The following is a 115,717-nucleotide window of genomic DNA, read 5'->3' as shown; positions in this document are numbered from 1 at the left end:
GATATGGCCCCTCATGTTCAGACAAGTAATCATATGTTGTGATTTGTTTCCTACCATTTGAAAAGGGGAACACAACAAAAACAAAACTACACAGATTTGTTTGAATGGAACTGTGAATGGCATGTGCCCTACATACAGTAGCTAATTCAATTCTGTGTAAAAGAATGCTGAGGAGTCAAATTCTGTTTGGATGATTGTTTTATTCATCAGAGTATCAGGGCTTTTCTCTTCAAAACACAGCTTGATGTGGTATGTCAGCTGGACAATTCACACCATTGTCATGTGATTAGTCTGATTGTTTCAGAGTAAATTCAGGCCAACAGTATTTTTTTTAATTTTTAACCAATTGCATTTAAAACAAATGGAAAAGCAACAGACTTATAATCACTGTCCAATCTGATTAAAGCAATGAGTCGTTCATGGGGTCAATTCTAGTTATGTAGTATTGACAAGGAAGTTTTAAGGTGGGGGGACAATATAACAATAATGTATATTAGGGGGCCGAGTGAATCATGCTCGATACGCAATTTTGTGATGTTGAAATCATTCTGATGAATGCTATCTGACATATGTTCATTTTCCATCTATTGGTACTCAGCGATAAACAACATTTCAGTTATTTTTGGTTTTAAACAACTAATTAATTGGTTGACGTCGGCAACCAACGTCGGCAATTTCGTTTATTTTCTGTTCCTCGGGTCGCGGACCTGTTAACATGCTGACCAAACCGGACACGTCGCGTGCTAGCGAGCGTCGCAAAATAAATGTAGAAATCCATGTTATTCAATTATTGCACCCACACTGCTCGCGTGCGCCAACGAGCGTCTGCGACGCCAAGGGCTAAAATAGAATTCCTTCCTATTTCTGACGCAGATCGCGCTGAAAGTCCTACCTCTCCCATCTCCTCATTGGTTTATAGAAGCAGTTACCCACGTGCATCTCCTCATTGGTTATACCCGCATGGTGATTGAAATACAAACTGTTTTGCTGGTAGTCATGGTAATGCAATTAAAGTTAAGATGGATCACCATATAAATGAAATGATGAAAAAGTCTGGAAGGACAGAGATAGAAACGATTCGTTTGGCCATTTATGTGTGGATTCATTTTCAGAGTAGAGGTCTTTGTGCATTTCAGGTAAAATAACAACTCAATGTTTAAATCCCAGGACAAATTAGCTAGCAACAGCAAACTAGCTAAATATGACAAATTAACGTTAGCTAGCAAGTGCAAGCTAACTAGCTAAATCGCCATATCTGTTTAATGCTTTTCGACCTGTCCCCAAATTAATGTAATTGGTTCAGAGTTTGTTTTTATATTTTAACATGCTTGTCATGATCTTGTTTGGTGTGGGGAGGCAAAATAATGTATGCACGATAGCGCACGCGCTCAGCCGGCTTGGGTTCCGTGGAATTGTGGGTCGCGACGTGTCAGAGTAAATGTATAATTATTTCATGAATTACTACAATTGATTTGGCCAAGTGCAACTGCGCCCACTGTTCAGTGCGCTCTGCTTAGCAGCGTTGCCACTGCTCAGTTTTGCAGATGCGCGAGTGAGAGGAAGACGTGCGTGTGCCTCCTGGTATACCTGATCTTTTCCCGGCAGTTTCCTTGAAGATCACTCCGCGACACACACGCTGCGGCGCTGTCGTTCAGCAGCAGATGAAGCGCTGTCAGCCACTGACTTGTCATTCCACTTGCAGTCACTCACCGCTGTTATCTAATTGACTCAAGCTAGCCTCAAGTTCTGACTGAACTCAATCGTCATGAAATGCAATACAGCTATGAGTTTCTCTCTCTTGGTTTCATGCAAACTATGAGAAATAACGAGGAGCGCCACAATGTATTTTGTGAAGGGAAGTGCTCAGTAAATGAGTCACAAAACGAACAAAAGAACGACACGTCCCGACCAAACATCCACAGCATGACGGTAAACTGGGACTTTTTTCAGAACAGGGAAGAATACTACAGGAAACAGTGCTTTGACAGTGGTAGAGTAAATCAGCTAGCAAGGCATTATTGTCATTTTATAACAGTTAATGATGACACTGTTAGCAGAAATAAGGAATTACTATCTCTCATAGTAGTCGATGTGAGTTTCTCTTAAACAACACTGTACACTGCTAATAGTTAGCTAGCTTACGTAAACGTTAGGCAAATTGGTCCCCATTAAAAACACTTTCATATCTGTCTAGGTTGGAACTGTTGCTGTTAAAATACAAGACATCACTTTCATTCTGAACTGGAATAAACAACAATCATTTATACCGTATGATGTACAGTAGACCTGATTATTTTTCATCTGTACTGTTACTTAGCTATTTATATGGTTATTTCATTTAATTGTTATTTGTTTTTGTCTATATTGCATTTGTTTTAGGCATTAGGACAATGCAATGTACACATATTTACATGTTTTTATAAGCTTGGGCCCCATTAAAACAATTTCTTAATTTGGGTCCCAGGCTGAAAATGTTTAAGAACCCCTGAAATAGAGACCAGCTGTTGCTTCCCAAGGAATCTCTCTACCTGATATTACATGATCTACCAAGATGGCGTAGCAGTCAGATGTCTTTGTCTTTTGTCCTGTCGTGTCTTTTTACATATTTTTCTTCGCATACATTTTTTTACCTGATTTGCACTCACTGTATATAGACTTTTTGTTTTATTTTGTTCTACTGTATTATTGACTATGTTTTGTTTATTCCATGTTGTTGTATGTGTCGAATTGCTATGGTTTATCTTGGCCTGGTCGCAGTTGCAAATGAGAACTTGTTCTCAACTAGCCTACCTAGTTAAATAAAGTTGAAATATTATTTGGTATTCAGCAGTCTTAAATAGAGGTCGACCGATTATGGTTTTTCAACACCGATGCCGATTATTGTAGGACCAAAAAAAACGGATACGATTAATCTGCCTTTTTTTTATATATATTTATAATAATGACAATTACAACAATACTGAATGAACAATGAACACTTTTATTTTAACTTAATATAATACAGAAATAAAATCAATTTAGTCTCAAATAAATAATGAAACATGTTCAATTTGGTTTAAATAATGCAACACAGTGTTGGAGAAGAAAGTAAAAGTGCAATATGTACCATGTAAAAAAGCTAACGTTTATGTTCCTTGGTGGTTCCTTTTAACATGAGTCTTCAATATTCACAGTTAAGAAGTTTTAAGTTGTGGTTATTATAGGACTATTTCTAAAAAAAAAAATATTTAAAAAAATTATAGGACTATTTCTCTCTACACCATTTGTATTTCATAGACCTTTGACTATTAGATGTTCTTATAGGCACTATAGAATTGCCAGCCTAATCTCGGGAGTTGATAGGCTGAAAGTCATAAACAGTGCTGTGCTTCAAGCATTGCGAAATTCTGCTGGCAAACGGAGGAAAGTGCGGTTTGAAAGAATGCTTACGAGCATGCTGCTGCCTACCAGCGCTCAGTCAGACTGCTATATTAAATCATAGACTTAATATAATAAACACACAGAAATACGAGCCTTAGCTCATTAATATGGTCATATCCGGGAAACTATCATTTAGAAAACAAAACATTTATTCTTTCAGTGAAATATGGAACCATTCCCCATTTCATCAAACGGGTGGCAACCCTAAGTCTAAATATTGCTGTTACATTGCACAACCTTCAATGTTATGTCATAATTATGTAAAATTCTGGCAAATTAATTACGGTCTTTGTTAGGAAGAAATATTCTTCACACAGTTCGCAACGAGCCAGGCGACACAAACTGCTGCATATACATTACATTACATTACATTTAAGTCATTTAGCAGACGCTCTTATCCAGAGCGACTTATACCCTGACTCTGCTTACACTGAATGCAAGAGAAGTGACACAATTTCAGGCACCACATTGATTATATGCAACGCAGGACAAGCTAGTTAAACTAGTAACAACATCAACCATGTGTAGTTAAGTAGTAATTATGTTAAGATGAATTGTTTTTATAAGATAAGTTTAATGCTAGCTAGCAACTTACCTTGGCTCCTTGCTGCCTGCACTCACGTTACAGGTGGTCAGCCTGCCACGCAGTCTCCTCGTGCATTGCAATATAATCAGCGTCTAAAAATGCGGATTACGATTGTTATGACAACTTGAAATCGGCCATTCTGATTAACCGGTTGACCTCTAGTCATAAACGTATTCCTTATTTACTTTGAAGAACTACAAAATAGGGATTTTTGTCAGACAGCATAGGCAGCAGCTCTATAGAGATGAGATGATGACTCTGAATGAAATAATCAAGTCATCAAATAAAACAAATGTAATATGCACAACTAAAGTATTTTATTAAAGTAATGTGAATAAATCATGGGACTTATATTCATTGTTTTATCCTGTGTTAGCATTCAACCCACAAAATGCACAATGCTGTCACATTCTGACCTTTATTTCCTTTGTTTTGTCATTATTTAGTATGGTCAGGGCGTGAGTTGGGGTGGGCAGTCTATGTTTGTTTTTCTATGATTTGGGTATTTCTATGTTTCGGCCTAGTATGGTTCTCAATCAGAGGCAGGTGTCATTAGTTGTCTCTGATTGAGAATCATACTTAGGTAGCCTGGGTTTCACTGTGTGTTTGTGGGTGATTGTTCCTGTCTCTGTGTTTGCACCAGATAGGACTGTTTTGGGTTTTCACGGTTCTTGTTTTTGTAGTCAGTTGTTCATGTGTACATTTACGTATTAAAATAACCATGGACACTTACCACGCCGCATATTGGTCCTCTGATCCTTTTCGCCTCTCCTCTTTGGAAGAAGAGGAGGAAATCCCTGACAAATGCATTTAAAGTAAAACATGTTTTATCGAAACAGAAATCGAAGGCCCTCAGTACATGTTTTGATAATCAAACCGAACTAACCTCAAAAGCACGAATCGCTCAGCATTTCCATCTAAGCCTCCTTACCTCTCCCTGCCCTGTGGTTTCCCTCTTTGAGTCATCATCATGTCATGACCCTTGTCACATTGACACTGACTGGATTACAACATAAGGTATGGAAAATTCATAATATCAGATTAAGCATTGATTGAGATAAAGGGAGTCCAATTGACAGGCGCATAACATGTCCCCCTCTGAGCTGGTGACTTATATATAGACCACCAGCTGTCTCCCCAAATGTCCTTTGTTTATTTCTGACCACGCATGCCCCCTGTGATACACTCCCACGAGACTAAAGTTATAACCAGATGCACTTTGGATAGGATAATGTATGAAATCCCATTCAATGATGTGTGTTAGTAATTTCTGTTCATCGAGTGCACTTGGTGAAATAAAACAGTAATTCATTATACTATTTTGTGTCATTTTTCTGGACAAAACTACTACTAAATCATTTTAGAATTTAGAATGTTCTTTTAATTTAATAGTGCACAGGCTAATATCTCTGATTATTTCACACAGAAATAATTTCCAATCAGATCAAGCCAACGGAGGGAAAGTCGGGGAGTCATTGCCAAGGTCTTGTTAATCACTATGTTGTTGCTGTCAGTGTGTCTGTGTTGTGTTTTGAGTGTGACAGCAAGCTGTGTTCCTACACAGGATGTGATTAATTAAGATTACTGACAACTATTTATAGACTTCAGCTTTAATCTAGTTGCATTCATGGTATTGGTTCAACGTAAACAAAATAGCTCAGTGAGTCAATGGACAGGACAGACAGAGAAGGACAAACCCAGGAAGCAGACAAAAATACCAGGGTCAGCCTCCATTGTAAGTATAGCAATAAACTAAAAAGCACATCCAGATACAAAACAGACAGTATACATGTCACAATACATGGTGTCCACCACCCTGTAGCTACAGGTATGTATCCACCACAACACATAAACACAATGCTAAGCACAATGATGTTCTATTTTGATAATGAGTAGGCTATTGACCATAAACTTTATTTGAAAGGATCATTCTCATTACCTCCCCTGTTGGTAGTATGGTCATTACAGCCATCCTACAGATGCAGGGTCTTAATTTGATCACTCCTGTTGAACATTTTCCTGCTCAGCAAAAAGGCTTCTAAAGTTTGTAATTTCCACTTTAAACTGTTAGGCATGATTTAGCCTAACGAAAAATGTATCAACCCTACAAAAAATGACCATGAACTATAATCCATATAATAATAAGCATTTCCTGTTCTTAAATAATTATTTTCCTGCTGTAGAAAACGGCTCAAATTAAGATCCTACATCAGTCCACGGAAGGGAGAGGATTTAGTTGGGGTGGATGAGGTTGTGGGTAGATGTGTCTGAGTGGCTTGGTACACCTGGGGCCATCACCACTGCTGGCCTTGTGGGCGCACTCATCACTGTCTGTGTTGCAAGTGCCACAGTGGCAGCTGAGGGCTACGGGGTAGGTGAAGAGAGGGTTGGCATGGAGCGGGCAACCAGGCAGTATCACTGTACGGTACTCCACCTGGTCATAGGTACAGCCTCTCTGGACCAGGAATCTTGGTCCGGCCAGCTCCTTCATATTACTGTCCTGATTATCACACACACACAGACACATGCTAAACATATATACATTAAATGTAACAATACAGAGGCGGATGCAAGATGCAAGCAACGATGGTTTAATGAATACAGGTTACAGCAGCAACAGGACAGACAGACTGTACTCAGACGGAATCCGACCCAGGGACTAGGGCGCATCCTCCTATGTGAGCGTGCTGAGAAACCCAGGGGAGAGTGTCCGGATGGGTAGGAAGGAGCACAGCAGATAATCCACACAAGGGCGGCGAGAGATGAGTACGGACACACGACACAACCTCAGGGAAGTAACAACGATCTGACAACAAGAAACACTGGTTACAGAACATATAAAGGGAAGATAAGTGATTCCAGCTGGCGCAGACAATCAGGCCGAGATTGGGAACCACGCCCACACAAACACGGGAGAGAGAGAGAGAAAAGGAAAAGGAGGCAGTGGATTCATGAACCGTGACAATACCCCCCCCCCCCTAGGAACGCCTCTTGGCGTTCCCAGGCGAATTTACCTGTCGATTGAAATCATCGATAAGGGAGTGATCCAGAATGTCCCTAGCAGGTACCCAACTTCTCTCCTCCGGGCCGTAACCCTCCCAGTCCACCAGGTACTGGAATCCGCGTCCCCTCCTTCTAGAGTCCAAAATACGATTGACAGAAAAGGTGGGTTCCCCATCAACAAGTCGTGGCGGCGGGGAACCGGGACCGGTGGGTTAATGCGTGCCTGAAACACAGGTTTTATTTTAGACACATGAAAGGTAGGATGAATTCTCCTATACGCCGGAGGAAGCTGGAGCCGGACCGCCACCGGACTAATGATCCTGGTGACTTTGAACGGGCCGATAAATTTGGGGGCAAGCTTGTTCGAAGCAGATCGGAGTGGAATGTTCTTAGTAGAAAGCCACACTCTTTGGCCAACGACGTATACCGGAGGCTTCGACCGGTGGCGATCGGCCTTAGTCTTGGTGCGCGCCCCCACCCGGAGAAGAGTCTCACGGGCTCTGCTCCATGCGCGACGGCACCTCTGGATGAAAGCGTGAGCGGAGGGAACAGACACCTCGGACTCCGTACTGGGAAAGATAGGTGGCTGGTAACCTAAACTACACTCAAACGGAGAGAGACCCGTGGCTGCCACTGGCAACGAATTGTGAGCGTACTCAACCATAGAGAGTTGTTGACTCCAGGAAGAGGGATTCTTAGAAACCAAACATCGCAACACTCTCTCCAAATCTTGGTTGGCCCTCTCCGCTTGACCGTTGCTCTGGGGATGAAACCCTGAAGACAGGCTGACACTCGCTCCCAGTAACCTACAAAACTCTTGCCAAAACTTGGACACAAATTGGGGCCCCTATCAGAAACTACGTCCATCGGCAGACCATGTAAGCGAAAGACGTGATCCACGACAGTTACCGCTGTCTCCTTGGCAGATGGTAATTTAGGCAAGGGAATAAAATGAGCCGCCTTCGAGAACCGGTCCACCACGGTCAAAACAACAGTCTTGCCCTGGGAGGGCGGGAGGGCGGTAACAAAATCTAGCGCGATGTGGGACCAGGGTCTCGAAGGGACCGACAGCGGTTGGAGTAACCCATCTGGGGGTCGATTAGAAGTCTTCCCAGTGGCACAAACCGAGCAAGCCAAGACAAAACTGTGAATGTCACGAGCCATCAGTGGCCACCAAAAGCGTTGCTTAACCAAAAAGCTAGTGCGACTGACTCCTGGATGACACGCTACGTTGGAGCAATGCCCCCACCGAATAACATCGGACCGACACCCCTCCGGCACAAACAACCGATTAGGCGGGCAACCGGGCGGAGGCGTTACCCCTTCTAAGGCCGTTTTGACCCTCGATTCAACCTCCCATGTGAGTGTGGAGACCACTAGGGTCCCGGGTAGGATGCACTCGGGAGTGGATGGGCGTTCGGAATGGTCAAAAATGCGAGAAAGGGAATCGGGTTTGACATTCTTGGAACCCGGGCGATACGAGAGAGAGAAGTCAAACGTCCGAAAAAGAGTGCCCACCGCGCCTGCCTGGAGTTGAGTCGCTTGGCGGTTCTGATATATTCCAAATTTTGTGATCGGTCCAAACTATAAAAGGTACCCCGAACCCTCTAACCAATGGCGCCACTCCTCCAGTGCTAACTTCACTGCCAACAACTCTCTGTTGCCAATGTCGAAGTTGCGTTCCGCAGGTGATAACCGATGGGAAAGGAACGCGCAAGGGTGCATCTTGTCGTCAGAAGAGGAACGTTGGGAAAGTACCGCACCTACCCCCACCTCTGAAGCGTCCACCTCCACCACGAACTGACGCGAGGGATCGGGAGCTATGAGGATGGGAGCCGAAACAAAGCGGCTCTTGAGTTTGACGAATGCAGCCTCGGCTGTATCGGACCACCTGAACGTCACTCTGGGGAGGTTAAGGCGGTAAGAGGAGCGACTATCTGGCTAAAGTTGCGAACGAAACGCCGGTAGAAATTGGCGAATCCCAGAAACCTCTGTAGGGCCTTACAGGAATCTGGGCTTGGCCAATCCACCACAGCCTTAACCTTGTCAGGATCCATGCGAATACCTTCAGTCGAGACGATGTAACCTAGGAATGGAACGGATTGTGCATGAAAATGCATTTCTCCGCCTTGACAAAAAGTCCATTCTCCAACAACCTCTGAAGCACTCGTCTGACGTGCTGAACGTGTTCCTGGAGAGAAGAAGAAAAATCAGTATGTCATCCAGGTAAACATATATGAACTGATCAATCATATCTCTCAGCACGTCATTTACGAGTGCCTGGAAAACCGCTGGGGAGTTGGATAGCCCAAAAGGCATGACCAAATATTCGAAGTGCCCTCTGGGGGTGTTAAACGCGGTCTTCCATTCGTCCCCCTTATGCGAACCAAATGATATGCATTACGTAAATCCAACTTAGTGAACACGGATGCTCCCTGTAACCTTTCAAAGGCTGAGGACATCAACGGTAAGGGATAGGTATTTTTCACTGTGATGTTATTCAACCCACGGTAATCAATGCAAGGACGCAGAGATCCGTCCTTCTTCTCCACAAAGAAGAACCCCGCCCCGCTGGAGAAGAGGAAGGACGAATGAATCCAGATGCCAGAGAACCAGAGATGTATCTCTCCATAGCCTCCCTCTCAGGAACAGAGAGTGAATATAACTTGCCTTTAGGCGGAGACTCACCTGGCAATAATTCTATTGCACAGTCATAGGGACGATGCGGAGGAAGAGAAGCAGCACGGGACTTACTGAACACCTCCTTCAGGTCGAGGTATTCAACGGGCACGTTAGACAAATCCACCGCCTCCTCTAGAAACACAGAATCAGACACAGACGAACAAGCAGACACTAAACAGGACTCAAGACATTTGTTACTCCACATGGATATAGAATTATGACCCCAGTCAACTCTGGGGTTGTGTTGGGTGAGCCAAGGGTGGCCGAGAACTAATGGTGCAAGGGGTGAGTCCATGAGTAGAAATGATAGTGTCTCAGTGTGATTGCCAGAAGTGATGAGTGTGATAGGTTCAGTGGTGTGAGAAATGTTGGGTAGTTCTTGACCATTGAGAGCGTTGACGGATATCTTGTGCGTGAGTGAGGTGATAGGAATCTGGAGTTTGTGAGCGAGCTTGAAGTCCATGAAATTACCCTCTGCTCCTGAGTCCAGTAAGGCTTGGGTGTCGTGCGTGTGGTTGGCCCATCTTAGTCTTACCGGGAGGAGAGTAGATGATGAGGTCTTCTCTGTGGTGACACCACCCGATAGTAGCCTCATTCTTACTACCGGGCCTAATCTTTTACCGGGCAGGAGTGGATAAAGTGGCCCGCTCTACCACAGTAGAGACAGAGTCCTTGGGATCTCCGCCTCTCCCTCTCTTCCTGGGAGAGGCGAGCTCTCCCCAGCTGCATGGGTTCGTGAGCGGAGGTTGAACTGGCCGTGTTCCCGCCGCTGGCATGCCAGCCCTCCGTGTCGTTATACGGTCTGTTAGGGCATGCTCGGCGGCCAACACGACTCAGACGAGCGTCGACCCTCAAGGCTAGTTCCACTAGTCCATTTAAACTCCTGGGAAGGTCCAGAACATAAATCTCCTTCTGGATCCGGTCCTCCAGCCCATGCAGGAACATGTCCCACTGCGCCTCCTCGTTTCACTGACACTCTGCGGCCAGAGTGCGGAATTGGATGGAGTATTCCGATACTGAACGGTCTCCTTGGCGAAGGTCAGCGAGTAGTCTGGCCGCCTCCCTACCCGCCACGGCCCGATCGAAGACCCTTCTCATCTCCTCGGAGAGTGTCTGGAAAGAGGTGCAGCATGGGTCCTGGTTCGCCCACACCGCCGTTCCCCAAAGAGCCGCTTTGCCTGATAGCAGTGTGAGTACGAATGCTACCTTAGACTGTTCACGGTTGAAGGTCCGTGGCTGCAACGAGAAATGCATGGAACATCTCGTAAGAAAAGCTCTGCAATAGTCAGGATCACCTGAATAACCCTCTGGTGTCGGTAGCCGTGGCTCTAGCTGGGAATCCGGCTCTGGCGGGGCGGGTTGAACTGCCGGTGTAGGTGGCGCAGCGAGACCCCTCAGATGTTGTAATTGTTGGGTCAGCTGGGATACCTGCGTCGCAATGGCTTGTACTTCCCGACCTGTGCTGGAGATGTTCTCCTCTTGTTGATCCATTCTCGTGATACTACGGGAAATGAATTCGGTCAGACTCGTTGAACTCGCTGCATCCATGGTCTGGTCAGATCGTTCTGTAACAATACAGAGGCGGATGCAAGATGCAAGCAACGATGGTTTAATGAATACAGGTTACAGCAGCAACAGGACAGACAGACTGTACTCAGACGGAATCCGACCCAGGGACTAGGGCGCATCCTCCTATGTGAGCGTGCTGAGAAACCCAGGGGAGAGTGTCCGGATGGGTAGGAAGGAGCACAGCAGATAATCCACACAAGGGCGGCGAGAGATGAGTATGGACACACGACACAACCTCAGGGAAGTAACAACGATCTGACAACAAGAAACACTGGTTACAGAACATATAAAGGGAAGATAAGTGATTCCAGCTGGCGCAGACAATCAGGCCGAGATTGGGAACCACGCCCACACAAACACGGGAGAGAGAGAGAGAGAGAGAGAGAAAAGGAAAAGGAGGCAGTGGATTCATGAACCGTGACATTAAATGCATGCGATGTAGGTCAAATATGCCTCACGGTCAGCCTGCCAAGTGGAATCTTACATAGTTCAAGTTTCAATACATATATTTTATCATCGCTTCTCCAATCCACAACATGTGACAGGATATAATTCACACATGGTATGTTGTATAATTGACCTTGTCTGTAACTACTAGTGTCCTGCAATTATGGCCAGGTCTGTCTTGTAAAAGAGTATGCTTAATCTCAATGAGACTATGCTGATCGAATAAAGGGAAAACAAAACATGTTTTTGTGGGAGGATAAACGTTTTAAACTGAGTGGATTTTACAGATTTTTTCTTGTTGAAAACTTAGAATGTCAGGTTCAGCTTGTAGCCTGCTTACCCTTGAGTAGCAGAAACCCATGCAAATGGAAGTATTGATGGCCACGCAGAAGTCACATTCATGTCTCTCCTCATACAGAGTGTAGTCCGTGGGCACACACACGGGGACAGCAGGCAAAGGAGACCACACATGGCCACAGATGATTCCATTTGGCAAGCAGCGACAACTTTCTGTCATACAACCAAGAACCTGCATGGAATTAAAGTCAATGTCAAGAAGAAAATATGAACATTTTTATAGTCGGAAATATGAACAAATATATATATATATAATATTAGTTAGTTAGTAAATCTATCCAAAAAATGGATGTTTGTACATATGATAAGCCCTGTAAATAAAACTAAATTTGGTCCTTCAGCAAGGCTGCACCAATAGCTGGACAAAAGAAGCTGAACCGGTGTTCCTGTCAGATCAGCTCTGCTCACTCACCTGGTAGAGCTGGGCACCTGCAGGCCTGATGATGCTACCTGATGCTCTTTATACAGGTATTCTAATCCACCTTGATCCTACTGGACCATTATCTCCAATCTCTGACCGAGTGGAAGCAGGAGTCTCCAGGTCCATTGTCAGGTTGACATACATAATTACATTTGAGTCATTTAGCAGACGTTCTTATCCAGAGCGACTTAGTGCATTCATCTGAAGATAGCTAGGTGGGACAACCACATATCACAGTCATAGTAAGTACAATTTTCCTCAATAAAGTAGATATCAGCAAAGTCAGGGATGGTAAGGGGGGAAAAAAGTCAAGTTAGTTCACGAAAGGCTACTTAAAAAATATTTATATAATAGGCACCCTCCGTAACTACAAACTTCCAGTACAGTAATGTGTGGGGTGAGGGTTTAACCTGTAATAACCTCATAATAAGCTTCTTTTTTTTACCAGTCACATACTGTACATAATGTGACAATCTCACTGGTTAGCATAATAGAAAACGAAGTGGCGAAGTCCGATTGGCCCGGTCCAGAAACAACTCCCAACCCAACTCCTAGGTAAGAGCGTCTGCTAAATGACTGAAATGTAAATATTATACTTCTTTATACCCCCTTTTTCTCCAGAATGTCAATCTTGTCTCAACGCTGCTCGGGAGGCTAAGGTCAAGTCATGCATCTCTCCCGAAACATGACCCACCAAACCGCACTTCTTAACACCTGCCCCGCTTAACCCAGAAGCCAGCAGCACTGATGTGTCGGTGGAAACACAGTTCAATTGATGACCGAGGTCAGCCTACAGGTGCCCGGCCCTTCACAAGGAGTTTCTAGAGAACGATGAGCCAAGTGAAGCCCCCCTGGCCAAACTCTCCCCTAACCCGGACAACGCTGGGCCAATTGTGCTCCGCCCTATGGGACATCCAATCACAGCCTGGGATCGAACCCAGGTCTATAGTGATGCAGTGCCTTAGACCGCTGCGCCACTCAGGAGGCCCGTACATGTTATTCTGACCTAGGAATAGGATCTGTTAAGTATTGGGTCTACATTAAGGTGAAAATTCCACCAAACCTATTAGAGGGCAAAGTGGAGATGCAACCATAAGCTTACATATCAAATTCTTTCACATCTACATGTTCCTATACATCATGTGTGGCCGGCATTATGGCCTTAGGGGGCCCGGCCCGCCCTATTGTACATTGGATGCTGGAAACTTTAAATACAGTTTGATTTGATTTAATCCTATTCTTTGACCTTGATTTTTGGTTGAGATGGAGATGTGAATCCAACATATTTATTATTAAATTATAGATTCCATTTGAAATCAACCAAAGCTTGAAACCCTAGGCCTAAATCTATTGTCTATTTTGACGGGAGTGGATCCTCAATATCTGTCCACGTGACAATTCAGCAGTTAGCAGACCAAGTGGGGATTTTTTGTATGGAGATCTATAGAAAGCAATAGTTATGGCATCTTTTTGTAGGCACTAACTCCGCCATGGCTTGTTGGTCAAAGCCTATGGGGGAATACAGTTTTTGGAGGGTTTTGGGATAAATGCCGAAAAGAAGGTCTGTGGTAAACACAGGCTTAGGTGATCTTATACGTTTTATTCTATAAGATAATCTTCATCAGCTAACACCACTTTTTGTGAATTTTGAAGCATTTTCATAATCAAAACAAGCACATAAATCAAAATCAAATTTTATTTGTCACATACACATGGTTAGCAGATGTTAATGTGAGTGTAGCGAAATGCTTGTGCTTCTAGTTCCGACCGTAAAATAACCACAAGCCCGCACAAACACCAGCGGGCTAAACAAACTTAAACAACACCCATCCCAAAACCCCAACAAGGAACAGGTGAAAACAATTAGACAAAAACAAACGAAAAGGAAAAAGGGATCGGTGGCAGCTAATAGACCGGCGACTACGCAGGAAGGGGAGCCACCTTCAGTGGTATTCGTGACAATAAAGTTCATGTTAACTGACGCTTGTTCCCTTCTAGCCATGACCCTCTCGCTTCGCCTCTTCCTCTCCTCCAAACAAAGGGCAAATAATTAACATAATGAAACAATGAATGTGCCCAAATTGGCAGAAAGCGTATGCAGTGCTATGCTCCTCTTACCATGCATGTGCTTTCTGCTTCCTGCCAATTCCGGCACATTCATTGTTTCATTATGTTAATTATTTGCCCTTTGTTTGTAACATTTGTGTAAATTCCCAGATAAATATATCACAGTAGTGAATTTAACGTTCATCAACGTTTGCTTATGGTAATTCGGTTCATTAGGCTACATTTTAATTAGCTACCATTCTCATTCTGAGTTCTTTGCAGAGCCCACAGACATGCTACACTTGAGCAAGATGTTTAGATTGATTTATTTCCATTTTAGAGTCTACTGTCAATTCCTTCAATGTTTTTCATTTGGACTGCTCCATGTGTGCTGGAACGAACAGCTTTTTCAGCTGTTCATTGAGCGCGTGCAATACTTTTAGGCCTAAGATTAGTAGGCCTACTAAGTTGAGATAAAATGGTAGCGTTTCGTTTGTAAAGTTCTATGAACTGTGATGATATGTTATGAAGTCTGGTGTAGACTCAAATTTAGCAGGTTTTCATAATGAATCTTGTTCTGGAGGAAGCTCTGCATTGTGGTCACTAGCTGGTACAGCCACAAAGTCATAAAATCTGAATTGAAACCTAACCTTAACCACACTGCCAGAGCCATGTCCCAGTGAGACACAGGTGCCAGCCCACGTAGAAACTAAAAAGTCAGCCTTTTTTGGTAAAATAGTGTTGTAAATCCTGTATTGACTTGTGCCTACTTTGTCTACATGATGCTTGAATGGTGTATATAGACCATGTAGAGCTATCACAGCCTGACTGGGAGCACAAAGGCAACGTGACATTCAACAAATTGAAACACTATAAGACTAGTGGCAATTAAACAATAAATGGAACAAATTGTTCAGTGTTCCTCAGGAGTAGGCTCAAAGCCAATGAATGTTCTGTTCCTAACTTAATCTGAACACCTGGTCATGACTGATTAAAGTAAATCTTGTAGCCAGAAGTACCCACTGGGCAAAAACTGATTGAATCAATGTTGTTTCCACCTCATTTCGACCAAATCAATGTGGAAAACTATGAATTTTGTATTTTTTTCAACCAATCTTTAACCTAAATCCAACGACAGGGTGACATTTTTGGTTGATTTCACATTGAATTCACATTAGTTGACAACTCAACCAAATGTAAATCAAAACGACACTATCTAGAACCTAAAAGGTTTATTCATTTGTCTCCAGAGGAGAACCCTTTAGAGAACCCTTTTTGTTTCCAGGTAGAACTCTTTTGGTTCAAGGTAGAACCCTTTTCACAGAGGGTTCTACATGGAACCCAAAATAGAACTATTTTGGTTCAAGGTAGAACCCTTTTCACAGAGGGTTCTACATGGAACCCAAAATGGTTCTTCCTGGAACAAAAATAGTTCTCCTATGGGGACCGCCGAAGAGAAAAACGTTCCAAAAGGGTTCTAAGAGAGTTGAAGTTGAACTGACGTCTGCCCAGCGGGTAGCTTTCAGATGTCAAGTCTCCCTGTTCTATCAGGCTTATTTTCATCTGAAATCTTTCATATTATACCAAGTCTTCTTGTCTGTCCCAATGTCCAAATGCCAATGTCCTTGTTTTCTTTTTACACAATCTTAATTAAACGTAACCCAACTGTAAAATCTACATGCTTGATTGGCATGCAGTAAGCCCTCTATGCTGCCTTCCAGAACATGTAATAATCTACTGCATCGATGGGAACAGATATCCATCCGTCCAACAGTTTTACACCAATCCTGGATGGTCCCTTATCTCCAAGTGTTTTCATTTGAAGTTAATGATTGTAGAGAGGATTATCCCTCTCTCTCATATTCGTGTAAGGTTATAACTGAGAGGACTTTTTTTTGATGGTGCCCTATCCAACATTTCACACTAAAACAAATGTTACTGAAATAAATACAATCTGTGGATAGGAACATTATAGTTTGAGTCCTTGAGTGATTCAGTATCCACATGTTCCTAAAAACTGGACATTATCTTCTCTTTCTACAAGTGCTTATATCTATATGTACTATAATTGTTTTTCCAACCTACTGACTCGTGCAATGGAATGGAATGACTTATTTATGGCTGATCTATGACTATGTTTTATGGCTGATTTATGACTGCATTATTTTTCTCAAAGATGACTTTGCTTCTCTGGAACGTCTAATCAGTCAAATGTTGAGCAATCCGGTCTTGGAGTCCATAAGTACTGGAGGATTTCTTGTTGCAGAACCCTTTTCATGCTTTTGAAAGTCACAACTGTGTCAGGCAGACCATACATGGTGTTCTACCTCTAGAACTATACCAACTGTTCTATTTAATGGTAGATCGGAAGGCGGGCCAAACACACTTCATCAAGTCAGATATAATGATCATTCCGTTTTAGAATCTTGGTAGGCAGTGCAGTGAATTCTGTATATTTTGTCCTTGGGTGATGATTAACTAAAGGTGTGTTTATGGTTAGCCGACACCAAGAGTGTGTTCTTCCATGCTTTTGTTAAGATAAGGGGACCACACAAGGAAGTCTTGCTAAACAGGAGGATGCATTTCTAGTAATTCTCAACTTTATTCAACCTCAACAAGTACGGAAGACTTAACAAATAGGAATATTGGACATTTGTTCTTGGAATTCTCAGACGTTTGAATAAGGATGTTTCTTTCAATTGTGGATGTCTATTGTAAGTGTCAAAGAACTGCGATAATCCAAACATGTTATCTGCATTAATACATTTCTGAGGTGCTTATCTAGTTGACTGAGAATTTATTTGCTATTGTTTTGTTTCTTGGAATACTGAAAAACGTTTGGACTCAATTTGAACAAAATTGATTTATTTTGACATTCTTGATCAAATCAAACATTCCTTTTCTACTTAGAGAAAGTTAAATATCAATGCTACACCTGTTCTATAATTCACATACCATTTATCTGATTAAATTGTAAATAGGAAAAATAGTGTGCATTGGAAAGAAAGGAAATTAAACATTAGCAATATTGCCTAACATTCAACCTGTAAGATCTAAGTGGCGACCAGTGGGTGAAAGTGGTTAGATAGTGAAGATTAGATAAGTGTTGGTCTCTGCCGGAGGGATCTCTTCTGTACTCATTAACCATGACGACGGGTACAGGGGGCCCAGTGGCCTCGTTCTCTGTGTGGGACTATGTGGTGTTTGTGGGGACAGTACTGGGGGCGGCCGGCATCGGCCTGTTCCAAGCCATCCGGGGCCGCAAGAACACCAGCAGCGATGAGTTTCTGCTGGGGGGCCGTCAGATGACAGCGGTGCCCGTCGCCATGTCCCTCACTGCCAGCTTCATGTCTGGCATCACCGTGATCGGCACTCCAGCAGAGGCCTATCGGTTTGGGGCGACCTTCTGGATATTTGGCATCTCCTATGCCATCATGTCCATCATCACCGCTGAAATCTTCGTCCCTCTCTTCTACCGCCTGGGCATCACCAGCACCTACGAGGTACTGTAAGATATACCAGGCTGGGTCAGACCCACCTGGGTCAAATACATCCACAGTATGTCAAATACATTACAACATTTGAGGTGCAAATAGCTTGATGATTCCTATCGGTCAAACAGCAAGTGCAAGCAAGGTGGATTGAGATAAAGTTATAGGGGTATGAATTAAGATGATAGCTAGGGGGGTGAAGATGAGAGGGTTTGCTCTAAAATGTCCAGCAGTTGTATTTTTTTGTTATTTGTCTGTTTTTTTACCCCTTTTTCTCCCCATTTGGTAGTTACGGTCTTGTCCCATCGCTGCAACTCCCATACGGATTCGGCAGAGATGAAGGTCGAGAGCCGTGCGTCCTCCGAAACACAACCCCGCCAAGCCCCGCTGTTTCTTGACACAATGCATACTTAACCCGGAAGCCAGCCGCACCAATGTGTCGGAGGAAACACTGTACGCCTGGCGACTGTGTCAGCGTCCATGCGTCCAGCCTGCCACAGGAGTCGCTAGAGCGCGATGGGACAAGGACATGCCGGCCAAACCCTCCCTTAAGCCGGACGACACTGGGGCAATTGTGTGTCCCCTCATGGGTCTCTCGGGCACGGCCGGCTGCGACACAGCCCGGTATCGAACCAGGATCTGTAGTAATGCAGCCTTAGACCGCTGCGCCAGCAGTTGTAATGTAACTAATAATTAATCAGTGATCCGTGAAAACAATCTAATCCAGGAGGGGTGCCAAGATGTTACATCTGTTACATTCAGCATCTGGGGACTTTACCTCCTAAAAATATGTGACTAGTTGCTATAAAAGTAATTACAGGTATTTAATTAGTTTTGTGCACCAAGCAACCATTTAGCAGGTTGGCATTTATTGGGATGAGTCATGTACTGGAGGCAGCTCTGCAGGGTAATCACTGGCTGGCAATTGACACAAAGTCATAAAATCTGATTTTAAACCTAAAAATAACCTTTACCACACTGCTAACCTTATGCCTAATGCTAACCTTAAATTAAGAATTTTTAAAAAAAGCAAATGTTTGTTTTCACAATTTTTTACAATATATATAGCCAATTTTGGCTGCAGCTGGCACATCCAGTGGATATCGCTCAGATCTGCCTCCAGGACAAGATTCATCCCAATAAACATCAACCTGCAACCATTTATGTCTTGATCAAAACAGATGTAGACCTGCAGATAGACAGACTACTGAAAAGTCTATGAATCTTTCTTCATCATCACCTCCTGACTAGGAAAAAATATTTACAAGTGTAAAAAGCCAATGAAATCAGGCCAGGTTTGACTGAAATGTTTATTTTCTCTCTAGTATCTGGAGATGCGTTTCAACAAGTTGATTCGGGTGATCGGGACCACCATGTACATCATACAAACGGTAAATATTCAGTTAACATCATGAAAATGGGGCAAAAGAGCAGATCTTAATGAAGCTAATGTTTTCCAAAGGATATGGTGGAAACAAAAATCTCAATAATGCATTAACTACAGAAAATGGCAACATTTGTCCTTGTCCTTTTTTCCATTGCCTGATTTCAGGAAGCCATCTGGGCATCTAAGGTAAACATTCCGCTTTATGAATGTGCATCAAGCATATGTTTACATCCATCAACTAATGGCGGATTTTGTTTCAGGCCCTGTACACTGGTATGGTCATCTACGCCCCAGCTCTTGCTCTCAATCAAAGTAAGTCATATGCAAAGTATCTCTGTAATGTCCTTTAATGAATCAAAATAATATTATTATCTGACTGTTGACAGAAGGTCAATCTCTGGACCAAACTGCTGATAAATCTTTAGCTAATTAAATTGGTCTGTGACCTGCCAATAAAGGTATTGTCTAGTTGCTTACCAATTGATGCAGCACGAAAGAGGATATGCAGATGTCGTTAGGCTAAGTGATAATATCACAGGGAATTCATATGTATCTATACTGAACAAAAATATAAACGCAACATGCAGCAATTTCAAAGATTTTACTGAGTTACAGTTCATAAGGATAACAGTCAATTGAAATAAATTCATTAGGCCCTAATCTATTGATGTGGACATGACTGAGAATACTGATATGCATCTGTTGGTCACAGATACCTTAAAAAGAATGGGCCTCCCATCGATAAAATGCAATTGTGTTCGTTGTCCGTAGCTTATGACTGCCCATACCATAACCCCACCACCATGGGGCACACTGTTCATGATGTTGACAATAGCGAACTGCTCGCCCACATAACGCAACACACGTGGTCTGTGGTTGTGAGGCTGGTTGGATGTAAAAGCCAAATTCCCTAAAATTATGTTGAAGGCAGTTTATGGTAGAGAAATTACAATTAAATAATCTGGCAACAGCTCTGGTGGACATTCCTGCAGCCACCATACCAATTTAACACTCCCTGATCTGTGGCATTGTGTTGTTTGACAAAACTGCACTTGGAGTGGCCTCTTATTGTCCAGAGCACAAGGTGTACCTGTATAAGGAACATGCTGTTTAATCAGCTTCTTGATATGCTACACCTGTCAGGTGGATGGATTATCTTGGCAAAGAAGAAATGCTCACTAACAGGGATGGAAGCAAATTTGTGGGTGCTTTTCGAGCATATTGAACATTTTTGGGAGCTTTTATTTCAGCTCCTGAAAGATCTGACCAAGACTTTACATGTTGCGTTTATCTATTTGTTTCAGGTCATGGAAACAGTATTATTAGTATTATTTGGAAAAGCTGTGTAAATGGGTCTGTACTTGTGTGTGTTTCAGTCACAGGGCTGAACCTCTGGGGAGTGCTGGTGGCCACTGGGGTGGTGTGCATCATCTACTGCACCCTGGTCAGTGGTTCATCAGATCTCACTCACCAATCAGCAATCAACTCCTTCACGCTATGACAATACATATTTTAATATTGAATATTTATTAGGATCCCAATCTTGCTCGGGTCAACACAGAGCTTAAACTATATTACAAACAATTGCATTTACAATAAGAATTTAACAACATTTAACAAGTAGACATTAAATCAAATCAAATCAAATCAAATGTATTTATATAGCCCTTCGTACATCAGCTGATATCTCAAAGTGCTGTACAGAAACCCAGCCTAAAACCCCAAACAGCAAGAAATGCAGGTGTTGAAGCACGTTGGCTAGGAAAAATTCCCTAGAAAGGCCAAAACCTAGGAAGAAACCTAGAGAGGAACCAGGCTATGAGGGGTGGCCAGTCCTCTTCTGGCTGTGCCGGGTGGAGATTATAACAGAACATGGCCAAGATGTTCAAATGTTCATAAATGACCAGCATGGTCAAATAATAGGTCTGGGACAGGAAGCACGTCTGGTGAGCAGGTCAGGATTCCATAGCCGCAGGCAGAACAGTTGAAACTGGAGCAGCAGCACGGCCAGGTGGACTGGGGACAGCAAGGAGTCATCATGCCAGGTAGTCCTGAGGCATGGTCCTAGGGTCCTCTGAGAGAGAGAAAGAAAGAGAGAAAGAGAGAGAGAATTAAAGAGAGCATACTTAAATTCACACAGGACACCGGATAAGACAGGAGAAGTAGTCCAGATATAACAAACTGACTCTATCCCCCCGACACGACACAACTACTGCAGCATAAATACTGTAGGCTGAGACAGGAGGGGTCAGGAGACACTGTGGCCACATCCGATGATACCCCCGGATGGGCCAAACAGGAAGGATATAACCCCACCCACTTTGCCAAAGCACAGCCCCCACACCACTAGAGGGATATCTTCAACCACCAACTTACCATCCTGAGACAAGGCCGAGTATAGCCCACAAAGATCTCCGCCACGGCACAACCCAAGGTTGTCAAATTGTATTGTCACATGCGCCGAATACAACCTTATGCTTACTTAGAAGCCCTGAAATGCTTACTTACAAGCCCTTAACCAATAAGAAATAGAGTTAAGAAATATCTACTAAATAAACTAAAGTAAAAAAAAAATAATTACATCCAGAAGGAAAAAAATAAAATTTCATAATAATACATTTAAGTCATTTAGCAGACGCTCTTATCCAGAGCGACTTACAAATTGGTGCATTCACCTTATGACATCCAGTGGAACAGTAGTGCATCTAAATCTTTTAAGGGGGGGGGGGTGAGAGGGATTACTTTATCCTATCCTAGGTATTCCTTAAAGAGGTGGGGTTTCAGGTGTCTCCGGAAGGTGGTGATTGACTCCGCTGTCCTGGCGTCGTGAGGGAGTTTGTTCCACCTTTGGGGGGCCAGAGCAGCGAACAGTTTTGACTGGGCTGAGCGGGAACTGTACTTCCTCAGTGGTAGGGAGGCGAGCAGGCCAGAGGTGGATGAACGCAGTGCCCTTGTTTGGGTGTAGGGCCTGATCAGAGCCTGGAGGTACTGAGGTGCCGTTCCCCTCACAGCTTCGTAGGCAAGCACCATGGTCTTGTAGCGGATGCGAGCTTCAACTGGAAGCCAGTGGAGAGAGCGGAGGAGCGGGGTGACGTGAGAGAACTTGGGAAGGTTGAACACCAGACGGGCTGCGGCGTTCTGGATGAGTTGTAGGGGTTTAATGGCACAGGCAGGGAGCCCAGCCAACAGCGAGTTGCAGTAATCCAGACGGGAGATGACAAGTGCCTGGATTAGGACCTGCGCCGCTTCCTGTGTGAGGCAGGGTCGTACTCTGCGGATGTTGTAGAGCATGAACCTACAGGAACGGGCCACCGCCTTGATGTTAGTTGAGAACGACAGGGTGTTGTCCAGGATCACGCCAAGGTTCTTAGCGCTCTGGGAGGAGGACACAATGGAGTTGTCAACCGTGATGGCGAGATCATGGAACGGGCAGTCCTTCCCGGGAGGAAGAGCAGCTCCGTCTTGCCGAGGTTCAGCTTGAGGTGGTGATCCGTCATCCACACTGATATGTCTGCCAGACATGCAGAGATGCGATTCGCCACCTGGTCATCAGAAGGGGGAAAGGAGAAGATTAATTGTGTGTCGTCTGCATAGCAATGATAGGAGAGACCATGTGAGGTTATGACAGAGCCAAGTGACTTGGTGTATAGCGAGAATAGGAGAGGGCCTAGAACAGAGCCCTGGGGGACACCAGTGGTGAGAGCACGTGGTGTGGAGACGGATTCTCGCCACGCCACCTGGTAGGAGCGACCTGTCAGGTAGGACGCAATCCAAGCGTGGGCCGCGCCGGAGATGCCCAACTCGGAGAGGGTGGAGAGGAGGATCTGATGGTTCACAGTATCGAAGGCAGCCGATAGGTCTAGAAGGATGAGAGCAGAGGAGAGAGAGTTAGCTTTAGCAGTGCGGAGCGCCTCCGTGATACAGAGAAGAGCAGTCTCAGTTGAATGACTAGTCTTGAAACCTGACTGATTTGGATCAAGAAGGTAATTCTGAGAGAGATAGCGGGAGAGCTGGCCAAGGACGGCACGTTCAAGAGTTTTGGAGAGAAAAGAAAGAAGGGATACTGGTCTGTAGTTGTTGACATCGGAGGGATCGAGTGTAGGTTTTTTCAGAAGGGGGCTATATAGTATATAGGGGGTACCGAGTCAATGCACGGGGGTACAGGTTAGTCGAGGTAATTTGTAAAGTGACATAGATAATGCATAGATAATAAACAGTGAATAGCATCAGTGTAAAAACAAAGGGAGGGGTCAATGTAAATAGTCCAGGTGGCCATTTGATTAATTGTTCAGCAGTCTTATGGCTTGGGGGTAGAAGCTGTTAAGGAGCCTTTGGTCCTAGACTTGGCGCTCTGGTACCGCTTGCCGTGCAGTAGCAGAAAAAACTGTCTATGACTTGGGTGACTGGAGTCTTGACAATTTTTGGACCTTCCTCTGACACCGCCTAGTATATAGGTCCCGGACGTCAGGAAGCTTGGCCATACCAGGCGGTGATGCAACCGGTCAGGATGCTCTCGATGGTGCAGGATATGGGGAACCATGCCAAATCGTTTCAGTCTGCTGAGGGAGAAAAGGTGTCGCCGTGCCTGTCTTTGGACCATGAAAGTTTGTTGTTGATGTGGACACCAAGGAACTTGAAATGCTCAACCCCCTACATTACAGCCCTGTTGATGTTAATGCGGGCCTGTTTGGCCCTCCTTTTCCTATAGTCCACGATTAGCTCCTCTGTCTTGCTCACATTGAGGGAGAAGTTGTTTTCCTGGCACCACAATGCCAGGTCTTTGACCTCTTCCCAATAGGCTGTCTCATCATTGTCGGTGATCAGGCCTACCACAGTTGTGTTGTCAACAAACTTAATGATGGTGTTGGAGTCGCGCTTGGCCACGCAGTCGTGGGTGATCAGAGAGTACAGGAGGGGACTAAGCAGGCACCCTGAGGGGCCCCAGTGTTGAGGATCAGTGTGACAGATGTGCTGTTGTCTACCCTTACCACCTGGGGGTGGCCCGTTAGGAAGTCCAGGATCCAGTTGCAGAGGGAGGTGTTTAGTAACAGAGTCCTTAGCTTAGTGATGAGCTTTGAGGGTACAATGGTGTTGAACACTGAGCTGTAGTCAAGGAACAGCATTCTCACATAGGTGGTCCTTTTGTCCAGATGGGGAAGGGCAGTGTGGAGTGCGATTGAGATTGCGTCATATGTGGATCTGTTTGGAGTGGGTCTAGGGTGTTGATGTGAGCCATGACCAGCCTTTCAAAGCACTTCATGGCTACCAACGTGAGTGCTACAGGGCAGTAATCATTTAGGCATGTTAGCTTCTCTATCTTGTGAACAGGGACTATGGTGGTCTGTTTGAAACATGTAGATGTTACAGACTCGGTCAGGGCGAGGTTGAAAATGTCAGTGAAGACACTTGCCAGTTGGTCTGCGATTGCTTTGAGTACACGTCCTGGTAATCCGTCTGGCCCCATGGCTTTGTGAATGTTGACCTGTTTAAAGATCTTACTCACATTGTCTACGGAGAGCGTGATCACACAGTCGTCCGGAACAGCTGGTGCTCTCTTACATGCTTCAGTGTTGCATGCCTCGAAGCGAGCATACAAGGCATTTATCTCATCTGGTAGGCTCGCATCACTGGGCAACTCACGTCTGGGTTTCCCTTTGCAGTCTGTAATAGTTTGCAAGCCTCTACACATCCTACTAGCGTCAGAGCCGGTGTAGTAGGATTCAATCTTTGTCCTGAATTGACACTTTGCCTGTTTGATTTTTCGTGTGAGGGCATAGCAGGATTTCTTATAAGTGTCCGGATTAGTGTCCCGCTCCTTGAAAGTAGCAGCTCTAGCCTTTAGCTTTGTGCGAATGTTGTCTGTAATCCATGGCTTCTGGTTGGGATATGTACGTATGGTCACTGTGGGGTCGATGTTGTCGATGCACTTATTGATGAAGCTGAGGTGGTATACTCCTCAATGTCATTGGATGAATCCTGGAACATTTTCCAGTCTATGCTATCACATGTGACATGCTGGTAGAAATGAGGTAAAACGGATTTTAGTTTGCATGCATTAAAGTCCCCTGCCACTAGGAGCGCCACTTCTGGATGAGCATTTTCTTGTTTGCTTATGGCCTTATACGGATCGTGGTCTTAGTGCCAGCATTGGTTTGTGGTAAATAGACGGCTATGAATAATATAGATGAGAACTCTCTTGGTAGATAGTGTGGTTTACAGTTTATCATGAGATACTCTACCTCAGGCTTACAATTACTCGAGACTTCTTTAATATTAGAAATCGCGCACCAGCAGTTATTGTCAAATAGACACACACCCCCGCCCCGTGTCTTACCAGACATATCTGCTCTGTCCTGCTGATGCAAGGTGTAATGATTCATAGGTGTTCGTAATAATGAGTGTCAGCTATGCGTAATGATGAATCCCAGGACCAGTGGTTAGTACTCTGGTGACATCATACGCCGGAGGGGAGGAGCAGGAGCAGACGTGACACAGGGAGAAGCCAGCCAGCTCTATATTAACCTTTTCGTCGTTTAACCACGTCTCTGTGAAACATAAAATATTACAGTTTTTATTGTCCCGTTGGTAAGATAGTCTTAATCGTAGATCGTCCAGTTGGTTTTCCAATGACTGCACATTGGCCAATAATTTGGAGGGTAGTGGTGGTAGCGGTGGTTTACCTACTCGACAGCTAATTCTTACAAAGCACCCCGCCCTCCTCCCCCCATTTTCTCTGTCTTTACTTCACGCAGATGACAGGGATTTGGGCCTTGTCTCAACAAAGCAGTATATCCTTCGCTTCGGACTCATTACAGAAAGAATCTTTGTCCAGGGCCAGATGTTTTTCCTGAACCCATGACATATTCATGCAGGGAAAAGTCTCAGCCCCAGTTATGGGCAATTACGACTGTAGGGTCCAGTTCTTTCCTGGTCAGGTCACAGGGTCAGGGAACACACTTAAACCTACACATGAACAAACCTCTTTGGTGCACATGAGGTTGCAGCATACCTTCCTTCCCCTGACTCCATGTTGCATTGTGGTTCTCAGGGAGGTCTGAAGGCGGTCATATGGACAGACGTGTTCCAGATGGTGATCATGTTAGCAGGCTTCGTGGCCGTCATCGCCAGGGGGGCTGTCATCCAGGGAGGTCTGGGGAAGATCTGGGATGACTGTTACCAAGGAGGCAGGCTCAACCTTTTTGAGTAAGTAAAATGTCCACACGTCATGCAGGGATTAATTACCACCACAGTATGACTCCCTATAGTTAGCTGAGAATTTTCACTTTAATACCTTCTAATGCAGTTTTGATCCAGACCCTTTGAAGCGTCACACATTCTGGACGATCGTGGTTGGTGGCAGTGTGATGTGGGCGTCCATCTACTCCATCAATCAGTCACAGGTGCAGCGTTACATCTCCTGCAAAACCCTAACTCAAGCCAAACTGTGAGTGGCACTCCTACCTTCCACAGTCATAACATACAGGAAAAGCTGTGAATGAAGAATAGCAATATGAGTGTTTGTTCCATGTTGGCTTTTTTTAAAACCCTCAGGTCACTGTATGTGAATATGATTGGTCTCTGGGTGACTGTGAGCTTAGCAGTGTTCTCCGGCCTCACCATGTACTCCATTTACAAGAACTGTGATCCACTCACCAATGGTGATGTAGGGGCACTTGATCAGGTCAGTAAATGTAACACAGCTATGGCTCTTACACAGGCATGGACAGGGCTGCACTATGGCAGTGTTATTGAATGCTAGTGGGTGGGTGCTTATATTTGTCCTATTTCACACATGTACACGTGTGTATTAATATGTATGTGTGAATTGGACAGGACTGTGTGTGTGATTAATAGTGTGTGTTGTGTGTGTGTGTAAACAAGCTGCTTCCATACCTGGTAATGGACATCCTGGCAGCCTATCCTGGAGTCCCTGGGTTGTTTGTTGCGGCAGCATACAGTGGTACACTGAGGTGAGTATTCTCCAGGGGAACCCAAATAGACAAGGTCCGCTGACACAAATCTTCCAGGTGGCAAAGATCTGGATAGATATAGTCACTTATCAGCATAGTAACAAACCCCTACCTCGCAACCCCTCCCCGTTCTGGATCCGGAACCAGACCGTGGTCCGCCTATTGTGTATAGCAGGTATACACTAACAAATGCATGCAATCTTCCACTACTTTTACAACTAACCTACCAATGAATGTGTTTATGCATGAGTTCCCTGGAGACAAAGGGCAATTCCTCCTCTTTCTCTTTGCCTCATCTATTGTCATTGCGTCTGTTTCAGTACTGTGTCCTCCAGCATCAATGCGCTGGTGGCTGTCACTGTGGAGGACTTCATCAGGCCAATGTACAAAAACCTGACAGATAAACAGGTGACCTGGATGAACATGGGCCTCAGTGAGTTTCACACAAAACACTGTGTATATGTGGGTTCATTCAAATAGTAATGTCACACAAATAAAGGTCAGTTTGACATTTGCCGAGGTATGTACATTATATGTCAATACTTTGCATGGAAAAATACTTTGCATTGAAATATATTTATAATCTTGAAATGTGTATGGAATATTTAATTACCTTTGCACCTATTCCAGGTGTTTTCTTCGGATTTTTGTGCATTGGGATGGCTGCAATAGCTTCACTGATGGGGAGCATTCTGCAGGTAGGAAAACTATCATCAGAAGTGACTCCGTATCGCCACCTGCTGTCTCGTAGTTGTCACTTCTACTTTATGTCTCTAACGTTTTCTCTTTTCAGGCAGCCCTGTCCATATTTGGAATGATCAGTGGCCCTCTTCTTGGGCTTTACCTCTTAGGCATGTTCTGGCGCACAGCAAACTCAACAGTAGGTATCCCACATCTTATTCATATCACTTTCATTATTCATACTTAAAGAATGATTTACTAATTTACTCAAAGATATATTACTAACCAGTAACACTATAAATGTTCTGACATGAAAAGATTTTGGTTGTTGAATACAAAACAACGCTAGACAATATAATGACATAGAAATGTAATGTATCTTTATGGGTGAGACTGAGACGGCTTCCTTGTGCATTGCAGGGGGGACTCACAGGGCTGATTGTGGGCCTTGTTATTACCCTGTGGGTGGGGATTGGAGCTCAGAGATACCCACCCTTAGCTGATAAAACCAACCCCCTGCCAATCAGTGTGGCAGGCTGTAACCGCACACAGGACCTGGACTACACCACCCTGGCCCCATGGACCAGTGCAGTAACAATGACCCCTCTGCCTGAGTGAGTTACTCACGGTCACTCTATAATCACTGTCTTCAAAGTCACCCTATTCCACATATAGTGCACAATTTTATTCTAGAGTCCTATGTTGCTTATAGCTAACTATGAACCAGCCTGATCTTGTGAGCTCACATTCTGTTTCACTGATTGAAAACGTCAATGCTGTGACGATTGTTGTTGGTGGAATTAGCCGAAGATGCAGCGTGAGGTAGGTTACTCATATTCTTTAATGATAACCAGGAAAAACAAGAAAGAGAAAACCAACGAAACATACAGCCTTGTAGGGCTCAACAGCAACAATACAAGAACAAGATCCTATAAAATAGGTGGAGAAAAAGGCTACCTAAGTATGATTCCCAATCAGAGACAACGATAGACAGTCTGATTGGGAACCACACTCGGCCAAACACAAAGAAATACAACACATAGAATGCCCACCCAAATCACACCCTGACCAAACCAAATAGAGACGTAAAAAGGCTCTCTAAGGTCAGGGCGTGACAGTACCCCCCCAAAGTTGCGGACCCCTGGCCGCAAAACCTGAACCTATAGGGAAGGGTCCGGGTGGGCATCTATCCTCAGTGGTGGCTCTGGTGCGGGGATCCTCGTCACCAACCCCGGACTGGCGACCCTCTTTGCAGTCCCCGGACTGGGGACCCTCGTGGTAGGCCCCGGGCTGGGGACCCTCGCTGCAGGCCCCAGACTGTTGACGCTCGCTGCAGGCCCCGGACTGGGGACCCTCGTTACAGGCCCCGGACTGGGGACCATTGCTGGTGGCTCCGGACTGGCGACCGTCGCCGGAGGCTCCGGACAGGGGACCGACGTTGGAGGCTTCGTGCCATGGATCCTCACTGCAGGCTCCGGGCCATGGATCATCACTGGAGGCTCCGGGCCATGGATCATCACTGGAGGCTCCGTACCATGGATCATCACTGGAGGCTCCGTACCATGGATCATCACTGGAGGCTCCGGGCCATGGATCATCACTGGAGGCTCCGTACCATGGATCATCACTGGAGGCTCCGGGCCATGGATCATCACTGGAGGCTCCGTACCATGGATCATCACTGGAGGCTCCGGGCCATGGATCATCACTGGAGGCTCCGTACCATGGATCATCACTGGAGGCTTCGTGCCATGGATCACCCCCGGAGGCTCCGTGCCATGGATCATCACTGGAGGCTCCGTACCATGGATCATCACTGGAGGCTCCATGCCATGGATCATCACTGCAGGCACCGTGCCATGGATCATCACTGCAGGCTCCGTGCCATGGATCATCACTGCAGGCTCCGTACCATGGATCATCACTGGAGGCTCCGTGCCATGGATCATCACTGCAGGCTCCGTGCCATGGATCACCCCTGGAGGCTCCGTGCCATGGATCATCACTGGAGGCTTCGTTCGTGGAGCTGGCACAGGATGTACTGTGCCCTGGAGACGCACTGGAGGTCTCGAGCGCAGAGCTGGCACAACCCATCCTGGATGGATGCTCACCCTAGCCCAGCAACTGCGTTGCGTTGGCACAGGACGCACTGGGCTGTGAAAGCGCACCGGAGACACAGTGCGCAGAGCCGGCGCAGGATATCCTGGACCGAAGAGACGCACCGGAGGCCAGGAGCGCTGAGCCGGCACAATCAGTCCTGGCTGAAGGCCCACTCAAGCTCGACAAATGTGATATTCTCCAGCCTGCACCCAGGGTCCCTTGCCTTCCAGTATCTCCTCTCATGTCCACTCCTCCAGAAAACGCTGCTTGGTCTTTTTGTGGTGGGATCTTCTGTGACAATCGTCGTTGGTGGAATTAGACCAAGATGCAGCGTGAGGTAGGTTACTCATATTCTTTAATGATAACCAGGAAAAACAAGAAAGAGAAAACCAACGAAACGTACAGCCTTGTAGCGCTCAACAGCAACAATACAATAACAAGATCCTATAACATAGGTGGGAAAAATGGCTACCTAAGTATGATTCCCAATCAGAGACAACGATAGACAGCTGCCTCTGATTGGGAACCACACTCGGCCAAACACAAAGAAATACAACACATAGAATGCCCACCCAAATCACACCCTGACCCATCCAAATAGAGACATAAAAAGGCTCTCTAAGGTCAGGGCGTGACAAATGCAGCGGTCAGTCTGGTTTCACAAGATGGTGCCGACAGATAGGGCAGCTTTGCTTCTAGCTACAAAGCAACTTTGTACTATATATTTTTTTGTTAGTTATTTCTTACATTATTATTCCAGGAAATGTTTTGTGTTATTACATACACCTGGAAATAACTTTTTAATATCAGAGTGGCGGTAACTCACCAGCATTTCGACCGGGAATACGACTTTACCGAATTGGATTCTTTGTTCGTACCCCCCAGGGCAAATTAAATGATTCCAGAGGCTGATCCAAAACACAGCCGACGAGAAGAGGTATTCGGAGTGGACTTCTAGTCCGACTCAGGAGGCGCACACCATCCACCGCATCCAAGTATATTATTTGCTAATGTTCAGTCTCTGGACAATCAATTAAACAAGCTCAGGGTTCTCAGCTAGCTGGGTTCTCAGTATATAGCATCGACAGGATTAAAGAACTCTCCGGGAAGAAGAAAGGCTGGGGTGTATGTTTCATGATTAACCACTAATGGTGTGATTGTGATAACATACAGAAACTCAAGTCCTTTCGTTCACCCAACCTAGGATACCTCACAATCAAATGCCGACCGTATTACCTCCCAAGAGAATTCTCTTCAGTTATAGTCACAGCCGTGTATATTCCCCCTCAAGCTGATACCACGACGGCCCTCAAAGAACTACACTGGACTTTAAGCAAACTGGAAACCACATAACCTGAGGCCGCATTTATTGTAACTGGGGATTTTAACAAAGCAAATTTGAGGAAAACACTACCAAAGTTCTATCAACACATTGACTGTAGTACTCGCTCTGATAAAACACTCGACCACTGCTACTACAACTTCCGGGATGCCTACAAGGCCTCCCCTGCCCTCCCTTCTGCAATTCTGACCACGACTCCATTTTTCTCCTCCCTTCCTATCAGCAGAAACTCAAACAGGAAGTATCCGTGCTAAGGATTATTCAATACTGGTCTGACAAATCGGAATCCACGTTTCAAGATTGCTTTGATCACCTAGACTGGGATATGTTCCGGTTAGCCTCCTGAGAATAACATTGACGAATATACTGATATGGTGACTTAGTTTATCAGGAAGTAAATAGGAGATATTGTACCCACTGTGACTATTACAACCTACATTAACCGTGCATAGATGGCAGTTAAACTGAAAGCGTTCAGACATGAGACGCCTGTGGCAGGGTCTACAGACAACCACAGACTACAAAGGGAAAACCAGCCACGTCACAGACACCGATGTCTTGCTTCCGGACAAGCTAAACACCTTCTTCGCCCGCTTTGAGGATAACACAGTGCCACCGACACGGACTGCTATCAAGGACTGTGGGCTCTCCTTCTCTGTGGCCGAAGTGAGTAAGAGATTTATGCGTTAGCCCTTGCAAGGCTGCCGGCCTAGACCAGCTGGCTTGAGTGTTTGAGGACATATTCAATCTCTCCCTATCCCAGTCTGCTGTCCCCACTTGCTTCAAGATGTCCACCATTGTTCCTGTTCCCAAAAAAGCAAAGGTAACTGAAATAAATTACTTTCTCCCCGTAGCACTCACTTCTCTCATCATGAAGTGCTTTGAGAGGCTAGTTAAGGATCATATCACCTCTACCTTACCTGACACCGTAGACCCACTTCAATTTTCTTATCACCCCAATAGATCCACAGATGATGCCACCGCACTGCACACTGCCCTATCCCATCTGGACAAGAGAAATACCTATGAAAGAATGCTGTTCATTGACTATATCTCAGCATTCAACACCATAGTACCCTCCAAGCTCATCATTAAGCTTGGGGCCCTGGGTCTGAACCCCACACTCTGCAACTGGGTCCTGGACCTCCTGATGGGCCGCCCACAGGTGGTGAAGGTAGGAAACGACACCTCTTCGCTGATCCTCTACACAGGAGCCCCACACGGGTGCGTACACAGCATCCTCCTGTATTCCCTGTTCACCCATGAGTGCGTGGCCACAATCATCAAGTTTGCAGACGACACAACCATAGTAGGCCTGATTACCAGGAAAATAACCTCTCACTCAAGGTTGACAAAACAAAGGAGCTGATCGTGGACTTCAGGAAAAAGCAGAGGGAGCCACGCCCTTATCCAAATCAACGGGACTGCAGTGGAGCAAGTGAAAAGCTTCAAGTCCCTCGGCGTACACATCACTGACGATCTGAAATGGTCCACCCACACAGACAGTGTGCAGTGTGGTGATAAAGGCACAACAGTGCCTCCTCATCCTCAGGAGGCTGAAGACATTTTGCATGGCACCTAAAACCCTCACAAACTTTTACAGATACACAATTGAGAGCATCCTGTTCGGCTGTATCACCGCCTGGTATGGCAACTGCACCACCTGAAACCGCAGGGCTCTCCAGAGGGGGGTGTGGTCTTCCCAATGCATCACCGTGGCCTACTAACTACCTATCAACTACCTACCCTCCAGTATACCTACAGCACCTGATGTCACAGGATGGCCAAAAAGATAATCAAGGACAACAACCACCCAAGCCGCTGCCTGTTAACCCTGCTCTCATCCAGAAGGCAAGGTCAGTACAGATGCATTAAAGCTGGGGACGAGAGACTGAAAAACAGCTTCTATCTCAAAGCCATCAGACTGTTAAATTAGCCATCACTAGGCGTCTTCCACCCGGTTACGTAACCCTGCACCTTAGACGCTGCTGTTCCATATACATAGACTTGAAATCACTGGCCTCTTTAATAATGGAACACTAGTCACTCTAATAATGTTTACATATTTTTGCTTTACTCATCTCATATCTATATACTGTATACTCTATTCTACTGTATTTTAGTCGATGCCACTCTGACATTGCTCATCCTAATATTTATTTAGTCCTTAATGCCATTCTTTTACTTTTAGATTGTGTGTATTGTTGTTAAATATTACTGCACTGTTGGAGCTAGAAACACAAGCATTTTGCTACACCCGCAATAACATCTGCTAAACGTGTAAGTGACAAATAAGATTTGATTTGATTTAACAAAGCTAATGTGTTAGCGCAAGGCTACTGTGTTAGTGTGGGCTCAGGTCTGACTCTTCATCTTATTGTTACAGTGACCGTCCGGCTCTGGCAGACTCTTGGTACTCCCTGTCCTACTTGTACTTCTGTCTTCTGGGCACTTTGGTGACTGTGATCGTGGGCTTGGTGGTAAGCGCTATCACAGGTGAGGCTACCTCCTTTAGATCCAACCCTAACAGCATAGTGCATGATATTATTATTTTTTTTGACTGCATGACCTGACCAGGACAAACTTTACATTTGACATTTACGTCATTTAGCAAACACTCTTATCCAGAGCCACTTACATGACCTATGCCACTTGGCCACTCTGATGGCAAGTGCCTTGCTCAAGGGCAAAGATAGATTTTTCACCTAGTCAGCTCAGGATTCATACCAGCAAACTTTTGGTTACTGGCCCAAAGCTCTTAACCACTAAGCTCTTAACTCTGGGGCTAGTTGTTCCTGGTCAGGTCTGTTAAAGGGAAAATTCCTGGCACTAGGCATAATGACTTTGGCTGGTTCAAATTGATATTTTATGCAGTTACCTAAACGTGACGTCTCCCTGTGTTGTCTGTCCAGGTGGCTGCAAGCAGGAAAAGCTAAGCTCAGATCTCTTTGTAAGGAGAAGTGATCTATTCTGTGCTGGCTGTGGCAAGGACTCAGAGGTAAAGCTTCTCCCCCCACCCCACTTCACCCCACTTCACCTCACCCCACCTCTCTCTCTCTCTCTCATACCGTAGGCCTACAGCTGTATTAAATGTTTTGTGCCTGTGTTAACTGGCTCCCGGTGTGGTCTTTGTGTGTCTTCTGCAGGCATCAGAACCTGAGATAAATGAAAAGGCTGGGTCAGAGCTGAATAAGGGATCAAACAACGCTGGATTCCAAGACCCTCAGTTTAACATTGTGGAGAAGGATGTGGAGAAGGTCACTAAAATGTGATGCTGCCACCAAGCTAAATGCACTCTGTCAACTGGAGTTCTGCAAGAGAACGATTTTTCCTCTTACCTTTCCATTCTACTTTTATTGTAATGAAATTCATTACTAAGAGAAGGAACCCCAAGTGTGTAATAATGTAGGTTGATACAGTTGATCAACTAGCTATCTAAATCTTATAGTTATCATAGCCAGATTACTTGCCCAGGTGCCTCGACCCCCAGGGGGCCTCCATTGATTTTGTAGAGTCATTAAAGTATCATATGAACACACATAAGACATGGCGAAATGTGTAGAATTGCAGGAAATGAGCTTTAAAACTGTAAAATGTTCTCTAAACCAACAAGAGGGGTGTGAATAGTTTAGGATCCCATGTGTTGTGAGGTGGTTTGTTACTATCTCAATAAATGACCGTATCCATCCAGCCACCAGACCTTCTCAAATAGTAGCTGAGCATCCCTGATCTAGGCCATGGAAGGGTACTGCAATGTAAAGCAATATTTTAATGTATACAGCACATGTTGTAAGGTAGGACTTTTCAACCATGTGTTAAGATAAAACAATATATAATAATGTAAATCTAACTTAATTGTCAGTAGAAATAAGCATATGCAGTTCATATGTAATCATATTTATTTTGTGTTTACAGCACTTTAGGCTGATATGAGACATTTTACAGTATGTAATATTAATTTTGTGGATATAAAGATTGTGCTGAAATGCGTACCTATTTGCTTGCTTGATTTATCTGTGATTGTTCTTTTGGGATTTTGTTTTATATTGTCAAGTTTTCATAAACAAGGCAATGAGTTAGACAAGGCAAATGCACACTTATTTCTAGACGGGTTTGGAGGGAAACAGTTATGCAACTGTATCTTGCATGCTTCACATGCATCTTTACAAAGGTGACAATATTAATTGGGTCAACCAACAACTGTATGCTACTAATGCATTTGTTGGCAGCTGACTTGGACATGCAGGTTCAGCCTACCATACGCAAACATCCAAAAAAGACATATTTTCCCCCCTCTCCCAACCACCAGTTATTTCACCAGTTATTTTAAATAATAACTTAACTGCTCTGCAAAAAGTTCTGATTTGCTGACTGTAAGCCTACACAGTTAATCTGACCAATGACCATGGCTGTGTTTGAATACTAACCTCAATAACTGTACTATTTGTGATGTAAATTGAAGCATAGTATGGATATATTTAGTATGCCAAAAGTTTCCGGAAGTTGTACTACATTCGCCAAAAAGTATAAAAGTAGTTGACAGTAGTGGACAGATTTGAAGAAAATGGCGGAAAATATGGTCACTCTGACAGAGCTCCAGACTTCCTCTGTGGAGATAAAAGAACCTTCAAGAAGGACAACCATCTCTGCAGCACTCCACCAATCAGGCCTCCTCAGCTCACCTTGAGCCACTCCTCAGTAAAAGGCACATGACACCCCGCTTGAAGTTAGCCAAAAGGCACTTACAGGACTCTCAGACCATTAGAAACAAGATTCTCTGGTCTGATGAAAACAACATTGAACTCTTTGGCCTGAATGCCAAGCGTCATGTCTGAAGGAAGTATGGTGGTGGCAGCATCATTCTGTGTTTTTCAGCGGCAGCGTCTGGGAGACTAGTCTCGACCGAGGGAAAGATCCAGGGCTCGAACCAGGGACCCTCTGCACACATCCCGCTAACTAGCTAACCATTTCACATCGGTTACACCTATAGGGAGGAGGTCAGAGACCTGGTTGTGTGATGCCAGAAAAACAACCTTTCCCTCAATGTGATCAAGACAAAGGAGATGATTGGAAAAGGGGGGATGCCTAGTCAATTGTACAACTGAATGCCTTCAACTGAAATGGGTCTTCCGCATTTAACCCAACACCTCTGATGTCATAATCGACATCCACGTCTTCGGCGCCCAGGGAACAGTGGGTTAACTACCTTGCTCTGGGGCAGAACTACAGATGTTTACTTTGTCAGTTCAGGGATTCTATCCAGCAACCTTTTGGTTACTGGCCCAATGCTCTAACCACTAGCCTACCTGCCACCCCCATTGTGGACTACAGGAAAAAGAGGACCGTGCACGCCCCCATTCTCATCGACAGGGCTGTAGTGGAAAAGGTTGAGAGCTTCAAGTTTTTTGGTGTCCACATCACCACCAAACTATCATGGTCCAAACACACCAAGACAGTCATGAAGATGGCATGAAAAAGCCTATTCCCCCTCAGGAGACTGAAAAGATTTGGCATGGGTCCTTAGATCCTCAAAATGTTACTTTTATTTTCAATTTTAAATGTTTTACTTATCTATCTTTTACTTAACTTTTTTTTCTTTTTTTTCTTAACTTCTTAAATAATTGTTGGTTAAGGGCTTTACTGTAAGGTAAACCTACTCTACACCTGTTGTATTCGGCACATGTGACAAATACAATTTGATTTGACTTTACTCAAGGCTGAAATTGCTGCCAAATGTGCTTCAACAAAGAACTAAGTAAAGGGTCTGAATACTTATGCAAATGTAATATGTCAGGGGTATTGTGCGTAGATTGATGAGGGGGAAAAAACGATTTATTCCATTTTAGAAAAAGGCTGTCATGTAATAAAATGTGGAAAAAGCACTGTAGCTAACATAACTAACTTATCTTTAAACCCGCTAGAGTCATACAAAAACATTACAGTGTATAGTCAGTAAGCAGTTTATCACTTACACCGGCAGGCCCCAGTGGCAATGAATTAGTAAAACCAAAAGCTAACGTTGACTTGGAAGAGTTCCAATGTTGTGTTGGATAGTCATAGCCAGCTAGCTGTCTTTGAGCAGGGTGTTTGAGTGTGCTAAACTAGCCTCTCTCTATCACTCTCTTGCTTCTCCTTCATTTTGGAAGAGATTAATTTGTTTAAAACTGTTCAACTATTGTTTTTCTCTCTCTTTGAGTTAACTACTCACCACATTTTATGCACTGCAGTGCTAGCTAGCTGTAGTTTTTGCTTTCAGTACTAGATTCATTCTTGGAACCTTTGATTGGGTGGACAACATGTCAGTTCATGCTGCAAGAACTCTGATAGGTTGGAGTACGTCCTCTGGACATTGAACCTTGAGCCTTCTAGGTTTTGTATTCAATAAATGTACCAGCTTCACCATGGTGCTACCCTACGGAGTGCCGCTGAGGCTACTGTAGACCTTCATTGCCAAAAAAGTGTGTTTGAATCAATTAATCGGTGACGTGAAAATATTTTATGTAGTTTAGTCTAAAAAGGATAACTTTTTAAATGTTTTACCATTTTTATTTACATGAAATTCACTGAGGAGGATGGTCCTCCCCTTCCTCCTCTGATGAGCTTCCACTGTAGGGTATACAGAAGGCCAAAAACACAGTGGAAAGATGATGTTAATAAAATACAGTATGTGCTTCATATTTTCAGTTGCCCCCTACTACGTTTCAGAAGGCATTGTTCAGGTTCTTTCGATTCTGCAAGCTCTCATGTTTACTTATTGTTAGCAGTTGATGTTATTCTTCAATAACACAGACCCCAAAGCAAATCAGGGGGAGGAAAATATGTTTATTCAAATAGGACAAATCCTTCTTGGAAGGAAATGGTCATTCTCCCCTGTCATCAGTGATGCTGATGCTGATGTGTTTCTCTCCAGTGAACAGAGGGACAGGATCGAGTTTTTTACCCAGCCCTAGCCCGTGGTTGACCAATTAGATTTCCTTGCAATAAAACTCTATCCTATTTCAGGTTGGACCAATGAGAACGTGCCACACCATGAGTTCAGGACTGACATTCCTAACAGATGTTGAACTGAAAACCAACTATTTCCATTGATAATTCCCTATTACAGAAAAAACACTATTTCCATAGATCGTTACTACTCTATTGACTTCTCGTCCCCTGTCTCTGTGTTGTGTATTTATCTTCGAAATATTCATATAATATTATGATGCTAATTCTTTAGTGGGCTGAAAGAGCGGGCAATTCTTAGGTTGTATCTACCTCGGTCAAATACACATTTGCTGTAACATTTGCTAATACAAAGGTATTATACACAGCAGGCATACCTGAATAAAATGTCAAAACATGGGTTGTGACTCCTTTGTGACTGTGAAGAAAAAAAACGGGACATGTACAGGCTTCTGCTGTTTCAATATTAGAACACACAGTCTGAGAGAATTAAAGATAATGTTGGTCAACACTGTACACACACAGTTGGAGGTTATTCTTTTAATTTCGTTATTGTTTCATACATTTATGAATATTGTATTACAAGCTGACACATTTGTGCTACTGTAGTGTATGTCACATGAGTTTTCTAACTATACTCAATGCATTTTCAGTGGGTCGATCCCGAGCAGCAGACAACACACTAGTCATTTCTGGAGGACTCTACGATGGTTCACAAATCTATAATCCTACTATGGCAACTACTGAGCATTACAAGCATTTCGCTACACCCACAATAACATCTGCTAAACATGTGTATGTGACCAAAAATTTTTGATTTTGATTTGACATGATGGAGAGTGCGTTAAATTTTGACAACCATCTACGTGTGTCCCAGCCATCACAGTTCCGCCTGGAGTTCTTGACTGAAGAACGAGAGCTCTCCCAAGGCTATGGAGGCCTCTACTTTTCATTCATTTCAGCCTATTGTTTATGATTTAAAAAAAATCTCAAATCTATCTTTTTTAACTTCACTTCATCAATTGTAATGTCAAACCTAGCCAATGGCTTTAAAAAAAAATCACTAATCACTTAATCAATTGTAATGTCAAACATAGCCAATGGTTTAAAAAAAATCACTAATCACTTCATCAATTGTAATATCAAACCTAGCCAATGGCTTTAAAAAAATCACTAATCGCTTCATCAATTGTAATATCAAACCTAGCCAATGGCTTTAAAAAAAATCACTAATCACTTCATCAATTGTAATGTCAAACCTAGCCAATGGCTTTAAAAAAAATCACTAATCACTTCATCAATTGTAATGTCAAACCTAGCCAATAGGCCCCCTAAAAAAAAGCAGCGTCGCAGTTCTTGACACAAACCGGTGCACCTGGCACCTACTACCATACCTCCTTCAAAGGCAGTTACATTTTTTTTATTGTCCCTTCACCCTCTGAAAGGTACAATCCACGTCTCAATTGTCTGAAGACTTAAAAATCCTTCTTTAACCTGTCTCCTCCCCTTCATCTACGCTGATTGAAGTGGATTTAACAAGTGACAATAAGGGATCATAGCTTTCACCTGGATTCACCTGATCAGTCTATGTCATGGAAAGAGCAGGTGTTCCTAATGTTTTTTACAGTCCGTGTATATTATTAATGTCTTTACACTTTTTGACAGATTTAGCTGATTATTGACAAATCAGGGAGAATACGACCATCTGCGTAAATACAAATAAATGACTATAACACATTTTAGCATAATTTTATTTGGTAGTAATATAAATAGTAATAAATTACCAGTGGTGGAAAAAGTACTCAATTATCATCATCAATTATTATTATCATACAAAAAGTAAAGATACGTTAATAGAAAATGACTCAAGTAAAAGTGAAAATCACCCTGTAAAATCTATCTTGAGTAAATTTCTTGACGTATTTGGTTTTAAATATACTTAAGTATCAAAAGTAAATGTATAAATAATTAAAATGTTCTTATATTAAGCAAAACAGACAGCACGATTTTCTTGTTTTTTACATTTACGGATAGCCAGGGGCACACTCCATCACTTAGACATCCTTTACAAATGAAGCATGTGTGTTTAGTGATTCCACCAGATCAGAGGCAGTAGGGATGACTAGGGATGTTCTCTTGATATGTGCAAGAATTTAACAATTTTCATGTCCTGCTAAGCATTAGAAATGTATGGAGTTAAAAGTCCATAATTTTCTTTAGGAATGTAGTGGAGTAAAAGTTGTCAAAAATATAAATAGTGAAGTAAAGTACAGATACCAAAAAACTACTTAAGTAGTACCTTAAAGTATTTTTACTTAAGTACTTTACACCACTGTCAATAACAATGCAATGTTGACAAATGTCATATATAGGAACATAAAAACAGCACAAGCAAAAACAACAATGTTATGAACAAACACTTGAACTTATTTATGTTGAATGGACTCAAAGGTGGCTGTTCAAAACAAGCATTTTACATGTTTTCCATTAATAAAGTGAGTAATGTGGCTAAACAGTAACATCAAAACAAGATAATATACTTTGTTCATTTCAAATTGTTTTGACTTGCATTTGAAATGTATATTTCGGTCAACAGATTTCCCAGCATCAGACAACTACAGACATGAATGAACTTGAGAGCAGTGGTGTAATGAAAAAAGCATATTGAATGTCCACATTTGTCACACACACAGAAAACGATCCATTTTGAAAAGCACTTGTTGTTTTTCTTCTCCTTGTCAGCACCAGCGGCAGCTGTCCAACCAGCATCCTGCATCCTTTTCATTGCAGCGAGCTTTAAAGCACTCCAAAGTGATTTCTGAACAACAGGGCTCTGGACCTGAAACATTACGATAGTATAAAACAGGAAAAATGAGTGAAGCAGAAGCAAACCGGTGGAAGTGATTGTGGAAGTGGCTAATAGTGACCTGAAAATTGTAGAACCCCACAGCATTAACTACTTTTATAAGTTACATACTATATTTTAGAAGTTGCAGAGTACAGACTATACTATAATGCAATATGGTATTTCACAGCTTATTTCATAATGCAGAGGGAGTATTGCCAAGTAAATCAAGTATTTGGTGATAATGTTCAGCTGGCTCATTCGTTCCTCAATATGTCCACGTTTTGATGCTGTGCTGCTGGGACACTTGGCTGCAGGCGGCTTTTGAATGGATCAGTTGCAACTGCAAAGCTCTGCCATTATAAGAACCAGAAAGACATCCAAGTTATAAGTGATATTTAAAGAAAAATTATTCCCACAATGAAAATGTGCATACCATACAGCATGCATTATAAAGTTATGAGTTCAAACCTATTTGTGGTCACTGGGAATTGCGTGGTATTTCATAATACATCCTGAGTTTTAGGCCAATCCAATGTTTTCAGCACTATTAAAGTTAAAGCAGTGTGTTCATTAGATCGACCATATAAATCTTTATGTTCAGAGCTGTCAGACTTGGGGTCAAGCTCCAGAGTGCTCTTCCTCCAGGTCAAGCTCCAGTGTGCTCTTCCCCCCAGGTCAAGCTCCAGTGTGCCATTCCCCCAGGTCAAGCTCCAGTGTGCTCTTCCTCCAGGTCAAGCTCCAGTGTGCTCTTCCCCCAGGTCAAGCTCCAGTGTGCTTTTCCCCCAGGTCAAGCTCCAGAGTGCTCTTCCTCCAGGTCAAGCTCCAGAGTGCTCTTCCTCCAGGTCAAGCTCCAGTGTGCTCTTCCTCCAGGTCAAGCTCCAGTGTGCTCTTCCCCCAGGTCAAGCTCCAGTGTGCTCTTCCCCCAGGTCAAGCTCCAGTGTGCTCTTCCCCCAGGTCAAGCTCCAGTGTGCTCTTCCCCCAGGTCAAGCTCCAGTGTGCTCTTCCTCCAGGTCAAGCTCCAGTGTGCTCTTCCTCCAGGTCAAGCTCCAGTGTGCTTTTCCCCCAGGTCAAGCTCCAGAGTGCTCTTCCTCCAGGTCAAGCTCCAGAGTGCTCTTCCTCCAGGTCAAGCTCCAGTGTGCTCTTCCCCCAGGTCAAGCTCCAGTGTCCTCTTCCTCCAGGTCAAGCTCCAGTGTGCACTTCCTCCAGGTCAAGCTCCAGGGTGCTCTTCCCCCAGGTCAAGCTCCAGGGTACTCTTCCCCCAGGTCAAGCTCCAGTGTGCTCTTCCTCCAGGTCAAGCTCCAGTGTGCTCTTCCTCCAGGTCAAGCTCCAGTGTGCACTTCCTCCAGGTCAAGCTCCAGTGTGCTCTTCCCCCAGATCAAGCTCCAGGGTGCTCTTCCCCCAGGTCAAGCTCCAGGGTGCTCTTCCCCCAGGTCAAGCTCCAGGGTACTCTTCCCCCAGGTCAAGCTCCAGGGTACTCTTCCCCCAGGTCAAGCTCCAGGGTACTCTTCCCCCAGGTCAAGCTCCAGGGTACTCTTCCCCCAGGTCAAGCTCCAGGGTACTCTTCCCCCAGGTCAAGCTCCAGGGTACTCTTCCCCCAGGTCAATCTCCAGTGTGCTCTTCCTCCAGGTCAAGCTCCAGGGTACTCTTCCCCCAGGTCAAGCTCCAGGGTACTCTTCCCCCAGGTCAAGCTCCAGTGTGCTCTTCCCCCAGGGAACAGACTTCCCAGCGGACGGAGAAGTTCTGATTCTGTAAGACTGTGGAGAAAATCACTCAATCACAGAGAAATAGGATGGAGAGAATCCTCTGGGGGAATGGTACACGTGTCACGGTCAACAAATAAAACACAGTGAATACTACACATAAAAAATCTATCCCCACCTTCATCCGTGGTGTTGCGCCAGCTGTACTGGGGGAACGCCAAGATGGAGTTTTGAGAGCTTTGCTTTCTTTTGACACATCAAACATACCACTCCAGTTAATCTAATAAATTCTACAGTGATCATACAACATACCAACACCACATCCATTGATGATGGAATAGCCTACATTATAAAAACACCACACAAAATAATCAACCGATTCCAATACCTTAATTTGCGGTGTTGCTATAACTGTTGTTATGGAGCTCCAAGGTGGAGTTCTTGGGGCTTTGCTTTCCATTTCCTTTGACACATCAAAACTATATCAGTTAATCTGAGGAATTATACAGTGATCATGCACAGGGATGTAATGGAGAACAGAAAGAACCCAATCATTTTTAAGAGGATCATGATCAATAACATTCATGTTTGGATTCACAGCATCTCTTCTGTCTGAGCTTTGGGATTGGGTTACAGAGGCTTTGTGTGACTGTCCTCAGGCATCATGGCTGAGTGTTTCAGAACACCTAACTTCTATGGACGTTGGCTAAGGCAGCTAGCTCATTTGCAAATGTTTTTGTTGTTGGGGAAAAACAATAGTTTTTTTCAGACACGTTTAAACAACACTAAGTGCTGTTGTAATGTTCTGATATCTGAATATGTACCTGTTTATCCTGTGTCTGCAGCTGTCTGCTCATTTTCTGACATGCCGTCTCTTTTTCCAGACCTGTAATCTCCTGTAGTCAGCTTTCCTACAACACAACATGACATCACGACTGAGTCAATAGACAACATTTGTCACTTGACACAGCTTTGTCAGCATGGTGGATGGCAGGGGACTTACCCTCTCCTTCATTTCTTTCTCCAGTTGTTCCTTCAAATGGCCATTTTCCATGTTCTGCTGTGACAGATCCAATTCCTGAGGAAAAATCAGAAAAGAAGCAGATATATAACACTCTACTGAAATACTCCCAGTTTATACAATGCCATTTTTATTCATGTACTATCATGTATCATACCAGTGATGTTCTATTAGCAGCTGCCTCCATGTCTTTTCTCTTCTTATCATCAAGCTCTGCATCTTTCTCGTCAACCATTTTGTCATAGTGGTTCTGATGCCAACAGAGAACTTAACCTTGTGCTTTCCGTCACGGCAACCATGTCTGCTCTCTTGTTCTGACGTTTGACTTCAGCATCTTCCTTACTCTTGACGGCCTCTGTAGGTACCTGCAGGGATAAGGTTACAGTCGAAGTCGGAAGTTAACATACACTTAGGTTGGAAACTGTTGTTTCCACCACTCCACAAATTTCTTGTTAACAAACTATAGTTTTGGCAAGTCGGTTAGGACATCTACTTTGTGAATGACAGAAGTAATTTTTCCAACAATTTGTTACAGACAGATTATTTCACTTATAATTCACTGTATCACAATTCCAGTGGGTCAGAAGTTAACATACACGAAGTTGACTGTGCCTTTAAACAGCTTGGAAAATTCCAGAAAATTATGTTATGGCTTTAGAAGCTTCTGTTAGGCTAATTGATATCATTTGAGTCAATTGGAGGTAAACCTGTGGATGTATTTCAAGGCCTACCTTCAAACTCAGTGTCTCTTTACATTTTACATTACATTTAAGTCATTTAGCAGACGCTCTTATCCAGAGCGACTTACAAATTGGTGCTTTCACCTTATGACATCCAGTGGAACAGCCACTTTACAATAGTGCATCTAGGTCTTTTAAGGGGGGGGGGGGGTGAGAAGGATTACTTTATCCTATCCTAGGTATTCCTTAAAGAGGTGGGGTTTCAGGTGTCTCTTTGCTTGACATCATGGGAAAATCAAAAGAAATCAGCCAAGACCTCAGAAAAAAATGTAGACCTCCACAAGTCATCACATTCCCAGTGGATCAGAAGTTTACATACACTCAATTAGTATTTGATTGCATTGACCTAAAGTGGTTTAACTTGGGTCAAACATTTCGGGTAGCCTCCCACAAGCTTCCCACAATAAGTTGGGTGAATTTTGGCCCACTCCTCCTGACAGAGCTGGTGTAACTGAGTCAGGTTTGTAGACCTCTTTGCTCGCACACGCTTTTTCAGTTCTGCCCACAAGTTTTCTATGGGATTGAGGTCAGGGCTTTGTGATGGCTACTCCAATACCTTGACTTTGTTGTCCTTAAGCCATTTTGCCACAACTTTGGAAGTATGCTTGGGGTCATTGTCCATTTGTAAGACCCATTTGCGGCCAAGCTTTAATTTCCTGACTGATGTCTTGAGATGTTGCTTCAATATATCCACAAAATTTTCCTACCTCATGAAGCCATCTATTTTGTGAAGTGCACCAGTCCTTCCTGCAGCAAAGCACCCCACAACATGATGCTGCCACCTCCGTGCTTCACGGTTGGGATGGTGTTCTTCGGCTCGCAAGCTTCCCTCTTTTTCCTCCAAACATAAAGATGGTTATTATGGCCAAACATTTCTATTTTTGTTTCATTAGACCGGAGGACATTTCTCCAAAAAGTATGATCTTTGTCCCCATGTACAGTTGCAAACTGTAGTTTGGCTTTTTATGTCTGTTTTGGAGCAGTGGCTTCTTCCTTGCTGAGCGGCCTTTCAGGTTATGTCGATATAGGACTCGTTTTACTGTGAATATAGATACTTTGTACCTGCTTCCTCCAGCATCTTCACAAGGTCCTTTGCTGTTGTTCTGGAATTGATTTGCACTTTTCACACCAAAGTATGTTCATCTCTAGGAGACAGAACGCGTCTCCTTCCTGAGCGGTATGGCGGCTGTGTGGTCCCATGGTGTTTATACTGGCGTACTATTGTTTGTACAGATGGACATGGTACCTTTAGGCATTTTGAAATTGCTCCCAAGGATGAACCCAACTTGTGGAGGTCTACAATTTTTTTCTGAGGTCTTGTCTGATTTCTCTTGATATTCCCATTTTTCAAATTTGTAGGCCTTGAAATATATCCACAGGTACACCTCCAATTGACTCAAATGATGTCAATTAGCCTATCAGAAGCTTCTAAAGCCATTACATTATTTTCTGGAATTTTCCAAGTGTCACGCCCTGACCTGAGATATCTCTGTTTTCTTTATATTATAGTTAGGTCAAGGTGTGACTAGGGTGGATACGCTAGTTTTTGTATTGTCTAAGGGTTTTGTATGTCTCAGGGTTTCGCATTGTCTAGGGTTTTTGTATGTCTAGAGTTTTGCAAGTCTAGGTATTTGTATTTTTATGGTGGCCTGATATGGTTCCCAATCAGAGGCAGCTGTTTATCGTTGTCTCTGATTGGGGATCATATTTAGGTAGCCATTTCCCTTTTGTGTTTGTGGGTTCTTGTCTATGTGTAGTTGTAATAGCGTCACGTGTCGTTTTGTTATTTTGGTTAGTTTGTTCAGTGTTCATTCTTATAATAATAAAGAATGTACGCCTACCACGCTGCGCTTGGGTCTCCTTCATAAGACGAACGTGACACCAAGCTGTTTAAAGGCACAGTCAACTTAGTGTATGTGAACTTCTGAACCACTGGAATTGTGATAAAGTGAATTATAAGTGAAATAATCTGTCTGTAAACAATTGTTGAAAAATTATGCAAAATTATTCAGGCCCCTTAAGTTAATACTTTTTAGCGCCACCTTTTGCTGCGATTACAGCTGTAAGTCGCTTGGGGTATGTCTCTATCAGTTTTGCACATCGAGAGACTGACATTTTTTCCCATTCCTCCTTGCAAAACAGCTCGAGCTCAGTGAGGTTGGATGGAGAGCATTTGTGAACAGCAGTTTTCAGTTCTTTCCACAGATTCTCGATTGGATTCAGGTCTGGACTTTGACTTGGCCATTCTAGCACCTGGATATGTTTATTTTTTAACCATTCCATTGTAGATTTTGCTTTATGTTTTGGATCATTGTCTTGTTGGAAGACAAATCTCCGTCCCAGTCTCAGGTCTTTTGCAGACTCCATCAGGTTTTCTTCCAGAATGGTCCTGTATTTGGCTCCATCCATCTTCCCATCAATTTTAACCATCTTCCCTGTCCCTGCTGAAGAAAAGCAGGCCCAAACCATGATGCTGCCACCACCATGTTTGACAGTGGGGATGGTGTGTTCAGGGTGATGAGCTGTGTGGCTTTTACGCCAAATATAACGTTTTGCATTGTTGCCAAAAAGTTCAATTTTGGTTTCATCTGACCAGAGCACCTTCTTCCACATGTTTGGTGTGTCTCCCAGGTGGCTTGTGGCAAACTTTAAACGACACTTTTTATGGATATCTTTAAGAAATGGCTTTCTTCTTGCCACTCTTCCATAAAGGCCAGATTTGTGCAATATACGACTGATTTTTGTCCTATGGACAGTGTCCCACCTCAGCTGTAGATCTCTGCAGTTCATCCAGAGTGATCATGGGCCTCTTGGCTGCATCTCTGATCAGTCTTCTCCTTGTATGAGCTGAAAGTTTAGAGGGACGGCCAGGTCTTGGTAGATTTGCAGTGGTCTGATACTCCTTCCATTTCAATATTATCGCTTGCACAGTGCTCCTTGGGATGTTTAAAGCTTGGGAAATCTTTTTGTATCCAAATCCGGCTTTAAACTTCTTCACAACAGTATCTCGGACCTGCCTGGTGTGTTCCTTGTTCTTCATGATGCTCTCTGCGCTTTTAACGGACCTCTGAGACTATCACAGTGCAGGTGCATTTATACGGAGACTTGATTACACACAGGTGGATTGTATTTATCACCATTAGTCATTTAGGTCAACATTGGATCATTCAGAGATCCTCACTGAACTTCTGGAGAGAGTTTGCTGCACTGAAAGTAAAGGGGCTGAATAATTTTGCATGCCCAATTTTTCAGTTTTTGATTTGTTAAAAAAGTTTGAAATATCCAATAAATGTAGTTCCACTTCATGATTGTGTCCCACTTGTTGTTGATTATTCACAAAAAAATACAGTTTTATATCTTTATGTTTGAAGCCTGAAATGTGGCAAAAGGTCGCAAAGTTCAAGGGGGCCGAATACTTTCGCAAGGCATTGTATAGGGGGCAGCATTTTCACTTTTGGATAAATAGCGTGCCCATTTTCAACTTCCTGCTACTAATGCCAAGAATATAAGACATGCATATTAGTAGATTCTGAGGTTTCTAAAACTGTTTGAATCATATCTTATGTAGCATGCAAAACCCAGAGGACTAACCGTTCAGATTCTTTTTTTTAGGTCTCTGTCTGTTCAGTGGGTTCTCATTGGGAAGCGATATTTCTTAGGAACTTGTTTTCAGTTTCTACCGCTTCCAATGGATGTCACCAGTCTTTGAAATTTGGTTGAGGTTATTCCTTTGTGCAATGAAGAAGTATGGCCATCTAGGAACTGCGTAACACTGTTGAGAGTTGTGCAAGACTTGAAAAGTAGCTTGGTTTGTTGTCTTCAGAGATAGACCCGTCTTCAATTTGATCGATTATTAACGTTTAAAAATACCTAAAGTTGTATTACAAAAGTAGTTTGAAATGTTTTGGCAAAGTTTACAGGCAACTTTTGAAATATTTTGTAGTGACGTTGCGCAATTTGGAAGCTCATTTTTTTCTGGATTAAACGCGCCAAATAAATGGATATATATGGACAGAATTAATCGAACAAAAGGACCAATTGTGATGTTTATGGGACATATTGGAGTGCCAACAAAAGAAGCTCGTCAAAGGTAAGGCGGTGTTTTATATTTTATTTCTGCGTTTTGTGTAGCTCCTGCAGGGTTGAAATATGCTACCCTCTTCGTTTACTGCTGTGCTATCACCAGATAATAGCTTCTTATGCTTTCGCCGAAAAGCCTTTTTAAAATCTGACATGTTGGCTGGATTCACAACGAGTGTAGATTTCATTTACTATCTTACATGTGTGATTTAATGAAAGTTTGATTTTTATATCATTTTATTTGAATTTGCCACACTGCATTTTTCCTGGCTTTTGGCCAAGTGGGACGCAAGCGTCCCCTATACCATAAGAAGTTAAAAGGCCATTTGCCTTTTGGTAGGCCGTCATTCTAAATAAGAATTGCAATGCAGCAAGATACATTTGTTCTCAAAATCATTCACCTTTTCTTTCCCATAAAGAGGATTTGAAATCCTAAAATGACAAAGTTGAAGAGCAAGGTGAAGACACTGAGAATCTGCAGAAGAAACTTGGTAAAAGGTTTAAGCAAATCAACTGTTTCAAACTGTTTTTCAGACAACGACAAAATACGGCCAAATCTACAGTTGAAGTCGAAAGCTTACATACACTTAGGTTAGAGTCATTAAAACATGTTTTTCAACCACTCCACAAATTTCTTGTTAAAATACAATATAAATATAGGACAAAACACACATCACAAAAAGAGAGTCAACACAACACTACATAAAGAGAAACCTGAGACAACAACATAGCAAGGCAGCAACACATTACAACACAGAATGGTAGGATCACAACATAACAACAACATGGTAGCAACACAAAAACATGGTACAAACATTATCGGGCAGAGTCAACAGCATAACGGTCAAGAAGATAGAGACAACAATACATCACACAAAGCAGCCACAACTGTCAGTGAGAGTGTCCATGTTTGAGTCTTTGAATGAAGAGATTGAGATTAAGCTGTCCGTTTGAGTGTTTGTTGCAGCTCGTTCCAGTCGCTAGCTGCAGAGAACTGAAAAGAGGAGTGACCCAGGGATGTGTGTGCTTTGGGGACCTTTAACAGAATGTGACTGGCAGAACGGATGTTGTATGTGGAGGATGAGGGCTGCAGTAGATATATCAGATAGGGGGGAGTGAAGCCTAAGAGGGTTTTATAAATAAGCATCAACCAGTGGGTCTTGTGACGGGTATACAGAGATGACCAGCTTACAGAGGAGTATAGAGTGCCGTGATGTGTCCTATAAGGTGCATTGTTGGCAAATCTGATGGTCGGATGGTAAAGAACATCTAGACGCTCGAGAGCACCCTTACCTGCCGATCTATAAATGATGTCTCCGTAATCTAGCATGGGTAGGCTGGTCATCTGAATCAGGATTATTTTGGCAGGTGGGGTGAAAGAGGAGCAATATCGATAGAGGAAACCAAGTCTAGATGTAACTTTAGCCTGTAGCTTTGATATGTGCTGGTGGCAGGACAGTGCACCGTCCAGCCATTCTCTCAAATACTTGTATGAGGTGACTACCTAAAACTCTAAACCCTCAGAGGTAGTAATAACACCTGTGGGAAGAGGGTAATTCTTCTTACCAAACCACATGACCTTTGTTTTGGAGGTGTTCAGAACAAGGTTAAGGGTAGGGAAAGCTTGTTGGACACTAAGAAAGCTTTGTTGTAGAGCATTTAACACAAAATCCAGGGAGGGGCCAGCTGAGTATAAGACTGTATCATTTGCATATAAATGGATGAGAGAGCTTCCTACTGCCTGAGCTATGTTGTAAATTGAGAAAGAGCGTGGGGCCTAAGATTGAGCCTTGGGGTACTCCCTTGGTGACAGGCAGTGGCTGAGACAGCAGATTTCTGACTTGATACGCTACACTCTTCGAGAGAGGTAGTTAGCAAACCAGGCCAAAGACCCCTCAGAGAAGATTTTCTTGACCTTAGCCGGCCTACAAGAATGGAATGGTCTACCGTATCAAAATCTTTGGCCAAGTCAATAAAAATAGCAGCATATTAACAGCAGCATATTAAATATTAACAATCAACTCTGACCATAATTGATGGTTTTCCTCCTGGAGTCTTTCAATTTCCTTCTTCATCTTCATCTATTTTGCCTCCCTCTCCTGAATGAGAGAAAAATATTCCCATAACACTATACCATAAATTATCAGAAAACTGCTCAATTATTCTGTATTATTCTATACATATAGCAACACATGTTCAATTCATACAGACTTTTAGTTGTGCTACAAGAATGGTTGCCTCTGAGGATTCATTCTGCATCGTCTCCAGAATAGTCTTGTTCTCAAGTTGCAGCTGATTGAGACTTGCTGATAGCTCTTCACACTTCACCCTGGGGAAGAGTTCACATTCAGCATTATTTAAATGGAGAAAAACTGTCCCTCAGGTAATTATATAAGTGATATTTGAACATCAAAGGCCTTACTCATGTTGTACAATGTCTGTCTTTAGATGATCTTTTTCCTTGATGGATTTTTCCTCTCTTCTCATTGCAGCAGATAATTGCCCCTCAATCTCTTGTATTTTCCTCTGTGGGAGAGAACACATTAACAATATCTTTCCTGGACGATTGCATGTACAGGTGTCGGACAAAAAATTGAAGCCAATATTGTGCGAGGAAAATACAATTGATAGAATCAAATCTCAGTCATATTGTCTTTTTCCTTCAAATAGTTTTGCATCGTTTCAGCCTTTTCAAGTGCATTTTCCAGTAAATTGTTTTCAGCAGACTATTCTGGACGGGTACAACACATTAATACGATTTAAGCAAACAATATTCATCTGAATAAGTAGTGCTACAAATGTATCTACACAACGGTCATCTGAACATCATCTTACCTTGAATTAGTGAATTTCAGCATGTTTCCCCTTCAACTCTGTGGTGAGTTCTGATGTTCTGGTCTCCACAACTTTGTTTTATCTAGTGACTGTATGGATTTTGTTTTGACATCCTAAAGGCAAGAGTTAAATAATTGCTCTTTCATTAACCTCACTACATGGACTAGGCATGACATTTATAAGAGGGAAGTGTCAATTTGGGTTCACAAAACACAGTGTAATCTTTATATTCTTTGAATTCATAACCTGTGTTTTGAATATTCTCTTCATCAGCATATTGGAGTACAAGATATAATACTAACTTCAAAGTCTTTATTGAGCTGTTCGGCACTTTGCAGACTCTAACAGGGATTCTTGTTCTTGTTTGAAACTTTGATGGGCTTCCTGATGTTGCTTTGTCAAAAAAAATAAGATGTTTATTAGTTTTTGTCATAAATCATGAAATTTAACAGGAGTAAAGCATTTATGATGCAGCTACCATGCTTGAAGTTACACTTTCAGTAAAATGCATGGAATATTTGGAAAAGTTCACACTTAGGCCTAATCAATGAACAAAATCAAAATAAATTAGATTTTTTTCAAGTGCCAATCTTACTTGCCGCCTCTTGTAAACTTTTGCAACTCTCTTGGGTTTCATAGAGGTTGAGCAGGATTTACTGAAGTTTTTCTTTTTTGTTCTTCCTTTTCATCTGTATCACAACGTTTAAGAGATATTTTCAGTTTGAATAGTCTACATACGCAAAGTAAAATACTGTTCATATTGTGTGTGACAACAAGAGGTTTCCAAAAATGTGTGTTTTGGGAAACACTCAAAAAAGCAGTGCCCATTACTCTACTCATGTTGATTTAGTCAGTTATTGACCAATCTCTTCTTGTTTCATTCTGAATTCTTCCCCAAACTTCTGCTTTAGATCATTCTTACAATCCCTCTTTGACTGTGTGAAATGTTCAAACCAAAGGAGTTGTTGTTCTATTTGAATGTACTGTGTACATTGCCTAGTGTTATGTTCATAACAACACAATACAAGTACATTGATGATTATATACAGTATTAAAAGTACACATACATTTCAGCATCTCATGGCGGTCAGTTTCTGCTTGAATACATAGGCTCTCAAAGGCAACATTCATCTTCTATAACAATTAATTAAGTAAACACATTTCACTAGCACCATACATGCTTTATTCATGTAGATAACAAATAACCAAAAGAACAGGAAATATTCATATTCACCTGAGTACTTTCACTGTGCTAATGACGCTGGAGGGGATGGCTGCCGTTTTACGGGCTCCTAACTGATTATGCTATTTTGTGTGTTTTTTTCTCATTGTTTGTAACTTATTTTGTACATAATGTATCTGCTACCGTCTTTAAGACCGAAAAGAGCTTCGGGGTATCAGAACAGCGATTACTACCCCGACTAACCTGTACCCCCGGATATTGACTCGGTACTGGTACCGGCTGTATATAGCCTCGTTATTGTTATTTTATTGTGTAACTTTTTTTTACTTTAGTTATTTTAGTAAATATATTCTTAAATAAATTTTTCTTAAAACTGCATTGTTGGTTAAGGACTAAGGACTTGTAAGTAAGCATTTCACGGTAAGGTTTACACCTGTTGTATTCGGCGCACGTGACAAAAAAGATTTGATCTTCTGTCCATGAACACATGATGGGTTTCTTTTTTAAGAGAACATAGGTTAGTTTGAGGACAACGTAGACCACAAATTGTCCTCATTTTGAATTTAGGTACTAGCATGTACACTTAGGCTGAGAAGACGGCATGTTTTAGTAACGTAGATGGACTTTCTCCGCTGATCTTTCAAACGTATATTTAAATATATGACTTATGTTCGAGAAATAAATGTACCAGATAAAAAGCAGAATGATAATACAGTGAAATATAGTGAAAGTATCATGTTGTAATCAAATACATACCTGTTCCGCAGATCATTCTCAATGCTCTGATCTTCTAGTTTAAATAGTGAGGCTTTCATTTCCGAACGGAAATATAAAGGAAAGGGAAATGCAATAACAATAATGATACACTTTTTTAACCTTTCTAGCGCAGGCGTTTCGCTAGCGGAACCCCTCGACAACATTCCGCTGAAAAGGCAGTGTGCGAAATACAACAATATTTTTTTGAAATATGTAACTTTCACACATTAACAAGTCCAATACAGCAAATGAAAGATAAACATCTTGTTAATCTACCCATCATGTCCGATTTCAAAAATGCTTTACAGCGAAAGCACAACATATGATTATGTTAGGTCATAGCCAAGTCAAAAAAATACAGCCATTTTTCCAGCCAAAGATAGGAGTCGCAAAAAGCAGAAATATAGATAGAATTAGTCACTAACCTTTGATGATCTCCATCAGATGACACTCATAGGACATCATGTTACACAATACATGTATGTTTTGTTCGATAATGTGCATATTTATATCCAAAAATCTCAGTTTACATTGGCGCGTTACGTGCAGTAATGTTTTGATTCCAAAACATCCAGTGATTTTGTAGAAATACTCATAATAAACATCGATAAAAGATACAACTGTTATTCACAGAATTAAAGATAGACTTCCCCTTAATGCAACCGCTGTGTCAAATTTAAAAAAAACTTTACTGAAAAAGCATAATCTGGCAACTGCGCTCAGAACCTAATCCAGCCCGAGAAATATCCGCCATTTTGGAGACAACAGAAGTTAGAAATAACACTATAAATATTCACTTATCTTTGATGATCTTCATCAGAAGGCACTCCCAGGAATCCCACTTCCACAACAAATGACTGATTTGTTCCATAAAGTTCCATAAAGTCCATCATTTAGGTCCAAATAGCCACTTGTTGTTAGCGTGTTCAGCCCAGTAATCCATCTTCATGAGGCGCAAGCACTTCGTCCAGACAAAAACTCAAAAAGTTCCGTTACAGGTCGTAGAAACAAGTCAAACGATGTATGGAATCAATCTTTAGGATGTTTTTAACATAAAACATCAATAAGCTTCCAACCGGAGAATTCCTATGTCTGAAGAAAAGCACTGGAACAAGATCTAACTCTGTCAGGAGCGCGCGTCACGAGCCTGAGACACTCTGCCAGACCACTGACTCAAACAGGTCTCATGAGCCCCTCCTTTATAGTAGAATCCTCAAATCAGTTTCTAAAGACGGTTGACATCTAGTGGAAGCGGTAGGAAGTGCAACTTGACTCCATAGACACTGTGTATTCGGTAGGCCAAGCTGTGAAAAACAACAAACCTCAGATATCCAACTTCCTGGTTGGATTTTTCTCAGGTTTTCGCCAGCCATATGAGTTCTGTTACACTCACAGACATCATTCAAACAGTTTTAGAAACTTCAGAGTGTTTTCTATCCAATACCACTAATAATATGCATATTTTAGCATCTGGAAGAGAGTAGGAGGCAGTTCACTCTGGGCACGCTATTCATCCAAAAGTGAAAATGCTGCCCCCTATCCCAAAAAGGATTATAGGACTGTAGCATTTTCACTCTGTCATTTCAATAAAGGCCTAGACCTTAACCATATAGCCTGTTATTTATAACTAAGAATTGAGATAAATTGAAATAAAGACTAATTTGCTCATACTCAACTAATATTGGCTCACTGGTGAGTTGTAAAGTGTGGTATCTACTGTATCTAGGTAGTGGTGGGAAAAGTACTAAAACTCATACTTAAAGTAAAGTGAAAGTGAGTCACCCAGTAAAATACTACTTGAGTAAAACTCTAAAAGTATTTGGTTTTAAATATACTTAAATATCAAAATTAAATGTAGTTGCTAAAATATACTTAAGTATCAAAAGTAAAAGTACAAATTATTAAAAAGTCCTTATATAAAGCAAACTAGACTTTACAATTGTATTTTTATTTATTGACGGATAGCCAGGGTCACACTCCAACACTCAGACATAATTTAAAAACAAAGCACATGTTTAGTGATTCTGCCAGATCAGTAGGGATGACCAGGGATGTTCTCTTGAGAAGTGTGTGAATTGGACCTGTCCTGTTAAGCATTCAAAATGTAACTAGTACTTTTGAGTGACAGGGAAATGAATAGAGTAAAAAGTACATAATGTTCTTTAGGAATGTAGTGAAGTATACTAAAAGTAGTCAAAAATGTAAATAGTAAAGCAAAGTACAGATATCTGTGAGACTATGGATTAACGGATTGCAATGTGATAGACTGCATCTAATTTGTTGAGTAGGGTATTGGAGGCTATTTTGTAAATGACATCGCCAAAGTCGAGGATTGGTAGGATGGTCAGTTTTACAAGGGTATGTTTGGCAGCATGAGTGAAGGATGCTTTGTTGCGAAATAAGCCAATTCTAGATTTAACTTTGGATTGGAGATGTTTGATATGGGTCTGAAAGGAGAGTTTACAGTCTAACCAGACACCTAAGTATTTGTAGTTGTCCACGTATTCTAAGTCAGAGCCGTCCAGAGTAGTGATGTTGGACAGGCGGGTAGGTGCAGGTAGCGATCGGTTGAAGAGCATGCATTTAGTTTTACCCTGTATTTAAGAGCAATTGGAGGCCACGGAAGGAAAGATGTATGGCATTGAAGCTTGCCTGGAAGGTTGTTAACACAGTGTCCAAAGAAGGGCCAGAAGTATACAGAATGGTGTCGTCTGCATAGAGGTGGATCAGAAACTCACCAGCAGCAAGAGCGACCTCATTGATGTATACAGAGAAGAGAGTCGGTCCAAGAATTGAACCCTGTGGCACCCCCATAGAGACTGCCAGAGGTCCGGACAGCAGACCCTCTGATTTGACACACTGAACTCTATCAGAGAAGTAGTTGGTGAACCAGGCGAGGCAATCATTTGAGAAACCAAGGCTGTCGAGTCTGCCGATGAGGATGTGGTGATTGACAGAGTCGAAAGCCTTGGCCAGATCAATGAATACGGCTGCACAGTAATGTTTCTTATCGATGGCGGTTAAGATATCGTTTAGGACCTTGATAATGACAAATCTACTTTTTCAAATGTCAATAGCTCTTTAACTATTACTCCTAAAACTTTCAAAACAGGTTCTAGCTAACCCAATGGCTTAGACACACATTGAACACACTTTTTGTTTTGTCGAATTACATCTGGCACTATTTTCAATTATTTATTTACATTTTTGAAATTCACGGCTCTACTCACCTGCCAAAAGAGGCAGGCTATCCCGGGCCACCGGAAGATCTGCTGCGCTACGGTATCATTACCTTTAGGGGGGATTCTGACTTAGAGGCGTTCAGTCATAGTCTCACAGATGGTAGCTTCGCACCATTGGCTCCTCAGCCAAGCACATACACCAAATGTCTGAACCTGCGGTTCCTCTCCTGAGCAGGATTACTACAGGTGGGTATGCCCCTTTGAATTTCATCAAGTTGACATTCAGTGATCCATGCCCAGTGAAAATCTATGCTTCTTCCGTCCGTTTTATGGCTCCACAGAAAATCAGTGGGTGTGGATGGTAATACCCACATCAGATAAAGGCCTCCCGCTCCAGAGAAGCTGGAGATACCTCTCCCCACTTTGTAGGGCATGAGCCAGACCTATACAATGACCTATCACTGGGTTTAGTCTCTCCGCCACGAGTCTAGTGAGCGTAGAGGATACCTACCCACCTACAATGTGTGGTGTCCCTGGTTGTGTCAGCTAATGGTAAGGTACATGCCATCTCCACTGCCCCAACTACCCACCGGTCCGCCTTCGGCCCCTACAAACCCCCCGCATGCAGCTTGCGAGCGGCTCATTCCCAGCCCTGCTTCACACCCCAGCCCGACCGACCGACCCAGTCCTTACAGCCAATTCTTATTCTAAAGTTACATATCTGACTTGCCAACTTCCCTTACCAACATTGTTATAACATGCCAGAGGCTGTTCACTTTGGAGACCTGCTGCGGATATGTGTATGGCCCCCGGATTTTCAAGGGCCAGCGAGTGCTCACAGTACACCGCCGGAACCGAAACGCTTTCCAGGGCTTGGGTCCCTCTCTCGGGGTGAACCCATTCCAGGGCGCCCTGCCCTTCACAGAGAAAAGAGAACTCCCTCTGGGGCTCCAGCCAGCTTCTCCGGAATCGGTCGAGTTACCGCACTGGACACCCCACCCATCTCCACCAGTCTGTGGACATTCTGAAAGTAGTTTGAGGTCCGTAGGTCACATGACCAAGGAGCTATTGGAATTCTAAAGATGACAAAATTCATGTAAAATCATGTGAGATGAAAATTGACAAGCTAAAGGGTGTGCAATATAGAAGGGTAGTCGGTGGACATTCTGCACCATGTTTGAGTCCAGTAGGTCACATGACCAAGGAGCTATTGAAGTTAGAACTTTTGAAAAAATGTGTGAGATGAAAATGGACAAACTAAATGGTGTGCAATGTGTAGGCCCACTAAGTGTACATTCTGAACCTTGTTCGAGGTCAGTAGGTCACATGACCAAGGAGCTATTGAAATTCGAATTCTAAAAAAAAGTGTACTTTTTTTATGCTCCGTAACAAATTCAACTAGGAATACAAAATGCTGCTCTCATTTCTACGTGTTTATTATCGTTGGAAAGCAAATTCATGTCCAAATCTTGAAAATAAGAACTGTGCATGGTTGTGCGCAATTTTTCCAACATCTTGGAAGCTAATGAGGTTTGAAAGCACGAATATCCGTTGAATATCATAAGAAACTGATAAAACACACAGGTGCTAAATCAAGGTGACTTACAAGATGAGGACGAAGAGCAAGAGAGTGAGAGCAAGGGAGTGCGGTGATGTAGTGGCCACTGTTATGTGTAAAGCTTGGATACCACCTGCTGGTATGGTGCTAAACTGTTATTTAACAGATCGGATGCCACCCGCGAGATATGGCAGTTGTTACACGATGGCTACATGAAACAACTAAAGAATCATTGTGGAATCTGAAAAGACACGTATCCCAAAAGTATGATGGTGTACTGACTACGTGCACATGCTAAAAGAAAGGAACAAGGTGGGTCGATAACTAAGTGTGTCATTGTAGCTTAGTGTTTAACATCTGATCTCTTAAACGTTTCGTTAATTGTCATACGATTATCTATACAATAAGCCATAATTGATTTTGGCCTAAGTGGCCTGGCATATACCCACGTTCAAGGAGCTTTCCGTTTTGATTGGGTTATTTAGCCTAAAAACCTTAGGCTTACCGATAGATAAATTAAAAACACAATTGAATCTCTGCCCTGCCTGGCAAGAGTAGCCAAAAGGGTGTTTAGAATCCCCAGTGTCTGCAAGTGTGGAGAGGACATTCTCCGCTGCTTGCGGGCTCTCCAGGCACGATCGCATGAATATTAAGCCCCAGACTGGCCAAACTCGTGTTTTCTAAAAATGAATTCAAAGGCAGTAATAAGTCATTTTTTTGTTTCATTTGTGCTTACTTCTAAGTAAGTCACAGCCTATATGCGCAATGTATAGACTATAATTATTTAATGCAATGAAATGTTGTTAAAATGCTGAGCGCTTTTATATCCCTGCCAGCCTAGTGTCACACTCGTACATGCCTCACAAGGTATTTCTTTGTAGGCTATAGCCTTGAAATAATAGAAATAATATAGCCTAAATAATTCATTTTCGTTCCTTCTTAGGCTCCCTGTCTGGCTCCTGACCTATTTAGAGTGTATATATGCTGTTTATTAGGACATGTAGCCTATTTGAAATGATGTTCGCTTTTTACATTCACCATTTCATGTTTATTCAAATACTTTTCATTGAAATCCATATGGTTTGGTTTCAATACTTTAAAACAAATTGGTAGGTCCAGGTAGTCACAGAAATAGATGGGTGTTGGAATTTGTGAGTGTGGAGCGGTTTTTAGCACTTTAGGGAGTGGTAGGAAGGACAGCGGTAGGAGCGGCTCCATGAGCGGCTCGCTTTCCAACAGCTGAACATACTGTGCCTGGGAGTGGTAGGAAGGACAGCGGTAGGAGCGGCTCCATGAGCGGCTTTCCAACAGCTGAACATACTGTGCCTGGGAGTGGTAGGAAGGACAGCGGTAGGAGCGGCTCCATGAGCGGCTTTCCAACAGCTGAACATACTGTGCCTGGGAGTGGTAGGAAGGACAGCGGTAGGAGCGGCTCCATGAGCGGCTTTCCAACAGCTGAACATACTGTGCCTGGGAGTGGGTTTGACTCTGTAGGAGGAACCAACAGCTTGAAGTTGAATCCTCTCTCTCTCTCCATCCTGACAACGAATTGCTAACATTAATATTAATTGACAATAGCACTTTATTGACAGTTAGTAAACTAGCAAGCAAGGTCTTTTGGCTATAGCTATTTTTTGTAGATAATGTTAGTGAGCAAGTGTGTTAGTGGCACAACAACAGCTAGCCAGCAAAAAGTTAGCTAGCTAGCTAACCTAGCTAGAGACTGGACACATTTACAGAAAAACAAAATATTTTGCAATAACATACTTAGCTAGCAAGCTAAATAATTAATATCTAATTGTGAAATATGAGCAAATGTTAGCTAGTAGATCCCTACCTGGAAGTGAAGACAGCCAATGTTTGTTTTGTTCAAATGGCAGATGTTTTAGTTGTTGAAGTGAATGTGTGCAGAATATATCAAATAGATAGACTACATATGTGAAATAAATGTACATTATATCAGTCATACATTTATATTTTCTTAATATATTGCTCTGCATTACTAATCAATGGAAACATCGAAACATTGTAATCTAGGTTAGCCAATTAATTCAAACAGTCCAATAGCTGTGGGGATATTTTATTTTATACTTAGGCCAAAGTAAATAACTCTTAATGAACACAACATCCCATTTCAGTTTTATTTTTTGTGGAAAGAAAAAAAGACATTAATTGAAATTTCACAAAACTATTCACATCATGGTCATCATCCATGTATGACACAATGATTAAAAGTGTCTTCGTGTGTTGACGTCAAAGTGCCTCCCTTCAAGTCGGTAATGTCTAGATTGGACCCAGCTTTTGAAAAATGTACGTTAAAAGTAGACACTTTTTTGCGCATTTTAGATAATCCTAACCCTTTTCCTAATCTTAACCTAATTCTCCTAACCTGCTGCGTAATTTCTCCTAGCCCTGATATGAAAAGTCAATTCTGACAAAAAGCTGGATCCCTTCAAGACCCTCCAAGTGCCCTTGGACATATGAAAATGATGAAAATGACCAAAGATTGTCTGTTCCCTCATGGATCAGGGTACCATCACATGACAATCAATGCCTATCAACTTTCATTGGATCAAACCCTTGATTTCTGCATTCACAATTATGACTTGTCTCATCAAGTAGGCGAAATTAGTGCAACCTCAAGGTAGTTGTGTCTGGAATATTTTTTAAGTTACTTAAAATGAAATCAATCAGTAACAGTGATATACAGTGTCATTTTCCAATATAACGTGCAAACAATTTCCTCCGGGATGAGGATAAACTTTCAGGAGCTCAAGAGTCATTAACGTAAGAGTAAATACTGCCACCTAATGGAGATCAATAGCTAATGGGTTAAGGCAAGAAATGTAGTAGCTGGATATTCCAATCATCCGCAGGAACCGCACCCGACAGCTATCTGCAGGAGTCGTCCCCGCTAGCTGTGTTCCGGCGTCCTAGCTAGTAAGCTAACAAGCTAGCACACAGTGTCCTTCATTCCCACCTGCTAAACACCTGCCCTCGCCATTATTACCAGAACTGCGGGAAACTAGTGCATGACAGGCATGGGCGAAGTACACTGTCTACCGGTGTCCTAGCTATCGTTAACTAGCAACCTTTCTTCTGCTGCTGTGTACCGGAGTCCTAGCTAACTAGCTAGCTATCACACAGTGTGTTTTGCTCCGGCTTGCCGAACACCTGCTGGAATCCTAGCTAGCTAACTAGTTAGCACCCATTGTCCTAAACACCTGCCGAAAACCTGCCCTTACTGTCGTTAAGAGTACTTCGGAAAAAAGTGCCCGACAGGCAGGGGAAAGTACACTGTGTACCGGTGTGCTAGCTAACTACCTATCCCACCTACTGTGTACCGGAGTCCTAGCCTACTAACTGGCTAGCTATTACCCAGTGTCCTAAATGCCTGCCGAACAACTGCCCTCGACCTTGTTAACAGAACAGCGGGAAATGAATGCCCAACAGGCTTGGGGCGAAGGACACTGTCTAACATTACTAGCTAACTAGTTGCCGTTGTCCCCCTGCCTCTTCGGCATGCATAACTACCACATACTGTACTGGAGTGCCCCCGCCTCCTGCCTGCGGACCGGAGTCCTAGCAAAAAAAAAGACAAATTTACACATAAAGAGGGGTTCCTACAGATGCAGAAATGCCCACATGCAGGAACGCCCCCAATTGCACTCTTCATAGTTCAAGAGTGTTGTATTGTCTTTGGTGTTGTCACAGATACTGCATTCAAAACAACTGGAAACTCGGAAATCGCCGACTTCAGTGCAGTCATGACAACTGGGAAATGGGGAAAAAATTAGCTCAGACTGGGATTTTTTTTGTTTGAATGGTCATCCAACTTGGGAAAACTTGGGTATTTTATTGGGGGGGTACTTCTGGAAATGCTTGCGTAACAGACCAAGAAGACCAGGCCCGGAATGAGATGTCAGTGATAGAAGTGCAAAATTCTGTAAATGTTCTCAAAATCTAAATGTTCTCAAAATTTCAAGTCGGAAACTTGGGCATCTTGTTGGGAGGGGGGGGCTTCTGGAAACGCTTGCGAAACAGACCAAGAAGACCAGGCCCGGAATGAGATGTCAGTGATAGAAGTGCAAAATTCTGTAAATGTTCTCAAAATCTAAAGGCACAACCTAGATTCGAGCCAATGGCTAAAGTAGTTATTATTCCATCATCGTGAAAGTGACAAACTGACACGTACATATTTTTTTGTAAAAAACACATTTATATTGAATTAGTGCCATTGATTTTAGGGCCTACACATTCCCATTTTGGCGCAAGACAACCGTTAGACTCGATGATGTGTTTCTATTCATGAGTTTAGCTAGCTAAAAATGTGGTCATCACTAGTTACCAGAGGCATATAGTGATAAATATGGCTAAACCCAGCCTTTTTCTGCAATTTCTATTTTTTAAATCTGATTATAAACCTAACCTTAACCCAAACCTTAACCAAAATGCTAACCTTATGCCTAAACTTAAATGAATACCAAAAAGCCCATTTTTGTTTACATAATTTTAACGATATAGCCAGGGCCGCAACTTTCACTGGGGACGAGGGGGACATGTCCCCTCCCCACATGTAGAAATTGCATTTTTGTCATTTGAATATGATACAAAACGAGGCAACGGTGTGGTTTAGGACCATGCGGAAGGGTAGGCTGTTTGGAGTAGGCTGTTTGGAGTGTTTATCCGACTGGATTAAAAAACTAACTATGGTTATGTCCCCCCCCCACTTCTAAAACCAATATAGCCAATTTTTGTAAATAGTGACAACTCCACAAGTGTGATCGGGGAATCATATTGCAGAAGCAGTTTCTGCAGGTCTTCAAACTGGATTATCTTTGGTGTTGTTATCGGTCTCTCTAGCTTTTTAGCTGTGCAGTCAACAGGGGAATATAATTGTTTTGAAGATGAATTGAAGAACTGTGAATATCAAGGGACTATGCCTGATTATTCATGTAACAATGCTTTCGGAGATTAAAGAAACCTACCAATCATTATGACAGTGTGAACAAAATGTTACAGTGATTCATTAAACCTTCTAAAAGCACTAGTGCTTTCACAGAATAATACTGTACATTGTAGTTATTTGAGGTGGACTTCTGAAATTCCAAATACACTATACACATAGGAATTACCTGTATATAATAATATTCTAAAATATATCACAACACTTATGCAGAAAATGTACTATTTGGACTCCAGTAAAATATAGTATTTTTTGGTAGGGCAGTTGTACATTTCAGTAAAAAGTTGCATACATACGTGTATCTTGACACAGTCATATTATGCTGATAATACATTATTCAATGACAGAAGTGGAACTGGTGAAGAAATATGTTTACATGAACATTGCTATCTGCCAAAGACTTAAACCAAATGAATTTGATGTCTACATTATCTCATTGACTGTATTGAGGTACCATGTGAATGCGTGAATTTGATGTCAAGGAAAGTTAGATTATGTCTTCTGCCGTTTTTGTCTCGTCAACTGCTCTCACCCTGTCATTGGTGGCTTCTTTGGAAGCATTGTCCTTGTTGGTCTCTTCTTCTTTTCCCTCCAGTTTAGCCTTCCTTTCCTCCTCCTTTTTCTCTTTGTCCAACAACCGGTAGTTGGTACCCATCCCCACGAACAGGAACACACTGGCAATGATAAGGATCACCCCACAGCTCTGGTAGGTGTATTGGTAGTCATTGTAGATGTCTTTGAATTTCCCTGTGACCGAACAAAATATTAATTCTAACTTGTATCATAAGTTAAGTCTTTGCTTTTCATAAAAAATAAACCCGTTAAATGATTGAACTTCTTTAAAATAGAAACAAGGAGCTTAAGTAAGCTACAAATACATGTGTGCACTCACCTAACATAGGGGGACCTAACAAGACAGGCCCACACTCCACAATGGTGACCAGTCCCACTGCACTGGAGAAGCGCTGCGTTCCCACCAGGTCCATGAGCGTCTCAAACAGCACTGCACTCAGCCAGCCAAAGGCAAAGCCAAAGAAGATGGCATAGATAACGAAGCCTGTGTAGTCCACGGAGATGGGCGCCAGGACGTGGCACACACCGTTCAACAGCACAGAGCAGGCAAAGAAGTACTGCACCCTGGGTCGTATCCACTTTGTATTGGCCACAATGCCCATGGAGGGCCGGGCCACCATGTCCACAAAGGCCAGAACAGACAGCAGGAAGGCTGCCTTCTCTTTGGGGATGTCCCTGCTCTTGGCAAAGTTACTAAGGAACACTAGTGGGGAGAAGAGACCAAAGAACATGATGACGTTACCCATGAGGTAGAGCACGAAGCCCCGGTGTTTGAACAGCGAGAGGTCGATAAAACTGTTACACTTCTGCCCACACGTCGTACTCTCCTTGGCAGCATCTTCACTTTTAACTGCAGGCTGTGGTTTTGGTCCGATGGGTCTCATGAGAGAACCAGCGACGCAGCAGTTGAACAGCAGGCCTCCCAGTATCAGGAAGCTGCCCCTCCAACCAAACTGGTCAAAGAACCAGCTGTTGAGAGGGGCCAGGGTGGATAGGAACACTGGGCTGCCTGCCATGGCGATTCCATTGGCGATGGGCCGCTTATGGTAGAAGTACTTCCCAATCATAGTAAGGGCTGGGTTCAGATTGAATGCCAGTCCCAAACCTGTTGAAATATATTAAATACATTCATTCAGTCCAATATCAGACTGCATAGTTATTCATTATACATAACACATGAAACCAGACGGAAAGGAAATTCAGGATACTAGAAAGTGATAATAGAGTTCCTGAAGAGGGCCCCAGAGGGCAATACATTTCTTCAACAACAGCAACTAATGAACAGTAAACTAATGAACATATCCTTGCTATTCGGGTTCCTTGGGATGTCCCTACTCTCCATTGAAGTTGAAATGTAAAATGGTTAAGGTAAGGGTTAAGGTAGGGGTTAAGGTTTAAGCTAGGGACGTCCCGAGAATCCCAGATAGCACTATCCAGGAAAGAGGCCTACCTCCGACCACTCCCACACAGAAGTAAAGTCCTTCCACTGAGTTGCAGAAGGAGGCAGCAATCAGTCCACAGCCGGACAGGAATCCTCCACACATCATGACGGGACGACTCCCATACTTATTAACCAGGATACTGCTGATAGGACCTGAAAGGTGACAAATACAAATCAAACAATCAAGATGATTCATATGTTGGGAAAATTCACTTTAGGCAAATATGCCCAAGCATAACTGACTATACCATAATGACTATCTAAATTTCATTTGAAAAACTTCAGAGGATTGTAATTTCGCATCTTGAATTCATTTCCTTGATTAACGTGATTTTAAATCTTTAATAGGTGAAAATGCGAATTAGACTACCGTAAGAAGTCTATTTTAGAGAAATGTTATATTTCACCACTAGAGGTCCCTAAAGCCCCAACTCTGAGAAACGCTGGTGCAGCCAGAGCTTCCACACAACTTCTGCAATGATTTGTCTCACTGCTGCACTGCAGCAATTTCTCTGGTCTAGCCACTGTTGGCAATGCAATCGCACAGAAAACAAGACAATCGCGATGAAACAAGATATTGTGAGGTGTGGCTACAGTTTGTGTATTCCTAACGTATGTGCGGAGAATGACAAAAGAAGAGGGCTCTGTCGCTAAAGAGCAATTCTAACTAGGCTACTGTAAAATCCTGTGCAGGATTTTGTGTGTTTGTGCTAGAGAGGTTGGGTATAGAAAAAATACATTTAAAGTACTCCACAGTAGAGCAGGTTACACGTAGTCACTCATTTCCTATGGGTAATCTACCATAGTTCCCATGTAATAGTAAATAATATCCCTTCATTTTGAAAGATGAGAGCTTCACATTGAGAGGGAAACTACCTTTGTCCCACTCAAACTCCTACTGCTGTTGAAATAGACAGTTTGTCTACTGATATGACTTGGTAAACATAGCCTACTCATAGTTTTTCTAGTCAATGTTCTACTTCCACATACCCTATCACCTTCCCTACTGGAAGCTTTGGAGGCTACATTCACAATAGCCCCACTTTGTTATAGTCTTAGACTGAAACATATTCATTCCATTTAGGTTTGGCTAAATCTCAGAGTTTGGCAACACAAATTTAAGGTAACTATGGGCCATAAAATGAGCCTAACAACCTCTAGCTCACTACAACTTGAAAACATATATGATTAGATGGCATGCAGAGTTCTGCTGGCTGCATGCCCACCATCTGTCTGGCCTATACCAACAAGGCCTAACTGGGAGCGAAGATCCATGTGGAAGACGCTTCAGCCTCCCTGCCAAATCCCGGCACCACTGAAGGAACCTAAATGGAATGTGACAGTTTTTGTTTAGAGGTTGTCCAGACTCATTTGCCAGCTCGGAACACGACAAAGGCTTTTTACATTCTAATACAGGCGAGGCTAAACACCAACAAAGAGCCTGTCCCCTCTCTCTCTCTGAAGATGAGCTGGTGAGGGGGTGAAAAGTCTGAGGAGGCAGCCTAAGACCAACCCTGACGATATAAGACATTATGAGAAGGATAGGAAAGAAATTAAAGAGAGGTCAAGACAAGAGGATTATGCCCCATTATTTAGTCAATGTATACATTTCCGTAACATGATTTTTTGTGTAGCGTTCATGGATGACACATGAACACTCTACAATAAATCTTTATGGCAACTGTGTTTCTTGAATAAGCCAAGAAACACAACCCATTTTCTGTAGCACCAGTAAGCGTACATGCAAAATTAAGCATGGATTGCCCCTGTACTGCTGCTTGCTCTTTGGGGGTCTAGGCCAGGTTCCTGTTGTTTACTTTGCGACAGCTGTTAATGTAAAGAATGGCTTTCTAAAGCCATTTGATTCAATTACTCATTGATTACTTTAACTACAATCTAGAAGAACACATTGTGTGCTGTGCACTGTTGGCTGTAAACCCCCGTTTTAAGGCCTGCCAGGATTGGGTCATAGACGTCATTAGGGTCTGAGTCTGACAGGGCCTGTGTGTTCCGGTCCAGTAGAAAGGTCAGAGGTCAGCCCCCACACAGTCATGTGCTCCTCATCATGCGCAGCCAGCCAGGCAGTCATGTGTCCACAGCCCAACTAACAGGCAACATTCAGAGTGGGAGAACTGGGAACCATCTGAGACAAAGCTACTGCATGAACCAATGACCTGGCTTTCGCCCATGCAGGTCCTGAATGTGCGCCTGTGCTAAGTGCTACCTTTTGAGGGAATGGGCTGCTGAACAGTAAATAGCATTAATTCACTGGTCTGGTGGGGGGCAGCTATGTACTCGAGTAGGGAAATGGTGGCTTATCTCTCTGAGTGGACCATATGTACACATGGTGCTGGTCCCCTCTATACTGAAATAGGCAAATGGTTCAGAAATCGTTAAAGAGTTCTTCATAAAGTGCTGCTATTGCTGAAGCTTGACCTACTGTACCGTATACAATATGTGGTACTACACTTGGAACATATCAGCACTAATCCTTTCAAGAGTTCAGTGTTTTGGTAATTACTCCTTCAGTAGTTTTTCTTCCACATGTTATTGTAAATAGGCACTACTACTAAGCTAACTGAAAATGCTGTAGAAGTGTGCAGCTAATAACAATGTATACAGGACAACATCAATATGGAAAAAAGAGCACATTTTCTAAAACAGCATCATACCCCGGGGATATGTTTATTCAGTTTATCTCCACCTTCTTGAGAGAAAACGAGCCTGTTCACTATTTGACAGTGCTTTAAAAAAAAATCCAGCCTCAGACCTCTTCTTGTGGGACTACGAGTATTGAGTACAAGAGTCCCTCTGATTACTGTTCTGTCTGTTTGTGTTGAAAGTCATGCAGATGAAAAGAGGCGTATCAACGCTCCACTGGGAAGACCTGTCTGACACCTAGCGTTTGATTCAACCCAGTCAGTACAGGAAGCTAGACCAGCTGACACAGTCTGCCTCACCTGCCACTCTCATGTAAATCATTTAATCTCCTCAGCCTCAGAAGACACCTGGGACAACATTCATCTGATCAGAGCATTAACAAGTACAATGAGGAAGAGAGGAACCCCATCCACGGACTGTAGAGACAGATACTGTTGCACTGTTAATAACTATGCTTCAATGGATGGAAGAGTAAAAGCATTCTAGAGACCCATTTGTATAATTTCAATGACAGTGGTTTGATTCAGGCATCGCTGTCTCCTTTTGGACAAAACACTTCATCTTGATCTGGTGCCCAGTGACCTTACTCCACACAGTCAATGGGTGGGAAACTACAGGAGCTGTTTGTACTTGAAGAATAGGACGTGCATGAACGATCCACTGTGCAAAATAAAGAGTGTACGCATTCTCAATGAAAGGTACACTGTGAATACGGATGCCTAATAGAGGCCACCAGATCCAGGCATGTTAAAAAGTGCTGTACAGTGTCTGTTTAAAGAAGGATGATGGTGGACATTGTCTAATTTTTCATCATAGCTATCATTATGCTTCATTTTTGCATCATATATATATATATATTTTTTAAAGGAAGCCAAGTTGACGTTTCCGAAGTCTCACACATCTCACACATTTCCGGTAGGGGTGCACTATTCTAGCCTTGCTAGCCGCCATATCTTGCGAGCTTACATGAATGTTTGGTACACGAATATCAGTCTAGTAATTACCAGGCTAGCCCTAATCTATTCTCCAGCTCACCTCCGGCATACATCACTGCCAGCATGATGGAGGAGATCCATGACACCTGGCTGCTGGTGCAGTCGAAAATGACCTCAATCTCCTTGAAGAAGACGGTTATGGACTTGGGAAAGGCATAGGAGAAGCCGATGGAGATGAAGGCTCCCACCACTACTGCCCAGCCCCAGCCCCCCTCTGGAGGGGTGTACCCCTGGGGTCCTCCCATGGCAGGCGGCATGGCTGCTGTTCTGCTCACCAAGATCCTGCACGCAGGAACCTACACAGCAATGGGCACCTGTTGGAGAAAGATTAATCAAGTTTTCAGAACATTTCAAAGCTAGAATTCAGTTAACCGAGAATCTTTTGAAAATGGTATTGTTCATCCTGCACTATGCAAATATAGTTTTTTGGGGGTAATCGAACTATGTTAACAATCTTTCACGATGTGAAAATAAACATTTAATCATAAAGTTAAATCTGGGTGTTTCCTCACTGTAAAGGTGTCCCCCGTACGGGAGTTGCAGCGATGAGACAAGACTGTAACTACCAGTTGGATACCATGAAATTGGGGAGAAAACAGGGTAAAACATATATTTTTTTAAAAGGTCAGATACAGTGCATTTTTACCTCCTTTCAGAATTTGAGAAGCAAAATGTATCTTATCTATTCAGATTCATTTAATTTCCTTTGAAAAATGATTTGAATACTACACTGTATGTTGACTGTGCATGACTGGAGCCAATGCTGTATGGTTCATGTCAGCAGGATTTCACATGCTGCTTTCACAAGATAAGCCTGTGTTTATTTACAGGGTGTTCCCATTTCCTCCCCCAGCTACCTCTGGTACGTATCACAGGTGTGTCATGGTAATGTCCTGAAAGGCAATGCTATAGCGGCTAGAACTAAATATCAATGAGAGAGAGCGGAAATGCAAGCACATGTCCTGTTAACTTCAATGGCTTGATCATATAAGATAAATGTTGACTTAAATAGTTTCACCTTTAGCACATTTGCATGATTATTTCTTACCAGTGGTATGAAACGCCGAATCCATGACTTCATCCTCAGTGTTTCAGAAGTAAATGGATCAATTTGATTTGCCAAGAAGATTCATCCTAAAAAGCCCAATATTCACTGTGTGGGAGGTATTTCTGGAGCTTCTTTTTACTGTAAATCCAGCCCTCCTCTATACTCCCCCCTCACTTCTGAGCTTGTGAATACAGGCCCATCTGCAGAGTCAAATGGCTTACTATATTGTTTACACCGAGGAACCCATCCACAGTGCACATTTATCAAACCATGAATACAGGTTGAATTCAGCTTCCTAGGAAGCTTGGGGCTATGCTCTCATAAAGAGGGTAATGATTTAGAGTTTCTGCATGTTCTGTGGAGAGGACTCTTGATCTAAGGGAAGTAATGGCCCTCTGTGGTAGTGGAAACAGCATAGGATTAGCAGTTTGTGTGTTGCATTGCACAGTGGAACCTCGGCATGTACTGTATCTTTTCCAGAATTTGAGATGTAGTGACGCTAAGCTAGTTGAGCTGGGGTGATGTGATTGCATTGATTAAATACGGAAGATCTGGAGGAAAGTGGGGTGTCTTTTTCAAAAGCCCATTATTTCCTCCTAATACAGTCCTCCAGACAGAGCTTTGATGCAAAGGTAATATAATGAGTCAATGACATACAGCAGGCTTCTTTCTGTATGACAGCCTCTGTGTTTCTCAGTTGATTTACAAAACATTTTCAGGATGTCCCTATGTGTTATACTTTAGCAATAAGGCCTGAGGGGGTGTGGTATATGGCGAATATACCACGGCTATGGGCTGTTCTTAAGCGCGACGCAACGCAGAGAGCCTGGACACAGCCCATAGCCGTGCTATATTGACCATATATCGCTAACCCCGAGGTGCCTTATTGCTATTATAAACTGGCTACCAACGTAATTAGAGCAGTAAAAATAAATGTTTTGTTATACCCGTGGTATACGGTCTGATATATGACGGCTGTCAGCCAATCAGCCTTCAGTGCTCGAACCACCCAGTTTATATTGCAGACCCATTCATGTTGGATATGGGTATCCCAAGATTCCCCTCAAATTTCACCTAAATATAGGGAAGGCTGCTATTGAAATCTCTTAAAGTAAATCACACTCCAGGCAAAGATGAAAGACTAATTCGACCAAATGTGTATCCTTATGCTGGTTTACAATCTTCCCCTGTTAGCGGATGTACTCTGTAGAGAGAGAAAGGAAAAAGAAGACTGTGTTCCCTATCAACTTAAATTTCAGCCATTATCTGATGAGGACTTCTGGGTACTTCAGCATGCTCTTTTAACTATGTAGTACGCAGTACAAACATGGCATGGTGCAAATCAATTTCTCACCGGAACAGCTATGATAAATGAGAGCAGGTAAGTCAACTTTCTATATTGTGAGCAGTTTCATAGAAGTGAGATGCAGATGCATGTGAAGAATAACTTAGCATACTGCTGTGATGCTGTGGAAATGGAACGTTTCAGTCCACTCCTGATACAGGAAATATAATGGCTTGGGACTGTAGTGACAGAGTGAACTAAACCACATCATGCAGTTATAAGCATGAATTAAATAACATGTTATTGAATTGGGACTTGAAAACTGTATTGCACAGGAGTTTTCACATATCCAAAGTGCACTTAACGGGAGTGGGCTGTTCTGTTAAATGGGTGTTGAGAATACAATGTGCTGGGTGTCCTCTTACAGCTATCGGCTTTACCTCCTGTCCTGGGAACAAAGGTCAGCTCAAAGATATGTCTGTCTGAAAATAGTATTGTTTACTTGTTCAACAGTCTTTCAATCAGCACATGTATTTGCCAGGGCACAGGGTACAATCCAGGGTACAAGCCAGGGTACAGAGCATGAGCCAGGGTACAAACCAGGGCACAGGGCACAAGCCAGGGCAAATGCTTGGCATACATTCTGTGCATGAGCTTACATAGGTCGTTGAGTCCCACACGGACAAGACTGAGTAGTGATTGTCTGTTTTAATTGATGAATGGAGGAGAAAGTCAGGACATACAGTAATGTGTATTAATGACTAATCAACACATCAAGGTTAATAATACTGAAATAAATAAGGGGGACCATTTCATCCACTCAAGAATACTGAAAACTTTGCAGACTCTGCAAAGTAAGTGGCCAGTAATCTGTGTTTATCATATGCAGACATCTGCCTGCATGGAGGATGAAATATGAGTCAAGATGAACAATGGACCCCACATTGGCTAAAGGTCTAGAATAAGCAGCCAAAGTGGGCAGCCTGACCGTGCCACTCGAGACGGAACACGCTGCTTCAAACGCCCCAGCGGCACGTTCTTGGCACTATAGAACATTGGCTGTGTCACAACAAGGTCTATGTCTTAACTTCTTCAAGGTTAAATCCCTCGCAGACATCTTGCCGCTTCAGATAGGCGAGCGAACGTAATGTTCAGAAGCCCCAGGACTTTGGCTGCTAAGCTAACATGGCCCTCTAAATGGATATGTGACTGACAGAAATGGATGGGGATCACAGCACAGGACAGAAGCTGGGTTGTTAGACTAATATTAGGTTATTTCAGTATTGTCTTCTAAAGCCTTACAATAGCAGCAGTGGGATTCACGTTGAAGGCTTGGTAGGAATGAGAGTGATAGTACAGGTATTGTGGGTTTTGTAGTAGGCTATCCCCATTGATTTCCATTGCAGACATGCCTCAAGCATCCTGCTCAATACCATCATGATCCCAAGGTGAGCCGTCATGATCATGACCACTTCTGTCAAACGCTTTTCAGAACAATAAACAAAATACAATTTTTTTCTTTTCAGGGCATGAACAATAAAGAGAATACTAGTTTTTTCACAAAGCATGAACTATAAAGAGAATATGCACTCACATAACTTGACATGTGTCACATTAAACATATCAGTGAGATCCTTTCAAGAAAATCTCCTTTCTCCTTTCACACATTTTTTTTTTTTTTGTTACATGCAAATGAGAATGCTTCTCCAAGAGCAAATTGACATCTCAGAGCTTACGCAGAGTAACCACATGTACATATGGATGTGTGGGTTGGTCGCATCTTACCTTGCCAGCAGCTCCTCTTAGTTCCAGATGAGCTCTACAGGCTGAGATGGGGAGCTCTCCTCTCAATGAGGCACTTCAGAACAGGGCTTCTCTGTGTAAGAAGCAAAATACCTCTACAGAAGTCTAAGTCTAGGATGTCTGAGATTCTCCCATAGAATAGAACCTCTACCTCCACTACTACAAGCAGTGTCCCTGTGCTGGGGAAATGAACACTTTGGAGTCTGAATAAGTGCTGCTCTGTAAAATGGAAGAGAAGTTGACAAAGTTTGGTTCATTCAGTGGCCAGTTCAAACAACTGGACCGGCCAAGATACTAGAGTGCTAACTGATGAGGTCAGTCCAGTCTGCCTCTTATTGGCTGTTTGAGGATTAGAGCCGTGCCCCTAAAATGTTTTCCCCACCTCCTTTTGCCTTGTGTTTCCAGCTCACATGTACTGCACTATTGGCCCTATGTGAAACTTCAAACAGTAGGATACACACTAATGTCTGGGCCTAAGAGATAACATGCCTGTTGGCCATTGATTTCTTTCATAATTGTATAGACAATAGATTACAGGATATTGGTAGTCACAGCAATCAAACAACTGGCTCCCTCTTAAGCAGCTTTTGTTGTTCCCCTCTGGTCTCCTGGGAAACATTAGCAGAGATCGTTCTGATCACTTCAGAGGTTAACTTTAGGCGAGGCCTTAGTTCAACTCCCCCCGCTGTCACGGTGCCTGATGGTCAGGGCTTGGGAAAGGAAACATCCCTGAGCGCTGCTGGAGGTTAACAAACATAGAGCACTACTGTATTGCAAATAAAACATGCATTCCTTGTAGGGGACCACCAAGTGACATAACACTGATGGCTTTTGAACAACACAGTCCTTGTTTTGTTTGTTTGTTTACTGTCTCTCCCTTTATTAGAAACCTAATAAGGGCATTCCACATGGTGGAGGGTGATTGTGACTCTGTCTGCTCCACTGATTACACCCCAATCACACAACAACTAACAGCCAGGTTATCAGCTCAATTACATTAAAGGGATAATCCATATTTTAAACAATAATCCCTACCACTGTTTCGGTAACAAGCTGAGGGATGGGGCTGGAGAAATGTAACCACTCTCAAATTCACAGACAGATCTATGGAGGACTGACCATCCATGATATAAAAAATATGGTTTAAACCATGTTTTGAGGCTATATGGTGTTTGTTTACATTTAATTTGTTTACAAACATGCGAGTAAAACAAGCTTATATTTAGGGTTCTGAGGGTGTACGACAGTTTAAATAAATTTGTGGCATTCAAGTTACGTTCTTCATGAATCAATGGGTCCATATCATTAACTTATATATCCAAAAATGGATGTAGCAATTGCAGATTTCTCCTTTAATTTCAGTGTGCAGCACAGTTTTGCATATCATGGCTTTGGGACACATTTTTTTTACTAAGCCATTCAGGTAACACCTCCGGAATACGTGACATTCTGTGCATGCATAATTAAACAGCTTAAGACAATTATTCCACCTTTGGATGTATCCTGCCTCTAATCCTCTCTTCACTTTCATTCAGTAGTCAGGGTCATTTCTTCCTGTCTGCTCCACTCTCTATTTGAAAATAAATCCTTTACCATAGCCAACTTGGCATAATATATTAAAGCACCACATCATCACAGCGTGCCCTCCAATTGCTCGCTCTCTGAAGAGTAGATACATTATTTCAGACTGCTATCGTACATGCAACACCTGCAGTACGTGTGGATCACAATGAACCTTGTTGATGCTGCTTATCAGTTTACTCACATCAGAATCAGTGTCTTTCCAATCACAGGTCTACACACAAGAGATAATGACATCATCCCCTCCTAGTTCATGATATCTGAATGTCTGTTGGCTACATGGTGTTTTTCCTTGTCAAAGGTGCTAATTATTAGAATACAATGATTTAGTTACACTCTTAGAAAAAGTGTTCCAAAAGGGTTCTTTGCATCGCATAGGGTTCTACCAAAAATCGTTTTGATCAGAAGAACCCTTTTAGGAAGAAAAGGGTTCTTTGTAAGGCAAATGGTTCTACCTAGAACCTTTAACATCCTAAGAACAGTGTTTTGGAAGAAAGGGTTCTTTGATGATCCTTTGGAAAGCGAGAAGTTATCTACATAGAACCGTATATAATATTTCCCAGCATGCTCTTTTGCATGGAGATTTTCAGAATTCTTTGTTTTACTGTAATATCTGTGTTTTTGCATGTACATTGATTGGTTGATACATTTTATGCTACACAAAGATAAATAGAATACAGTTTTCTAAACTAAACTGTTAGTAATTGCATGTATTGCACCAGTTACCGGTGGATGTTTGTTCCAGTTGATTGAGGTAGTCTCAATCTTTCCTACCCTGGCAGTCATTCTGAATGCAGGTTGCGGGTAATTGGTGGATATCCTGGCTGGATTCCAATAGGAATTATGCATCACTGACAGAGATGGTCGCCTCGCTTCGTGTTCTTTGTAAACTATGCAGTATTGTAACGGCTGTCGTCGAATGAAGAAGGAGACCAAGATGCAGCGTGGGGTAGGTTAATCATATTCTTTAATGATAACCAGAAACAACAAGAAAGAGCGAACCAACGAAATGTACAGCCTTGTAGGGCTCAACAGCAACAATACAAGGACAAGATCCCACAACATAGGTGGGAAAAAAGGATACTTAAGTATGATTGGGAATCAGAGACAACGACAGACAGCTGCCTCTTATTGGGAACCACACTCGGCCAAACACAAATCAAATCAAATCAAATGTATTTATATAGCCCTTCGTACATCAGCTGATATCTCAAAGTGCTGTACAGAAACCCAGCCTAAAACCCCAAACAGCAAGCAATGCAGGGGGAGAAGCACGGTGGCTAGGAAAAACTCCCTAGAAAGTCCAAAACCTAGGAAGAAATACAAAGAAATACAACACATAGAATTCCCCCCCCAAATCACACCCTGACTAAAGCAACTAGAGACATTAATAGGCTCTCTAAGGTCAGGGCGTGACAAGTATTTAGTTTTTGATGTATTATTTCTTACATTGTTACCCCAGGAAATCTTAAGTCTTATTAGATACATCCAGGAAGAACTATTGGATATAAGAGCAACATCAACTTACCAACATTACAACCAGGAATACGACTTTCCCGAAGCGGGTCCTCTGTTTAGACCACCACCCAGGACAATAGATTGAATCCCAGTAGTCGATCCAAAACAACGGCGCCGCAGAAGGGGCAGACGGAGCTGCCTCCAGGTCAGATGTGCACATCGCTCACTGCTCCCGAGTATACTACTCGCCAATGTCCAGTCTCTTGAACAACAAGGTAGATGAAATTCGAGCAAGGGTTGCCTTCCAGAGAGACATCAGAGATTGTAATATACTCTGTTTCACGTAAACATGGCTCACTCGGGATATGTTATCAGAGTCGGTACAGTCACACGGTTTCTTCACGCATCACACCAACAGAAACAAACATCTCTCTAGTAAGAAGAAGGGCGGGCATGTATACCTTATGATTAATGAGTCGTGGTGTAATCATAACAACATACAGGAACTCAAGTCCTTTTGTTCACCTGACCTAGAATTCCTTACAATCAAATGCCGACCGCATTATATACCAAGAGAATTCTCTTCGATGATAATCACAGCTGTGTATATCTCCCCCAAGCAGACACCTCAACGGCCCTGAAAGAACTTCATTGGACTCTATGTAAACTGGAAACCACATATCCTGAGGCTGCATTTATTGTAGCTGGGGATTTAAACAAGGCTAATCTGGAAACAAGGCTCCCTAATTTTTTTCAGCATATCGAATGCACGACCCAGGCTGGCAAAATCCTGGATCATTGTTACTCTATCTTCCGCGACGCATACAAAGCCCTCCCTCGCCCTCCTTTTGGCAAATCTGACCACGACTCCATTTTGTTGCTCCCAGCCTATAGACAGAAACGGAACAGGAAACGCCCACGCTCACGTCTGTTCAACGCTGGTCCAACCAATCTGATTCCACAATTCAAGATTGCTTCGATCACGTGGACTGGGATACGTTCCGGATAGCATCGGACAATAACATTGATGTATACGCTGATTCGGTGAGTGAGTTTATTAGCAAGTGCATCGGTGATGTTGTACCCACGGTAACTATTAAAACCTTCCCCAACCAGAAACAGTGGATTGATGGCAGAATTTGCGCAAACCTGAAAGCACGAACCACTGCTTTTAATCATGGCAAGGCGACAGGAAACATGACTGAATACAAACAGTGTAGCTATTCCCTCCGGAAGGCAATCAAACAAGCAAATTGTCAGTATAGAGACAAAGTAGAGTCACAATTCAAACACGAGACGTACAGTGCCTTGCGAAAGTATTCGGCCCCCTTGAACTTTGCGACCTTTTGCCACATTTCAGGCTTCAAACATAAAGATATAAAACTGTATTTTTTTGTGAAGAATCAACAACAAGTGGGCACAATCATGAAGTGGAACGACATTTATTGGATATTTCAAACTTTTTTAACAAATCAAAAACTGAAAAATTGGGCGTGCAAAATTATTCAGCCCCCTTAAGTTAATACTTTGTAGCGCCACCTTTTGCTGCGATTACAGCTGTAAGAACCATACCAGGCCAAACACATAGAAACCCAAAACTAGAACAAAACATAGAATGTCCACCCCAACTCACGCCCTGACCAACCTAAACAAGAAACATAACAAAGGAACTAAGGTCAGGACGTGACAGAGTGGCTGCTGCCAACATACAGACTCAAATCTCTAGCCACTTTAATAATTAATAATTGGATGTAATACATGTATCACTAGTCACTTCAAACAATGCCACTTTACGTAATGTTTACATACCCTACGTTACTAGTCTCATATATATGTACTGTACTCTATACCATCTACTGCATCTTGCCTATGCCGCACGGCCATCGCTCATCCATATATTCATATGCACATATTCTCATTCATTCCTTTACACTTGTGTGTATAAGGTAGTTGTGAAATTGTTGGATTACTTGTTAGATATTCCTGCACTGGTGGAACTATAAGCACAAGCATTTCGCTACACGTGCATTAACATCTGCTAACCATGTGTATGTGACCAATAAAATTTGATTTGATTTGAAACCCGATTAATGTGACTTGCTGGCCTGATGAGGCCTGTAAACCAGGAGATTCCTAACACCACAGTGTTAGGGTATATTTAGGCCTTCAAAACCAGGCTTTATGATATATTTAATGTATTGTCAGGGTTCTAAGAACTCTCCAAAAAGAAAAGGGTTCTCAGTAGAACCCTTCATAGACAGTTCTTGGAAGAACCTTGACGATAGAATGGTCCTTGGTACAACCCTTCATAAAGGGTTCTATGCAGAACCGTTCATAGAGGGTTCTAGGTAGAACCATGTACATGTGGTTCTTTGAAGACCCCTACATAGATGATTCTAGATACAAGCCTCTGCAAAGGGTTCTAACCAGCACCAAACTGAAGAACCCTGTATGGTTCTACTTAGCAACTTCTTTCTGTGAGTGTAGGAATGAGGAAGGCAATTAGTCTACTTTAGAGGAGTGATAGGGCTGAATGATATTCCTTACATTGGATTCTACAGTGTATGTTGTGAAGTCCTAGAGGAGTAATCCTGAAAACCTCTCTTGGGTAGGCGGCAGTATTTTCACGTCTGGATGAAAAGCCTGCCCAAAGTAAACTACCTGTTACTCAGGCCCAGAAGCTATAATATGCATATAATTGGTAGATTTGGCTTCTACAACTGTTAAAAAAATGTCTGTGAGTATAACAGAACAGATATGGCAGGTGAAACCCAGAAGACAAACCACCCCCCCAACAAAAATGTTCAGCCTACCACTGTTTTCAATGGCTGTCACTTTTATTATAAGGCAAAGTTATCCAAGATTGCAGTTCCTAGGGCTTCCAGTAGATGTCAACAGTCTTTAGAAAGAGTTTCAGGCTCTTGGAAAAATTTGCCTGAAATGGTAGTTTTTCTAGGTGGCTCCCATTTTGGCTGTAGTGTTTCCAAGCGCGTGGAAGAGAGCGTATTCTTGGTATTTTTCTCCGGTAAAGACAATAACAATTCTCTGTCTTAAATTTGATAGTTTATTTACGTATTAGGGTACCTAAGGTTTGATTATAAACATTGTTTGACTTGTTTGGAAAAGTTTATCAGTAATGTTTGGGATTCATTTTGTATGCATTTTGATGGAGGGAAACTTGGTGGATTATCGACTGAAGTGCACCAGCTACGCTGAGTCTTTATGGATATAAAGAAGGACATTATCGAACAACAGGACCATTTGTGATGTAACTGGGACCTTTTGGAGTGCCACCAGAAGAAGGTAAGGCATTTATTATATCGCTGTTTCTGACTTTTGTGTTGCACCTGCCTGGTTGAAATATGTTTTTCATGCTTTTGTATGCGGGGCGCTGTCCTCAGATAATCGCATGGTGTGCTTTCGCCGTAAAGCCTTTTTGAAATCTGACACAGCGGCTGGATTAACAAGAAGTTAAGCTTTATTTTGATGTATTACACTTGTGATTTTAAGTTACAAAGTCCATTACATTTCAACGTTCTCTCATGATCCAGATAGTACCATATTGTTACTGTAAGGTACCCCACTGTACATTGCTGTTCCTACTGTACAGGTGTACAGGTGTACAGGTGTTCCGACTGTACAGGTGTTCCTACTGTAAAGGTGTACAGGTGTTGCTACTGTACAGGTGTACAGGTGTACAGGTGTTCCGACTGTAAAGGTGTTCCTACTGTACAGGTGTTGCTACTGTACAGGTGTACAGGTGTACAGGTGTACAGGTGTTCCGACTGTAAAGGTGTTCCTACTGTACAGGTGTTGCTACTGTACAGGTGTTCCTACTGTACAGGTGTTCCTACTGTACAGGTGTACAGGTGTTGTTACTGTACAGGTGTACAGGTGTACAGGTGTTCCGACTGTACAGGTGTTCCTACTGTACAGGTGTTGCTACTGTACAGGTGTTCCTACTGTACAGGTGTACAGGTGTTGCTACTGTACAGGTGCACAGGTGTACAGGTGTTGCTACTGTACAGGTGTGCAGGTGTTGCTACTGTACAGGTGTACAGGTGTAAAGGTGTTCCTACTGTACAGGTGTACAGGTCTTGCTACTGTACAGGGGTACAGGTGTACAGGTGTTGCTACAGTACATGTGTACAGGTGTTGCTACTGTACAGGTGTACAGGTGTACAGGTGTTGCTACTGTACAGGTGTACAAGCGTACAGGTGTTGCTACTGTACAGGTGTACAGGTGTGCAGGTGTTCCTACTGTACAGGTATACAGGTGCTGCTACTGTACAGATGCACAGGTGTTGCTACTGTACAGGTGTACAGGTGTTGCTACTGTACAGGTGCACAGGTGTTGCTACTGTACAGGTGCACAGGTGTTGCTACTGTACAGGTGTACAGGTGTACAGGTGTTCCGACTGTAAAGGTGTTCCTACTGTACAGGTCTTGCTACTGTACAGGTGTACAGGTGTTGCTACTGTACAGGTGTACAGGTGCACAGGTGTTCCAACTGTAAAGGTGTTCCTACTGTACAGGTGTTGCTACTGTACAGGTGTTACTACTGTACAGGTGTTGCTACTGTACAGGTTTACAGGTGTACAGGTGTTGCTACAGTACAGGTGTACAGATCTTGCTACTGTACAGGTGTACAGGTGTTACTACAGTACAGGTGTACAGGTGTTGCTACTGTACAGGTGTACAGGTCTTGCTACTGTACAGGTGTTGCTACAGTACAGGTGTACAGGTGTTGCTACTGTACAGGTGTACAGGTGTTGCTACTGTACAGGTGTACAGGTGTTCCTAATGTACAGGTGTACAGGTGTTCATACTGTACAGGTGTTGCTACTGTACAGGTATACAGGTGTAAAGGTGTTCCTACTGTACAGGTATACAGGTGTTGCTACTGTACAGGTGTGCAGGTGTTCATACTGTACAGGTGTTCCTACTGTACATGTATACAGGTGTTGCTACTGTAAGGGTGTACAGGTGTTGCTACTGTACATGGGTACAGGTGTACAGGTGTTGCTACAGTACATGTGTACAGGTGTTGCTACTGTACAGGTGTACAGGTGTACAGGTGTTGCTACTGTACAGGTGTACAGGCGTACAGGTGTTGCTACTGTACAGGTGTACAGGTGTGCAGGTGTTCCTACTGTACAGGTATACAGGTGCTGCTACTGTACAGATGCACAGGTGTTGCTACTGTACAGGTGTACAGGTGTTCCGACTGTAAAGGTGTTCCTACTGTACAGGTCTTGCTACTGTACAGGTGTACAGGTGTTGCTACTGTACAGGTGTACAGGTGCACAGGTGTTCCAACTGTAAAGGTGTTCCTACTGTACAGGTGTTGCTACTGTACAGGTGTTGCTACTGTACAGGTTTACAGGTGTACAGGTGTTGCTACAGTACAGGTGTACAGGTGTTGCTACTGTACAGGTGTACAGATCTTGCTACTGTACAGGTGTACAGGTGTTACTACAGTACAGGTGTACAGGTGTTGCTACTGTACAGGTGTACAGGTCTTGCTACTGTACAGGTGTTGCTACAGTACAGGTGTACAGGTGTTGCTACTGTACAGGTGTACAGGTGTTCCTACTGTACAGGTGTACAGGTGTTCATACTGTACAGGTGTTGCTACTGTACAGGTATACAGGTGTAAAGGTGTTCCTACTGTACAGGTATACAGGTGTTGCTACTGTACAGGTGTGCAGGTGTTCATACTGTACAGGTGTTCCTACTGTACATGTATACAGGTGTTGCTACTGTAAGGGTGTACAGGTGTTGCTACTGTACAGGTGTACAGGTGTAAAGGTGTTCCTACTGTACAGGTATACAGGTGTTGCTACTGTACAGGTGTGCAGGTGTTCATACTGTACAGGTGTTCCTACTGTACATGTATACAGGTGTTCCTACTGTACAGGTGTACAGGTGTAATGGTGTTCCTACTGTACAGGTATACAGGTGTTGCTACTGTACAGGTGCACAGGTGCTGCTACTGTACAGGTGTACAGGTGTTGCTACTGTACAGGTGTACAGGTGTTGCTACTGTACAGGTGTACAGGTGTTCCTACTGTACAGGTGTACAGGTGTTCATACTGTACAGGTGTTGCTACTGTACAGGTATACAGGTGTAAAGGTGTTCCTACTGTACAGGTATACAGGTGTTGCTACTGTACAGGTGTGCAGGTGTTCATACTGTACAGGTGTTCCTACTGTACATGTATACAGGTGTTGCTACTGTAAGGGTGTACAGGTGTTGCTACTGTACAGGTGTACAGGTGTAATGGTGTTCCTACTGTACAGGTATACAGGTGTTGCTACTGTACAGGTGCACAGGTGCTGCTACTGTACAGGTGTACAGGTGTTGCTACTGTACAGGTGTGCAGGTGTTCCTACTGTACATGTATACAGGTGTTCCTACTGTACAGGTGTACAGGTGTTCATACTGTACAGGTGTTCCTACTGTACATGTGTACAGGTGTTCCTACTGTACATGTGTACATGTGTTCATACTGTACAGTTATACAGGTGTTGCTACTGTACAGGTGTACAGGTGTTGCTACTGTACAGGTGTACAGGTGTTCGTACTGTACAGGTATACAGGTGTTGCTACTGTACAGGTGCACAGGTGCTGCTACTGTACAGGTGTACAGGTGTTGCTACTGTACAGGTGCACAGGTGTTGCTACTGTACAGGTGTACAGGTGTTGCTACTGTACAGGTGTACAGGTGTAATGGTGTTCCTACTGTACAGGTATACAGGTGTTGCTACTGTACAGGTGCACAGGTGCTGCTACTGTACAGGTGTACAGGTGTTGCCACTGTACAGGTGTGCAGGTGTTCCTACTGTACATGTATACAGGTGTTCCTACTGTACAGGGGTACAGGTGTTCATACTGTACAGGTGTTCCTACTGTACATGTGTACAGGTGTTCCTACTGTACATGTATACAGGTGTTCCTACTGTACAGGTGTACAGGTGTTCATACTGTACAGTTATACAGGTGTCGCTACTGTACAGGTGTACAGGCGTTGCTACTGTACAGGTGTACAGGCGTACAGGTGTTGCTACTGTACAGGTGTACAGGTGTAAAGGTGTTCCTACTGTACAGGTATACAGGTGTTGCTACTGTACAGGTGTGCAGGTGTTCATACTGTACAGGTGTTCCTACTGTACATGTATACAGGTGTTCCTACTGTACAGGTGTACAGGTGTAATGGTGTTCCTACTGTACAGGTATACATGTGTTGCTACTGTACAGGTGCACAGGTGCTGCTACTGTACAGGTGTACAGGTGTTGCTACAGTACAGGTGTGCAGGTGTTCCTACTGTACATGTATACAGGTGTTCCTACTGTACAGGTGTACAGGTGTTCATACTGTACAGGTGTTCCTACTGTACATGTGTACAGGTGTTCCTACTGTACATGTGTACATGTGTTCATACTGTACAGTTATACAGGTGTTGCTACTGTACAGGTGTACAGGTGTTGCTACTGTACAGGTGTACAGGTGTTGCTACTGTACAGGTGTACAGGTGTTGCTACTGTACAGGTGTACAGGTGTAATGGTGTTCCTACTGTACAGGTATACAGGTGTTGCTACTGTACAGGTGCACAGGTGCTGCTACTGTACAGGTGTACAGGTGTTGCCACTGTACAGGTGTGCTGGTGTTCCTACTGTACATGTATACAGGTGTTCCTACTGTACAGGTGTACAGGTGTTCATACTGTACAGGTGTTCCTACTGTACATGTGTACAGGTGTTCCGACTGTACAGGTGTTACTACTGTACAGGTGTTGCTACTGTACAGGTTTACAGGTGTACAGGTGTTGCTACAGTACAGGTGTACAGGTGTTGCTACTGTACATGTGTACAGATCTTGCTACTGTACAGGTGTACAGGTGTTACTACAGTACAGGTGTACAGGTGTTGCTACTGTACAGGTGTACAGGTCTTGCTACTGTACAGGTGTTGCTACAGTACAGGTGTACAGGTGTTGCTACTGTACAGGTGTACAGGTGTTGCTACTGTACAGGTGTACAGGTGTTCCTACTGTACAGGTGTACAGGTGTTCATACTGTACAGGTGTTGCTACTGTACAGGTATACAGGTGTAAAGGTGTTCCTACTGTACAGGTATACAGGTGTTGCTACTGTACAGGTGTGCAGGTGTTCATACTGTACAGGTGTTCCTACTGTACATGTATACAGGTGTTGCTACTGTAAGGGTGTACAGGTGTTGCTACTGTACAGGGGTACAGGTGTACAGGTGTTGCTACAGTACATGTGTACAGGTGTTGCTACTGTACAGGTGTACAGGTGTACAGGTGTTGCTACTGTACAGGTGTACAGGCGTACAGGTGTTGCTACTGTACAGGTGTACAGGTGTGCAGGTGTTCCTACTGTACAGGTATACAGGTGCTGCTACTGTACAGATGCACAGGTGTTGCTACTGTACAGGTGTACAGGTGTTGCTACTGTACAGGTGCACAGGTGTTGCTACTGTACAGGTGCACAGGTGTTGCTACTGTACAGGTGTACAGGTGTACAGGTGTTCCGACTGTAAAGGTGTTCCTACTGTACAGGTCTTGCTACTGTACAGGTGTACAGGTGTTGCTACTGTACAGGTGTACAGGTGCACAGGTGTTCCAACTGTAAAGGTGTTCCTACTGTACAGGTGTTGCTACTGTACAGGTGTACAGGTGTTCCGACTGTACAGGTGTTACTACTGTACAGGTGTTGCTACTGTACAGGTTTACAGGTGTACAGGTGTTGCTACAGTACAGGTGTACAGGTGTTGCTACTGTACAGGTGTACAGATCTTGCTACTGTACAGGTGTACAGGTGTTACTACAGTACAGGTGTACAGGTGTTGCTACTGTACAGGTGTACAGGTCTTGCTACTGTACAGGTGTTGCTACAGTACAGGTGTACAGGTGTTGCTACTGTACAGGTGTACAGGTGTTCCTACTGTACAGGTGTACAGGTGTTCATACTGTACAGGTGTTGCTACTGTACAGGTATACAGGTGTAAAGGTGTTCCTACTGTACAGGTATACAGGTGTTGCTACTGTACAGGTGTGCAGGTGTTCATACTGTACAGGTGTTCCTACTGTACATGTATACAGGTGTTGCTACTGTAAGGGTGTACAGGTGTTGCTACTGTACAGGTGTACAGGTGTAAAGGTGTTCCTACTGTACAGGTATACAGGTGTTGCTACTGTACAGGTGTGCAGGTGTTCATACTGTACAGGTGTTCCTACTGTACATGTATACAGGTGTTCCTACTGTACAGGTGTACAGGTGTAATGGTGTTCCTACTGTACAGGTATACAGGTGTTGCTACTGTACAGGTGCACAGGTGCTGCTACTGTACAGGTGTACAGGTGTTGCTACTGTACAGGTGTACAGGTGTTGCTACTGTACAGGTGTACAGGTGTTCCTACTGTACAGGTGTACAGGTGTTCATACTGTACAGGTGTTGCTACTGTACAGGTATACAGGTGTAAAGGTGTTCCTACTGTACAGGTATACAGGTGTTGCTACTGTACAGGTGTGCAGGTGTTCATACTGTACAGGTGTTCCTACTGTACATGTATACAGGTGTTGCTACTGTAAGGGTGTACAGGTGTTGCTACTGTACAGGTGTACAGGTGTAAAGGTGTTCCTACTGTACAGGTATACAGGTGTTGCTACTGTACAGGTGTGCAGGTGTTCATACTGTACAGGTGTTCCTACTGTACATGTATACAGGTGTTCCTACTGTACAGGTGTACAGGTGTAATGGTGTTCCTACTGTACAGGTATACAGGTGTTGCTACTGTACAGGTGCACAGGTGCTGCTACTGTACAGGTGTACAGGTGTTGCTACTGTACAGGTGTGCAGGTGTTCCTACTGTACATGTATACAGGTGTTCCTACTGTACAGGTGTACAGGTGTTCATACTGTACAGGTGTTCCTACTGTACATGTGTACAGGTGTTCCTACTGTACATGTGTACATGTGTTCATACTGTACAGTTATACAGGTGTTGCTACTGTACAGGTGTACAGGTGTTGCTACTGTACAGGTGTACAGGTGTTCGTACTGTACAGGTATACAGGTGTTGCTACTGTACAGGTGCACAGGTGCTGCTACTGTACAGGTGTACAGGTGTTGCTACTGTACAGGTGCACAGGTGTTGCTACTGTACAGGTGTACAGGTGTTGCTACTGTACAGGTGTACAGGTGTAATGGTGTTCCTACTGTACAGGTATACAGGTGTTGCTACTGTACAGGTGCACAGGTGCTGCTACTGTACAGGTGTACAGGTGTTGCCACTGTACAGGTGTGCAGGTGTTCCTACTGTACATGTATACAGGTGTTCCTACTGTACAGGGGTACAGGTGTTCATACTGTACAGGTGTTCCTACTGTACATGTGTACAGGTGTTCCTACTGTACATGTATACAGGTGTTCCTACTGTACAGGTGTACAAGTGTTCATACTGTACAGTTATACAGGTGTCGCTACTGTACAGGTGTACAGGCGTTGCTACTGTACAGGTGTACAGGCGTACAGGTGTTGCTACTGTACAGGTGTACAGGTGTAAAGGTGTTCCTACTGTACAGGTATACAGGTGTTGCTACTGTACAGGTGTGCAGGTGTTCATACTGTACAGGTGTTCCTACTGTACATGTATACAGGTGTTCCTACTGTACAGGTGTACAGGTGTAATGGTGTTCCTACTGTACAGGTATACATGTGTTGCTACTGTACAGGTGCACAGGTGCTGCTACTGTACAGGTGTACAGGTGTTGCTACTGTACAGGTGTGCAGGTGTTCCTACTGTACATGTATACAGGTGTTCCTACTGTACAGGTGTACAGGTGTTCATACTGTACAGGTGTTCCTACTGTACATGTGTACAGGTGTTCCTACTGTACATGTGTACATGTGTTCATACTGTACAGTTATACAGGTGTTGCTACTGTACAGGTGTACAGGTGTTGCTACTGTACAGGTGTACAGGTGTTGCTACTGTACAGGTGTACAGGTGTTGCTACTGTACAGGTGTACAGGTGTAATGGTGTTCCTACTGTACAGGTATACAGGTGTTGCTACTGTACAGGTGCACAGGTGCTGCTACTGTACAGGTGTACAGGTGTTGCCACTGTACAGGTGTGCTGGTGTTCCTACTGTACATGTATACAGGTGTTCCTACTGTACAGGTGTACAGGTGTTCATACTGTACAGGTGTTCCTACTGTACATGTGTACAGGTGTTCCTACTGTACAGGTGTACAGGTGTTCATACTGTACAGTTATACAGGTGTCGCTACTGTACAGGTGTACAGGCGTTGCTACTGTACAGGTGTACAGGCGTACAGGTGTTGCTACTGTACAGGTGTACAGGTGTAAAGGTGTTCGTACTGTACAGGTATACAGGTGTTGCTACTGTACAGGTGCACAGGTGCTGCTACTGTACAGGTGTACAGGTGTTGCTACTGTACAGGTGCACAGGTGTTGCTACTGTACAGGTGTACATGTGTTGCTACTGTACAGGTGTACAGGTGTAATGGTGTTCCTACTGTACAGGTATACAGGTGTTGCTACTGTACAGGTGCACAGGTGCTGCTACTGTACAGGTGTACAGGTGTTGCCACTGTACAGGTGTGCAGGTGTTCCTACTGTACATGTATACAGGTGTTCCAACTGTACAGGTGTACAGGTGTTCATACTGTACAGGTGTTCCTACTGTACATGTGTACAGGTGTTCCTACTGTACATGTATACAGGTGTTCCTACTGTACAGGTGTACAGGTGTTCATACTGTACAGTTATACAGGTGTCGCTACTGTACAGGTGTACAGGCGTTGCTACTGTACAGGTGTACAGGCGTACAGGTGTTGCTACTGTACAGGTGTACAGGTGTAAAGGTGTTCGTACTGTACAGATATTCAGGTGTTGCTACTGTACAGGTGCACAGGTGCTGCTACTGTACAGGTGTACAGGTGTTGCTACTGTACAGGTGCACAGGTGTTGCTACTGTACAGGTGTACAGGTGTTGCTACTGTACAGGTGTACAGGTTTTCCTACTATACAGGTGTACAGGTGTTCCTACTGTACAGGTGTTCCTACTGTACAAGTGTACAGGTGTTCCTACTGTGCAGGTGTACAGGTGTTCCTATTGTACAGGTGTATTGGTGTACAGGTGTTCCTACTGTACAGGTGTACAGGTGTACAGGTGTTCCTACTGTACAGGTGCACAGGTGCTGCTACTGTACAGGTGTACAGGTGTTGCTACTGTACAGGTGCACAGGTGTTGCTACTGTACAGGTGTACAGGTGTTGCTACTGTACAGGTGTACAGGTTTTCCTACTATACAGGTGTACAGGTGTTCCTACTGTACAGGTGTTCCTACTGTACAAGTGTACAGGTGTTCCTACTGTGCAGGTGTACAGGTGTTCCTATTGTACAGGTGTATTGGTGTACAGGTGTTCCTACTGTACAGGTGTACAGGTGTACAGGTGTTCCTACTGTACAGGTGTACAGGTGTTCCTTGTGTACAGGTGTACAGGTGTTGCTAGTGTACCGGTGTACAGGTGTTCCTACTGTACAGGTATACAGGTGTTCCTACTGTACAGGTGTTCCTACTGTACAAGTGTACAGGTGTTCCTACTGTACAGGTCTACAGGTGTTCCTACTGTACAAGTGTACAGGTGTTCCTAATGTACAGGTGTTCCTACTGTACAGGTATACAGGTGTTCCTACTGTACAGGTGTTCCTACTGTACAGGTGTACAGGTGTTCCTACTGTACAGGTGTACAGGTGTTCCTACCGTACAAGTGTTCCTACTGTACAGGTGTACAGTTGTTCCTACTGTACAGGTGTTCCTACTGTACAGGTGTACAGGTGTTCCTACTGTACAGGTGTTCCTACTGTACAGATGTGCAGGTGTTCCTACTGTACAGGTGTTCCTACTGTACAGGTGTACATGTGTTCCTACTGTACAGGTGTTCCTACTGTACAGGTGTACAGGTGTTCCTACTGTACAGGTGTTCCTACTGTACAGGTGTACAGGTGTTCCTACTGTACAGGTGTTCCTACTGTACAGGTGTACAGGTGTTCCTACTGTACAGGTGTTCCTACTGTACAGGTGTGCAGGTGTTGCTGAATTACGTTGTGAGGTGCTTCACACTTCATCTCTCACATGTCATTACTCTACCTCTTCAAATGCAGCCTATTCATCCTAGTCCAGACATGGCTCTCTAACTGATGTGTCAGACAGATGGTCAGCAACCTCGACCCAACACTGTCATAATAATGTACAAGGTTTGCTCTGTTTAGATGACGTCTGACTGGTCCAGCTATGGTAAAAACAGACCCTGCTTTAGCCTTTGATTTCTCAGGTCTGGATTTGACAAGTTCCCTATAGAATGATAAGCTCCACAATGATAGGCTCTGGGGTTATTACCACGGCACTTGACTTGCTCCACCAACCTGCTGCTGCACTAAATGAATAAAAGAGAGTGTTGTTTTAAAAGCTCTCTGTCTGGACCCCAGTGACAGGTCTCAGGTCTCACTACCATTTCAGTCACTGGACTGGAGCATGACAACCTGTAATGCAGCTATGGACCAATGCTGGTAACACTTTATGATATTTCATGAATAAGCATGAAACTAACAGGCCTCATTTACTATAGCAGTTACATGTTTCATGTCCTCAATCATTCCAAACGCTAAAATCCAAAAGCTCTACATATTGAAATCAGCTATGAACCAGAACTCTAAATTGTTTTGCGTCAGTAAACCCATAACATTCTACGTTGGTTTAGTGTGAAAGTGAATCAACAAACACAATGCTTTGTGTTTGATCAGGTCAGTGGAGGACACACACTTCCTAAATATGACATTTCCTAAACATGTGTAATAAGGTCAAGATTTTCCCCTGTCACAAGTACTAGTCATTTTGAGTATGTGTGTTGAATATGCTCAGTCATTGATTATGTTTGTCTGGTTACATCGAGGTTAACAAGGTCATTGAGCTCCGGCGGGAGAAATCAATAATAGTAAGTAATACTGTGAAACACTATCATTTCTCTATTAGTGCAGATATATTATTTTCTGAAATTACAATGCAAAACTCCTATATGTAGCACCTTTAAATCTTCCTTCCATTGAAACTGTAATAACATTGTAATAAACTTTATATTTTTGTAATTCTGTGTTCGGGTGCTGTGTTTCCTTGGCTTTGTACCTAGTTCAAGTCTACATTGGCTCGTCCCTATCCTTGCAACATGTGGGTGTTGCACATGTGTAACACATTCCTAGGGTTAAAAGATCTAGAACAGAATTACCAACATTAACCAGTATTCCCAATCTACCATTTCATGCGGATTGTTTACCTGACTCATCAAAAAAGTCACGACCGGGCTGATGGAAACAGGAAATGCCTGTACAATTGTATCTTTATCGTAAAGACATTCGATGTTTGTGTTGCTTCACAGTCCCCACTGTTCCATAAGGTGTATTTTTATCAGTTTAAAAATAAATCTGATTCTACTGCTTGCATCAGTTACTTGGTGTGGAATAGAGTTCCATGTAGTTGTGGTTCTATGTAGTACTGTGCACCTCCTTTAGTCTGTTCTGGACTCGGGGACTGTGAAGAGCCCTCTGGTGGCATGTCTTGTGGGGTATGCATGGGTGTAGATAGCCTACCTTGTTGGCTAAAGCTCATGTGCCAAGACTAGTGGGCACATTTGCTATTTAACGCAACAGTTTCTGTGAAAATGCGATGAACCCAATTTAACATGTATTTCTTATTCTGTACATGGGAATTTCACTGCAAAAGTTATTTTACTGTGCACATTGTAATCACGCACAGTCTTTTACCAGAAATACGTCCGTTTGATGAAAACCCATCTCTGGTGGGAAAATGTACATATTGTTTTATGCAGATTTGAGAATATTTGTATGAAAATCTGTCGCCAATTGGATGGAAACCTAGCTACTCTTGTTGATTTATCTTATTTCTTGGGATGAATTCAGATGTTTTACACATGTTCAGATTAATGCCAAATACTCCGATCAAGATCAACAACATCCCCAAATATTTGAGCTTATACTCATATGACTAGCCTGCTTAATTGCAACACAATTTAAAACGGTCTGAAATAAATGTCTACAAGTTTCCCATATTGTCTATGTTCCCAAAGCAGCAGATGTCTCATTGTTCAATTGAAAGTTGTATCAGTTTCTTATCAACCAACGTCTGTAATGACGCATGTATTCGTAATTCAGAATCACTATACAATCTTGCGACCATAGAAGTAGAATTAGCCTTTTGAGCCTTTATTCCTTTGAGCTATGCTTTTTGGCCATGCTCTACCACCATACTATTGGCCTTGGCTTTTTTTAGTCTGGTGCTATTAGTCTTTGCATTTTCACATGATGACTTGTATTACAAATTTGACTTTGACTGGATCCTGGAAGTAAAATCTCCTTTATCTTTTCAAAGTCAACTTGCTACTGCTAAAATGACTGTTTAAAAGAGGTTTTGAGATGGTCACAGACCTCCATGCCTTGTGGCTGTGTCTTTCTAGTTAGATCATCTTAGGTGAAATAGGAGCAGATCCGGCCTCTCCATCCTACTCTTCCCTTTGGCAACCTAGACGGTCATGCGGAAGAACTACCTGACACATGAAAAGGAACGACAGGGCTTATGGAAACAGGAAATGTCGGTACAATTTCAGAAATGCTGACAGGCAATTAGTTCGACATGATGCATTATTTTTGTGTCTGTAAAAAGTATTACGCGAAAAATTGTGGTGGAAATGCCTTTGTGCGCAAATATTGATATATTAACCATCGTATGTAAATAAACTTGGAGTCATGCGATGATATGGGCCAACGTGGAAAGGCATGAAAAGTTTTTAGGCAGATTAGATAAGTTACGATGAACTTTCCATGGTGGTTAAGTGCACAGTGATCAGTCACATTTCCAATAGGCTAAATATTGAGGGTATGCTATTATTTGAATGCTAATGACATGATGATCGGTACTCTTCCTCTTCTCCATATCTCATCATATAACCCACTTTATCAGTGAAGTCTTATCTAGAGAGCATGCACAAGTAGGCTATTTTTCATTTTTTGTGACAAACCGATTGGTAGAGTTGAAATTGCGATGAAAACCCATTTAACTTTAGTTTTTTTTCGGTACATGTGAACTTAACCGCAAAAATAATTATATGTGCACTACATAATCAAGCACAGTCTTTTATCAGCAGCAAGTCAGTGGGCTTGTTCGACATGGCAGGCGACAGTGCAGGCGACTGCGGACTGACTGATCTACAAATCAACAAACACAAATAATAATGAGTAGTTATTTATGATGCAAAGCATGGATATAAAGATGAGGCAAATACTTCTCTTTTAGATTATTCATATTTAATATCCAACTGTTAGCTTCACATAGAACATCTCATACATCAAAGGCTAGTTCAAAAGCCCACCTGGGAACATGCACGAACCCCAATCAGGTCCAGTATTCCATAGAGTGACTACGCCCTCTCCTGGCAAGGAGACAGTCACAGCACATCACTTCCTACATACCATCCCACTCAAAGAAACGTCCCCGTTTTACAGTTACTTTTACATTTAGAAGTAAAAGAACCGTAAAGCACGAGAATGAGAAGTAAAAGAACCGTAAAGCACGAGAATGAGAAGTAAAAGAACCGTAAAGCACGAGAATGAGAAGTAAAAGAACCGTAAAGCACGAGAATGAGAAGTAAAAGAACCGTAAAGCACGAGAATGAGAAGCAAAAGAACCGTAAAGCACGAGAATGAGAAGTAAAAGAACCGTAAAGCACGAGAATGAGAAGTAAAAGAACCGTAAAGCACGAGAATGAGAAGTAAAAAGAACCGTAAAGCACGAGAATGAGAAGTAAAAGAACCGTAAAGCACGAGAATGAGAAGTAAAAGAACCGTAAAGCACGAGAATGAGAAGTAAAAGAACCGTAAAGCACGAGAATGAGAAGTAAAAGAACCGTAAAGCACGAGAATGAGAAGTAAAAGAACCGTAAAGCACGACAATGAGAAGTAAAAGAACCGTAAAGCACGACAATGAGAAGTAAAAGAACCGTAAAGCACGAGAATGAGAAGTAAAAGAACCGTAAAGCACGAGAATGAGAAGTAAAAGAACCGTAAAGCACGACAATGAGAAGTAAAAGAACCGTAAAGCACGAGAATGAGAACACCATGCATGAGAACAACATGTTATCTTAGCACAGTTGGTTGTTAGGGGATAACACATGACAGTAATACACATTGTTACTAGACTGTGACTAGAATATGTAAACACAGAACACTTTCAGATAAACAGAATAGAACATGTTTTCACAATCTCCTTTCCCTTATTATGTATATATATACTTTTGACCAGACAGGGGGTTTGTTTGTATTTTCGTCGCTCATGTTTTTCTCTCCTTTTTTTTCTTTCTATTGTCTGTTTAGCAGAGTCGTAGTCCATCAGCCCCCTTCTGTATAGTATGGGTCCTGAAAGGTGCAGCAACAGGTGCTCTGCAGGGACTGTCCTGAGCAATGTCCATAGGCATTGGAGCCTGATTCAAAGGGCAGGAATATAAGGGGACAAATGGGTCTGGTGCCCTTGGGGGGACCTGGGGGAGTGCTTAGACTCTCACAGGAGTAGCTGACAGTGGGGCTGCCTGTACAACACTTTCTACATTTGTAGATCAGTCAGTCAGTTACCATTTACCCACAATGCATCATGGATTTGATGCTCTCGAATGTTGCCAATGTGATGGAAACACGCCTCTGGTGGGATAATTAGGATTGTGTTTTTGTGGATTTTAGAATATTAATTGGATGAACACGTATCTACAGTTCTAAAGGAGCATAAACAGGAAAAATGCTGCTGCCGGTTCCTACCGACATTTTAGCTTATAAATCTATCTGTATACACCATAGATTGAAATGGCTTGCATTGAGCGGTAGTGCTGGTTCTCACGGACACATGAGAATATAGTTTCCGCCTGCGTGACATACAGTAGATGTGAAACCTGACACCACTTGAATCTGGGATGTCCCCCCCTACTCACATTCGCTCTTGACTGTCCAACTTCTGGCTGACCCCGACGTCACAGCCACAGCCACAGCCACAGTGCAGAAGGAGAGAGTGTAGCATATCACTGTAGCACATTCAGAGATCCATTTATAGCCAACTTTATCAAAGTAACCACAAAATAAAATCATTGATTTTAAACCCCCAAAGTATTTCTGGATAAATATGAGATGAAAGGCGAGTTCCTTACGAGTTCAGGAAGCCAAGCTGGAGCTGCCAAGCTGGAGCTGCCAAGCTGGAGGTGCCAAGCTGGAGCTGCCAAGCTGGAGCTGCCAAGCTGGAGGTGCCAAGCTGGAGCTGCCAAGCTGGAGGTGCCAAGCTGGAGGTGCCAAGCTGGAGCTGCCAAGCAGGAGCTGCCAAGCAGGAGCTGCCAAGCTGGAGCTGCCAAGCTGGAGCTGCCAAGTTGGAGCTGCCAAGCTGGAGCGTTCGCAGCGGTGGGGGCAGACGTTTTGATCAAGAGAGACCTTTAAAAACATTTTCTCTAACACTAAACATACAAACATGTATTTTACAGTTATAAGGAAGGTGACATCTTAGAGTTAGCCGTTTTATAATATGATTCTACTATATTTAGAAAGCATATAAGCAATGTTCCCTCAAACATTTTGGGGCACTGAGCAAATTTTAGGTCTTGTGAGCAGAAACTTTTGTGCAACTTCCGGCTCGCGTGAACACTGAGGCTGTACCCTTACAGTTTCAGACAGTAGCCAATAGGCTATTGCGGCTATTTGAGCATAATATAAGCCCACCAACAAAACCAATGGCGCAAACCCATAAGATTTTCACAAGGAAATAGCTTTTGGTTTCTATGATATAACCTACAGTAGCCTATATGTGGTGTTCAATGCAGGCCTACATTGCATGAGACTTTTAAAACGTTTTTTTTTTTTTTTACATCATGAAGGGCTTGACGTCAATTAATACATTTTTACTTAGCCTGTAACACCATGGGCCAAATAGGTGACTGTAAATGGCATTGTATTGTGTTATATGATACAAAAAAAACTTCACAAAATAAAAGTTATTATTACCATGCAGATAATTAGACAACGTAGACTACCCCTCTGCATATTGGCTTATTGCATATTCAAGCCTGTCTCAAAATACAACACTGCCCCTTTAAATACAGCATTTTAACCCTTTAAATATGACTTTTTAATTGTCTCATGGCTTTAAAATCCTTCTTTAACAAGTGACATTAATAAGAGATCATAGCTTTCACCTGGATTCACCTGATCAGTCTGTCATGTTGAAGGCAGCTGTTCTTAACGTTTCTGTACTCAGTGTATAAACAGTAGATAAGTACAATCATCAGCACTCTTGAAGAGAGCATCCATTGCTATTTTCACATTTGTTTTATAAGATTGAATGGGTTGCTTTTCAAATCTTCGTACATTCTGTACTAGCCATCCCACAGAGAATATTCCCTCAAGGAAAAATAATAGTTATTTGGTGTGAATTTTAATGACAGGTGAGACTGCTTTCCGCCCAATCATCATTTTCATATGAGCCAGAGGGGAAAAGTGATTTCCCCTCTTCCTTCCTCTGTTCTCACACAGTATTGGTCTTGGCTCAGTGATGTTCAGCACGGGTTCCTGATGAGCAGGTTAGACAGTCTAAGGATAACAATAGAAGTTATTCATAGAACACTTTTACCCCTCTAAGTCTGAAATAATTAGTCTCCTCAAGAACAACTTGAACGGTGAGATATCTATTGTGTTAGGCTATTGTGTAGTTCTACAGCATGCTCTCGTGCTAGCAATGAATACATGTATATACTTACCTCCACTTTGTTTGCCAATGGTATGAGCATGACCCCAAAATGACCTTTTTGAAATAGTTATCAGTGCTTCAAGGGTGGACTATTAATTCATTACAGCTCGTCAAATATTCTTTCAGCTAGAGCAAAATGCTATCAACATTCCTTTTTGATGGAACGTTCACAACATTTATGATTCAGATCGTAATGCATTAATATACAAACAATAGCCTACAGCAGAGCACATTGAGCTGTAGAACATCAGTTGGTATGAATGGGTTTCAGCTTCCAAGGATCAAAACAAGTTAAGTAGTCAGAGGTTTTGTTTCAAAATGTTTATGAAAAGTAGACCTCTTCTCTTGAGCCCGAACTTCCTTTTACCCCATCTCGTCAACTAGACAAAAGTTATACAAACATACAATAAAACGTTTTGTTTCACCACCAACAATTCAATTCAATTCAAACAACTTCTAACGAATGTATATAGCTTTGTGTTTAGGAGAGTACAACTGTGAAAACAACACGTGTTGCTGTACATGCATGAAGTTGTGTTTGTATGGTGTTGTGGCATGTAGCTTCACCATGGGAGATCCATTGTAAGCCAAAGGGAACAACAGTGAGGTAAGGAAGCGGGTTGAGCACTTCACAGAGTATGTGCTTACGCAATGAGGGATCCTCCTATTTCCTTTACATGTGAATGAAAACAATGCTTGGCCTTTGGTCATTGACCGATAATGCCTTCACCTCACCTGACCAAAATGTTACAAGACTTCATTTATTTGGTTTATCCAATTTCCTTGATCTCTTGCGAGGTATAACGATAGTATTTAAAAAATATATATATGTTTATAAAGAACAATGTTGGTTTTAGCTCATACTACTCTGAAGGTATTTCTTCCTACAGGATAGTTTGTGAAAGCCGAAAGGTATTCAAATTCCTCATGCCAAACATAAATATCACATGCATGTCATACTGAAGAGACATGCGATGTACACTCTCTGGACAGTTAATTAGGTGCACCACCCCGTTCACGAAAATGGTTCACTGCTATAGACAGTGAGACACGTGGCCGTGGCTTTCTATATAAAGCAGGCTGACAGGCATTGAGGCATTCAGTTACTGTTCAACTGAACGTTAATATGGACAAAGCGAGTGACCTTGTGACTTTTAGCATGGTATGATCGTCGGTGCCAGGCCCCCGGTTCCGGTATCTCAGATCCGGTTGACCTCCTGTGCTTTTCACACATGAGTGTCTAGGGTTTACAGAGAATATAGCGACAAACAAACGCATCCAGTCAGCGGCAGTCCTGTGGGCGAAAACAGCTCGTTGATGAGAGGTCGAGGGAGAATGGCAAGAATTGTGGAAGCTAAGAGGAGGAACACAAACAGGCAAATAAAGGCGCAATACGACAGTGGTGTGCAGAAAGACATCTTAGAAGGCACAACTCGTCGGTCCTTGTCACGGATGGGCTATAGTAGCTACCACACCGGGTGCCACTTCCTCTCCTAACAGCTAAAAACAAGGAGAAGCGAGTCCAGTGGGAACGTGAACACCATCACTGCACAATTGAGGAGTGGAAAGACGTTGCCTGGTCTGACGAATTCCACTTCCTGTTGCATCATGCTGATGGCAGAGTCAGGATTTGGCATCAGCAGCATGAGTCCATGGCCACATCCTGCCTGGTGTCAATGGTACAGTCTGGTGGTGGTGGTGTAATGGTGTTGGGGAGGTTTTCCTGGCACACATTAGGTCCCTTGATACCAATTGAGCAACGTTTCCATGCCCTGATGAATTAAGGACGTTCTGGAGGCAAAGGGGGGTCCAACCGGTACTAGATGGGTGTACCTAATAAACTGACCACTCAGTGTATGTCAGTAAGAAGCAGCAGGAGCAGTATGCCACACTGCTCAAACATACAGTGTTTATTTATAAACCATCCTATCCCTGTTTAGGAGCAATTCCTCAGTCATCAACACATTGTTTTCTCCCTTTCAGGCCTTCCAGCCTTTCTGGTGCTCCAGGGAGGTGGTTGTACTCATTAACAGTTCTGAAACGTGATAGGAGTAGAGCTGCAGAGGAGCAGGAAAAAAAGAGGGAGAGGTGGAGAGGATGAGTAGAGGGGGAGAGGAGGCAGAGTAAAGAGGTAGAAGGGGAGAGTAGGAGTAGAGGGGGAGAGGAGGCAGAGTAAAGAGGGAGAAGGGAAGAGGAGGAGTAGAGGGGGAGAGGAGGAAGAGTAAAGAGGGAGAAGGGGAGAGGAGGAGTAGAGGGGGAGAGGAGGCAGAGTAAAGAGGGAGAGGGGGAGAGGAGGAGTAGAGGGGGAGAGGAGGCAGAGTAAAGAGGGAGAAGGGGAGAGGAGGAGTAGAGGGGGAGAGGAGGCAGAGTAAAGAGGTAGAGGGGGAGAGTAGGAGTAGAGGGGGAGAGGAGGCAGAGTAAAGAGGGAGAAGGGAAGAGGAGGAGTAGAGGGGAGAGGAGGAAGAGTAAAGAGGGAGAAGGGGAGAGGAGGAGTAGAGGGGAGAGGAGGCAGAGTAAAGAGGTAGAAGGGGAGAGTAGGAGTAGAGGGGAGAGGAGGCAGAGTAAAGAGGGAGAAGGGAAGAGGAGGAGTAGAGGGGGAGAGGAGGAAGAGTAAAGAGGGAGAAGGGGAGAGGAGGAGTAGAGGGGGAGAGGAGGCAGAGTAAAGAGGGAGAAGGGAAGAGGAGGAGTAGAGGGGAGAGGAGGAAGAGTAAAGAGGGAGAAGGGGAGAGGAGGAGTAGAGGGGAGAGGAGGCAGAGTAAAGAGGGAGAAGGGAGAGGAGGAGTAGAGGGGGAGAGGAGGCAGAGTAAAGAGGGAGAAGGGGAGAGGAAGAGTAGAGGGGGAGAGGAGGCAGAGTAAAGAGGAGAAGGGGAGAGGAGGAGTAGAGGGGAGAGGAGGCAGAGTAAAGAGGGAGAAGTGGAGAGGAGGAGAGGAGAAGTAGAGGGGGAGAGGAGGCAGAGTAAAGAGGTAGAAGGGGAGAGGAGGAGTAGAGGGGGAGAGGAGGCAGAGTAAAGAGGGAGAAGTGGGAGAGGAGGAGAGGAGGAGTAGAGGGGAGAGGAGGCAGAGTAAAGAGGGAGAAGGGGAGAGGAGGAGTAGAGGGGAGAGGAGGCAGAGTAAAGAGGTAGAAGGGGAGAGGAGGAGTAGAGGGGGAGAGGATGCAGAGTAAAGAGGGAGAAGGGGAGAGGAGGAGTAGAGGGGGAGAGGAGGCAGAGTAAAGAGGGAGAAGGGGAGAGGAGGAGTAGAGGGGGAGAGGAGGCAGAGTAAAGAGGTAGAAGAGGAGAGGAGGAGTAGAGGGAGAGAGGAGGCAGAGTAAAGAGGGAGAAGGGGAGAGGAGGAGTAGAGGGGGAGAGGAGGCAGAGTAAAGAGGGAGAAGGGGAGAGGAGGAGAGGAGGAGTAGAGGGGGAGAGGAGGCAGAGTAAAGAGGTAGAAGGTGAGAGGAGGAGTAGAGGGGAGGTTCTTCTACACCTGCATTGCTTGCTGTTTGGGGTTTTAGGCTGGGTTTCTGTACAGCACTTTGAGATATCAGCTGATGTACGAAGGGCTATATAAATACATTTGATTTTATTTTATTTGAGAGGAGGCAGAGTAAAGACGGTGAAGGGGAGAGGAGGAGTAGAGGGGGAGAGGAGGCAGAGTAAAGAGGTAGAAGTGGAGAGGAGGAGTAGAGGGGGAGAGGAGGCAGAGTAAAGACGGAGAAGTGGAGAGGAGGAGAGGAGAAGTAGAGGGGGAGAGGAGGAGAGGAGAAGTAGAGGGGGAGAGGAGGCAGAGTAAAGACGGAGAAGTGGAGAGGAGGAGAGGAGAAGTAGAGGGGGAGAGGAGGAGAGGAGAAGTAGAGGGGGAGAGGAGGAGTAGAGGGGAGAGGAGGCAGAGTAAAGACGGAGAAGTGGAGAGGAGGAGAGGAGAAGTAGAGGGGAGAGGAGGAGAGGAGAAGTAGAGGGGGAGAGGAGGCAGAGTAAAGACGGAGAAGTGGAGAGGAGGAGAGGAGAAGTAGAGGGGGAGAGGAGGAGAGGAGAAGTAGAGGGGGAGAGGAGGAGTAGAGGGGGAGAGGAGGCAGAGTAAAGACGGAGAAGGGAGAGGAGGAGAGGAGAAGTAGAGGGGGAGAGGAGGAGTAGAGGGGGAGAGGAGGCAGAGTAAAGACGGAGAAGTGGAGAGGAGGAGTAGAGGGGTAGAGGAGGAGAGGAGGAGTAGAGGGGGAGAGGAGGAGTAGAGGGGAGAGGAGGCAGAGTAAAGAGGGAGAAGTGGAGAGGAGGAGAGGAGAAGTAGAGGGGGAGAGGAGGAGAGGAGGAGTAGAGGGGGGAGAGGAGGCAGAGTAAAGACGGAGAAGGGGAGAGGAGGAGAGGAGAAGTAGAGGGGAGAGGAGGAGTAGAGGGGGAGAGGAGGAAGAGTAAAGAGGGAGAAGGGGAGAGGAGGAGTAGAGGGGGAGAGGAGGCAGAGTAAAGAGGTAGAAGGGGAGAGTAGGAGTAGAGGGGGAGAGGAGGCAGAGTAAAGAGGGAGAAGGGAAGAGGAGGAGTAGAGGGGGAGAGGAGGAAGAGTAAAGAGGGAGAAGGGGAGAGGAGGAGTAGAGGGGGAGAGGAGGCAGAGTAAAGAGGGAGAAGGGAAGAGGAGGAGTAGAGGGGGAGAGGAGGAAGAGTAAAGAGGGAGAAGGGGAGAGGAGGAGTAGAGGGGGAGAGGAGGCAGAGTAAAGAGGGAGAAGGGGAGAGGAGGAGTAGAGGGGGAGAGGAGGCAGAGTAAAGAGGGAGAAGGGGAGAGGAGGAGTAGAGGGGGAGAGGAGGCAGAGTAAAGAGGGAGAAGTGGAGAGGAGGAGAGGAGAAGTAGAGGGGGAGAGGAGGCAGAGTAAAGAGGTAGAAGGGGAGAGGAGGAGTAGAGAGGGGGAGAGGAGGCAGAGTAAAGAGGGAGAAGTGGAGAGGAGGAGAGGAGGAGTAGAGGGGAGAGGAGGCAGAGTAAAGAGGGAGAAGGGGAGAGGAGGAGTAGAGGGGGAGAGGAGGCAGAGTAAAGAGGTAGAAGGGGAGAGGAGGAGTAGAGGGGGAGAGGATGCAGAGTAAAGAGGGAGAAGGGGAGAGGAGGAGTAGAGGGGGAGAGGAGGCAGAGTAAAGAGGGAGAAGGGGAGAGGAGGAGTAGAGGGGGAGAGGAGGCAGAGTAAAGAGGTAGAAGAGGAGAGGAGGAGTAGAGGGAGAGAGGAGGCAGAGTAAAGAGGGAGAAGGGGAGAGGAGGAGTAGAGGGGGAGAGGAGGCAGAGTAAAGAGGGAGAAGGGGGGAGAGGAGGAGAGGAGGAGTAGAGGGGGAGAGGAGGCAGAGTAAAGAGGTAGAAGGTGAGAGGAGGAGTAGAGGGGGAGGTTCTTCTACACCTGCATTGCTTGCTGTTTGGGGTTTTAGGCTGGGTTTCTGTACAGCACTTTGAGATATCAGCTGATGTACGAAGGGCTATATAAATACATTTGATTTTATTTTATTTGAGAGGAGGCAGAGTAAAGACGGTGAAGGGGAGAGGAGGAGTAGAGGGGGAGAGGAGGCAGAGTAAAGAGGTAGAAGTGGAGAGGAGGAGTAGAGGGGGAGAGGAGGCAGAGTAAAGACGGAGAAGTGGAGAGGAGGAGAGGAGAAGTAGAGGGGGAGAGGAGGAGAGGAGAAGTAGAGGGGGAGAGGAGGCAGAGTAAAGACGGAGAAGTGGAGAGGAGGAGAGGAGAAGTAGAGGGGGAGAGGAGGAGAGAGGAGAAGTAGAGGGGGAGAGGAGGAGTAGAGGGGGAGAGGAGGCAGAGTAAAGACGGAGAAGTGGAGAGGAGGAGAGGAGAAGTAGAGGGGAGAGGAGGAGAGGAGAAGTAGAGGGGGAGAGGAGGCAGAGTAAAGACGGAGAAGTGGAGAGGAGGAGAGGAGAAGTAGAGGGGGAGAGGAGGAGAGGAGAAGTAGAGGGGGAGAGGAGGAGTAGAGGGGAGAGGAGGCAGAGTAAAGACGGAGAAGTGGAGAGGAGGAGAGGAGAAGTAGAGGGGAGAGGAGGAGGAGTAGAGGGGGAGAGGAGGCAGAGTAAAGACGGAGAAGTGGAGAGGAGGAGTAGAGGGGTAGAGGAGGAGAGGAGGAGTAGAGGGGGAGAGGAGGAGTAGAGGGGAGAGGAGGCAGAGTAAAGAGGGAGAAGTGGAGAGGAGGAGAGGAGAAGTAGAGGGGGAGAGGAGGAGAGGAGGAGTAGAGGGGGAGAGGAGGCAGAGTAAAGACGGAGAAGGGGAGAGGAGGAGAGGAGAAGTAGAGGGGGAGAGGAGGAGTAGAGGGGGAGAGGAGGCAGAGTAAAGACGGAGAAGTGGAGAGGAGGAGAGGAGAAGTAGAGGGGGGGAGAGGAGAGTAGAGGGGGAGAGGAGGCAGAGTAAAGACGGAGAAGTGGAGAGGAGGAGAGGAGAAGTAGAGGGGGAGAGGAGGAGTAGAGGGGGAGAGGAGGCAGAGTAAAGACGGAGAAGGGGAGAGGAGGAGAGGAGAAGTAGAGGGGGAGAGGAGGAGTAGAGGGGGAGAGGAGGCAGAGTAAAGACAGAGAAGTGGAGAGGAGGAGAGGAGAAGTAGAGGGGGAGAGGAGAAGTAGAGGGGAGAGGAGGCAGAGTAAAGACGGAGAAGGGGAGAGGAGGAGAGGAGAAGTAGAGGGGGAGAGGAGGAGTAGAGGGGGAGAGGAGGCAGAGTAAAGAGGGAGAAGGGGAGAGGAGGAGTAGAGGGGGAGAGGAGGCAGAGTAAAGAGGGAGAAGGGGAGAGTAGGAGTAGAGGGGGAGAGGAGGCAGAGTAAAGAGGGAGAAGGGGAGAGGAGGAGTAGAGGGGGAGAGGAGGCAGAGTAATTTGTAAGTCGCTCTGGATAAGAGCGTCTGCTAAATGACTTAAATGTAAATGTAAATGTAAAGAGGTAGAAGGGGAGAGGAGGAGGAGAGGGGGAGAGGAGGGGAGGAGTAAAGAGGGAAAGCGGAAAGGAGTACAGGTGGAGAGGAGGAGTAGAGGGGAGAGGAGGCAGAGTAAAGAGGGAGAAGGGGAGAGGAGGAGTAGAGGGGGAGAGGAGGCAGAGTAAAAGAGGGAGAAGGGGAGAGGAGGAGTAGAGGGGGAGAGGAGGCAGAGTAAAGAGGGAGAAGTGGAGAGGAGGAGAGGAGAAGTAGAGGGGGAGAGGAGGAGTAGAGGGGGGAGAGGATGCAGAGTAAAGAGGGAGAAGGGGAGAGGAGGAGTAGAGGGGGAGAGGAGGCAGAGTAAAGAGGGTGACGTGAGAGGAGGAGAGGAGAAGTAGAGGGGAGAGGAGGCAGAGTAAAGAGGGAGAAGGGGAGAGGAGGAGTAGAGGGGAGAGGAGGCAGAGTAAAGAGGGAGAAGTGGAGAGGAGGAGAGGAGAAGTAGAGGGGGAGAGGAGGAGAGGAGGAGTAGAGGGGAGAGGAGGCAGAGTAAAGACGGAGAAGGGGAGAGAGGAGAGGAGAAGTAGAGGGGGAGAGGAGGCAGAGTAAAAGAGGGAGAAGGGGAGAGGAGAAGTAGAGGGGGAGAGGAGGCAGAGTAAAGAGGGAGAAGTGGAGAGGAGGAGAGGAGAAGTAGAGGGGGAGAGGAGGAGTAGAGGGGGAGAGGAGGCAGAGTAAAGAGGGAGAAGTGGAGAGGGAGGAGAGGAGAAGTAGAGGGGAGAGGAGGAGTAGAGGGGGAGAGGAGGCAGAGTAAAGAGGGAGAAGTGGAGAGGAGGAGAGGAGAAGTAGAGGGGAGAGGAGGCAGAGTAAAGAGGGAGAAGGGGAGAGGAGGAGTAGAGGGGGAGAGGAGGCAGAGTAAAGAGGGAGAAGTGGAGAGGAGGAGAGGAGAAGTAGAGGGGAGAGGAGGCAGAGTAAAGAGGTAGAAGGGGAGAGGAGGAGTAGAGGGGGGAGAGGAGGCAGAGTAAAGACGGAGAAGGGGAGAGGAGGCAGAGGGGGAGAGGAGACAGAGTAAAGAGGTAGAAGGGGAGAGGAGGAGGAGAGGGGGGGAGAGGAGGGAGGAGTAAAGAGGGAAAGCGGAAAGGAGTACAGGTGGAGAGGAGCAGGAGGAGAGAGCAGGGGGAGAGAGGGAAAGAGGAAAAGAAGGGGGACAGGAGGAGGAGTAAAGAGGGAAAGGGGGAGAGGAGTAGAGGGGGAGAGGAGGAGTAGAGGGGAGAGGAGGGGGGAGGAGTAAAGAGGGAGAAGGGGAGAGGAGGGAGTAGAGAGGGGAGAGGAGAAGTGGAGAGGGAGGAGGGAGGGGAGAGGAGTGGAGAAGGTGGAGAGGGAGAGAGAGAGTGGAGAAGGGAGGGAGTAGAGTAGAGGAGGCAGGAGTAGAGGAGAAGGAGAGGAGGAGTAGAGGGGAGAGGAGGCAGAGTAAAGAGGAGAAGTGGAGAGGAGGAGAGGAGAAGTGGAGAGAGAGAGGGAGAGGGGGAGAGGAGGCAGAGTAAAGAGGGAGAAGGGAGAGGAGGAGTAGAGGGGAGAGGAGGCAGAGTAAAGAGGGAGAAGGGGAGGAGGAGAGGAGAAGTAGAGGGGGAGAGGAGGCAGAGTAAAGAGGAGAAGGGGAGAGGAGGAGTAGATGGGGAGAGGAGGCAGAGTAAAGAGGGAGAAGTGGAGAGGAGGGAGGAGAAGTAGAGGGGGAGAGGAGGAGTAGAGGGGAGAGGAGGCAGAGTAAAGAGGAGAAGTGGAGAGGAGGAGAGGAGAAGTAGAGGGGGAGAGGAGGGAGTAGAGGGGGAGAGAGGAGGGAGAGTAAAGAGGGAGAAGTGGAGAGGAGGAGAGAGAAGTAGAGAGGGGAGAGGAGGCAGAGTAAAGACGGAGAAGGGGAGAGGAGGAGTAGAGGGGGAGAGGAGGCAGAGTAAAGAGGTAGAAGGGGAGAGGAGGAGGAGGGGGAGAGGAGGGGAGGAGTAAAGAGGGAAGCGGAAAGGAGTACAGGTGGAGAGGAGCAGGAGGAGAGAGCAGGGGGGAGAGAGGGAGAAGAGGAAAAGAAGGGGACAGGAGGAGGAGTAAAGAGGGAAAGGGGGAGAGGAGTAGAGGGGGAGAGGAGGTGTAGAGGGGAGAGGAGAGGAGGAGTAAAAGAGGGAGAAGGGGAGAGGAGGAGTAGAGGGGAGAGGAGGCAGAGTAAAGAGGAGAAGTGGAGAGGAGGAGTAGAGGGGGAGAGGAGGCAGAGTAAAGAGGGAGAAGTGGAGAGGAGGAGAGGAGAAGTAGAGGGGGAGAGGAGGCAGAGTAAAGAGGGAGAAGGGGAGAGGAGGAGTAGAGGGGAGAGGAGGCAGAGTAAAGAGGGAGAAGTGGAGAGGAGGAGAGGAGAAGTAGAGGGGGAGAGGAGACAGAGTAAAGAGGGAGAAGGGGAGAGGAGGAGTAGAGGGGGAGAGGAGGCAGAGTAAAGAGGGAGAAGTGGAGAGGAGGAGAGGAGAAGTAGAGGGGGAGAGGAGGAGTAGAGGGGAGAGGAGGCAGAGTAAAGAGGGAGAAGTGGAGAGGAGGAGAGGAGAAGTAGAGGGGGAGAGGAGGAGTAGAGGGGAGAGGAGGCAGAGTAAAGAGGGAGAAGTGGAGAGGAGGAGTAGAGGGGGAGAGGCGGCAGAGTAAAGAGGGAGAAGTGGAGAGGAGGAGAGGAGAAGTAGAGGGGGAGAGGAGGCAGAGTAAAGAGGGAGAAGGGGAGAGGAGGAGTAGAGGGGGAGAGGAGGCAGAGTAAGAGGGAGAAGTGGAGAGGAGTTGAGGAGAAGTAGAGGGGGAGAGGAGGCAGAGTAAAGAGGTAGAAGGGGAGAGGAGGAGTAGAGGGGGAGAGGAGGCAGATTAAAGACGGAGAAGGGGAGAGGAGGAGAGGAGAAGTAGAGGGGAGAGGAGGAGTAGAGGGGGAGAGGAGGCAGAGTAAAGAGGGAGAAGTGAGAGAGGAGAGGAGAAGTAGAGGGGGAGAGGAGGCAGAGTAAAGAGGGAGAAGGGGAGAGGAGGCGTAGAGGGGGAGAGGAGGCAGAGTAAAGAGGGAGAAGTGGAGAGGAGGAGAGAGGAGAAGTAGAGGGGGAGAGGAGGCAGAGTAAAGAGGTAGAAGGGGAGAGGAGGAGTAGAGGGGAGAGGAGGCAGAGTAAAGACGGAGAAGGGGAGAGGAGGAGTAGAGGGGGAGAGGAGGCAGAGTAAAGAGGTAGAAGGGAGAGGAGGAGGAGAGGGGGAGAGGAGGGAGGGAGGAGTAAAGAGGGAAAGCGGAAAGGAGTACAGGTGGAGAGGAGCAGGAGGAGAGAGCAGGGGGAGAGAGGGAGAAGAGGAAAAGAAGGGGACAGGAGGAGGAGTAAAGAGGGAAAGGGGAGAGGAGTAGAGGGGGAGAGGAGGAGTAGAGGGGGAGAGGAGGGGAGGAGTAAAGAGGAGAAGGGGAGAGGAGGAGTAGAGGGGGAGAGGAGGCAGAGTAAAGAGGGAGAAGTGGAGAGGAGGAGTAGAGGGGGAGAGGAGGCAGAGTAAAAAGAGGGAGAAGTGGAGAGGAGGAGAGGAGAAGTAGAGGGGGAGAGGGGGCAGAGTAAAGAGGGAGAAGGGGAGAGGAGGAGTAGAGAGAGGGAGAGGAGGCAGAGTAAAGAGGGAGAAGTGGAGAGGAGAGAGGAGAAGTAGAGGGGGAGAGGAGGCAGAGTAAAGAGGGAGAAGTGGAGAGGAGGAGAGGAGAAGTAGAGGGGGAGAGGAGGAGTAGAGGGGAGAGGAGGCAGAGTAAAGAGGTAGAAGGGAGAGGAGGAGAGGAGAAGTAGAGGGGGAGAGGAGGAGTAGAGGGAGAGGAGGCAGAGTAAAGAGGAGAAGTGGAGAGGAGGAGTAGAGGGGGAGAGGAGGCAGAGTAAAGAGGGAGAAGTGGAGAGAGGAGGAGAGGAGAAGTAGAGGGGGAGAGGAGGCAGAGTAAAGAGGGAGAAGGGGAGAGGAGGAGTAGAGGGGAGAGGAGGCAGAGTAAAGAGGGAGAAGTGGAGAGGAGGAGAGGAGAAGTAGAGGGGAGAGGGGGCAGAGTAAAGAGGTAGAAGGGGAGAGGAGGAGTAGAGGGGAGAGGAGGCAGATTAAAGACGGAGAAGGGGAGAGGAGGAGTAGAGGGGGGAGAGGAGGCAGAGTAAAGAGGTAGAAGGGGAGAGGAGGAGGAGAGGGGGAGAGGAGTGGAGGAGTAAAGAGGGAAAGCGGAAAGGAGTACAGGTGGAGAGGAGCAGGAGGAGAGAGCAGGGGAGAGAGGAGAAGAGGAAAAAGAAGGGGACAGGAGGAGGAGTAAAGAGGGAAAGGGGGAGAGGAGTAGAGGGGGAGAGGAGGAGTAGAGGGGGAGAGGAGGGGAGGAGTAAAGAGGGAGAAGGGGGAGAGGGAGGAGGAGTAAAAGAGGGAAAGGGTGAGAGGATTACAGATGGAGAGGAACAGGAGGAGAGAGGGACAGGGGGAGAGGAGGAGAGAGGGACAGGGGAGAGAGGGAGAGGAGGAGAAGGGGAGAGGAGGAGAGGAGTACAGGTGGAGAGGAGTGAAAGCGGAGAGGAGTACAACTGGAGATGGGGAGAGATAGAGAGGAGTACAATAGGAGAAGAGGAGAGGTGGAGAGAAAGAGAGGAGTGAGGGGGAGAAGAGGAGTAAAGGGGAGAGGAGGAGTAGAGGAGTACAGGTGGAGAGGAGTACAACTGGAGAGGAGGAGAGGCGTATAAGTGGAGAGGAAGAGAGGTGGAGAGGGCAAGGAGGAGGAGGAGGAGGAGAGGTGGAGAGGCGGAGAGGAGGAGGAGGGGAGTAGAGGGGGAGAGGTGGAGAGGAGTATAAGTGGAGAGGAGTACAGATGGAGAGGAGCAGGAAAGGAGAGCAGGAGGAGAGAGGGGGAGGGGAGAGGAAGAGAAGGGGGAGAGGAGTACAAATGGAGAGGAGGAGAGGAGTATAAGTGGAGAGGAAGAGAGGTGGAGAGGAGTAAAAGTGGAGAAGAAGTGAGGTGGAGAGGAGTACAACTGGAGAGGAGGAGAGGAGTATAAGTGGAGAGGAAGAGAGGTGGAGAGGGCAAGGAGGATGAGGAGGAGGAGGAGAAGTGGAGAGGAGGAGAGGTGGAGGGGAGTAGAGGTGGAAGGAGCAGGAAAGTAGAGCAGGAGGAGAGGGGTGGGGGAGAGGAGGAGAAGAGGAGAAGATTACAAGTGGAGAGGAGGAGAGGAGAGAGGTGGAGAGGAGTACAAATGGAGAGGAGGAGAGGAAGAGAGGTGGAGAGGAAGAGAGATGGAGAAGTGGAGATGAGGAGTAGAGGGGAAGAAGGGGAGAGGAGGAGAAGAGTACAGGTGGAGAGGAGTACAAGAGGAGAAGAGGAGAGGTGAAGAGGAGAGGTAGCGAGGAGCAGAGGTGGAGAGGATGAGGGAGAGGAGTAGATGGGGAGAGGTGGAGAGGAGTATAAGTGGAGAGGAAGAGAGGTGGAGAGGGCAAGGAGGAGGAGTAGAGGAGTAAAGGAGTACACGTGGAGAGGATGAGAGGTGGGAGGTGCAGAGGAGTAGAGGTGGAGAGGAGCAGGAGGAGAGAGCAGGAGAGAGAGGGGGAGAGGAGGAGAATAGGGGAGAGGAGGAGGAGTAAGGAGGGGAGAAGGGGAGAGGAGTACAGTTGGAGAGGAGTAGGAGGAGAGAGGGACAGGGGGAGAAGAGGAGAGGTGGACAGGGGGAGAAGAGGAGAGGAGTGCAGGTGGAGAGGATAAGAGGGGGTGAAGAGGAGTAAAGGGGAGAGGGGGAGAGGAGGAGTAGAGGAGAAGATGTGGAGAGGAGTACACGTGGAGAGGAGGAGAGGTGGCGAGGGAGGAGATGTGGAGAGGAGTAGGAGGAGGAGAGAAGTAGAGGGGGAGAGGTGGAGAGGGCACGTATAAGGGAGGAGAGGAGTACATGTAGAGAGGAGGAGAGGAGTACATGTAGAGAGGAGGAGAGGAGTACATGTAGAGAGGAGGAGAGGAGTACATGATGAAAGGAGGAGAGGAATTCATGTAGAGAGGAGGGTAGGAGTACATGTAGAGAGGAGGAGAGGAGTACATGTAGAGAGGAGGAGAGAAGTACATGTGGAGAGGAGTACACGAGAGAGGAGGAGAGGAGTAGAGGGGGAGAAGAGTTGAGGAGGAGAAGGGTGGAGGGGGAGAAGAGGGGTAAAGGAGGAGAAGGGGAGAGATGGAGTAGAGTACAGGTGAAGAGGAGGTGGAGAGGAGTAGAGGAGAAGAGGAGGAGGAGAGGTGGGGGAGAGGAGGAGAGGTGGAGAGGAGATTAAGTGGAGAAAAATTGAGGTGGAGTAGAGAGGAGAGGTGAAGAAAAGGAGGAGGAGGGGGAGAGGAGGAGGAGGAGGAGGAGGAGGAGAGGTGGAGAGGAGGAGGAGGAGGAGGAGGAGGAGGAGGAGAGGAGTACAAGTGGAGAAAAACAGAGTTGGAGTAGACGAGAGGAGAGGAGAGAAGGATGAGGAGGAAGAGGGGAGGGGGTGAGGAGGAGAGGAGGAGAGGGGGAGAGGAGGAGGAGTGGAGGAGGGTGTAACAGGTGGATAGGATTTTAGAGAGAGATGAGGAGAGGAGGGGGAAGAGAGAAGGAGAGGAGTACAAGTGGAGAGGAAGAGAGGTGGAGAGGAGGAGAGGGCACGTATAAGGGAGGAGAGGAGTACATGTAGAGAGGAGGAGAGGAGTACATGTAGAGAGGAGGAGAGCAGTACATGTAGAGGAGGAGAGGAGTACATGTAGAGAGGAGGAGAGGAGTACATGATGAGAGGAGGAGAGGAATTCATGTAGAGAGGAGGGTAGGAGTACTTGTAGAGAGGAGTACATGTAGAGAGGAGGAGAGGAGTACATGTAGAGGGGATGAGAGGAGTACATGTGGAGAGGAGTACACGTAGAGAGGAGGAGAGGAGTAGAGGGGGAGAAGAGTTGAGGAGGTGAAGGGTGGAGGGGGAGAAGAGGGGTAAAGGAGGAGAAGGGGAGAGATGGAGTAGAAGAGAAGAACTGGAAAGGAGAACAGGTGGAGAAGAGTACAGGTGAAGAGGAGGTGGAGAGGAGTAGAGGAGAAGAGGAGGAGGAGAGGTGGGGGGAGAGGAGGAGAGGTGGAGAGGAGATTAAGTGGAGAAAAATTGAGGTGGAGTAGAGGAGAGGTGAAGAAAAGGAGGAGGAGGGGGAGAGGAGGAGGAGGAGGAGGAGGAGGAGAGGTGGAGAGGAGGAGGAGGAGGAGGATGAGGAGGAGGAGGAGGAGGAGGAGGAGGAGAGAGGAGTACAAGTGGAGAAAACAGAGTTGGAGTAGACGAGAGGAGGAGAGAAGGATGAGGAGGAAGAGGGGAGGGGTGAGGAGGAGAGGAGGAGAGGAGGAGAGGGGGAGAGGAGGAGGAGGAGTCGAGGAGGGTGTAACAGGTGGAGAGGATTTTAGAGAGAGATGAGGAGAGGAGGGGGAAGAGAGAAGGAGAGGAGTACATGTGGAGAGGAAGAGAGGTGGAGAGGAGGAGAGGTAGAGAGGATATTAGAGGGAGAGGATGGAGAGGAGGAGGAAGAAGAGAGGAAGAGAGGTGGAGAGGAGAAGAGATGTGAGAAGGGGAGAGGGGGAGAGGAGGAGAGATGGAGAACTGGTGTTGAGGAGTACAAGTGGAGAGGAGTACAAGTGGAGATGAGGAGATGAGGAGAGGTGAAGAGGAGGAGAGGTGGAGAGGAATGAGGAGGAAAGGAGGAGAAGAGGAGGAGGAGGTGGAGAGGTGGAGAGGAGGAGAGGAGTGCAAGTGGAGAAAAATAGAGGTGAAGTGAGGGAGATGTGGAGAGAAGGAGGAGGAGGGGGAGAGGTGAAGAGGGGGCAAGGTGGACAGGAGTACAAGTGGAAAGGAAGAGAGGAGGAAATGTCGAGAGGAGAAGGAGGGGGAGAGGAGGAGAAGAGGAGAGCAGTAGGTGGTGATGATGAGGAGGAGAGGGGGAGAGTAGGAGAGGTGGAGAACAGGTGGAGAGGAGTACAAGTGGAGAGGAGTACAGGTTGAGAGGGGGATAGATGGAGAGGGGGACAGATGGAGAGGAGTACAACTGGAGAGGAGTACAAGTGAAGAGGAGTACAGGTTGAGACTGGGATAGATGGAGAGGGGGACAAGTGGGGAGGAGTACAGGTTGAGAGGGGGATAGATGGAGAGGGGGATAAATGGAGAGGGGTATAGATGGAGAGGAGTACAGGTTGGAGAGGGAGATAGATGGAGTAGAAGAGAAGAACTGGAAAGGAGAACACGTGGAGAAGAGTACAGGTGAAGAGGAGGTGGAGAGGAGTAGAGGAGAAGAGGAGGAGGAGAGGTGGGGGCAGAGGAGGAGAGGTGGAGAGGAGATTAAGTGGAGAAAATTGAGGTGGAGTAGAGGAGAGGTGAAGAAAATGAGGAGGAGGGGGAGAGGAGGAGGAGGAGGAGGAGGAGAGGTGGAGAGGAGGAGGAGGAGGAGGAGGAGGAGGAGGAGGAGGAGGAGGAGGAGGAGGAGTACAAGTGGAGAAAAACAGAGTTGGAGTAGACGAGAGGAGGAGAGAAGGATGAGGAGGAAGAGGAGAGGAGGAGAGGGGGAGAGGAGGAGGAGGAGTGGAGGAGGGGTGTAACAGGTGGAGGTGGATTTTAGAGAGAGATGAGGAGAGGAGGGGGAAGAGAGAAGGAAAGGAGTACAAGTGGAGAGGAAGAGAGGTAGAGAGGAGGAGAGGTAGAGAGGATATTAGAGGGAGAGGATGGAGAGGAGGAGGAAGAGAGGAAGAGAGGTGGAGAGGAGAAGAGATGTAGAAGGGGAGAGGGGAGAGGAGGAGAGATGGAGAACTGGTGTTGAGGAGTACAAGTGGAGATGAGGAGAGGAGGAGAGGTGAAGAGGAGGAGAGGTGGAGAGGAATGAGGAGGAAAGGAGGAGAAGAGGAGGAGGAGGTGGAGAGGTGGAGAGGAGGAGAGGAGTGCAAGTGGAGAAAAATAGAGGTGAAGTGGAGGAGATGTGGAGAGAGAAGGAGGAGGAGGGGGAGAAGTGAAGAGTGGGCAAGGTGGACAGGAGTACAAGTTGAAAGGAAGAGAGGAGGAGAGGAGGAAATGTCGAGAGGAGAAGGAGGGGGAGAGGAGGAGAAGAGGAGAGGAGTCGGATAGGAGTGGAGCAGTAGGTGGTGATGATGAGGAGGAGAGGGGAGAGTAGAGAGGTGGAGAACAGGTGGAGAGGAGTACAAGTGGAGAGGAGTACAGGTTGAGAGGGGGATAGATGGAGAGGGGGACAGATGGAGAGGAGTACAAGTGGAGAGGAGTACAAGTGAAGAGGAGTACAGGTTGAGACTGGGATAGATGGAGAGGGGTACAAGTGGAGAGGAGTACAGGTTGAGAGGGGGATAGATGGAGAGGGGATAAATGGAGAGGGGTATAGATGGAGAGGAGTACAGGTTGAGAGGGGTATAGATGGAGAGGAGTACAACTGGAGAGGAGTACAGGTTGAGAGGGGGATAGATGGAGAGGGGGATAGCTGGAGAGGAGTACAACTGGAGAGGAGTACGGGTTGAGAGGGGGATAGATGGAGAGGGGGATAGATGGAGAGGAGGTCAACTGTAGAGGAGTACAGGTTGAGAGGGGGATAGATGGAGAGGGGGATAGATGGAAAGGAGTACAACTGGAGAGGAGTACAGGTTGAGATGGGGATAGATGGAGAGGGGGACAGATGGAGAGGAGTACAACTGGAGAGGAGTACAGGTTGAGAGGGGATAGATGGAGAGGGGGACAGATAAAGAGGAGTACAAGTGAAGAGGTGGAGAGAAGGAGAGGTGTAGAGGGGGAGAAGAGTAGTAAATGGGTATAAGGAGAGAGGAGGAGTAAAGGAGAAGAATTGGAGAGGAGTACAAGTGGAGAGGAGTACAGGTGGAGAGGAGTACAAGTGGAGAGGAGCACAGGTGGAGAGGGGGAAAGGTGGAGAGGAAGAGGAGAAGGGGATGCTGAGGAGAGGTGGAAAGGAGTAGAGGTGGAGAAGAGAAGGAGAGGAGTAGAGGTGGAGAGGAAGAGAGGTGGAGAGGTGGAGGAGTAGAGCAAAGAGGGGGAGAGGTGGAGAGGAGGAGAGATGGAGAGGATGTTAGTGGAATAGGATGAGAGGAGGAGGAGGGGAGGAGAGGAGGTGAGGTGGAGAGGTGTACAAGTGGAGAAGAAGAGAGGTGGAGAGGAGGAGAGATGGAGAGGAGGAGTGGAGGAGAGGAGGAGAGGGGAGATGTGGGAGGTGGAGATGACGTGAGGTGGAGAGGACGAGAGGTGGAGAGGTTTAGAGCAGTAGAGGTGGAGAGGTGGAGGAGGAGAGTTGAAAAGGAGGAGGAGGAGGAGGAGAGGAGGAGAGGTGGATAGGAGTACAATTGGAGAGGAAGAGAGGTGGAGAGGAGGAGGAGAGAAGGAGAGGAGTGGAGGGGGAAATGTGGGCAGGTGGAGATGACATGAGGTGGAGAGGTGGAGAGGTGGAGAGAAGGTGAGGTGAGAGGAGGAGGAGGCAGAGGAGGAGAGGAGGAGATGAGTAGAGGATGAGAGATGGAGATGTGGAGAGGTGGAGAGTAGGAGAGGAGGAGAGAATGAGAGTTGGAGAGAAGGTGAGGTGAGAAGAGCAGGAGGAGTGTAGGGGGAGAGGAGGAGAGGATGAGAGGAGGTTAGAAGGAGAGTTGGAGAGGAGGAGGAGATGAGGAGGAGAGGGATACAAGTGGGAGAGGTGGAGAGTTGGAAAGGAGGAGAGGTGGAGAGGAGTACATGTGGAGAAGAGTAGAGGTGGAGAGGTGGAGAGGAGGGAGAGATGGCGAGGAGTACAAGTGGAGAGTTGGAGAGGAGTACAAGTGGAGAGGAGTACAGGTTTAGACTGGGATAGATGGAGAGGGGTACAAGTGGAGAGGAGTACAGGTTGAGAGGGGGATAGATGGAGAGGGGATAAATGGAGAGGGGTATAGATGGAGAGGAGTACAGGTTGAGAGGGGGTATAGATGGAGAGGAGTACAACTGGAGAGGAGTACAGGTTGAGAGGGGGATAGATGGAGAGGGGGATAGCTGGAGAGGAGTACAACTGGAGAGGAGTACGGGTTGAGAGGGGGATAGATGGAGAGGGGGATAGATGGAGAGGAGGTCAACTGTAGAGGAGTACAGGTTGAGAGGGGGATAGATGGAGAGGGGGATAGATGGAAAGGAGTACAACTGGAGAGGAGTACAGGTTGAGATGGGGATAGATGGAGAGGGGGACAGATGGAGAGGAGTACAACTGGAGAGGAGTACAGGTTGAGAGGGGGATAGATGGAGAGGGGGACAGATAAAGAGGAGTACAAGTGAAGAGGTGGAGAGAAGGAGAGGTGTAGAGGGGGAGAAGAGTAGTAAATGGGTATAAGGAGAGAGGAGGAGTAAAGGAGAAGAATTGGAGAGGAGTACAAGTGGAGAGGAGTACAGGTGGAGAGGAGTACAAGTGGAGAGGAGCACAGGTGGAGAGGGGGAAAGGTGGAGAGGAAGAGGAGAAGGGGATGCTGAGGAGAGGTGGAAAGGAGTAGAGGTGGAGAAGAGAAGGAGAGGAGTAGAGGTGGAGAGGAAGAGAGGTGGAGAGGTGGAGGAGTAGAGCAAAAGAGGGGGAGAGGTGGAGAGGAGGAGAGATGGAGAGGATGTTAGTGGAATAGGATGAGAGGAGGAGGAGGGGAGGAGAGGAGGTGAGGTGGAGAGGTGTACAAGTGGAGAAGAAGAGAGGTGGAGAGGAGGAGAGATGGAGAGGAGGGTGGAGGAGAGGAGGAGAGGGGGAGATGTGGGAGGTGGAGATGACGTGAGGTGGAGAGGACGAGAGGTGGAGAGGTTTAGAGCAGTAGAGGTGGAGAGGTGGAGGAGGAGAGTTGAAAAGGAGGAGGAGGAGGAGGAGAGGAGGAGAGGTGGATAGGAGTACAATTGGAGAGGAAAGAGGTGGAGAGGAGGAGGAGAGAAGGAGAGGAGTGGAGGGGGAAATGTGGGCAGGTGGAGATGACATGAGGTGGAGAGGTGGAGAGGTGGAGAGAAGGTGAGGTGAGAGGAGGAGGAGGCAGAGGAGGGGAGAGGAGGAGATGAGTAGAGGATGAGAGATGGAGATGTGGAGAGGTGGAGAGTAGGAGAGGAGGAGAGAATGAGAGTTGGAGAGAAGGTGAGGTGAGAGGAGCAGGAGGAGTGTAGGGGAGAGGAGGAGAGGATGAGAGGAGGTTAGAAGGAGAGTTGGAGAGGAGGAGGAGATGAGGAGGAGAGGGATACAAGTGGAGAGGTGGAGAGTTGGAAAGGAGGAGAGGTGGAGAGGAGTACATGTGGAGAAGAGTAGAGGTGGAGAGGTGGAGAGGAGGAGAGATGGCGAGGAGTACAAGTGGAGAGTTGGAGAGGAGTACAAGTGGAGAGGTGGAGAGGAGGAGAGGAGGAGAGGAGTACAAGTGGAGAGGTGGAGAGGAGGAGAGGAGGAGAGGTGGAGAGTAGTACAAGTGGAGAGGTGGAGAGATGGAGAGGAGTACAAGTGGAGAAGAGTAGAGGTGGAGAGGTGGAGATGAGGAGAGGTGGAGAATAGGGAGAAGTGGAGAGGAGGAGAGGAGTACAAGTGGAGAAGAGTAGAGGTGAAGAGGTGGAGAGGAGGAGAGGTGGAGAGTAGTACAAGTGGAGAGATGGAGAGGAGGAGATGTGGAGAGGGGGAGAGGAGGAGAAGAGTACAAGTGGAGAAGAGTACAAGTGGAGAGGTGGAGAGGATGAGAGGTGGAGAGGAGGAGAGGTGGAGAGTAGTACAACTGGAGAGGTGGTTTAGAGTATTGCAGAGCTGAGTTCTAGGCAGGCTACAGGCAGCAAACAGCAGAATAGATAGCAGTAAAGGAAGAACTAC

The 115,717-nt window shown here is 44.9% G+C and overlaps 2 protein-coding genes and 1 pseudogene across 3 annotated transcripts; 1 reads left to right on the top strand and 2 right to left on the bottom strand.

Annotated features, from left to right (window-relative positions):
• Window positions 1–6,215: 6,215 nt before the first annotated feature.
• LOC115118263 (thyrotropin subunit beta-like) lies at window positions 6,216–12,196 on the bottom strand (annotated as a pseudogene).
• Window positions 12,197–16,986: 4,790 nt separating this feature from the next.
• On the top strand, window positions 16,987–35,494 carry LOC115118262 (sodium-coupled monocarboxylate transporter 1-like). Of its 2 annotated transcripts, XM_029646840.2 has the most exons (15): window positions 17,015–18,034; window positions 19,348–19,413; window positions 19,670–19,721; window positions 20,786–20,853; window positions 26,458–26,612; window positions 26,713–26,853; window positions 26,961–27,090; window positions 27,291–27,379; window positions 27,700–27,812; window positions 28,010–28,077; window positions 28,173–28,259; window positions 28,481–28,674; window positions 33,889–33,998; window positions 34,415–34,500; window positions 34,649–35,494. In XM_029646840.2, exons 1-15 carry the CDS (start codon window positions 17,678–17,680, stop codon window positions 34,772–34,774), a joined length of 1,842 nt encoding a protein of 613 aa, XP_029502700.1. In that variant the 5' UTR covers window positions 17,015–17,677; the 3' UTR covers window positions 34,775–35,494. The 2 variants fall into 2 exon arrangements, with proteins under 2 accessions (XP_064858074.1, XP_029502700.1); XM_065002002.1 differs by lacking the exons at window positions 33,889–33,998; window positions 34,415–34,500; window positions 34,649–35,494 and adding an exon at window positions 32,466–33,358 and having other exon boundaries at window positions 16,987–18,034.
• A 24,920-nt stretch (window positions 35,495–60,414) lies between these two features.
• LOC115118267 (monocarboxylate transporter 1-like) lies at window positions 60,415–73,416 on the bottom strand. The gene is made up of 5 exons (XM_029646844.2): window positions 73,105–73,416; window positions 69,027–69,300; window positions 65,340–65,483; window positions 64,209–64,994; window positions 60,415–64,063 (listed from the first exon to the last, which is right to left on the bottom strand). The coding sequence occupies exons 2-5, from the start codon at window positions 69,241–69,243 to the stop codon at window positions 63,804–63,806; spliced, it is 1,407 nt and encodes a 468-aa protein (XP_029502704.1). The 5' UTR covers window positions 69,244–69,300; window positions 73,105–73,416; the 3' UTR covers window positions 60,415–63,803.
• Window positions 73,417–115,717: the final 42,301 nt, after the last annotated feature.

This window comes from Oncorhynchus nerka, linkage group LG15, assembly GCF_034236695.1.
Source record: "Oncorhynchus nerka isolate Pitt River linkage group LG15, Oner_Uvic_2.0, whole genome shotgun sequence".
NCBI lineage: Eukaryota > Metazoa > Chordata > Actinopteri > Salmoniformes > Salmonidae > Oncorhynchus > Oncorhynchus nerka.
This window is presented reverse-complemented; position numbering and strand designations above follow the sequence as displayed.

Bases quoted from the DNA above. Each gene is read 5' to 3' on its own strand.
- LOC115118262 (XM_065002002.1), top strand. From the start codon at position 17,678: ATGACGACGGGTACAGGGGGCCCAGTGGCCTCGTTCTCTGTGTGGGAC. The intron at 28,078-28,172 runs GTAGGAAAACTA...TTCTCTTTTCAG, and splicing joins TGATGGGGAGCATTCTGCAG to GCAGCCCTGTCCATATTTGG. The intron at 28,675-32,465 runs GTGAGTTACTCA...TCACCCCAATAG, and splicing joins ACAATGACCCCTCTGCCTGA to ATCCACAGATGATGCCACCG.
- LOC115118267 (XM_029646844.2), bottom strand. From the start codon at position 69,243: ATGCCGCCTGCCATGGGAGGACCCCAGGGGTACACCCCTCCAGAGGGG. The intron at 64,995-65,339 runs GTAGGCCTCTTT...ATATTTCAACAG, and splicing joins CTGTGTGGGAGTGGTCGGAG to GTTTGGGACTGGCATTCAAT. The intron at 64,064-64,208 runs GTGAGTGCACAC...GTTCGGTCACAG, and splicing joins GTTAGGTCCCCCTATGTTAG to GGAAATTCAAAGACATCTAC.